The following is a 144,179-nucleotide window of genomic DNA, read 5'->3' on the forward strand; positions in this document are numbered from 1 at the left end:
CAAACTGGTGAAGTCTATGCTTCTAAAGACACAATATTAGCTTAACTAAAACATTCAATGGAAACAAAAATCCAAGTTTGTCCTTTAAAACCACAATAAATCTACAGGATGTAGAACTAAAAAACAATGAATTATTGACTGATTTCTTCCTTTGATTTCCTACTGGTTACTGAGTCATTCAATAGACTGGCCTTAACTACTGTCTTAATTCCATCTAAAGTCAAAAAAGTGTCATGAATGAAGACAGACCCTAAGTGGTTTTTCAATGTACTATTAATAGGGAAGGAGAATAGACTGATTTGCAGAGCATTCTTCTGTTTAAGGCGTTCTTCCAGCTGCTTTCCCCAAATTATTTTATTTAACCTCCATCCCAAACCAATAAACAAGTACATATGGGCTTCTCGTTTTACATTCGAGGGAATTGATGCTCAGGGACATGTAACTCACTAAAGGCTACCTACATGCTCTAGAGAGTACACGTGAGCTTGGGTCCTGTCAGAACTAAGAATTCATGCCTTAACAGTGGTTTAATATTTTGTATATTTTTGAAGATTTACTCTCTCATGGCTTGTTAATCATTTATCAACAACGTAGGCATTTCTGTTCATTAAAATGCTTTAGACAGGCCACAAAGAAGAACTTTGTTTTAACCGTTTCCTCAATTGACCTTGTGGTACTCATGTCATTAAGGTAGAAAGTTGCAGTGATTCCAACCACTGAAGATAGGCTTGTGAGAGAGAACTGAAGCAGTGGACTGCTCTCATAAGGATGTCATTTGCTGGGTGTCCCAGAGCCCCAGCTACTTAAGCCAGTCAGTCATCTTGTCAGGATATGATGCCCCTTTTCTTCATATTTGGGTCCAAACTAGAAACAGAAAAAAACAGGAAAGTAGCTTGCAAAAATCTGGCTACATAGATTTTTCCAACCAACTTCTGTCTGACTCTAGAACCAATTATGTTAATCACGACTGAATTCTGTGTCTTTATAGCTTCCATGGTCATAATAAGTATATTCCTAGTACCTTGGTGTGAATCTCACTTTGCTAATGAAATCCTGCTTTTTTGCTGATTCACACTGAGCATCAGAAATTCTTTTTGTCTCCTAAGCATAATGGTAATCTCAGTCCTTACTCAATTAGTAGTTAATGATCAGTAAACAAGTCTGGAGTATAATTGATTTTTATTTGAATGAAATAATCACATTGAGTTTTTCTCATTTTTGGAGAAAAATTTCTTTAAACATTTCCAGTTAAAATCTTGTTAAAACTGGCCTAGTCTATCTGCCATAGTTCCAGTAATATTCTCTGTGCAACTTTGTTCTTTTTTGACTATTTTGTTAATTTTTACTCTTTTCAGCAGTCAATACTATTTCCTTACTTATTTTTCCAGTGATTGGCTTTTCTTTGTATTTCTATTTGTGAAACAAAAAAGATAAAAAGAAGGCCAGATTTGTTTGAGAGCAAGAGGAGGAAATCAAACAATACATTATATTTGCAGAGTGCAATTCTTCAAGGTATACCTATTCTGTCTCCTTACTCATTAATTAGGACTCATTTTTAGGATCAGGAGACAAGGAAACAACCACACAGGTATTGAGCAGCATTTCTTAGTTGATGAGTTGTAAAACCAAGATCAAATTTCAATTCTTTCTCCAGAAAATATTTTAGATTTCTCCAGAAAATGTTTTATATTCTAACTTTGAAAGTCACGATATATTCACTTGAAGCATCATGAGTTTCAAAGTGAGAATAGCAATAATAATAAATGAAATGATACATAATGAGAGACTTATGGTGCTAGAGCTAAAAATAAAATAAACAGATGGAAGAAATATAATGATGCTAAGGAAATATAAACTTAAAAACCGAAGCGTCCCCTAGAAGGAGGAAGTGGTAAGTTAAGAAGTCTGTCAAAGAAAATCAAAATGAGTGGGAGAGAATTTCAAAAGACTAGAAGTAAAGGAGGAGGAGGAGAGAAATTCCAAGAAAACAGAAATAAGTTTTAAAAGGCTAAATAAAATAATTAAATATATTAATGGAAAAAATTGATACTGTTTTAAATGTTGCCATAAAATATTTTAGAGGTTTAAGATAAAGAAGAAAATGGTCTAAAGTCCAAGTAGGTGAGTATTTTAGACACCAAAGAGTGCAGAAATGACAAAGATCAAGGAAAAAGAATAGAAATCATACTAATAGTAATGTGGTAGTTCAACAAAGTCAGAAAATCCAATTTTGATAATATATTTTTATTTCACAAATATTTCACGAGAACTTTCCAAGCCCAAAGTGTTGTGCCAGATGAACTGTGTGATATGAGCAGAAGTTTAATGTTTCTTTCTTTAAGTAGCTTGCAGAATTGCTGGAAATCATTATATAGTATGACAAACATGAATGGCAAAAGAAGATTGTATGTAAATGCATGTCAAATAATTTAAATAAATCATTTGTGCTATGAAGGCATAATTAAAAAGTGGATAAATCACTTATGAGTGAAAGTCTCATCATCCTCCAGCCCCTCTGTTCCCTTAACGACAGGCAGTCCCACTTTGCCCACAACCTGCTACTCCGTCTGTTTTCTTTACATCAGAGAATGCCACTATCCTTCACTCCATTCACGGGTTTGAAAGCTGTGTATCATCTCAGATGCTTCAAATATCTACAAGCCCTCATCACTCTGATGGGGTTGCATCTCCTTAATCTAAATCCTCCTAAATATCCCCTCTCAACCTCATCTCCTCCCTTTCCTCTCCTGCTGGCACTGCTTTCCTTGAAGTTGTCTTTATCTCTTGCTTTCATAGACCATTTGATTTTTATACACTTTCCACTAAAGTCTCCTGACAGAGTACTATTTTTTAAATGCCAATGTCCTATTGTTAAAAAAAAATTAAAATTCTTCAATGGCTCCCTGTTGCCTATAACAGAAAAATATCTAAACAAAAGATGGCTACCTTGATGGATATTGATGACTTTTCATTTATTTGTCCTAAATGCCCCCCACCAAATCCCCTATCTCCCACATTTGCGTTTTCCACTTTAATAATACATCACCATTTACAGTTTCTAGAAGGCTTGTGATTATTCTTGCCTCTCTGCCTTCGCACATGCTGTAGCCTCCTCCTAGAATTCCCTCTCCTCCTGCCCATCCTTCTTGGGAAGGATGTCTCAGTCTGTGATGTAGGAACATCCTCGATGCTCTCTCATTGCATCATGGATACATTGGACTCCATCACAGTGTGTGTTCCATTTTACTTTATCTTTGTCTCTCCCTCTAGACTGTAAATATCTCAAGAACATGGAGCATAGCGTTTAAATTTCTGTCTTATCCAGCACCAAACCCAATGACTGTCACATAGTAGATAGTAAATAACTGTGTTGAGAAGATGGATGAACTTACATGGCAGAAGGATGTAAGACTTTGGACCTGGTAGAAAAGAGAGATGGAGGAGAAAGAGGTTGATGCAAGGAAGGAACTTCAATAGAGTGAAAATAATGAGGAAAGGACAGAACAAAAAGAATATAGGTGTAATCAGAGGCTGTTTCTGCCACAAAGCTCTTTGTTCCTCTCATAATATGTTTTATATCTTGTTTGGTAACAATAATAAATGTGAATGCTCACTGTGAGCCTAATAGTGACAACTAAAAATAGTCAATACTGTCCCCATTTTACAGATGAACAGAGTCTCAGAGAGGTCAAAAAATGTGCTCAAAGTCATACATGTCCACAAAGTGGGCAAGTGAATTTAAATACAAATCTGTCTGATTTCCAAGCCTGTGATGTCACTGCTTCTTTAATATTTATATCAGATCTTTAAAAACTGTGCTCATATTGCTTTATGTCAGCGTTCCTGCATTTACAATCATGAAAGCACATGTTAAGGTGATGCCTCTCTCAGACTGGATTGCATAATAACCTCTACCCATGATGGACAAATAGTATGTGGAAGAAATAATTGGTTGTTTTAGACTGCTGAGATTTTGGAACTTTTGCCACAGCATAGCTTATCCTGTCCTGATTTACATAGCATATTATGAAACATTCCCCAAGTGACTCAGACATGCTACCCTCTGGCTCATTTTCTTATCTATAAAATGAAAAGGCTCTTTTTAAAAAGTTCCAAATGTTGTTTATGGATAAGCTTCCCCAGATTCACCTGAGATACTTGTGTAAAATTACAAACTGAAGATGAAGTGTAGGATGCTACACGTTGAACAAACTCCCCAGGTGAGTCTGAAGCAGGTAGTTCATGGATTGTGCTTTGATCATACCCTAATGTATACTCAGGGAGAACTGATGATTTCCGTAATTTTTTCTAGTTTCACTGTGTACAGAGTATGAAAACAGTGCATTTCAGGTGCTGGTTAGGTGTGGAGGTTGAGTGGAAAGGAGGAACTAAAAGTTTCCCCATAACTGGTGTAGTGGGCTATCAAGTGGCTTTCTCTGCTATCCATTTTGGCTACAAACAAACAACAAAAAAAAAGAAATGCTAGTTATTTCTCCTTGACTTTGTACTTGATCTTGTTTTTACTCACCATTTTCCAAAATGAGGATATTTTAAAGTACTTTAAACTTTGCAATTAATATAAATTGAGTCTTAAGAAATCACTGCTGCAATAGGGTTAGGGACATCAAGAAACACACAAAGGCCTTCACAGGCTCTGTCAAATAATAATGGTGTTTTTCTTGTAGCACACAGATTTAGAATGCATGATTTTTCTCCTTTTTTAATTGCTTTGTGTTCTCTTTAGAAAATCAAATGCAGAGACTGAGGTCTGTGATTGGTTCTGCTTTTCTCACGCTGTGCTGAGAAGAGATCGTACCCACATACGTACTAATTCATCAGCCAAATTACTCCCTAATATCAGTCAGTATGTCATTTAAAAAGGCAGAAGAGGTGAAAAAAGTATATTTTAAAGCCAAATTTATATTCTAATTCCATGTGGGGCTATAATTTAAAAGAGAGCCACGGTGGTTTTTAAATATAATCAGTCCCATTTTCTAAAATGACTTGATAGTCAGAACTTTGTGAGGAGGAAAAAGTCATTATCCAAATTGCCTAGTCATAGCTTTCTTTGCCTTTTTCACCCCTTCAGCAGGTGCCCTAGCTGTGCACTTGAGGTGGTTAAGACAAGATATGACTGTGATATTGTTAATTGGGGGCCGGGTAAGTGGGAATGCTTGCGATGGAGGAATTCACCTATGCAGTATGCAGGTAGACATTTTCATTTCAATGCTGTTTGTTGGCAAGAGAGATGAGGACTGCAGGAAAATTGTAGACATATTCACCCACTGGGGCACGTGTCAAAATCTCCAGTGCCAGGCAAGTAAGGGAGAACAGATAAAAGGGAACAAGGCAAAGAGAAATAATTTCCTGTGCTAAGGAGCCTTATGCCTAAGATACAGATTTGGTGATTTGTAAGATATATGAATACAAATAATATTAGAAAGAACACAAAGAAGAACCTTATTCACTCAACACATATTACTGAGCATATACTGTATGCCAAGTACTGCTTCAAATGTTGGGAACAGGGTGGTACACTTAAAAAAATTCATACTGTGAAGGAATTTATATGTGGACAAATCTCAACTCTACCACATGCTAGCAATGTGATCATTGAAACTTAGTTCAGCATGGAATTACAACATCTACCCCACAGAATCTTGGCAAGGGTTAAATAGAATGTTATGTGGAGTGCCAGGTGTTGCATCTGACACATGGTAAGTATTCATGAATATTACTTGCCCATCCTGTAGTCAAAAGTCAGAAAACAGATTTATCTGTCTACTTGGCAAATATTTTCACATCTAAACATTTTTTTTCTGTATCTTAAGTTTATGATCTACAGTCTAGATGGTGTTTTAGACAATTAGAATCCTTCCTTCCCAAGCTCTTTCTCCACTGGAAACACAAAGCAAAAAAAGATCTCTGTGGATTAGAATGAGTCAGAAAAGCAAACAAGTGGCATGAAGCTGGGAAACCTGTGGTTTGAAGCACTCCCGTGCCATTCAGGGGCCAGAGCCAGGTTCAGTGCCAGAAACTAAGGGCTGGAAAGTGGTTTTCTCAAAGCTGTGAAAGACAGAAAGAGCTGGATTGACCACTGGCTATGGTGGCTCACAGGAAGTAAACACTGCTTAGCCTCCCAGCCAAGACCTCACCCATACTACCCGACTCAACTAGATTACTGGATCCATGTTATCCTGGCAAGAAAAAAACTCTAGGGTGTCAAAATAAGACTCATTTGAATCAGGAACTAGGAACTAGCTGGAAGCAACTGTAAACTGCTAGATTAGAAACAATGAGGACCGAAAAAGGAAACACAAGAATAAAACTACCACTCAGAATAAATTTGAAAATAAAGTTTCAAAATGCAATAAGACACTTGAGAAAGACTGACAAAATCAACTCAGAAGAAATAAAAATAATAGGCAAATGAACAAATTAGGAAAGGAAAATTCCAAAAAAAGAGAAACAAATTATTTTTCAATATACAAAGCAAGAACAGGAGAGTATAATATAAAACTAGTTATATATCCTGGAATTTTGTAACTGAGATTAAAAAGCCTCACAAACCCTCAATAGATGTGTCATGTTCAAGGCTCTTGTGTGGTCCTAGTTAAGCAGCTTCCCCAGGGACAATTTCTCCTTTTTCATTTGGTTCGTGTCAAAGATGAGTATTAGACACTGTCTAATGCTCAACAACTTCTCCTTTTTCATTTGATTCATGTCAAAGATGAGACTTAGACATCATCTAATGCTCAACAGCTTATTCTAATGCTCAACAGCTTATTCTGACTTTTCCAAGATGAAGATGAAGAGCAGGCCAGTGGCATGGGCCAGATGCAGTCAGATGACTGACTGACCAAGAGGGTCTCTGTCCAGAGACCAGTCTCAGAACTTAAAGGACTCTTCCCCCTTTCTTATACTTGTATTTAACCTAGGTGAGTTACCAGGTGTTTCTTTCATAAGGGAGTTTAAACAATTCTTGAAAGAGTAAGTCTGTTTGTACATGAAAGTTGCATCCGAGGTAGCCTTGTCTCCTGGAAATCCCCAGGCCAAGTTGAAAAATCCCCAAGCCAACTGGAAATCCCTAAGTCGGACTGCATCATATTGTGAAGTGACACTTAGTGTCAGCCCTACTATGTGGCATACTGCTAAGTGACATGCAGTGTCAGCAAGATGCTTGAGTAAGCCTTATGACTATTATTAAGTCGTGTATAAGGTGTGTATCTTATAGTATACTTCAAGATGAAATAAACTTTAAACGGAGTATCCTTGAAGATATAATCAGCGAACTGAGAAAGAATACTAGGAATTTACCTAAAGTATCAGATAGAATATAAAAGGATATTTTTAAGTGAGAGAATCATTTGGAGAGTGAATTCAGAGCTCCAACATAAGTATAAAAGACATTACTGAAAATGAGAGACTACAAAAGAAGTCATATTCAAAGTGTAATTACTGAATTCTCCAGAATTTCAAAAAAAAAAAAAGATGAGCTCTCAAATGCATTTGTAAGTAAAAACAATTTAATTAGATATTAGTCTATATTTAGGCACATCATGAATGAGATTTTAGATTAAAAATAAGGTCAATTTTTGAAAGCTACCTAATAGAGAAGAAAAAAATCTCCAAAAGGATAATAATTAGATAAAATTTTTATCTCAACAATAATGAAAACATCTAATAAATATATGACAGACCTTTCTGAAGAAACCTACAAAATATTATAAAAGAAATTTAATAGATACCTAAAAGAATAAAGAAGTTCATAGATAAAAATACTTAAAGCTATATCATACTCTATAGATTCTGTGTAATTTGAGTAAAAATCTGAACAAATTTTTCACAACTTGAGATTGTGATTTTAAAATTCAAAAGAAAGAATAAAAGCCCAACACTATTAAGGCAACTTGAAAAACATATACGATGAAGAAGGTGTCATACAAATTGTTAACCTTATTGAAAAATTAGAAATACTAAAAGAGCATAATAATTCTGCAAGAAATGATTTTTAGAAGGCAGCAGTGGGAGAGGGGGAGGACAAATTAAAGAGACCAGAAGCATATGTGTCTGCATTTGAGAACTTCAGCATAAAAAACATGTAGCAACATGAATTAGTAGGCAAAAGATGGGCTCATTCAATTTAAAAAGCATGGCACTTTGGTTATTCATTTTGAGAAAAAAGTGTATTAAATTCCTATACAAAAAAATTAAAGCTTTATGCTTGAAAAAAATTTAATCTTAGAACAAAATGGAAATATATAACATAAATTTTCTTATAAAATATTTTAAAAAATGAAACAACAGGAAAGAGTTTAAAAACACCTCATTAAAATTAAAATCCTCTTGTCAAGTAAAAATAAAATAAGCAAATTTCATAGACAAGCCAGAGACTAAGAAAAATGTTTACAAATACATAATTTATAGAGAAATAATATTAAGAATCTAAAAATAACCCCACAAATCCATGAGATAAAAGAAGTAAATAACCTAACAGAAAAATGAAAAAGAACTACACATATGTAATTTGCAGAAGAGAAACAATTATGTTCCATAACTGTGAAAAATACGTCACTAGTATTCAATAAAATGCAAATTAAATAAGAAGAACTTTTCATATCATCAGATTGTCAAATCAATAAATTAATCCAACATATCAAGTCTGGTGAAATGGAATTTCTGAACATTGCTGGTGTCAATATAAACTAGTAGGACCCTCTTGGATAGCCTCTTAGTCCATTTCATACTGCGATAAAGAACTGCCTGAGACTGTGTAATTTATAAAGGAATGAGGTTTACATGACTCACAGTGCAGCATGGCTGAGAGGCCTCAGGAAACTTACGATAATGATGGAAGGGGAATTGAGGCACCTTCTTCATAAGGCAGCAGGAAGAAGTACCGAGTTAAGGCTGAAGAGTCCCTTGGAAAACCATCCAATTTCATGAGAACTCACTCATTATCATAAGGACAGCATGTGGGAAACTGCTCCCCTGATTCAATGACCTCCACCTGGTTTCTCCCTGACATGTGGGTATTATGGAATTACAATTCAAGATGAGAGTCAGATGGGGACATAAAGGCTACCCATGTCAGATAGCAAATGGGCAATATCTAGTAGAGTTCAAATAAACTCCTTCTTATTTGAAATTCCAATACTAGTTTTCTCCACTAGCTTAGAAAATCTCTTTTCCAAAGACATGCATATGGAGATAGGTACAAAGATGACTATAGTCTTATAATAGTGAAAAATTGGAGAAAAATTCAAACAAACAGTTAAAAAAGCAGACAAGTAAATGGGAAAATATTCATAAGAAGGAATACTATATTCACTTAAAATGAAGTAATAATAGGTCTACATGTATTGACATGAATGGATTTGAAGTACATAAAATGTTGAGTCAAAGTGACATATAGAGTAAGCCTTATTTAATTTTAAAACCACATGTTATTACTGTATTAATGTCTGTGTGTAGTACAATCACCAAAACATGAATGGAAAGTATAAAACCACAATCTACACCATGGCTAACTTTGGGAATGGTGGAGGAAAAGGAAATGAGGGAGTAGTCTTTAACATCGGTCTTTACTGTATATGGAATGTTTTATTTGTTTAAAAATAACTTAAGCAAATGTGGCCAAGTGTCAACATTTGTTAAACATGGTAAGGTGTACAGATATGTTTGTTATGCATTTTTACTCTGTTCTAAGTATTTTATAATTTTTAAAATGCTTTTAAAGTATACACTGCTAAAAATCTTCTAATACATATGTTTTTTAATGTAAGGGAGTAGGAACTGCCCATACTATAATAACTTAATGTCTCTGGTAGTGTGAGGGAAGCTTATAATAGGAAATGTGAAATTGGTATGAATGAGCCAAAGAGGTGCAATATATACACACAGGGCAGGTATCCAGTGTTAAGTGACATGACATTTCATATGATCTAATGGAATTCCACCTGGTTTCTACACAACTGCCTCTGTCTGGCTAGGTGTGACTTGTTTGCTGAACTTCTTGATGTAACTTTTGGAAGTGGTAAGAACTGTAAAGATTTCTGAGCAGAAAAGTAGTAATTTTGAGGAAGTCTTCTGGACTTTTTTCCCCTTCTTTTCTTTTTTTATTTTGAGAAGGAATCGTGATTTTTTTTAAATTGTAAGGTCAGTGATAGTCGTAACTCTAAATCATTATCTCATTCTGTGTTTTCCTTCATGATAAATAAGCAAGATTAAAAGTACAGATTATTTTTGTTGCTATCATTCAGTTTACAAATTCATAATACTAAAACACTTCAGAACAAAATGTAATTTAAACGTTTACTTGTTATAGTTGCAGAGTAAGTTTTAATAAAGATATATGTATCAGTGACTTTAGCAGACTTGGGGGGTAAGTTGAGGTGGAAGAAGGATTCACTTATACTCTTAATTGACAACTAATCTTTTATTGCTGTTTTAACATTTTTCTCTTGAGGAGGTGGTAGTGATTGTGTGTAATGGTGGTAAATAATTTGTGGTGGTTTTGTTTCTTAGGAGTACGAGGTCTGTTAAGAAGGTGAAGAAAAAGAGGAAAGAGAAAAAATTTGAAAGAAATTTACAGGACACTAAGATAATACAGCTTGAAATACTGGGTCACTCTGTGAATTTCTAATGACAAAATGAAACTATTTTATGTTCTGTCTCAAAGCCAGTCATAAAATCAAATATCTAGGATCTCTTTTTAGCTGCAACACAGTTACACAACTTCTGAGTAGTTTTCTTCTTCATCAGAAGAACTTGTCCACTAAAAATTACTCACCCTCATATTCTTTGTGTGTGTATGTGTGTGAATAGATATGAATAACAGAAAAGAAGAAAATTTTTTTCTATATCTTGTGCTTTCCTTCTTAGCTAGAGTATTCACAGATCTTTGATTTTTAAAGTAAACAAATAACCCTATATCCTTTAATAGGATAGTTTTAAAAGAAAATACTTGGTATTGTGCTTGAATTAACCTTCTGCTATTTAATACCTAAGGACGTTGAAGGGAAAGAATGCTTTCCTGGATTCTTTCACAACCCCAAGTCTGGCCAAGAAAAATAACACAGTAGAGAAAAGGAATTGGAGGAAGGAAGCATTCCTGGGATGAATCCATCAATAGGAAGCTTGTTTAATTTATCATCCAAAGAGGGACACTTTTGAGAATAAAAGGGGGTACAAATCAGAAGGGAACTCTTACAACAACACTGTCCTAAGAAAATTGGGGCAGATGACTATCCTGCCTATTAGCACTCAAACAATCCTAAAATCTGTATTGAAACAAAAGACCCTAAATAGTTAAAGCAATCTTGAACAAAAAGAACAAAGCCAGGAGCATCACACTACCTGATTTTAAAATATACTACAAAACAATAGGAACCAAAACAGCATGACAGGGGCATAAAAGCAGACACGAGGACCAATGAAACCACAGAGAAGTCAGAAATAAATCTGTACATTTACAGCCAACTGATTTTCAGCAAAGGTCTTAAGAACACACAATGGGAAAAGGAGAATCTCTTCAATAAATGGTGTTAGTAAAACTGAATTTCCACATGCAGAATGAAATCAGATGAATATCTCTAACTATATGCAAAAATCAACTCAAAATGAATTAAATAATTAAATGTAAGACCCAAAACTATGAAACTGCTGGAATACAAAACAGGGGAATAGCTTCATGACATTGGCCTAGGCAATGATGTTTTGGATATGACCTCAAAAGCACAGGCAATAAAAGCAAAAATAGACCAATGGGATTACATTATACTAATAAAACTTCTTTACTGTAAACAAAATCAACAGAGTGAAAAGACAACCTATGGATTGGGATAAAATATTTGCAAGCTATTCATTTGATCACAGGTTAATATAAAAAATATATAAGGAATTCAAACAATTCAATAGGAAGAAAGCAACTAACCCAATGGAACACTGAGCAAAAGTTCGGATAGACTTTGCTCAACAAAAGGCATACAAATGGCCAACAGGTACATGAAAAAATGCTCAACATCATTCGTCTGGGAAATACAAATTAAAACCACAGTGAGATGTTATTTCACGCCTGTTGGAACGGCTACTATAACAAGTGTTGTGTAGAATGCGAACACTGCAGAAATGTAAAATAGTACAGCCATTACGAAAACCAACATGGCATTCCCTCAAAAAATTAAAAATAGAACTATTGTATGATTCAGCAATGCTATTGCTGAATACATATCCAAAGGAAATAAAATCAGTATGTTGAGGAGATATCTGCACTTCCATGTTTATTGCTGCACTATTCACAATAGCCAAGATATGGAATGAACCTCAATGTCCATCAGTAGATGAATGTATAGTGAATATATGGTATGTGTATATACATACATGAACACATATACAGAGAGCGAGAAAGGATGGAATACCATTCAGCCATAAAATGAAGAAAATCCTGTCATTTTTTACAACATGGATGAACCTGAAGGATATATGTTAAGTGAAATAAGCTCAGGACACAAAAGCAAATATCATGTGATCTCACTCATGTGGAATCTAAAAACATTGATCTCATAGAAGTGGAGACTGGACTTGTGGTTTCCAGGGTCTGGGGAAATTGGGTGTGGGGGTTGAGGAGATGTTTGTCAAAAGAAGAGATGAGAGGAAGGATCCAAGATAGCTGAATAGGAACAGCTCCAGAGTGCAGTTCTCAGTGAGAACAACACAGAGGGTGAGTGCTCACCACATTTCCAAATAAGTTTTCACTGTCCACAGACCAGGAGATTCCTGGACCGAAAAGTGCCATGAGTTTTCAGTGCGAAGGTTTCAACTGATGTCAGGTGGGTGCACAGAAACTTACAAAAGTCTTGGCAGCTGTTTTGATTGGTGCCTGGAATGCCTGAATGGGAGACAGAGCTGCCCATTCAACTGAAAGGCAGGGGGCTGAGACAGGGAGCGAAGCAATCTGGCTCAGTGGGTACCACCCCCACAAAACAAGCAATCTGAAATGCTCTGGACTGAGAGTTTCTCAGCAAGCACAGCTGGACCCAGGATGGTACAGCTCAGTTGAGGGAAGAGTGTCCCCCACTACCGAGGCAGTCTGCCACTACTGAGGCAGTTCACACAGCAGCTGGGCAGAACCTACAGCAGCTCAGCAACGCTTCTGCTAGCAGACTGTGACTAGACTACACCGTGCAGGGCAGGACATCTATGATAAAAGGCAGCAGTGCAACAGGAACTTATAAACAAAGCCGACTTTCCTAGGACAGAGCACCTGGGAAAAGAGGCAGTTATGAGTTCAGCTGCAGCAGACATAAGAGTACCTGCCTGGAAGCTCTGCATAGGACAGTGTAGATCCCAGCACAGCACTTGAGCTCCTATAAGGGACAGACTGTCTCCTAAATCAACTCCCTGATCCCCATATAAAGAGATACCTCATAGATGAGAGCTCAGGCTGACATTTAGTGGGTACCCTTCTAGGATGAGGATAGCAGAGGAAGAAACCAGCAACAACCCTTGCTGTTCTGCAGCCAATGTGGGTGATCCCCAGGTGAGCTGGGTCTGGAGGGGACTTCTAACAGTCCTGCAGCAGAGGGGCCTGACTGTTAGAAGGAAAATTAAGAAGCAGAAAGAAATAGCTTCAACATCAACAAAAAGGACATCCACTCAGAGACCCCATCCGAAAGTCACCAACTACAATGACCACAGGTAGACAAAACCACTAAGATGGGAAGAAACCAGCAAAAAAAAGGATGAAAACACCAAAAACCAGAATGTCTCTCCTCCTCCAAAGGATCATACATAGCTCCTCACTAGCTAGGGAACAAAGATGGAGGGAAAATGCATCTGATGAATTGACCAAAACAGGCTTCAGAAGGTGAGTAATAACAAACTTCGCTAGCTAGGGATAAAAGATGGATGGAGAATGAAGCTGGTGAATTGACAAAAACAGGTTTCAGAAGGTGAGTAATAACAAACTTCTCAGAGCTAAAGGAGAATGTGCTAACCCAATGCAAAGAAACTAAGACACTAGATAAAATGTTAGATGAGATGCTAACTAGAATAAACACCTTAGAGAAGAATATAAATGACTTGATGGAGCTGTAAAACATAGCACGAGAACTTCACAAAGCATACACAAGTTTCAGTAGCTGAATAGCCAAGTAAAAGAAAGGATATCAGAGATTGAAGATCAACTCAATGAAATAAAATGAGAAGGCAAGATTAGAGAAAAAAGAGTAAAAAGAAATGAACAAAGCCTCCAAGAAATATGGGATTATGTGAAAAGACCTTATCTATATTTGATAGGTGTACCTACCTGAATGTGATGGAGAGATTGAATACAAGCTGGAAAACACTCTTCAGGATATTATCCAGGAGAACTTCCCCAACCTAGCAAGGCAGGCCCATATTCAAGTCCTGGAAATACAGAGAACACCACAAAGATATTCCTCAAGAAGAGCAACCCCGGCCGGGCGCGATGGCTCAAGCCTGTAATCCCAGCACTTTGGGAGGCCGAGGCGGGTGGATCACGAGGTCAACAGATTGAGACCATCTTGGTCAACATGGTGAAACCCCGTCTCTACTAACAATTACAAAAAATTAGCTGGGCACGGTGGCGCGTGCCTGTAATCCCAGCTACTCAGGAGGCCGAGGCAGGAGAATTGCCTGAACCCAGGAGGCGGAGTTTGCTGTGAGCCGAGATGGCGCCATTGCACTCCAGCCTGGGTAACAAGAGCGAAACTCCGTCTCAAAAAAAAAAAAAAAAAAAAAAAAAAAAAAAGAAGAGCAACCCCAAGGCACATAATTGTCAGAATTCCCAGGGTTGAAATGAAGGAAAAAATGCTAAGGGCAGCAAGAGAGAAAAGTCAAGTTACCCACAAAGGAACACAGCATCAGACTCACAGCAGATCTCTCAGCAGAAACCCTACAAGCCAGATAGAGTGGGGGCCAATATTCAGCATCCTTAAAAAAAAAAAAAGAACTTTCAACCTAGAATTTCATATCCAGCCAAACTAAGCTTCATAAGTGAGAGAGAAAGAAAATCCTTTATGGATAAGCAATTGCTGAGAGATTTTGTCACCACCAGGCCTGCCTTACAAGAGCTCCTGAAAGAATCAAGGAAAGGAACTAAACAAGGAAAGGAACAACTAGTACCAGCCACTCCAAAAAGTACCAAATGGTAAAGAGCATTGACACAATGAAGAAAATGTGTCAACTAATGGGCAAAACATCCAGCTAGCATCAAAATGGCAGGATCAAATTCACACATAATAATATTAACCTTAAATGTAAATGGACTAAATGCCCCAATCAAAAGACACAGACTGGCAAATTGTATAAAAAGTCAAAACCTATCAGCGTGCTGTATTCAGGAAACGCATCTCACATGTAAGGACACACATAGGCTAAAAATAAAGGGATGGAGGAAGATTTATCAAGAAAATGGAGAGCAAAAACACAAACAAAACAAAAAAGCAGGAGTTGCAATCCTAGTCTCTGATAAAATGGACTTCAAACCAATGAAGATCAAAAGAGACAAAGAAGGGCATTACATAATGGTGAAAGGATCAATGCATCAAGAAGAACTAACGATCCTAAATATATATGCACCCAACACAGGAGCACCCAGGTACATAAAGCAAGTTCTTAATGACCTACAAAGAGACTTAGACTCCCACACAATAATAGTGGGAGACTTTAACACCCCACTGTAAATATTAGACAGATCAACAAGACAGAAAATTAACAAAGATATCCAGGACTTGAACTCAGATCTGGTCCAAGCAGACTTAGTAGACATCTACAGAAATCTCCACCCCAAATCCACAGAATATACATTCTTCTCAGCACCGCATGGCACCTACTCTAAAACTGACCACATAATTGGAAGCAGTTCACTCTTCAGCAAATGCAAAAAACAGAAATCATAATAAACAGTCTCTCAGACCACAGCACAATCAAATTAGAACTCAGAATTAAGAAACTCAGAGCCCCACAACTTCATGGAAACTGAACAACTGGCTCCTGAATGTCAACTGGATAAACAATCAAATGAAGGCAGAAATAAAGATGTTCTTAGAAATCAATGAGAATGAAGACACAATGTACCACAATCTCTGGGACACATTTAAAGCAGTGTTTAAAGGGAAATTTCTAGCAATAAATGCCCATGAGAGAAGCAAGGAAAGACCAAAATTGACACCCCATCATCAAAATTGAAGGAGCTAGAAGAGTAAAATAAAAGAAAACTCAAAAGCTAGCATAAGATAAGAAATACTAAGAACGGAGCAGAACTGAAGGAACTAGAGACACAAAAAATCCTTCAAAAGTCAATAAATCCAGGAGATGTTTTTTTGAAAAGATCAACCAAATAGACAAACTGCTAGCCAGATTAATAAAAAAGAAAAGGGAGAAGAATCAAATAGATTCAATAAAAATTGATAAAGGGGATATCACCACTGACTCCACGGAAATACAAACTACAATCAGAGATTACTAGAAAAAACTCCATGCACATAAAGCAGTAAACCTGGAAGAAATGGATAAATTCCTGGATACGTACACACTCCCAAGCCTAAACCAGGAAGAAGTTGAAATCTTGAATAGACCAGTAACAAGGGCTGAAGTTGAGGCAGCAATTAATAGCCTACCAAAAAAAAAAAAAAAAAAAACAGGTGCAGATGGGTTCACAGCTGAATTCTAACTGACGTACAAAGAGGAGCTGGTACTATTCCTTTGGAAACTATTCCAAAGAATCCAAAAAGAGGGAATCCTTTCCAAATCATTTTATGAGACCAACATCATCCTGATACCAAAACCCAGCAGAGACTCAACAAAAAAAGAAAACTTCAGGCCAATATCCATGATGAACATAGATGCAAAAATCTTCAACAAAATACTGGTAAACCGATTGCAACAGCACATTAAAAAAGCTTATCCATCACAATCAAGTAGGCTTCATTCTGGGGAAGCAAGGCTGGTTCAACATACACAAGTCTATAAACGTAATCAACCACATAAACAGAACCAAAGACAAAAGCACATGATTATCTCATAGACACAGAGAAGACCTTTGACAAAATTCAACAGCCCTTTATGCTAAAAACTCTCAGTCAACTAGGTATCGAAGGAAGATATCTCAAAATAATAAAAGCTATTTATGACAAACCTACAGCTAATATCATACTGAATGGGCAAAAACTGGAAGCATTCCCTTTGAAATCAGGCACTAGACACGGATGCCCTCTCTCACCACTCCTATTCAATATAGTATTGGAAGTTCTAGCCAGAGAAATTAGGCAAGAAAAAAAAAATAAAAGATATTCAATTAGGAAAAGAGGAAGTCAAATTGTCTCTATTTGCAGATGACATACTTGTATATTTAGAAGACCCTATAATCTCAGCCACAAATCTCCTGAAACTGATAAGCAACTTAAGCAGTCTCAGGATACAAAATAAATGTGCAGAAATCAGAAGCATTTCTATACAGCAATAGCAGAGAGCCAAATCATGAGTGAACTCCCATTCACAATTGCTACAAAGAGAATAAAATACCTAGGAATAAAACTAACAAAGGATGTAAAGGACCTCTTCAAGGAGAACTACAAACCACTGCTCAAAGAAATAAGAGAGGACACAAACAGATGGAGAAACATTCCATGCTCATGGTTAGGAAGACTCAATATTGTGAAAATGGCCATACTGCCCAAAGTAATTTATAGATTCGATGCTATCCCATCAAGCTACCAATGACCTTCTTCACACAACTGGAAAAAACACCTTATACTTCATGCGGAACCAAAAGAGAGCCTGCATAGCCAAGACAATGCTAAGCAAAAAGAACAAAGCCGGAGGCATCACTCTACCTGATTTCAACCTATACTACAAGGCTACAATAATCAAAACAGCATGGGACTGGTACTAAAACAGAGATATAGACCAATGGAACAGAACAGAGGCCTTGGTGGCAGTGCCACACATCTACAAGCATCTGATCTTTGACAAACCTGACAAAAACAAGCAATGGGGAAAGGATTCCCTGTTTAATAAACAATGTTGGAAAAACTGGCTGGTGATGTGCAGAAAGCAGAAACTGGACCCCTTCCTGACACCTTATACTAAAATTAACTCCAGATGGATTAAAGACTTAAACGTAAGACCTAACACCATAAAAACCCTAGAAGAAAACCTAGGCAAAACCATTCAGGACATAGGCATGGGCAAGGACTTCATCACTAAAACACCAAAGCATGGCAATAAAAGCCAAAATAGACAAATGGGATCTAATTAAACTCCAGAGCTTGTACAGCAAAAGAAACAATCATTAGAGTGAACTGGCAACCAACAGAATGGGAAAAATTTTTTGCAATCTATCCATCTGACAAAGGGCTAATATCCAGAATTTACAAAGAACTAAAGCAGATTTACAACAAACAAACAAACCAACACATCCAAAAGTGGGAGAAGGATATGAACAGACATTTTCAAAAGAAGACATATATGAGGCCAACAAACATATGAAAAAATGCTCATCATAACTGATTATTAGAGAAATGCAAATCAAAACCAAATTGAGATACCACCTCATGCCAGTTAGAATGGCGATCATTAAAAAATCTGGAGACAATAGATGTTGGAGAGGATGTAGAGAAATAGGAACACTTTTACACTGTTGGTGGGAGTGTAAACTAGTTCAATCATTGTGGAAGACAGTGTGGTGTTTCCTCGAGGACCTAGAAATAGAAATTCCATTTGATCCAGCAAGCTCATTACTGGGTATATACCCAAAGGATTATAAACCATTCTATTATAAAGACACATGCACACGTATGTTCATTGCGGCACTGTTTACAATAGCTAAGACCTGGAACCAGCCCAAATGTCCATCAACAATAGACTGGATAAAGAAAATGTGGTGGCCAGGCGTGGTGGCTCACACCTATAATCCCAGCACTTTGGGAGGCTGAGGTGGGTGGATCATGAGGTCAAGAGATCGAGACCATCCTGGTCAACAAGGTGAAACCCCATCTCTACTAAAAATACAAAAAATTATCTGGGCTTGGTGGTGTGCACCTGTAGTCCCAGCTACTCGGGAGGCTGAGGCAGGAGAATTGCTTGAACCCAGAAGGTGGAGATTGCGGTGAGCCAAGATCGTGTTATTGCACTCCAGTCTGGGTAACAACAGTGAAACTCCATCTCAAAAAAAAAAAAAAAAAAAAAAGGAAAGAAAGAAAATGTGGCATATATATACCATAATACTATGTACCCATAAAAAACAATGAGTTTGTGTCCTTCATAGGAACATGGATGAATCTGGAAACCATCATTCACAGCAAACTGAAAGAAGAACAGAAAATAAAACACTGCATGGTATCACTCATAGGTGGGTGTTGAACAATAAGAACACATGGACACAGAGAAGGGAGCATCACACACTGGGGTCTGCTGTGGGGGGACAAGGGAGGGATAGTAGGGGCGGGGAGGTCGGGGAGGGTTAACATGGGGAGAAATGCCAGATGTAGGTGACCGGAGGATGGAAGCAGCAAACCACATTGACATGTGTATACCAATGCAACAATCCTGCATGATCTGCACATGTACCCCAGAACCTAAAGTACAAAAAAAAAAAGGTAGAAGGAATAAGCTTGAGAAGGCTATGATGCAACATGGTTAATGTAGTTAATAACATTTTGTATTTTTGAAAAATACTAAAAAGAGTGGATATAAAGTGTTCTCAGCACAAATATGATAATGATGTGAGATAATACACGTGGTAATTAGCTGGACTTAGTCATTCCACAATGCATAGATACTTCAAAGCATCATATTGGACATGATAAATACAGTACATACAATTTTACTTGTCAATAAAAACAATAAGGATAAAAAAGAGCACTCAGAGGGGAGTAACTCTGTCTTCCTCCTTTCCAGACCTTTGGTTTTCTTTAGATGTGGAAAAAGGGGACAATTTCCACAACTTCAGGGAAGGCAGCTATCAAGGGCAATGCAGATATGGTGCTTTAGCTAGCTACAATTATAATCCACTAGGATTCATATGAAAAAATACAAAATGCACATGTGTTCAGGGTAAACTCCGTGATGAGACATAAATCTGATATGCAAATCAAAAGGTGGACAAGATTTCCAAATGGGTTATAAATCCAGGTATTCAGCTTAGGCAAAAAGAATCTACTTGGAAGCAAATTTCTAGACCCAGATTTAAATATGAAAGGAAAGGTCTGGAAAAGGGTGCTGCCTAGTGCTTCTCAAACTTTAATCTAGATAAGAATCACCTTGTAAGCTTGAAAATGCTGATTGATTCAGTGTGTCTGGGGAAGGGCTTAACGTCCTATATTTCTCACAAGTACCCAGATCATGCTGAAGCTGCTAGTTCATGTACCACCCAGAGGGGCAGAGAGGGGAGAAGTCAAAATGCACAATCTAAGTGTTGATTCTTGAATGAGGAAGAAAGATTTGAAAGGGGAAGCAAATAGGCAACCTTTTCCCTACCAGAGATGTTACTCAAATGCTGACAAAAACCGAGGAGGTAAGAGAATGAATGAAGTAATGTAGTAGGACTGTATAGAACTGAAAAAATACAAGTCAATCTCTAAAGGAGACCCTGGATAAGTGTTGCCATGGAAGAATATGATCCCAATATTACCAAATATCTGTTTGTTCAGAGAAGCCAGAAATTCAGACTTTATTTTTAGCATTAAATCTGCTGGTGTGTAAATCCTAACTCAGATTAAGTACACACACATATAAAACATTGTGAATCAAGTACTTAGAATTGCCTTGCTAGACTTGGCCATCAGCTTGCGACTGCTGTATCCAAATAATCAAACACAGCCCAAAGGTCTAGAATGTGAACACAGGTATGTAGAAACTAGCACATAAAGGATCTGGGGGCCTACTGGTTTACCAACTGGCTGAACACCATGAATTAAGAGGTCTGGAGCTTGTTGAGGAGCAAGGATCAAAATTCAAATATCAAGAATGTGTGTAAAGAAGACTCTTTGGAGATAGATGTCAGGAGGTATTGTGGTAAGACATTATAGTCAAAGTGAAGGTGAATTTCAATGCAAAATGAAGATTCTTCAGTTGTTTTCAATAAACAACTAAAAGTCATTGATTCTTGCAGTCTGGGCCAGGGAATAATTTGATTCTTGAAATTTTGCTTTTAATTCTCTCACCAAAGTTGTGCCATCTCAGTGGACTGTGACTCTCCAGCCAAAGACCCATGTTACATGAATGTTCAACACTTATGGCAGTGGGTATACATGGTGAACAGAACCAGCTAGCATACACTATGTATTCTATTTATTTTTTGATGTTTTAGCAGACCCTTTTGGATTGGTGTTACAGATAGTTGTCAGGGTGGCTAGACCCATAATCTGGCTTTATGCAAAGGAGTACAAAAAGCAAAATAGATTCTTGGAAAGTGATCTGATATTGGAATAGTCTTGCCTGCAGTGGAGGAAGTGGGTGGAGGCAGAGGGGCAGATTTGAGAGATACAATGACTGAATAAATAGGAACAAGAGTGGCTGATTGTAACTAGAGAGCAAGATAAAAAGGGGCCCATTTTATCTCTGCAACCTAGGTTCTTACAAGTAGGATGGAAAACATAGTTGTAAGAAGAAACTTTCAGGTTATCCATGTGTTCTCATTAAGAGAAAATGTACAACATTTCTTCCACGCTGGAATTTTAGATTAAGCTAGTATTCACCAATTCTCTCTAGAGCTGTTTAGAAAGATCCAGTCAAGGCTCAGCTTTGTTTTGTTGTTTTATTGTTTCTCAAGATGATAGAAGCAGACATATAAAACTGTATAAAACTGTCTGTATAAAACTGTCAACATCAAAACACTTTTATTCTTTCTCCTTTAAATAGATAACACGATAAAGGTATTACTTAATCCGGGCTTATTAAAGATGTCTTAGAAACCCACTGGAAGTGTAGGGATGCCCAAGCACATGGACTCACCCTGAGGCAGGTGAATCAGAGATCAGCAGTGCTAGATATAAATAAAAGCTTAAATAAATAACTTCATTCAACCTAAATAGCAGTTTTTGTAAATTTTTCAAATGCAACTCAGAGTTTGCAGAGAGTAAGCAGTGTGAGAGCAAAACAGCGCCATTTCATAGCTGCTAACTTTCATTAAATACTCAGAACATTCCAAGTGATTTCATATCAAAGTTGTCTGTATAAGTCAAACACAATGATAAATTTTGACCACCTCTTAACAATCCCCTAAAACAGGAACCTATAGTTTTATATCGAGCAAAGCAATGGATTCTATTAAGAGTAGCATTCAGCCTCATCCATGCCACACAACTTGTCATGTCTTTCCTCTGAGACACACTATTTCAAAGATTTCTCCTGTGTTGGTTTTCTCCTTTTGGTTAGAAGGAGAGGAAGGTAGGAGTGCTTGGGTCCCACCCAACCAGGCACCAAGGAAGGCAGTCAAAAGGCAGGTGTCCTGCCCCCACAGGAAAGCTGCAATTCGGCTATTTCTGTACTCTGGAAGTATGGGGGAGTGCATTTTATTGGCCAAATAAAGGTGAGAAAAAACATCTATATATACTAATATGAGCAAGAAAATTGACTAGACGATGTTACCTATTTTGAGGGAAATGTGAAATAAATGTGATGAATGGGGTTTATTTCTGTCTTTAGTTTTTTATGTTTATTAAATTTTGCTTCTTAGAACTTCTAAGAAATGACTATTAGAGGACAACTCAACAGTGCAGAGGTCTTGGATCTTCTTACTTTCTCTGTGACATGGCTTTATTAAGCAAACATGTTGGTGCTGAATGTTGACTTCTCTAGCCTCATGATATCATCTTTTGCTTTGCCTTTGTTCTTTCCAGGAAGCAGAATGTGCCTACACACTCTTTGTTGTCGCCATATTTTGGCTCACAGAAGCTTTGCCTCTGTCGGTAACAGCTTTGCTACCTAGTTTGATGTTCCCCATGTTTGGGATCATGCCTTCTAACAAGGTAAGTCCTCTTGCCAATGTCATAATCTGATTCCCTGTTTTGTACTGAGATTCCATTGAGAAAAGTTATTTTTAAAGGGAGCACTAATCCTGTTGGTAAGGTACCAAACTTTCAACTGTTTCTCCTCTCTGGCATTCTGCATGTGCGTCCACCTTCAGAGAATGAACATAAGCTGTGAGTTCTTGAGTCAAGCATGTCAGCAGGAGAAATGCATGGCCCCTCTTCTCTCACCAACATCTAGGCTGGTGCCACCGTCTCAAAATCAGGGAAACTTGTTGGCATCCTCCATAAGCATTTTCTATTCAGCAGAATTCAGTCTCACAGTGTTATAAAAATAATTTTTGTTTTTGATGAAGAAAAAGTTGGGTGATACCGGAAGATGGAGCGGTAGGAGCAACTAAGGATTGCAGCTCTCAGTGAAGATGTGGAGGGAGAGTCTAAGCCACATTTCCAGATGGATCTTTGTTGCCCACAGAATGGGGAAATTCCCAGGTGTAGGAGAGACACGGGAAGCCAGCGCAGCTGTTTCGGCTGGTGCGGCCATTTCAGCTGGTGCCACAGTGCAGCAGCACTCCACACAAAACGCACTAGTCTGGGTGCCCTGGTAAACCGGCAATCTGATATTTGGGAGGGCAGATTAGCATATCCATCTGATTAAATGGGACTTGGACAGTGAGCCAGACCAGGAGATTCCCGGGAAATGACGTTTGAGCTGGTGCAGTGGGTCACTGCACGGGAAATCACACAGATCCCGGTGTCCTAGCAGCAGGTGACTGAAACACCTGGGAGAGAGTCAACCGTTCAACTGAAAAAAAAAAAGAAAAAGGGCTCTGAGGCAGGGAGCCAGGTGATCAGGCTCGGCGGGTTCCACCCCCACAGGGACAAACAAAACAGCGATTCAAAACGCTTGGGGTTGAGAGTTTCAATGCGGGCACAGCTGAACCCAGGATGGTGCAGCTCGGTGGGGGAGGGGCATCCGCCATTACTGAGGCATTCTGCCCTACTGAGGTACACTCCCATTGCTGACACAGCCTGCCATTGCGAGGCAACCCGCCATAACAGAGAGACTCCACCAACAGGGCGGAGCTCACAACAGCAGGGTGGAGCCCACGGCAACAAGGCGGAGCCCATAGCAGCAGGGCAGAGCCCACGGCAACAGGGCGGACGGCACTGCAGCAGGGCAGAGCCTCGGAAGGCAAATAGTGACTAGACTGCCTCCTAGCTGGGCAGGATACTGCAATGGTTACTCATAAAGAAAGCCCTAACTCCCTGAAACAGAGCATCTGAGGAAAAAAAAGGGATTTATGAGTTCTGCTGCAGCAGACTTAAACGTACCTGCCTAACAGGGCTGAATGATCAACGGAGCTCACAGCTGAGCACTTGAGCTCCTATAAAGTACAGACTGCGTCCTCAAGCAGCTCCCTGACCCCTGTATATCCAAAGACTCACCTCAAAAAGGACTGATCAGACTGACATTTGGTAGGCATCATTCTGGGAAAAAAGATAGCAGAAGAAGGAACTGGTAGCATCCCTCACTGTTCCGTAGCTGCTACAGGTGTACCCCAGACAAGCAGGGCCTGGAGTGGACCTCAGAAGTCATAGAGCAGAGGGGCTAGACTGTTAGAAGGAAAACTACGTAACAGAAATACTTCATCATCAACAATCTGGGCGTTCACTCAGAGACCCAATCAAAAACTCAGCAACTACTCAGACGACAGGTGGATAAATCCACAAAGATGGGAAGAAACCAGCGCAAAAAGGAGGAAAACACCCAAAACCAAAACACCTAGCCTGCTACAAAGGACCAAAACTTCTCACCAGCAAGGGAACAAAGCTGGACGGAGAATGAGTATGATGAAATGATAAAATCAGACTTCAGAAGGTGGGTAATGAAAAACTTCTGTGAGCTAAAAGAACATGTTCTAAATCAATGCAAAGAAACTAAGAACCTTGAAAAAAAGATTCGAGGAAATGATAACAAGAATGGACAACTTAGGAAAATGAATGAATTGAAGGAGCTGAAAAACACAATACGAGAACTTCGTGAAGCATGCACAAGTTTCAACAGTCAAATTGACCAAGCAAAAGAAAGGATATCACAGGTCAAAGATCAACTCAATGAAATAAAAGGAGAAACCAAGATTAGAGGAAAAAAAGCAGAAAAAGCAATGAACAAAGTCTCCAAGAAATGTGGGACTATGTGAAGAGACCTAACCTACATTTGATAGGTGTACCTGAATGTGATGAAGAGAATGAATCCAAGCTGGAAAATACTCTTCAGGATATTACCCAGAAAAATTTCCCAACATAGCAAGGCAGGCCAATATTCAAGTCCAGGAAATACAAAGAACACCACAAAGATATTCCACAAGAGGAGCAACCCCAAGGCACATAATCGTCAGAATCACCAGGGTTGAAATGAAGGAGAAAATACTAAGGGTAGCCAGAAAGAAAGGTTGGGTTGCCCACAAAGGGAAGCCCATAAGACTCACAGCAGATCTCTCGGCAGAAACTCTACAAGCCAGAAGAGAGTGGGGGCCAATATTCAACATCCTTAAAGAAAAGAACTTTCAGCCCAGAATGTCATATCCAGCCAAACTGAGCTTCATAAGTGAAGGAAAAATAAAATCCTTTGCAAACAAGCAAGTACTCAGAGATTTTGACACCACCAGGCCTGCTTTACGAGAGCTCCTGAAAGAGGCACTACACATAGAAAGGAACAACCAGTACCAGCCATTCCAAAAACATATCAAATGCTAAAGAGCATCAACAAAAAGAAGAATCTGCATCAACTAATGGGCAAAACAGCAAGCTAGCATCAAAATGGCAGTATCAAATTCACACATAACAATATTAACCCTAATGTAAATGGGCTAAATGCACCAATCAAAAGACACAGACTGGCAAATTGTATAAAAAGCCAAAACCCATTGGTGTGCTGTATCCAGAAAATCCATCTCACATGCAAGGATACACAAAGGCTCAAAATTAAAGGATGGAGGAAGATTTACCAAGCAAATGGAGGAAAAAAAAGCAGGAGTTGCAATTCTCATCTCAGATAAAATAGATTTTAAAGCAACAAAGATCAAAGAGACAAAGAAGGTCATTACATAACGGTTAAAGGATCGATACACAAGAAAAGTTAACGATCCTAAATATATATGGACCCAGATATATAAGGCAAGTTCTTAATGACTTACAAAGAGACTTAGACTCCCACATAATAATAGTGGGAGACTTTAACACTCCACTGTCAATATCAGACAGATCAACCAGACAGAAAATTAACAAGGATATCCAGGGCTTGAACTCAGACCTAGAACAAGCAAACCTGATAGACATTTATAGAACTCTCCACCCCAAATCCACAGAACATACATTCTTCTCAGCACCACATCACACCTATTCTAAAATTGACCACATAATTGGAAGTAAAGCACTCCTCAGCAAATGCAAAACAACTGACATAATAACAAACAGTCTCTCGGACCATAGTGCAATCAAGTTAGAACTCAGAACTCAGAAACGAACTCAGAACCGCACAGCTTCATGGAAACTGAACAACTGGCTCTTGAATGTTGACTGGATAAACAATGAAATGAAAGCAGAAATAAAGAAGTTCTTCAAAACCAATGAGAACGAAGACACAACATACCAGAATCTCTGGGACACATTTAAAGCAGTCTCCAGAGGAAAATATATAGCAATAAGTGCCCACATGAGAACAGTGGAGAGATTCAAAATTGACACCCTATCATCAAAATTGAAAGAGCTGGAGGAGCAAGATCAAAAAAACTCAAAACCTAGCGGAAGACAAGAAATAACTAAGATCAGAGCTGAACTGAAGGAGATAGAGACACGAAAAACCCTTCAAAAAATCAATAAATCCAAGAGCTGGTTTTTTGAAAAGATCAACAAAATGGACATACCACTAGCCAGACTGATAAAAAAGCAAAAAGAGAACCACAAAATAGATGCAATAAAAAATGATACAGGGAAATCACCACAGATTCCACAGAAATTCAAACCATCATCAGAGAATATTACAAACAACTCTATGCACATAAACTAGTAAACCTGGAAGAAATAAATAAATTCCTGGTCACCTGTGTCCTCCCAAGCCTAAACTAGGAGGAAGCCAAAACTATGAATAGACCAATAACAAGGTCAGAAGTCAAGGCAGCAATTAAGAGCCTACCACACAAAAAAAGCCGAGGTCCAGATGGGTTCACAGCTGAATTCTACCAGACACACAATGAGGAGCTGGTACCATTCCTTCTAAAACTATTTCAAACAATCCAAAAAGAGGGAATACTTCCCAAATCATTTTATGAGACCAACATCATTCTGATACCAAAACCCAGCAGAGACCCAACAAGAAAAGAAAACTTCAGGCCAATATCCATGATGAACATAGACACAAAATCTTCAATAAAATACTGGCAAGCTGATTGCAACAGCACATCGAAAAACTTATCCATCATGATCAAGTAGGATTCATCCCAGGGATGCACTGGTTCAACATACGCAAATCTATAAATGTAATTCACCACATAAACAGAACAAAAAACAAAAACCACATGATTATCTCAATTGATTCAGAGAAGGCATTTGACAAAATTCAACACCGCTTTATGCTAAAAACCCTCAATAAACTCGGTATCGATGGAACGTATCTCAAAGTAATAAAAGCTATTTACGACAAACCAACAGCCAATATCATACTGAATGGGCAAAAACTGGAAGCATTCCCTTTGAAATCTGGCACTAGACAAGGATGCCCTCTCTCACCACTCCTATTCAATATAGTACTGGAAGTTCTAGCCACAGCAATCAGGCAAGAAAAAGAAATAAAGGGTATTCAAATAGGAAAGGATGAACCCAAATTGTCTCTATTTGCAGACCACATGATAGTATACCTAGAAGACCCCATTGCCTCAGTCCAAAAACTCCTGAAACTGATAAGCAACTTCAGCAAAGTTTCAGGATATAAAATCAATGTGCAAAAATCACAAGCATTCATCTACACCAATAACAGACTTAAAGAGAGCCAAATCAAGAACGAACTGCCATTCACAGTTGCTACAAAAAGAATAAAATACCTAGGTTACAACTCACAAGGAACATAAGGGACCTCTTCAAGGAAAACTACAAACCACTGCTCAAAGAAATAAGAGAGGACACAAACAGATGGAGAAACATTGCATGTTCATGGTTAGGAAGAATCAATATCATGAAAATGGCTATACTGCCCAAAGTAATTTACAGAATCAATGCTATCCCTATCAAGCTACTATTGACTTTCTTCACAGAACTGGAAAAAACCACCATGAACTTCATATGGAACCAAAAGAGAGCCTGCATAGCCAAGTCAATTCTAAGCAAAAGAACACAGCGGGGGGCATCATACTACTGGACTTCAAACTATACTACAAGGCTACAGTAATCAAAACAGCACGGTGCTGGTACCAAAACAGAGATATAGACCAATGGAACAGAACAGAGGCAGCAGAGGCAACACAACATATCTACCACCGGCCGGGCATGGTGGCTTAGGCCTGTAGTCCCAGTACTTTGGGAGGCCGAGGCGGGTGGATCACGAGGTCAACAGATCAAGACCATCCTGGTCAACATGGTGAAACCCCATCTCTACTAAAAATACAAAATATTAGCTGGGCATGGTGGCACATGCCTGTAATCCCAGCTACTCAGGAGGCTGAGGCAGGAGAATTGCCTGAACCCAGGAGGCGGAGGTTGTGGTGAGCCGAGATCGTGCCATTGCACTCCAGCCTGGGTAACAAGAGTGAAACTCCGTCTCAAAAAAAAAAAAAATATATACAACCATACAATCTTTGATAAAACTGACAAAAACAAGCAATGGGGAAAGGATTCCCTGTTTAATAAATGGTGGTGGGAAAACTGGCTAGCTATGTACAGAAAGCAGAAAGTGGACCCCTTCCTGACACCTTACACTAAAATTAACTCCAGATGGATTAAAGACTTAAACGTAAGACCTGGCACCATAAAAACCCTAGAAGAAAATCTAGGCAAAACCATTCAGGACATAGAAGTAGGCAAGCACTTCATGACCAAAACACCAAAAACATTGGCAACAAAAGCCTAAATAGACAAATGGGACCTAATCAAACTCCACAGCTTCTGTGCAGCAAAAGAAACAGTCATTAGAGTGAATTGGCAACCAACAGAATGGGAAAAAATTTTCGCAGTCTACCCATCTGACAAAGGGCTGATATCCAGAATTTACAAATAACTCAAACAGATTTAGAAAAAAAAATAAACAAGCCCATTCAAAAATGGGCAAAGGATATGAAAAGACACTTTACAAAAGAAGACATACATAAGGCCAACAAACATATGAAAAAATGCTCATCATCACTGGTCATTAGAGAGATGCAAATCAAAACCACATTGAGATACCATCTGATGCCAGTTAGAATGGCAATCATTAAAAAATCTGGAGACAACAGATACTGGAGAGGATGTGGAGAAACAGGAACACGTTTACACTGTTGGTGGGAGTGTAAATTAGTTCAACCGTTGTGGAAGACAGTGTGGCAATTCCTCGAGGCCTTAGAAATAGAAATTCCATTTGACCCAGCAATCCCATTACTGGGTATATATCCAAAGGACTATAAATTGTTCTACTATAAGGACACATGCACACGAATGTTCATTGTAGCACTGTTCACAATAGCAAAGACCTTAAACCAACCCAAATGCCCACTGATGATAGACTGAACTGGAGAAATGTGGCACATATACACCATGGAATATTATGCAGCAATAAAAATTGATGAGTTCGTGTTCTTTGTAGGGACATGGATGAATCTGGAGAACATCATTCTCAGCAAACTGACACAAGAACAGAAAATGAAATACCGCATATTCTCACTCATAGGCGGGTGATGAAAAATGAGAACACATGGACACAGAGAAGGGAATACTACACTCTGGGGTCTATTGGGGGGAATAGGGGAGGGACAGCGGCGGGGGGAGCTGGGGAGGGATAGCCTGGGGAGAAATGCCAAATGTGGGTGAAGGGCAGGAAGGCAGCAGAACACACTGCCATGTGTGTATCTATGCAACTATCTAGCATGTTCTGCACACGTACCCCAAAACTTAAAATGCAATAAAGAAAAGAAAAAGTTTTTCTGTTTTCATTCCAAAAACCTGCCATTTTAAAAGACAAAGCCAAACTAACTTTCATGTATATCTCCATTGTGTTCTTGCTGAGAGGAATTTATTCATGCTAAGAGGTGTTTCTTAGTTCTATACAATCTAAGAGTACCCATCTGAAGAAAGTGTATTTGGTTTCCCAAATGCATTGAAACCAGTCTCCAACCACCCAGCAAACATCTATCTAAACCACAGCTGATACAGTCTCAAGAAAGATGTTAAGTTCGAGATGTCAGTCAGTGCAATTGATCACTTTTGGACTTCTGTCTTCTGTCTTGGTCCAACATTGCACTCTTGAGGCTCACTTGTCTTTCATTTTCTTTTTAGCTAACCCTTGATTACATTTCTTTCTGTGACAGGAACTGTTCTCTTCTTTCTTTTCATGTCCTTCTTCCTGATGCTGGAGCCCCAGTTGATCTTTCTGCATTTTCTTATTCTCTCTGCTCCTCTTTTTTTTTTTTTGAGACAGAGTTTTTGCGCTTCTTACCCAGGCTGGAGTGCAATGGGGCGATCTTGGCTCACCACAACCTCCGCCTCCTGGGTTCAGGAAATTCTCCTGCCTCAGCCTCCTGAGTAGCTGGGATTACAGGCACGCACCACCAGGCCTAGCTAATTTTTTGTATTTTTAGTAACGATGGGGTTTCACCATGTTGACCAGGATGGTCTCGATCTCTTGACCTCGTGATCCAACTATGTCGGCCTCCCAAAGTGCTGGGATTACAGGCGTGAGCCACTGTGCCTGGCTGCTCCTCTTTTCTTACTGAATTTGCCCCTCCCACCTGACTTCCACTCTTTCTTTCTAATGGCCATTGATTTGGAAGAGTGTGGCCAGGGCTGTACTTTAGTTCCTCTTGCCCCTAGGCTGAGACTCTGCTGCCCCATGCAATCTGAGAGCTATAATCTTTTAAGGTTCTTAAATGCTTCAACATGCTAATGGCTTTCGATACAAGGGATAAATAGAAAAAGAAGGGGTTGATGACTTCTTAAAAATAGGGTGTCAAATTGTTAACCCCTCTTCTATGGGCTTGGATGGTTCTGTGTGGAGAGATAGGTATGTTCTAGGTACAGATTTTTCTCTTATGGTTTAATAACAATAAAACTGACTAAATTACTGTTAAAAAGAGGCTGAAATAGAAGTGAAGTTCACTGGACTGATGGGGCATTTCTGTGGCAAGCTGTTATGGGAAGGGACTTACACACATTAGCGGGGAGTAGGAGGAAAGTGTTCCTAGGAATGACCGGCTTTGTAGAAGCTGCCAAGGATGTATATCTCTGCCTCTTTGTGATGTCTAGGGTCTGACTAAAGGCAGCAAGATTGTAGGTGCCAATGGCAGTTTGTATCACTCTGACTGCAGACACTAGCCCAAGAGTCCTTTATTCCCAGACTAATTTAACAGTCAGAATCTTAGACTTGAAAGGGAATTCTTCTTGGTCAGCTCTCACTCAGAACAGGGACTCCATCCAATATCTCTTACAGATCAGATCATTTAGAAAGTGTTTAAAGGCTTTCTGGATTGTGGGCCTCTAATACCCCTCAAAGAGATATATATTATTTTTGACTAAATGTAAATCATAAGTAATTCAGCTTTATTGAGCCCACATCTGAAACTCAGTCATTGACTCATTAAACTTATTTCTAACTTGTATAATTCTATAAATAAACCTCACTCTTTTGCATGACAGTATTAATTGAATTTGAAAACTAATATCATTTCCTCCTTATTTCTTCCCACCTTGAGTCTCAGTGGTTTCCAGACCTTAACTCTCATCCTCAAATCTGCCATTTCCAGCTCCATCACCCCACCATCTTCTTTTCTTTTCCTGAAACTAACTCTAGTTTGTCAATGAGACTTAAGAATTAAATGAGTTAATAAATGTAAATTTCATTACACAGTAAGTACTCCATTATATGTTAGCTAATATTTGTACATTCACAAAAGTGAATAGATCATTCTAGAAACATTCTGAGTGTTGCAAAGGTAAATGAGTCTATTGCCTTTCCTATGGCATTTCAACCTAAGTTTGTTTTAAACTTTATGTGACTCTCTTCACCTTGTAAGCTTAACTGGAACTCGCAGCAAACCATAGTCCTTAGGACTTTTAGTGGAGAAAACTGTTCTTCAGACTTGTGATCCTTTTACCTGACAGAGTAATGTAGCTTTTACTAATGAATTAGCTGACCAAAGCTACAGTCTATTACTAATGAGCTAGAGAGTTAGTCATAAGGCCTGAGCTTCAAATTGGATATTTATCACTGATTACTTGTATGGCCCTGATTATGTCCTTTAATAGCTCTTTTTTATTATCTGTAAGTGGCATATGATAATGCTATGCAGCCCATTGTTGTCACAATCAAATTAAATAATGTACGTTAAACAATGATACAAACTAAGTATCAAGCATTCTTATGAGTTTTAATATTCACAGTTAAGTTTGTTGCGAGAGTTTTAAACTGTCAGTGCACTGTAGCATCTCTGAATCTCATATCTGTCACTGAGTAGGATCCCATGTCATTAATGCCCTCATCTAAGTTCAGAGCCCTACACCTCTCTCTTTGGCCACCATAGTTACAACTTTACCTATTTATTAAGCCAATGCTAAAAACTGGTATCTTACTGAGCCCATTACTGTATTAGATGAATATAAACAAATGTTAAACTTTTCTCATATTTGTTGAATTAAACCTGAAATGCTAAAGTATTTAGAGTATATTCAATTTGATATTTCAAAACAAGTATTAATATCATAAAAATATTTAGATATAAATTTTACATATATTAATGTGAAAATACACATGTATGGAAATATAGAGAGAGATGTATTTACTCAGTGATTCAATAAATATTTATATAGTAGCACTCTGTCAGGGATTTGGGAACACATCAATGAATAAAAACAGGCAAAATATGTCCTATCTTTCTAGGGGAAAGGAGGCAATAAACAATATGTCTGATAAACAAATATTATATAGTATAGTGAGCTAGAAAGATAATTTTGTGCTATGGAAAAAAATGCAACAGGATAATGGGGATTGGAAAGAATGGTAGTTTTAAATAAGGTGGTCAGGTTAGACTTCCTTGAGGTAGTGTTACCTAAATAAAGGTTTATAGGAAATGAAGGAGTTAGCCATTTGAACATCTGGGGAATGAGTATTGCAGAAGAGGTAACACCCAGTGCAAAGACCTTACTGCAGGTACATCTGCAGTGTAACTGGAACAGAGTAATTTCCGGAGAGAATGATAGAAGATTAGGCAAGGTACGTAATGTAATGAGGCAGTGGACCAGGCAGGGTCAAAGTAGGACATTGCAAGATTTTAACATTGAATGAAATGGGAGACTCTGAAGAGTTTTGAGCACAAAGTTACATGATCAACCTAACTTTGATTTTACAAGGATAACTTGGACTGCTGTGTTGAGACACAAGACAGAAAGAAAGAGACAGGTAGTAAGTTATTGTAATCCAGCTGAGAGACCATGGTAATTCAGACCAAGGGCAGTAATAGAGATATTGAATTTACTGTTGATAAAATGTGAAGGTAAAATCATCATACTTTCCTGATTGATTGGATATGGCATATGATTGGAAGAAAAGTGTCAAAAATGCCTCACAGCTTATCTGCCAATTGGGAAAATGGAGTTGCTATCAAATGAAATGGGAAGACATGGGAAGAGCAGACTTACTCTAGGAGAGGAGCTGACACCTAGAGTTCAGTGCTGGACAGATAAGTTTGAAATACCTATTAGATAGCTAAGTGAAGATGTTGAATAGGCAGTTGAATACAAAAGAGTCCAGAGTTCATGGGAGAGAGCTAATCTGCAGACATAAATCTGAGATTCATCAACATACAGATGGTGTTTAAAGCCCTAAGACTTGATGAGATCACTCAGGGAGTGAATGAAGACAGAAAAGCAGAAAGGACAAAGAACTGACCTCTGCATAGCGACAACAGTGAGAGGTAAATGAGAAGAGAAAGCACTAGCCAAAGAGACTAAGAAGAAAAGGTTACTGAGGTTGGAGGGGAACCAGGAATCCTGGATCCTGGAATCCAAGTGAAGCAAACGTTTTGAAGATGAGGCGGTGATTATGTGTGTTAAATCTGCTGATAAGTCAGTTCATGTGAAAACTAGATATTGACTTTTGGATTTAGCAAAACAACCTAATAACGAACTAAGTGGCTTAAAAAATATTATCTTATTTAATTCACAAATTTGATGTGAGGTAATATTTAACTTTTACAACTATTTATTGATTTGCAGAAAGGTTGCTGTACTGGCAAATTACATAACTAAGAGAGAACTCAGGTGCTCTGATCGTAAAAGTCCATATTTTTTGATGAAATCCTATTTTGAGACAGAAATATAACTATATTTATCTTGGAACTTTATTGGAAATTTTATTTGACATATCAATTTTGCCTTGAAAAAAGTTATATTTATCAGTGTAATTTACAAACCAACAGAACCTTCTTCTATTACTTCCTGGACAAGCAGGGCATAAACAAACACATCTGCCTGTAGCTAATGTTTCTCCTCAAATAATCTGACTGTGGTGAAAACCATAGAATAGGTACTACAATGAAAACAGAGAATCTGAAATTTCTTTCTTAGGTTTAACAAGTAATTTTATTTGGACTGCAGGCTATAGTTTGTTTGCATGGCCTATTGAGAAAACTAGCAAACTGTGGGCCTGAAGTCCAAATCAGCCTGCTGCCTAATTTTTAAAATAAACTTTTTATTAGAACAAAGCCATAGTTATTCATTGACATATTGTCTTTGGCTATTTTGTGCCACGACAGAGTTGAATAATTACAGTGAAGCCCATATGGCCAACACTGTCTAGAATATTTACTGCTTGGCCCACCACAATATGCTAACTCCTCATGTAACCCAAATCAATAGCAACAAGAAAGTCTCATGGTCTTGAACTTCTTTCTGTGTCTAATCACTGACTAATAATGGCTCGCTTCCATGTGTTTATTTGTTTGTTTTTTTTTTTTTGAGACGGAGTTTCACTCTTGCTACCCAGGCTGGAGTGCAGTGGTGTGATCTCAGCTCACCGCAATCTCCGCCTCCTGGGTTCAGGCAATTCTCCTGCCTCAGCCTCCTGAGTAGCTGGGATTACAGGCACACACCACCGTGCCCAGCTAATTTTTTGTAATTTTAGTAAAGATGGGGTTTCACCATGTTGACCAAGATGGTCTCGATCTGTTGACCTCGTGATCCACCCGCCTCGGCCTCCCAAAGTGCTGGGATTACAGGCTTGAGCCACCACGCCCAGCCTTTTATTTGTATTTTTAAGTTATTCTGCATTAATTCTTTCATTTAATTCTCAGAGTATTGGTGAAATAGGGTATCTTAGCCCATTCAGGTTGCAATAACAAAGTACATTAAGCTGGGTAAATAAACAATAGCTATTTACTGCTCACAGTTCTGGAGGCTGGGAAGTCCAAGATCAAGGCACTGGCAGATTCAGTGTATGGTAAGGGCGCTCTCTGATCCATAGATGGCATCATGTTGCTGCATCCTCACATGATGGAAGGGGCAAGGGAGCTCTCTCAAGTCCCTTTTATAAAAACATTAATTCCATTCATGGGGTTGTAGCCAACATATTTGGTTTCCTTTAGGTGCCAACACATGAATTTTGGGGAGACACCAACATTTAGACCACAGCAGTCAATAGGGCTTATTTCCATGAGCCAAACTGCAAAAGAGGTTAGGGAAAATAAAAAGTTAAATATTTATGTATTTTTCAATAATGAAGTCAAGGATCAGGTCCTGTAAGAAGATTTTCCCAATCCTTCTAGGAAAAAAATGGTCACCCTACTTACTTTTAAAATCTCAATTAAATCTTGGAGAAGTATCATTCAAGCATCTATAACACTTTATTGTACTTTTTGTTAACTTGTTTTTTGGCATCTAACAGCTTGTGAGCTCTTCCATCTAATAGCTTGTGAGCTCCTCCAGTCTAGGGACTTATTAAATTTAACATCTGTTGAGTGTCAATTTGTGCCAGACATGTGCTAAGCCCATAAATACAATGATCAATAAGATGCATCCTGCCTTCAAAATACATTAATAAAGAGGATAAATAAGTGAAGAAATGATCAATATATAAATCAAGTTGTGCTACCAAAAGGGAGACATGATGTAATCCAGTTTAGGGTCTTAGGTAAGATATCTTGGGAGAATCGACATCTTCCATGAGGGAAGATTATGTGTATCCAAGACAAGGGGAGAGGGTCATTCCAGGTTAAATTGCAAGCAAGTGTTCAAGCACTTCTGTGTTTGAGGAAGTAAATACATAGGAAGAAGTAGGGTGGAGTGGCAGAAAACTAAACCGGAGAGGGGAAAGGGGACCGGATGACGAAGGGTCCCTTATGACATGTTGAAAGTACTGGATTTGGTCTTTAAAACTATGGGAAGGTCTTAAAAACTGTACTGAACAAGCATAAGAATGCCAATTATGTGATCAGATTTACACTTTGGAAAAGAGGCTATGGCAATGGTAGGAGATAGATCAGAAGAAGATTGATCATACAGTAGCCAGGTGAGAAATAGTGAGGATCTTAATCAAGGTAGTCATGTGTAAACAGAGATAAAGGGACCAATTTTAAAGATATGAAGCACCTAGAAATAAGAGGAGTCATATTGGAAGTGAAAAAGGAACTTTAGGTTCCTGCTTAGGCAACTGAGTAGATAGATGTTAACATTAATCACAAAGGGAGAACATGTTTGAAGGATGGGGAGTGAGAAGATGAGAAGTCATTTTGGATATGTTCAATTGTAGGTGTCTGTGGGAAATTCAAATGGAAATGAAGAGTGGGCCATACCAGTCTGAAACTTAAAAGACTTAGCTGTCTGGAAGTAAAGATCTTGGTATAGTCAGCATTTATTTAACAAATGATCTTCGAGTGCCCCTATGTATGTGCCAGGAATTATTTTAGTCCCACAAAGACATAAGTTGAATCCTTCAAATTCAGCAATTGGTTGTATAAAACAAGAAGATCATAGACAGAACCCTATGGAATACCAGCATTTTGGAGGACCGAGATAAACAAATTTTCAAAGTCAGCCAAGAAAAAAAAAATTCAGAGGCAGAGATAGACCCAGGGACAAAAAAAAAAAAAAAGGTTCCTGAATATGGAAGCACTGGTATTTTAATATATTGAAATACTTACACCCAGAGCATTAGAAGACTAGGAGGTAGGGAACAGAGTGTAGACAACTGGGATTTAAGAGCTCAGAGACCATAGCTTATTCATTGTCCCTTCCTCCCTTATTCTTTCAATGCTATTTATGAAGCTCTCTTACTGTGTACTAGCACTGTGATAGATATAAAATATGTGATGGTTAGCAAAACAGATTCCTGGTTTGGTTAGCAAAACAGGTTCCTGGTCTTCATGGAAATGTGTGGTATAATACAGAAAACAATAAGCAGGTTAACAAGCAGTATTTATGTAATGTATATACTATGAAAAAAACATGCAGGGCTCTATGATACAGAAAAATAGTAGGACCTACTTAGAAAGACCTGATATTTGAGGAACTGAAGAGGCAAAAAGAGGGAAAAATATATCAAGCAATTATTCATGTATATTCTCTGCTCTTATAATATATTTGGTGCATGCAGGTAATTTTTCAATGAGTAATTAATAAATGAAATAGTAAGGAAATTGATATAATATTTACTATTATCCTATCACCATAAAATGTAAAGAGATAGATGTGAACTTTGAAAGACATCATAAATGAACATTTTATAAAACATAAAATTTTCCACTTGTCTACTTTTAATTTCAAGGGTAATTATCAATTTTTGCTTTTTACTGAAACCAACACAAGCTTAGCAAATTATCTTAAAATGCAGATATAATTTAATACAGAAAAATTATTGTAAGAATTAAATTTCCTTCTTGTAGTTTTGTAACATTAGATTTAGCCATCCTTTCCATTCTTTCTATTAGCGATTGTTGTTGGATTTTTTTAAAGAGGTATTTACTCTTAGAATCCTCTTTTCAACACAGCCTTGTGATTCAGTTTAGCTAAATGTTTCCTAAAGTAAGTTCTCTTGAATACTAGTCCCTTGAATTGCTCCTCCTAAAACTTAAATAAGTTTTTAATTATTAAGTAAATCTGAAAAATATGTGGACTATGATATTCTACTCTTTAAAAATGACAATATATACTATTGTTTAAAGGTTTTTTTCAAAGGCCTATAGGAGAGAAAATTCTAGTTTTTCAAAATTTTGTTTTCGCAACTCAATCTACTATATAACTCTTTAAAAAAAAGACATGTACCTAACATATTTCAGGGTATTCTTTGAGAAATACTGTTGCAAATGGTTGCTTAAAGTTCTAGGTCCTTTACTAATCCCTGAATGGCGTTAACTGAAAATAACTTAAAATGTTGACTCTCATATTTGTTTCATATATATGTGTGTATTATGTTATATATGTGTGTGTGTGTGTGTGTGTGTGTGTGTGTGTGTGTGTATATATATATATATAGAGAGAGAGAGAGAGAGAGAAAGTCTTACTCTGTCATGCAGGCTGGAGTGCAATGGCACGATCTTGGCTCACTGCAACCTCCACCTCCTGGTTTAAGTAATTCTCCCGTCTCAGCCTCCTGAGTGGCTGGGATTACCAAGCATGCACCATATGCCAGGCTAATTTTTTTATATTTTTAGTAGAGATAGGGTTTCACCATATTGTCCCGGCTGATCTTGAACTCCTGATCTCAAGTGATCCACCTGCTTTGGCTTCCCAAAGTGCTGGAGTTACAGGTGTGAGCCACTGTGCCTGGCCTTATAAAAAATAATTTTGAAAGTAAAATCATTCAAAATATAAAGGTGTGACTGTACTTATGGCATAATGAGTCTTAATGAGGACAGTAGCAAGTTGGAGCTTAATTAAAAACTTTGCCATATCACAGTCATCGCTATTCCTCTATAGATGCATAAATAAATTAGTCCCATTTTCTATCTCCTAAGACATAGAAAGCATTTGCCTGATGTTACTCATAGAAGGCACTTACCTGATGTTACTCAGCTATTTAATAACACTGAGTACTCTTTTTTCTGTATACTTTTTCTTAACACTATTTCTGGGTAAGAATATAGAACATGTCTAAATTTGCATTCAAACACATCTACATTTTTCTCAACAAAATAGAAAGATTATGCGGTCGAAGGTCAAATTTAAGAGCAGCATAATAATATCTTTCTTGCGCAATGTTATTTTCCCCATCAAAGCAAACAATCATGGGTTTAATTGTTATTTCAGGTGGCATCTGCTTATTTCAAAGATTTTCACCTACTGCTAATTGGAGTTATCTGTTTAGCAACATCCATAGAAAAATGGAATTTGCACAAGAGAATTGCTCTGAAAATGGTGATGATGGTTGGTGTGGATCCTGCATGGTAAGTACCGCCTTTACTGCTTCCAGTTTATCTGCTCAACAGATCAATTCTGTGCAGAGCAAATAACCAAACAATCAGTGTACCTTTGTATCACACTCTGGATATTCTTTGTATCACACTCTGGCTTTTCACTTTTTTTCCTCTGGAAATATGAAAGTGATAAAAAGTGTACTTGAGGTATAGGAGGATAAAAACAACAACTTTCACTGCATAGAAGTGAAAGCTGAGAGAGGCCTTGAACCTCAACAGACAAGATTGATAGACTTCAGAGTAGATTTTCCTCCTATCTTGTCTGTTTGGGTGATAACACATTCAGAACTTGTTCAATAGCATCCTTTATCATCAGGGAGGATGTTACGAACCAAAGACAAAGATGTTACTGACAAAGTACAAATGTGTGCAGAAAAATTCCAAGGGGAACATTTTTCTTTTTAAACCAACTGTTGCAAAGTGAAACAATCAATTAAGGAATTTTGTCTATAGAAAATAAAATCACTCATTTGACTGATAAAATTAATTGGCTATTTTGGTTTTATTTCATCTCTTGCTAAGAACATGAATGTAAGCTAAAGAAAATGTCCAGTGTCATAATCATTTGCATAGTGGCATTTTGCTTTAAAGCCTTAGGTGTTTCATTCTTTCTCATCTTTCTCTGAAAATTAGAATATTGTACTGACTTGTATTGCATAATTCATCCTAGGGCAAAGCCACGTTCGTGTTTTTCATTTATGGTGCGAATTGTTTTGCTAAATACAAAAAAATCAATGACTCAGATGAGACAAATTTTCAATCTTTTTAATTTAAAAACTGTATAACACGTATGTATTTAAGACACCATCTTACTCTTAAAATGAAGTGGTGCTCCATGCCTTTTAGGGTGCTATACAAATGTATCTCTTTTTCCTGACCCTCTGCTCATTGTTCCAGAGGACGATGTGATGCATTTCACAGTGGGCAGAAGTTCTGTCCATTATGCCACTAAGTGGCTTTTCAATTTAAGGCATTTACCATACAGACGCTTTATCTGATCCCAGCCTTTTTAATAGGAAGATTTCTTGCCTTGATAATGCCTTAAGAATTAAAAGTTCTTAATTTTCTTTTTTTAGAAGAAAAATTTCTTGTGTAAGCAGATTCCTAGTACATTATCTTCTATTTTGTTTTATGCATTGAAAATATTCACCTTATCTGAGTCTGAAACTTACAGTGTGGCATTGTTCTTGTAGATCTGTTTTAAAAGATGTCAGATTATTTCATAAATGGCTCTATACAGGAAGATGTGCTTCTGAATGATTTTCTAGGGCCACCTACTCAAAAGAGATCATGTTTTTTTCCCAAGTCTGACTTTGAAAGTTTATAGACATGGCTTAACATTTTGTAGTCTTAGGTATGTTATTTTTAAGGAGAATAACTACTCTATTTGTAAAAGAAGACAATGTAATGTATCCAGATTCTGACAACAGGAAAGGATATCGGATTCAGGAGAGCATAAATCATATGAATACAGAAAATTCAGAAACCTCATTTTAGCAAATGACCTTAATTATTTTCTCCACCTGCCATATATTGAACCAGTATAGTAAACAAGTAAGAAGAAGCTTTATAAATATTAATTTCTTTCTTTGTCCTTGTGCCTCCCTGACACTCTTATGAGCAAACAGAGTTACGGCTAAAAGATAAAAGAAAAAATAAGGGACTCTAAATTCAAAAGTTGATTGCGTTTTCATCTTACTAGCATTTGAAGATAAGTGGTCACCTGTGAAGTGCATCAGATATTGGTGTAATATCATAAGCTGCTATTTGTCATATAACCAACTTGCAGTTTGTTTGGTCATTTTTCTGTTTCTGAAGAGAAGATTTGTATGGTTCCCTGGGAGACAGATCTCTTAAGAACTCCACTTGTACATGTGCACCTTTGATTTCCACCTGGCTGTCGCTGTACTCCAACTTCATCATCTGGGCAGAATCTGAACCTTCTATGTTTTGAAAGACTTAATATCCAAACTCACAACATCTTAAACATTTTGCATTTAAATAATACAGTGCTAGTTAAGCTAAGAGCACAGCTCCACACTAACAGCTCTCTTGTTTCAGGCTGACGCTGGGGTTCATGAGCAGCACTGCCTTTTTGTCTATGTGGCTTAGCAACACCTCGACTGCTGCCATGGTGATGCCCATGGCAGAGGCTGTAGTGCAGCAGATCATCAAGGCAGAAGCAGAGGTCGAGGCCACTCAGATGACTTACTTCAATGGATCTACCAACCCTGGACTAGAAATTGATGGTATCATATGTTGACATGGCCAGTCTGGGATCTAGTCATTAAAGCACTGGACATAAACTCAGGAATTCTAAGTTGTATTTTGAATGAACTATCCATACATGCATGATATGAATTTAACCTTCCTCCCTCTGTAGTTCTCAGTATCTGCACAAGTAATTTTCTACAAATAGTTTATGTAAATTGTTACATTTCTATTAGCTTGCAAAAAGATTAATGCCTTTTCTATCCCTCATCCAGACTGATGGAACACTCTCTCATGTCTTTATCAATAGACCTCCAGGTTACTGTTTCCTGCCCTGAAAGGGTTTTCCTGCATAATACTGGGAATTTGTAATTCCTACATTCTATTTGGATACAGCATCAAATTTCACTGTAATTATTTCTGGCTTTGACGAACTGCTCTGATGCAGTGAAAAAGTGTTGGGAGGATATTTGTATTTATAAAGTATTTTAAGGTGAATATTATGTTAGTACACAGTGAATTTTTAACTTTCAATTTCTGCTAATGCTTCCATCTTCCTATTCACACACATATGCACACATGCAAACCCAATGATATCCCTTATTTAAATTGTTTTTTTTTTAATATTTTGCAGAAAGTATTAATGGGCATGAAACAAATGAGAGGAAAGAGAAAACAAAACCAGTTCCAGGGTAAAGAATACTGATATTTTGATTAGAATTTTTCCAAAATTATATTTTAATAAAATTATAACTGGATCAATTTATTTTTCAGATACAATAATAATACAGGAAAAATTTCAAGCAAGATGGAATTGGAAATGGTATGTAAATTTGATTCTTTCTAAATAGTTATACACAAAATTATACTAGGTCTGCAGATATTTACATAAGCATTTTAAAATCTGTCACTTGCTTCCTTCTCTATAAATTGCTTTGCTTGACTAAGTATTAGCATAGTGTAATGGTTTGATAAGCTTTCATGAATAGACAGAAATCAACATCTGGATAGAAACCATTTTGGGCTCTGAAAATTAATATCATTATTTTTTCTTTTTACCAGAATTAGGATAATGTCAGTTAATCAAGGTAGTTTAAAGAAATATAATTTTAGTATCAGAATATTGCTTCTTTTTCTTGTTTTTAACTTTTATTATAGTTTCAGGGGTACATGTGCAGGCTTGTTATATAGGTGAATTGCGTGTCATGGGGGTTTGGTATACAAATTATTTCCTCACCCAGGTAATAAGCATAGTACCCAATAGGTGGGGATTTTTTTTAAATCATTTTTTAATTAAAATCTTGCTGGCCTAATAGCCTAATTTTCATTAGGAGGATTGTCATTTCTTCCAGGTTATAAACTTGGAGCAACTCTTATTTATGTAATTACAAGTAATTATCTTTAATGCTTTTATTACCACTAAAAAGTTCAATGGAGAATTCATGAGTTGCTTCTGGCAAATATGGGTGGAGGAGTTGTAGCCATTCTATATATTAAAGGAGGGAAGGAGAGCTCTGTAAACTAGCCCATAGAATTCACTTCCCCAGAATAAATCTATATAAAAATACTACACTAGATTGCACTGGGAACAATATACTTCAAGACCTGTAAAATAAATCCTGCATAGAAATAGTCCTATAGTAACTATGGCATTAGCAATGGGAAAATGGGGCATATAGTTCTTCATCTGGCCATGGAATGCATTAACATAAAGCTCAATAGGAAAAAAAAAACCCTCTTGTTAATTACAGAAATCTTCTAGGGAAGAGCGATTTCTATGTAAAGAGAAAATGAATACAGTTAAGTTTTAAGCCATTAGCCACAGAATATATTAAGCGTTTTTAAAGATGGGAATTGCATATATATTTATGAAGATATTACCTTTAGAGATAGAAGTAATTCCTTTAAAACATAAAAAATTAACAGTCTGCCAGGTATGTTATAGAATAATACATTAGAAATGGGCTTTAAAAACTGTTGTGAAAATTGGCACACCCAAACAGAAAGAATATACGTGCACTTGGTAACTTACTTGTGGTCATCTTTAGAAACCTAGTTTTCTATCGTAAGGCCTAAAGTTTCAGTCAAAACCCTTCAAATTGATTTGATAATCAGTACCATCCCAGGCATTATAGGCAGGTCTTTTGATGAAAAGACCTGCTCCTTACTGTAACAGCTCAGAGTCTAGTGGGGAAAATGGACTTAAAAAAATAAATCTGACATAAATACCACAACAAAGGCAGGCACAGATGCCAAGACTTTCAGAAACAGGAGCAACTACTTTGATGTGGGAATACTGCAGGGAAGAAGTATAATGTAAAGACACTGGAGTTTGGAAAGATGATACTGTGTGCAAGCAGAAGAGTGAGAAATCATGAACGCAGGCGCGTGACTACCTTGTCAGTACTTTAAACTCTGGCACATTCCAGTTGCCTGACACAAAGGAGGTATTCGATAAGTAGCTATCTTTATCAATTAATGACTGAGTGAATGCGAAAGAGTAAAAAGAAGAAGATGCTTTTTAATCAGAGAGTACAACTAATTCAAAGAACCAGCTAAGTAAAGAGCAAGTTTTTTTTTGGCGAGGGAACCTCTCCAATGCAGATGCTAGAGATGAGCTGTTGTGGGGAATAAAATGATTGTATGTGTTTGCCCAGGTTAGAAATAGCTCTTCATCCAATGCAAAGGAGTTTAGAGCAGATTTTATGGAAAACACAAAGCCTTAAAGCTGCGGGGCAATATGGTAGGTCCTGCCTTTGGGACAACCTGAAGGTCAGTGGTGAGCTTTGTGATTAACTGAGCAACTGAGCTTTTTTATTAATTAGACATTGAGGATGAGGGAGAAAAATGTGGGAGATGCCTCCACTGCTCTAAACTGGGGAGCAGTAGATTGTGACACCATTGATTAGAATGCAGAACTCAGAGGTAGAAATAACTTTTCAATGGAGAAAAGTAAGATAATGTAGGTGCATTTTTGTCAATAAAGATTAATACCTGAATTTTGGAGAGGAGGGCCAGGCCTTTGAATGTTGATTCTATTGTCTTTCTAGAACCCAATGCAAAAAAATTTAGCTTTATATAAAAATGGAAATAATTTTTTGCTGCACTAAAGTATTCTTTATAAGACATGCATGAAAGCATTATTTTATATATTATACATTTATGATATGGTTTGATTTTTAACAATTATATTTTCAGGAATAAATGTATACATAGCTTCTGTTGCAATGATAACGAACTGCCACTGCTCTTTGATAGATTTACCTTACATAACTTAGCACTAACTGATTATATGGAAGAATGTATATCTACTTTAGCTATAAAATGGAAAAATATTTATATTTATAATCTTTTGATCTTCTGCTTTCTTCTTGAAATGGGTGTGGTATTCTATTGAATTAAAATAAATCCTGTGGGGTATGACTTTGAATTTGACCTACAGGTAAAAAAGTACAAATATTACTCCCTTTTTGGGGAGAGTGGTATAACCTAAATTTCAGAAAAAAGAAATTTCCTTCAGTTTAGCTCTGATTTTGATTATTTGTTGTCTTCTGCTAGCTTTGGATTGATTTGTTCTTGCTTCTCTAGTTTTTTCAGTTGTGATATTAAATTGTTAATTTGAAATCTTTCTAACTTTTAATGTGGGCATTTAGTGTTATAAATTTCCCTCTTAACAGTGCCTAACACTCATGACATGAGTTTACTTATGTAACAAACTTGCACATGCATTCCCAAACCTAAAATAAAAGTTCAAAAAAGAAGAGAAAGAAAAAAAGGCTTTTTAAAAAATAATCTGCATAATTTTGCTATGTTCCCGCAATAAAATAAATTTTATTTCTAGTGAAATTACTAAAATTTTATTCATTTGAAGCACCATTTGTTTACCACAAAACTAAAGGTTTTAAAAACTTAATTAAAATCTCTTTACTACTACAATTAAATTATTCTAAAATGATCAATAAGCTTACTTCACTTTTTAGAACTATAATATTTCTCCCCTAAGGCAACAACGCATACTGATCCATACAGAGTTTAGTGTGTAGTAAGCAGAAAGTTCTCAATAAGTAGAAAAATAATAATAGCCCCCAAATAAATTCTGTATTTAGCAATGACAGTAATATTAGTTAAGAAATATACATTTAACATTTGTTCAATGTCACCTTTTCAACAAGACCTACCCTAACCTCCCTGTTTCATTGCAGCCACCATATCCCGTATCCTTCCTCTTAATCCTCCTGACTCTACACTACCTTTTCCAAAGCATGTATCCCTTTCTTACAGACTACAGAATTTGATTAATTTTATCTATTTTGTTCATTGTCTTCTTTCTCCACTAAAATGCAAGGTTCACAGAAGCAGAGATTTTTGTCTGTCTAGTGCATATCACAAATATCTTGAATAGTGACTGCTGTAGAGTAAATAGTAAATATTTGCTTAGTGAATAAATCAATTCAGTAATATTTTCATCAAATGACTACAATTAGCTTAAAATAACTCATGTTGTATATAAACTATGCTAAGTTTCCAGTGTCTACTTAACCATCAGAGAAAATTCAGAGAAGTCACTATGGACAATAGAACCATCCAATTAAATACTATTATTTTTGGCTGCTAAAAAAAAAAAAGCCAAAAGAGAGTTATTCCATTGAATTAAAATAAATCCTGTAGGGTGTGACTTTGAATTTGATCTACAAGTCAAAAAAATTTACAAATATTACTCCCTTTTTGGGGAGAGAGGTATAAATTAAATTTCAGAGAAGAGAAATTTCTTTCTCCGAAAGGAAAGATTACTTTCAATCTCATTAGGTAACCACCGTTGACATTTTGAGTTCTTTTCTTTTTTCTTTTTTTTTTTTTTTTAGAGACAAGGGTTTTGCTTTGTTGCCTAGGCTGCCATACAATGGCACAATCATGGCTCATTGAGTTCAAGCAATTCTCCCACCTCAGCCTCCTGAGTAGCTGGAACTATATAGGTGTGCACCCCCATGCCTGGCCAACTTTATTTTTGGAGGCTGAGTAGTTGGAACTATAGGTGCAGTTCCAGCTAGCTATACTATACCTACGAAGTGTAGTGTAGCTATACCTACACTAAAAAGCAAAGAAGCAAACTGATAAACATTTAAAGGCAACATTGTGGATCAGATTGGTTTCATTTTATGTAGAAAGACAAAAAAATTGGTTTGTAACTAAAACTTGTCAGCTCTAATATTCTTGTTAATAGAACTACAAAGTTCTCATACAGATAATAATGATGATAATTTTGCTAGTGGTGATAAAGACTATATATTAATGTTGAAGATGATGGACAGTTAGTAGTCTAGGACCTGATTTTTAAAGTATTCATATTGAAGAGTAATGTTCCTATGCTGCCTATCTAAAAAAGAGACTTGTTCCGTGACTTCACTTTTATGACGTCCTCTTCTCACTGTAGGCCTTGGCCCAAATACTAACTGGGCTCTCTACTTGTGCAAAATAAAGTGGTGAATAGTAACCAAGCCCATAAATCCCACATTACCCCCTAAAAGTAGGTGAAACATTTGTAGAGAAGAAAAGGTACTGGGAGATGAAAGGAATATCCTAAAAGTACCCTGACAGTACCTGAGGGAATATATTTGTCAGGTTCCATTGGGGGAACTGGTAGACCAATCACCATGCATACAATTTCCATGGGAAATGAGTTCTAGGTATCCAAAAGTCCATGTGTAGATACCAAAGAAGGAATAAAGTTGCTAGTTCTTTCCCTCCCATGCAAGCATTAGTATCATTCAAAGAGACACCCCAGAGTTTTACATCAGCTCAATTTCTAAACCTCCAGGCATCTACAAATGAAAGAGATTGGAAAATCAGTACATTTTTAATGAAAAATCTGAGATAATTGATTTTCATTAGTTTAATGTAACTTGTAATTCCTCAAAGGGAAAAGTTCAAAGAAAAAGTATCCTTGAACAAATTGCATCTTGCTTTTAATTAGTTATTGTTTAGTTTGGGGGTGAAAATCCTTATGGTTGAAAATCCAGTTGTTCAAGACAACACTGCTTAATGTTCTCCAAAAATTCAAAGGAGTCTTGTAAGTACAGTAATAAACATGGTTCATAATATTAGAAACGAGAGGCATTAGTTTTGCCAAATAAGGAGATATTAATTCTGGAATGCCTGGCTCCTACGTCAGATAAGAAAAAGGTATTTTAGCTTAGATCACATAACAAACAAAAGTTGGTTCTCCTTCATTATTCTTTCATTTTCCTAAACTGGGAGAAATTGAATGGCCAAGGCAGGAATTAGTGCTGCTCAACCCTTACCTGACCCAACCTAGATGTCTCCTTCCATTCATCCAGGGGTTTATAGAGAATATTTGTAGAAGAGCTAAGTAAAGAGAGACAGGGAGACTACTACACACCCTGTAGGAATCACAGCAACAACTTGTTAACGTGCCCTGACTCCAGATTTCAAGCTTTATTAGAGTCAAAGAGCTATCTCAGTTGATGACCATTCTTAGCTGTGGTCTCATAAAACATTCATCTGTTAAAGCAATTATTGACTGTTGACAATATAATTTCTCCCATATATCTTTATTTTATGAATTACAAAAACCTAGTTCTTCACATTTTATGTTATTATAATATTATCTAGCAAACAGCATAAGCTCAGCCTTATTAAAGGTATCTGTACTTTAACTGTACAATAAATCTGCCACACTATATCACTTATTTGAATACTGTATTTTATTTATTGAAATACTCAGCAGTGCTGTCCTATGCATCTTCTAGTGGGTTTTTTTTTGTTTAAAAAGAAGTATGTTTATTTTGTTAGCAAACTGAATTTTCTGTATTTTGTTTATGAAATATTTCATGTATATATGCATTTATAAAATGTGACTAAACATTTTAGAGAATAATAAAACGAATAAGATGATGTATACCACATCCTAGCTTAATGACCAGAACATAATGATTCTAAAATCTACCTGAGCCTTTCTCTGATTCTTTTTCTTTTCTTACACAATCACCCCACCCCCTTGCCAAGTTAGCTGTAGCCCAAAATTTGGTGTTAATCATTCACTTGTTTTCTTTTGTTTTACCACTTACACTAATTTAAGGTATAGATTGGTCACCACAACAAAAACTAAAAATAGCAGAAGTTTCAACAAGATAAAAATAGGCTGGTATGGTGGTCCCCTCGTCACCATGATAGGCTCTTTCTATCTCTTCTTTGCCATTTCCAACACTGGAACCTTGTAGTTCAAGATGGCTCCCCCATCTCCCTCCATCCATTCAGTATCCCAGCTAGCTGCTCAAGGAAAAGAGAAAGTAATATTTTTCTTGTGCTTTTAAAACATTTCTCAAATAATCTTTTCAAACTATTGTCTATTTTATTAGTCTTATGAGACTTGTTAAAGAACCAACTTCTGACTCTTTTCATCCTCTCTATATAATGTGTATTTTACATTATTATTAATAGTTTTCTTTATTACTTTGTTCTGTCTACCTTATTTGTGTATTTATGCTCTTGCTCTTTTGCTAATGTTTAAAATTTGACCTTTACCTTATTAGTTTGGAGTTTTTCCTTTCTTCCAAAATAAGGATTTAAGGATGTGAATTTTCTTCTATTACTTAAGCTATTTTCCATATTTTTCAGTTTTCTGTTTTCCATTATACTAGATGATTTGACTCAAAAGATACTTAGAAATGTGTTTTAAAATTTAAAATAAATTAGGTTTTTGGCTACTTTAAAATTTTTTCTAACAATTTTTCTGTGATTAGAAACTGTGGCCTATTTATCAGTTCTCCAAAACTTGTTGAAGCAGCTTTTTGGACTAGCACATGGTCAACTGTAATAAGTATTTTTCATTGTGCTTAAAATGAATCATACGTTTTCAACTAATTAGGTTCAATGTTTCCCAAAACTCTGTAAGATCAAGTTGCTAATTGTGCTTCTGAAATCTCTGTGATCTGATCACATTTTGTCTCTTTAATTCAGCAATTGATGAGACTGTTTTGTTAAACTCTCCCTCTACCTTGTGGATATGTCTATTTCTTCTCATAGTTCTGTCAGTTTTGATTCTGCAGTATTGTTAGATTATGTTATTTGGAACTCATTTAGAATGTTTATATGTATATGATTGATTAACCTTTTATCATTTTGCTGTGCACTGCTTCATCTATCTTAAAGTTTTTTTGGTCTTAGAGTTGATTTGTCTGCTGATAATATAGCACCCCCAGCTTTTTGTTTGTTTGTTTTGTTTGTTTGTTTTGTTTGTTTGTTTTGTTTGTTTGTTTGTTTTGTTTGTTTGTTTGGTTGGTTTGTTTGTTTGTTTACCTGGTGTTTCTATCCTTTCACTTCCAGTATTCCTGTGACCTTATGTTTTAGTTGTATCTCTTTTATTATTTATGTTTGAAAATTTTTACCTCTACCTGACGTGTTTTATCTATTTAAATGATTCGTGTATATATTTATAATAATTTCTACTGCCAGATTTTAATTTTTTTCCAAATATTCTTTCCGTCTTTCCTTCCTGCGTTCCAATGCAGTTTTCTTTTTTTATTTCATGCTCATACACTCATATGGGTGTATTCTAGAATCTGTATTTTGTGTCTATTTTAGTTGTCCTAATCATTTTACTATATTATTAGGCAGCAAGGGTTGCCATGACAAAATACTACAGAACTGTAAAAATCGATTATATTTTCTCCCAGTTTTGGAGGCTAGCCACGTACAAGATCAAGGTGTTATCCGGGTCGGTGTCTAGTGAGACCTCTTTCTGGCTTGTACAAGGCCTCATTCTCACTGTCTCCTCACATGATGTTTCCTCTGTGCACATGCAGCAGGAAGAGAGATTTCTAGTCTCTTTTGCTCTTCTTATAAGGACATCAGCCCTATTGGATTAGGCACCTTTCTTCGTTTAAACTTAATTACTTCTGTAAAGGTCCTTTACCAAACACAGTCACTTTTAGTGTTAGATCTTCAACATATGAATATTGAGGGACATAATTCAGTTGTTAATATCATGTCTACTTAATATATAAACATGTAAAGAAAATACATTTTTTTTCCTGAACAGTGTAAAGACCCTAGGATATTTTAATTTAGACTATTCCTTTTTATTTACATACTACTATTTTCCATTTTTTCAGTTCTAGTCTATTATTCCTCTATAAATTACATAATTGAATTATTTTAAAAAATCAGTGCTCTGTAGAGTTATACACATATTTATTAATATCTTTGTTCACCGTTGTTTCTGCTTCTCAGACACCCCCATGTAGGGTCATGTTCCCTCTTCCAGAATATACCTTTTGAATGTACTTTAGAGAATGATTTTGGTGTTAAACCCACAGTTTTTGTTTGATAGGAAGATTTCTATAATTCTTGAAACATGCTTTTGTGGTTGTAATGTGCTAGATGGGTCATTATTTTTATTTGCACACTGAAATATATTTATATATTTAGATTACCTTTTGGCCTTTTTTTCTATTTAAATGTTGGCTAGCTATCAGTCAATTATCACTCATATCATTGATATCAGTCAAATTATCAAAAGACTAGAGGCAATCTTTTCTCTTTGCTTTGTGTGTGTGTGTGTGTCTGTGTGTGTGTGAGAGAGAGAGAGACAGAGAGATAGAATTTTACTTTGCTATACCTAAGTGTATATTTCTCCTGAATCAGTGTATTGATCTTTTCCAACAATTCCTGAAAATTTTCCTGTGTTATTTCTTAACATTCAGTTACCTCATCCTAGTTCTCTGTATTCTTTCCTTCTGAGTCTCCAATTAAACATGCTGCACTTTCTCACTTTCTAAGCTTCTTAACATCTGTTTTTCTTTTCTGTGTTTTGCTGAACTTTATTATAAATAGTAACTTCTGATTTATCTTTTAGCTTATTTTCTCTTTAGCTACATCTATTTTGACCTATTTACTGAGCTTTTAAATTATTAAATTTAATTTATATAAATTTTATTTGTCTTTTTAAGATTTTCTTGGTAACTTTTATAATCTTTTTCATATTTTTAATTTCTTCTGATTTTTTTAATCATATATAAATGTATTTATATTTTGTGTCCATGTCTAATAGCTCTGAAGTCCTTGTGGGTCACTTTCTTTTACTTAGTATTTATTTATTTATTGCTGGTTCTCATTTTATTAAATTATTTTCTTGCATGTTTTGTGCTTTTAGACATTGAAATGTTTTGTTATTAAACGTTGATGGAAATTCTTTAAGTCCTGTGTGATAGCTGCTTGTGAGAGTTTTCAATTACATAGCTATTTCTTTTTAATACAGAGTAACATTAATTTATTCTTTAAGAAAAATGCTCATGGTTAGGAATTTTTAAGGAATATTGTTTTCCCTTAAGTCAGCGTGACATTTCTTTTCTCTCTACTTCTGCAAAGAATACCAGCTTTATGTGTGTTTTCTTATATGATTCCTCATGCACATTTGGCCTGGGGTAATAATATCTTTTATACCAAGCTCTTCTTGCAATGGGATAAACTGAAATCCTATTTTAGATCCAGCTTTAAAAATACTGATGCACTTTAAAAGATGGTTTTTAATATTTAAATAACATCTCGTTCAGCAGGGAATCTGATTTGTCATGCTGCTGGATAGACAAATCTCCTACATTATTATATTTTGTTTCAGTAATTTTTACAACTAGAAAGAACAAGATTTTTCTCAGTGACTCTCACACACACACACACATACACACACACATCACACATTTTTTCCTAAGAAATTATAAGGGAAGCTTCCAAATAGTTAACATTTAGGTAAATAACATTTTGTAAGTAAACACAGGATTTAATCATAACTTTGAATATTTCTGAAAAATAGTGTTTATTAATAAAGATTCCTCATGTCCTTATGCTACATTTTAAATATCTCTCTATTCCTCACACACACAATAAATGTTTATTACTTTATAAACACATCCAAATTCACAATATGTAACAGTTCTTTATTAACTATGGTGAATATAAATTCTATTTCAAAGAGTCTTATTTGTAACTTCAATTTTACTCCCAACTCCTCGGAATTCTTCAGGTTATTACTGTTTATATCTTCGTGATGAGTTCCTAAGAGGAGTAAGGGGAAGATTCTCTCCTACATTTTCTTCTATTCACTTATCGATTACTTTTATTCACTAATTTCTTTACAGAAATAATCTTCTTATGACATTCAAAACCATTAGAACACTATAGGAAGGCTGGTTTAATTAAATAACATAATCTGTTATTCACTTAACTGAGCGCCTTTAAACTCAATAGGCAGAAACAAAGGACAGGTGCCCACTGTCTCATTTCTTTTGCACACTATGGAGCCTCCACTCTTCTGTTTCCTTTTTAATTACATCATCTACCAACATATGGACCACAAAAGCACCAAGGTCAAAAGTGGGCATTATATATTAGTAAATATGAATTTCTTTATTTTTTAATGTAAAAAGATAAATATTGCATCTTCCATTAAGATGGCAGGTTAAATAGGCCCATTTGTTACCACCGTTCTAAGTCTTCATTAAAACAAGAACAAATAGACTTTCAAAGTGATCATAAAAATTATATAAACATCAACGAAGACATGACAACAAAATCATTTTGGAAGCTGGAAAGTAAAAGGATGAGTGGAAAATAACCCCATTATCCCCAGTAATCCCATGGAAGCTAAACCCTAAATTGGTAGTAAGAAAAGCCAGTAAACAATTCAATTTCCATAGCAGCAGGGTTCAACGATTTTAAAATGTTGAAAAGTAGGAGGCAGAAAAAATTGCTCATGAAGCCGCTAAATCTTCTGCTTTCTTCCCCAAATCCACATGGATGCAACAGCTTCTAATCCACCAAACAGAAACAAAATCTTTAGACATGGTAAAATGGGATAAGGAAAAGCAGGTCCAGTTCTGGGTTGGGGGAGGGTGTCATGAGGAAAATAGGGGTGCTGAGTGATAGCTTAGAAGCAGAACATGGAGAACCCTGCCTTCTACCCCCACTGGCCAGGTCTGTGCCTTATACATGTCAGCAGGCAGGAGGCCCAATGATGTTTCCCTGGAGAACACAATCAGCCTAAGGGAAAAGATGAAAACATTGACAGAATTTTTCTCAAAAAGAGGCCCAGTTAGATGACATTATAGTGAAGTTTACAGGCAACAACAAATTCCAAAATATGAGTGCAGAACTTCTACATAGATATTTACTGCCTAAAATGTGAGCAGACAACCACAGATTCCTGGATATCTGACAAAAGCTTCAATTATGAAAGACAGAGTCCCAAACAAACAAAGAAAAACAACAATTTTCAGGAAACAGAGACTATGCAAGAAGAAGAAACTACAAAAAAGAAAATATCATTAATATAATCAGAGAGGTAAACAAATAAATTACTTGTATTTATGAAATACAAACAGCATTCTATAAAAGAGAATCAAGAAGGCAAAAATATAAAATATATAAATGTAAACTATAAAATACAAAGATATAAAAGCATAAATGGAAAATTCAGTAGACAAAATAGAAAGAAACGGGATTAAGGAAATAAGAGGAGTTTCCAAAAAAGAATAGGAAAAATAAGAGAAGAGGACATAAGAAATTCAAGAAAGCTTTCACAATGGAAGAGTGCAAGTTTTATGATTAAAGGACTCACTAAACGTCATCAAAATGAATGAAACAGACCCACACAGGGCAGGGCGTTTTAAAATCTTTGAGATTTCAGCATGCTATAAGAAGGTCCTAAAAGCTCTCAAAAAGGAAGAAACACTAATTCCTTACAAAGGATCAAAAATATGAATGGCTGAGTACTTCTCCACAGCAACACTACTCAGAGACAGCAGAAAAAACTGCCTTCAAAATCCTGAGTAACATTTATTTCCAACCTAGAGTCAATATCCAGTCAAACTACTGAAGTAAGAGGGTAGGTTTAAGTCTAGATAGCTCTTTGCAGTTCTAGAGGAAAAAAAAAAAAACGACTAGATTTAGGACAGGAAGGGAGGCCCTAAAAGAGATGTCACCAAGACAATAAAATGTGTAGAATATTGATGTGAATTAGGTATCCTATCACTTGATTGTTCCAAGGGAATGTTTAAGCAACCAGGAAATATCTGGGACTGATTCAGTAGTATCCACTTAAGAAAACAAGCAGGTGAAAGAGGGAAAATACATATTTTAACTTAGAGAAGGGGCAGGAAAAGTAATGTATATCATATTTCTAGCTGTTAATGGAGCTCTAGACAACACATTGAAAATTTGAATTCTGCGCTATGAGCAAAATGATGACAGAATAATTGGAGGATGATAAGAGACATAAAAAGTATACAGACTCAGTGAAGGAAGACGAGAAAGAAATCTGCAATCGCTGCCACCAGGTGGCAATAGTGAGTTACATGTGGACCTGCAGGATTTCTGTTGTGACAGGTCCCTTGTGATGATGTCATTGGATTCCACATTTGGTCATGTACTCGAAGAAAATTTTTTAGTAACTTGGAAGAAGATGTGGAAGGCATACCCACAAGGTCTTAGATGTCAAATATTTGTGTGGAATAACTATGGTAGACAGAAGGGATTGAATAAAAACACAATAGGTTACCATGTGGTAAAAGCAGTATGAATCGAAGCTCAAGTTTTAAAATTCACATAAATAAAGTAGTCTGGAAGGCAAGATTGTACAGGAGAAATTTACTGAGAGGGAACTCACAGACATAGATTCTGCTTTCAAGTCTGCAGTAATCAGCTGGGTCACACTTGAGACCCATTTTGCTCTTCTGAAATATTAGATTTTTATACCAGATAATCTCAAACCTGTCTGCTCTAATAGTCTATCTATCTTCCTTTATATTTTTTAAAAAACCTTATTTCTGGTTATAAAAGTTATAAAAAGTATCAAGAAGGTGGAGGATACCCCTAATCTTATAATTAAGAAATAACTATCGTTAATATTTTGATACATTTCATTTCAGCCATATATATATATATCATTAAATATATTATTATAAATTAAATGTAATATTATATTATTAGCATATATATTAATATTAAAAATTAAATGTAATATATTACATTTCAGACACACATATATATGTAGAAATATTGTTTTAAAAATTTACATAATTTTGTACTTTTCATTTCACATAAATCTCCTTATACATTATAACACAAGTACTTTTTTATTCATAATGTATCTGTGACTACATCCTGTGGTCACCTCAGCACAACAGGTTTTCCCTGGCCACGTCATTATTGGCAATCCTCAGTTTCACCTCTTTTGACATTTTGCTCCTCCTCTCATCTTTGCTTTGGAATTCTTTTTTTCTCCCAAACTTTTAGGATGAAATACACACACACACACACACACACACACACACACACACACCAAATTCCTCCTCTACTTATGGAGATTGTAGTGATTATTGTATTGTCCTGATATCTGCAAACGTATGTGCCCTCTGCATCAGACTCTCACTTTTTACCCCAAATGATTTATTCCACCTCCCTCTCTCAGGTTAAATGCTTGGTCTCAGGTTGAAACTATTATCTGGGCAGAAGACTAAAGATTAATCTGCTGTGATACCTGCCCCCTTTTTATAATTTCTATACCATTAGCTCAATTAGTGGCTCATTTCAGGCTTTCCTAAGAGCCCTAGTTTTCAGCTCAGTGCCCTCTGCTGCTGTTGCTCTGGTCCTCATGCTTTACCCTTAACTTCAGTATCGTCTCTTCTACTAGTTCAGTCCAGTGAGCACCAGTGAACACAAGCAATCGGTAAAAATAACAGTAAATCTGAATGCATGGAGCCCATGCTTACTGGCTAGATAAAAAAACAATCTGCATTCACCATCCCCTCTCAAAAACTCCTCCTCTTAACCTTTAATTTGCATTGTGATGTATTAGTGTTAACATTTACTGTAGAATTCAAATTTACCCTGGATTTTAATGCCTTTATAAATTGTCAATGATAGTTGCATAAACATCAGCTCATGAGCAGTAGCAATATGTATATGTTAAAGGTTCTTGTTAATAAAAAACGTATGGCTAATTCATAAGGCATAAAGCATGGCAAACATATTAATCTGTTTCTGTTTTGATTTTTTGTTTTATGTCTTCTGATGTCTTTAATAATTCTCCATATATGCATATATTTACAGTTAAGCTTTTATATGAAATCCAATTTGTTCTATATTTATATTTTTGAAAGTTTTAAGGTGGCAAAGAGAAATCGTATAAACATTACATATTTTAAGATTCCATTTTTATTATCAATTTAATAATATTCAAATTGTGCATCACTTTCTGGTTTGTGTTTGAAGTCTTCCCTATAGAAATATTAAACGTTAAGCCCTAAATTTCAATTGTCACTTTGTATCACTCATAAGACTTTTTAAACATATTTCCCTATTTTATTTACATAACCACTTATTTTGTGTCAAATTTCAATGGCATTTTTTTTTATCACATGGAAAATACAAATCATTTCCATGTATAAAATATAAGGCAAACAGAGATGTCTGTAAATTAATCTATTTTGGGTGAAGCATAGAGTCCTTTGGAGGCTGACCTTTAATTAGAAAGTAGGTCAATTACAATCCAACGCACCTGACCCTGTCATGCTAAATGCCATTTTCTTATCTATCGTGACTTTCAGTGAGTAGTAATATTTTCCTTAACACGACTTTTCAAAAAGATCTTTTTATAATGTCTCAAATAGCATGCTTCTCTGTATGGATAAGCACAACATTTCTTCTATTCATCCCGGAGAAGGGAGAACCCTTGCATGCTTGTAGTGGCAATATAAATTGGTGCAACCATTATGGAAAACAATACAGAGATTCCTCAAAAACTTAGAGAAAAAATAGAAGTATAATGTGATCCAGCAGTCCCACTTCTGGATGTATGTACCCCCAAGATGAAATCAGTATGTCAAAGAAATATCTGCTTCCCCATATTCATTGCAGCATGCTTCACAATAGCCAAGATATGGGAACAACTTAAGTGTCCCTTGATAGATGATGAATAAATAAAATGTGCTCTGAGTTACCGTAATAACTGCTTTATGGTTGTCCTTGCGTCAATTATTGCCTACTTGAGACCTTTCCTACACATGGCTGCCTAAAAAAATGTACAAATGTATTTAGGAAACACACAAATAGAAGAAGACAAAAAGATAACAGGTGTTTGTGTATTCCTTAACTACATTTAGATTTTTGTTTAAAGGCTGTGGTGTGTAGAATGGGTCTGTAATAGGCAAGAATTGATGTAATAATGAAACACATTATTTCATTAACATAGGCCAGAGGCAAAGTTGACTGAGACCAGGGAGACGACAGTGGATATGGAGAAAATGGAACAGAGTCCAGGCATATTTCAGTAAATACAATTGACAGAATTTGATGGGATGAGAAAGATAGTGTTTTTAAGGAGGACAAGCAATATGTCATAGCAAAGTGGCTGACAGTATGAGCTCTAAAGCAAGACTGCATGATTTCAAAACCCAAGTCTGCCATTTTCAGGCTCTGGGTCTCGAGCAATTCTCTTAACTTCTCTATGTCTTATGTCTTTCATTCATAAAATGACATTGTAATAGTACCCACCTCATTGTACTGTAAGACTTAAATTAATTAAAATATTTAATTGATTTTAACTTGCACCAGAACTTATTACATGCTAAGGACACTGTTTCTTATTATAGTGATGGTGATGACAGTAGCTTAGATAGGTGATCCTGATGAACTAGGTTTGACAAAAGAAGTAATATCTTTAGTTCTGAACATTTCTAGATTGGAGTTTTGTTGAAGACATTCAAAATATATATATTCACAAATCAGTTGAAATATATATATATATATATATATCACAAATATATATAGTCTTGAGACAGAGTTTTGCTCTGTTGCCCAGGCTGGAGTGTGGAGTACAGTGGTGCAACTTCAGCTCACTGCAACCTCTGCCTCCCAGGTTCAATAAATTCTCCCTCCTCAACCTCCCAGGTAGCTGGGATTATAGGTGCCCACAACCACACATGACTAATTTTTGTATTTTTAGTAGAGGCAGGGTTTCGCCATGTTGGCCAGGCTGGTCTAGAACTCCTGACCTCAAGTGATCTGCCTGTCTTGGTCTTCTGAAGTTTTGGGATTACAGACAGGAGCCACTGTGCCTGGCCATCAAATTAGGTATATGGGATTGAAAACATTCAATTTCAGGAGTAATATCCTCTGGGAACCATCCATTAACATGCATAGGTGGGGAAACTCTTCCAAAAGAAGTTTAGGAATGTATTGACTATGTACCACCAGTATCAACAGAAAAATAATGAAAAGCTTTGGGAGTAGTGGCAAGAAGGGAAGACATGAGGGAAGAGTTTGGTATAGGACAAGAAAGAAGGATGAGGAAATGAATGAAATTTGGTTTTAAAAAATATTTCAGTGGTTTAAGTTTAGATACTTTTATTGCTACATCTCTATTGATGGAAAGATAAACGCTCTATTAGTCAGCTCACATCATCATAAAAAAACACCACAGACTAAGTGGCTTAAATAACAAAAATTTATTTCTCACAGATCCGGAGACTGGATCAGGGTCTGCCAGGGTCAGTGTCTGGTGAGGCCTCTCTCCCGGCATTGCAGACAGCCACCTTGTTGTAGCTTTCTCCATGGCAAAGAGGAAGAGAGAGAAATCCTCGTATAAGGACCCAATCCCATCAGACCAGGGCCACATCCTCATGACCTTAACTAACCTTAAGTACCTTCCAAAGGCCCCATCGCCAAATACTACCACATCAAGGGTTAGGGTTTCAACGTATGAATTGGTGGGGGTGGTGGGACACAAACATTCAGTCCAAACAAATCTAGAGCAGTTCTCATGGTACTTTTTTGTTGTTGTTGAACAGAGCTCGGGCATGGGAACCAAATATCGAACAAAGAAGGACCACATGATATGTAAACTTATGTGTTTGTGCATTGCTTACTCTTCTACTATTGGTGGACTGACAACAATCACTGGTACCTCCACCAACCTAATCTTTGCTGAGCATTTCAATACGTAAGTAACCTTATGGATTGCTGATTTAACATGTGGGCAGCACACAAATTATAAAAATTATTCTTACCTGATTCAGAGAATTTAAGTACAGAGATGTTATTTTAACTCTCCTTTGTTTCCCTCAGGACATCTGTAGGTCTACAGACCTTCCTCTGTACTGAAAGTTAAATATTCAGGGCATAGTGAATTAACTTGTGCCAACAGATTTCCCAGGTCAGCTCAGAGGATATAATTCTTGGCTGACCACTCTAAACAGGCAGGAAAAATATTTTTCATTGAAAACAATACCCCAAATGGTAGTTAACTAAAATGAAAGGAATTATTTTGTTGGGACAATTTGTGTAGAGTTTGGGGACCAATATTTGAACTTAAATAATGAATGGTGAACAGAGGTATTAATTACAGAAGGCTTGGCTTTGGAATTCAAAAAAGATGTGAAAGATTGAACAATTACAGTAAATGTCAGTAATAGTCTACAAACAGATACATGACTCTTAATATGTTTGGAACTGTGATGATAATCCAATGAAAAAATGGAGAATCTGTGGACACAACAGGTAGAGCACTTGTGTTAAAAAATCCTCAGTTTGCAGGTACTTACATTGTGAATTACTTTACTTATTTATTTTTTTGAGACAGAGTCTCACTCTGTCACCCAGGCTGGAGGACAGTGGTGCAATCTCAGCTCACTGCAACTTTCACCTCCTGGGTACCAGCGATTGTCATGCCTCAGCCTCCCTGGTAGCTGGGATTATAGGCATGCACCATGATGCCCCACTAATTTTTAGAAGATGTGGGATTTTGTCATGTTGGCCAACCTGGTCTCAAACTCCTGGCCTCAAGCAATTTACCCGCCTTGGCCTCCTAAAGTGCTGGGATTATAGGCATGAGCCACTGCACCCAGCCACATTGAGAATTTAACAACAAAACGGTACATGATTCTCCCAAGGCTTAATTTTTTTCATACGTAAAATAGTCACAGTTTATAGGTTTATTGTGAGAATTAAATGAAGTAAACTATGTAAAAATATTTTGCATTATGTAAGTATCATTGAAACAATAGTATGAAAGTCCATGGTGTCATATGAGCACTCAGACTCGTTCCACTAAAAGAACAGATAATAATCAGAATTCTAAGAAGATGGACAAGATTGCAAAAGCCTAGGAACAGGATGTGGGTTTACGAAAAAATAGAGTTCAGAGGCAGGAAAACTACTCTCTGAAAAGTAGATTCATAGACACTGTGAATTTTTTGAAATTATTTGCAAAATGTTGTGCCTGAATAGATTCTCTAAGAAATCCATGAGTCAAAGAATGTCGATCTCCATTCTAGAAAGAATGGGTGTTTGTGTTCAAAGAACACTGGTATGGAAGTTTAGGATCAGTATTACACAGACCTCTATGAATATTGTTTCTATGAATACAAATCCATCATATATACTCCAATTACTGAGTGAGAAAGAAAACTTTAAGACTTTTGGTTTATAAATAAGAGACTTCTGAAATTCACAGTACCAGAGAGTGTTTATCCAATGTATCCTCTAATTCAAGACAGGAAATGCACCTGCTCTTTTTGAAAATGACTAATATCATTTCTCATGAATTCTCCAAGGGAAGAAATTCCACATTGTAGCTCTCCTCTGTGAATTTCCTTTTCTAATATCTAGACCAATTCTTATGCTTCATCTTGGTTGATATTAGAGAACTGCTGTTTTCCATCATTCCCATGAAATTACTTGATACAGTCAAAGTAATTCATACTGAGGTCGTTTTGGTCTTGTGATCTTGCAGAATATATCAGCCAAAGTTTGTTTTAACTTTTACTTATTGAATGCACTAATCCATTTGTAACGACAGATTAAGAGCATTATAGCATTTTGAGCAAAAGGTTTTAGTAACTATTTTCACTAGTTGTCTAATCTTCTGTTTCTCCTAATCATGGAGATTTGGTCAAAAGGTTCTTTAAATTTAGAGAATGCTTAAAATATACTTTGAAACATAATGATGCTTTTCTCCAAAGGGTTGTCTTTACATTAGGAATTATATGCAAACTGGAAAAAATTCAGAGTCCTTTTATGAAATAAAATACTGGAATAGAAGGGAAAAGAACCTTATGTGAAAAAATATAATTGATAGTATTAAACAAGTGAGATATTTATTGAAATTTTGCTTAGATGTTGGCCCTACAAAACATGGTAGCATCTAAAGGCAATAAAAAAATGGAATGCATTAAATTTCATTGAAAAATATTATAGAAGCTCAAAATTCGATTCGTGTGTATGTGTGTGTGTGTGTGTGTGTGTACTTTTTCAAATATTTGGAGCTGGAGAGAAATAGCTCTTTATCTACATATCCACTACAATAATGCCACCTTTTCCTCTTGATACCATTTGTCATCTTTTAGCGTTGTACCAATGATCCTTTTGAACAATTTCATTTTGGATCCCTCCCAGCTCCAAAGGATGCAAAAAACTTCAGAGTTAATGGCTTCATATCACTGACATTTAGAGAAAAGTGTCATCTCACAAATAAACTTAGAGGAAGAAATTATGTAACATATTTTGAAGCGTTATATTGTTATTCTTTTGATATACATATAATGTACAATCTCTTTGTATGTTATGTGTATATGTAATAATATTTACAATGTATTTTGTATTTTTTTACATAAAGGAAACAAAAACAATGAATTCTGAGAAAGCTAAAAGTTATTCAATAAAACAAAAACAGACCTCCATTCATTTATTCAATTAACAAACATTTCTTGAGAATTGGCAATGTGCAATGCATGGTTTTGAATTATATTGTAGAATGCAAGAAATAAAACCTGCCAGGAAGAATATTCATCTTGTTGCCTAGACAAAACATACATATGAGAAAAACCACTAAAATGTAAAAACCTAGAAACCTATAGGTGAGAAGGTAGAGAGATGTATTAGGCTCTTGCCAGATAATTTACATACATTATAGCGCACCTATATCCTACATCCTTTCTATGACGGTGGTACATAGTCCGTGATTAAAAGCATATGCTCAGGAGTTAAAGCGTCTGTGTTCAAATTTCAGCTTTTTCATTCATCAGCTGGGTGACTTTGGACAATTATTAAGCTCTCAAAGCCTGTTGCCATTCCAAACAAATGAGGAAAATAATATGATATCTCTCATAGAGGACTGTTTTGAGTTTTGTATAAAATAAGTAGAACTTAGTGCCTAGCACAAAGCATGGGTTCAATAAATGTTGGTTGGCCAGGTGCAGTGGCTCACACTTACGATCCCAGCACTTTGGGAGGCCAAGGTGGGTAGATGGCTTAAGTTCAGGAGTTCAAGATGAGCCTGGACAACATAGCAAAACCCTGTATCTACAAAACATACAAAAATTAGCCAGTACGGTGGTGTACACCTGTAGTCCTAGCTACTCGGGAGGCTTAGGTGGGAGGATGGCTTGAGCCCAGGAAGTGAAAGTTGCAATAAGCTGAGATTGCACCACTGCACTCCAGCCCAGGTGACAGAGTGAGAACCTGTCTCAAAATAAAATAAATAAATGTTGGTTATCATTACTACTAGAGTTGAGAAAGTTGAGGTTTAGCTTAGCAGATTGAAGACCAAAACCAAAGGCTGCCTCCTTAAAATTTACCTTCCTGGTTGGGAGGCCGAGGCGGGTGGATCATGAGGTCAAGAGATCGAGACCATCTTGGTCAACATGGTGAGACCCCGTCTCTACTAAAAATACAAAAAAAAAAAAAATTAGCTGGGTATGGTGGTGCGTGCCTGTAATCCCAGCTACTCGGGAGGCTGAGGCAGGAGAATTGCCTGAACCCAGGAGGCGGAGGTTGCGGTGAGCCGAGATTGCACCATTGCACTCCAGCCTGGGTCACAAGAGCGAAACTCCGTCTCAAAAAAAAGAAAAGAAAAAAATTTACCTTCCTGGAAACATCACAGAAGGGTGTCCTAAAAGAGGGCTGTAGCTATGTGCCACATACCTTGGGTACTACAGAAAATGTGTCCATATGACTTGGAATAATCTTGAAAGAGGTAAACACATTTATGGAGAAAAGGAATGGAAATAGTTCATTAAATCAAAGTACCAAAAAGTCTGCAATGCGTGTTTCAGGGAGGAGTGACATAGTCTGTGCATGTTTTGCATACTTTACAGGATGCAGATTGGCGCTATAGGAGTCTGGAGACAGGAAACCAATTAGGAGTCTGTGATGAAAGTGCCGACGATGAAAGGCAGAACTAGGCTAGCTGTGAAGTGATAGGAGGATCTGGACTCAAGACACTGCAAAGTCAGAAGGGTGTGAGTAGTTAGATATGAGGATTTAAGGGCAAGGAGGGCTTAGGGCAACTCTGGGGACTTTTGTCCATAAGGTCAGATGATAGTGATGACATGGACTTCTTGAGAAGAAATGGGAGAGTTCAGGTTCCCTGGAGATATCATTAAATTTGAATTTGGATGCATTGAAATGCCTCGTGCGAACCTATCCACAAAGTGACTTCCAGCAATCATTTGCAAATGCCTTATTTGAGTTAGTTATAAATTTGAGTATTTATATAGGCAAATATGAAATTTTTGAGCATGAAAATGGTCACATATGAAAAAATGTTAAAAGAACTGAGACATGGATAGACTCTTAGGAAATACTGACAAGGAAGAGGATGAGCAAAGTTAATTGAGGTAGGAGAGGAATCAGAAGTATATGGTACTTTGGAATCTGGAAGACCATTTTCAAAATGGAAGATGAGTCAGGGATTATACAGTGATAGAAGAGAGGCATGTAGGATGATGGCTGACGTTTATAAAGTATGAAATATTTCTGACATTCTTATTCTTAGAATCTGGTAGTAGCTGTGGCACCTAAATTCTTAAATTCCTGCACTCCTCTATTGTTAATTCACCATTAGCTTTAAAAAATCCTTGCAACAGGGCATTCTGGAAATAGTTTTTGTTCTATTAGCTCTTGTTTTAATTATATAAATTCATTACATTTTTCCATAAGGAAAATCCTGTTTGCTTAATGCTCTCCACATGATTGTTATCCCTTTTTGCTCCACTGATACACTCTTTCGGTCACCAACTAATATTTTCTGACACTGCTGTTAATAAATACTATCCTGTAATTAAGCTATTACTTCCTACTTCGGTTCTTAAAAAATCAGCCATTTGTTCCATTGAACTAATCGCTGGAGTTGCCCCAAAACCACAGCAGGAGATCTTCTACAAGGGAGTGCCCCAAACAGTCCTGAGATGGTGCTGATTGTGATTCCAAAGAAAGAAGAATGAAATACCAGGGTGATTGGTACAAAGCATGTATTAGCGGAACTTACAGAGTACAATCCTCTAGAGGAACAATGAGAGAAAAGGGATGTTCTACCTAGGTGCGTCCACTGCAAGGGGGTCAGGGCATAGAATTTAAGGAATCTGGCTTCGGGCCAGGGCCAGTTTCTTTCTATCAAATCTAGATACCTTTATCAGTGCCTGGGAATGTTCAAGTCCCCATTTTGGGTTCAAGCCTGCCAGGAAAAAACCTGCAGATGTTTGGGTCACACAAAAGTCAAAGCACTCTAATTTTCAGTCAGGACTCAGAAAGGAAGCAGAGGGAACTGGGGGACTGTACACCAGCCAACTCTGTCAACAACTTTCTCTACTTTTATGAATTCAATACCATTTGAAACTCTGTTATTTCTTAACCACCATTTTTATCTGTTTTTAAAATCATAACCTATGTTTACCCTTCCAAAAGCTTGTCTTATCCACACATGCACATTGAGGATTACACCATCACCCTTGACAATTGCTAGCTTGTAATGGCTGAATGAATTCTTGTCTTATTCTTCTTTTAGCCCATAAAGGACACAAGTAGGTGATTTTGTTAGTCTGTTTTGTGCTACTATAAAGGAACAACTGAGGCTGGGTAATTTCTAAAGAAAAGAGGTGTATTTTGGCTCATGGTTCTTGGGGCTGTACAAGCATGACACCAACATCTGCTCAGCTTCTGGTGAGGGCCTCAGGAAGCTTCCAGTCATAGCAAAGGCAAAAGGGAATCACATGACAAGAAAGCAATGTCTTTTTAACAAACAGATCTCCTGTGAACTCTACCACAGGAAGGGTGCCAAGCCATTCATGAAGGATCCACCCCCATGACCCAAACACCTCTCACTAGTTTCCACTTTAAACATTGGTGATCACATTTTAATGACATTTGACACAAATAAACATCCAAATCATACCAGTGATCAATAAACATCATTTGAGATGAACTGTATTAAGATATAATGAAGTACTAATTATTCTTGGGAATCATTTAAATAACTAAATTATCTTTTAATATAAAAACAAATCTATGAAGGGACATATTATTAGAGACAATTACTACTTTCATAGTAGAGTGGTTTTGAATACAACAGCTATTGGTTAAACACACACACAAAAGATCTACTGAATCAAGAACGGAAGATTATCACATATAAAATTTCACAGCTTGCTGATTACCAAAGTATATTTTTTAGTTTATAGGTATCAGCTGTGAAATCTATAGGTAGAGTAAGCAGGTTGGAAGAAAGTTGTATTATCAATGATTAACACAGTCACTCTTGCTAACTGTGTTTTACATCACTAATTAAAAAGGAAGAAGATAAACCAGTTAGAGTTGACCCTTGAACAACACAGGTTTGAACTGCATGGGTTTGCTCAGATGAAGATTTGTTTCAATAAATACCGTTGGCTCTCCATGTCCACAGGTTCCCCAACTGCAACCAAACACAGATAAAAAATACAGTATTTGAGTGCTTTGGAACCCATGGATACAGAGAGCCAACTTTTCGTTTATACACATGGGGATTATACTGGGCCGACTCCGGGAGTTGAGTATTTCTGCATTGTGGCAACTGTGGGGGTTCCTAGACCACTCTCTCTCTCACGTGCAAGGGACAGCTACCTAGCAATAAGCACTTTCAAATATTACTATGATTTTTCACTGTAGAAATGAGCAATATATATTTCTCAGTAATAATTCTTCTGGTAAATACTATGGGAGAAATCTGGACATGGCAGACTTAGACCTCAGTTCAGATTTCAAGCCCACCATATATTAGCTTAACTTCTGTGACTATCAATTCCCTCATCTGTAAAATGGGGGTGATACTAGAACTTATAACATTATTGAAATAATTAAATGCCATAATGCCCATGGTGCTCTAGCAGAGGGTCTGGCACATAGACACTTGTCAATTTATAACATTATTGAAATAATTAAATGCCATAATGCCCATGTGGCTATAGCAGAGGGTCTGGCACATAGACACTTGTCAATAATGTTAGCTGTTGTTTTGCCACTGCTTCTACTTTTGCCATTGCTGTTAAAAATCTCAGCCTGGGTCATGAATGATAGTTAATATATTGAAAAAAATCCTCTGGAAGAACACACATACAAAATGAAAAAGTAGCTTTATCTCAGAGATAATCAAAACTGTCATTAGTCAAATGGTCTAGAATTGGTGTGGACACTAGCATACTGTGACCCTTAATGCCTAAAATCTGTTCCAAGGCTATAAATTTCCAAGACTACATTCATTCTTTTGAAGCCATGTTCTGGGTATTTCATGGGTATTAAAGTTATTTGCTGTTTTGCAGTGGGGCATAAGTTGCATGTAAGTTACATGCAGTGACAATGACTCTTCCCAAGAGTCAACCTTGATGCATAAATGTGCTTTAGGTCAAAGCACATCTCCGTGTTATGGGGCAATCATTTCTACAGTTGTTTAAAAATGCCATGAAAACATAAAGTTTATACTCTAGCCTGTGGATGTTTTGTAATATATATGGCATTTTCTATATTCACCTGGCAGCTGAAATTGAGGATATGGTGGTTTAATGAACAGAGGTTGTATTTTAAACTCCTCCTGGGTTAAAAATCCAGTTTGAATCCAATAAAAATTAAAAAAAAATCCAGTTTGGCTACACAATCTGACTTTAAGCAATCCACCTAATCCGGTAAGACTCAGCTTCTTCCTGTGTAAAATAAAAATGTAATTGAGTGTGAGAGAGAGACAGAGAGAGAGAGACCTCAATAAAATAATAGCTAAAGACTTCAACACCTCACTTCAGCATTAGCTAGATCTTCCAGACAGAAAATCAACAAAGAAACATTGGACTTAATGTACACTATAGACCACATGAATCTAATAGATATTTACAGATCATTTCATCAAATGGCTGCAGTATACATATTCTTTTCCTCAGCACATGGACCATTCTCAAGGAGAGACCATATGTTAGGTCACAAAACAAGTCTTAAAACATTCAAAAATTGAAATAATATCAAATATCCTTTCTAACCACAATAGAATAAAACTAAAAATCAATACAAAAGGAATTTTGGAAACTATAAAAGCACGTGGAAATTAAACAGTATGCTCCTGAATGACAGTGGATCAATAAAGAAATTCAGAAGGAAATTGAAATACGTTTTGAAACAAATGTTAATGGAAACACCACATACCAAAATCTATGCGATACAGCTAAACAGTACCAAGAAGGAAATTTGTAGCTCTAAGGGCCTACATCAGAAAATAAAAGAAAAACTTCAGATAAACAACCTAATAATGCATCTTAAAGAATGAGAAAAGCAAGAGCAAACCAAACTCAAAGTTAGTAGAATAAAATATAAGATCAGAGTAGAATTAAGTTAAATTGAAATAAAGAAAACAATGTCAAAAAATCAATGAAAACGAAGAGTTGTTTTTTTAAAAAATAGTTAAACAAAATTGGCAAATCTTTAGCCAGACTAAGTAAGAAAAGAAGAGAAATGATCCAAATATGTCAAATAAGAGATGGAACAGGAGTCATTACAGCTGATATTGCAGAAATTCAAAGGATCATTAGTAGCTATATGAGCAGTTATATGCCAATAAATTAGAAAACCTAGAAGAAATGGACAAATTCCTAAACACGTAAAACCTACCAAGACTGAACCATGAAAAAATTTAAAACCTGAATGAGCTAATAACAAGTAACGAGATTGAAGCCATAATAAAAGTCTTCCAGTAAAGAAAGGCCTGGGACCCAATGCTTCACTGCTGAAATCTTCTAAATATTTAAAGGAGAAATAATATCAATCCTACTCAAACTATTCCAAAAAATACAGGAGGGAATACTTCCAAACTCTATGAGTCCAGTATTACCTTGGTACCAAAACCAAACAAAGACACATCAAAAAAAGGAAAGTACAGAGAAATATCCCTTATGAATATTGATGAAAAAATCCTCAACAAAATACTAACAAACTGAATTCAACAAATACATTAAAAATATCATTCATCATGACCAAATAGTATTTATCCCTGGGATGCAAAGATGTGTCAATATATGCAAAGAAATTCATATAATAATACATCATAACAACAAAATGATATAATTTCCATTTATGCTCAAAAAGCATTTCATAAAATTCAACACCCCTTCACAATAAAACCCTCAAAAATGGATAAGGAAGGAAAATACCTTAACATTAAAAAAAAAAGAAGAATCTGTAGACAATAGATGACAGACCCACAGCTAGTACTATACTGAATGGGTAAAAAACCGAAAGGTTTTCCTCTAAGATCTGGAGCATGAAAAGGATGCCCACTTTCAACACTGTTATTCAACATAGTACTGCAAGTTCTAGCTAGAGCAATCAGACAAAAGAAAGTGAAAACGGCACCCAAATGAAAAAGGAGGAAGTCAAAGTATCCTTGTTTGTAGATGATATGATCTTACATTTGGAAAAGACTTCAGACTCCACCACACAACTATTAGAACTGATAAATTCAGTAAAGTTGCAGGATATAAAATCAACAAACAAAAATCAGTAGCATTTGTATATGTCAACAGTGAATAATCGGAAAAAGAAATAATAAAGTAACTCCATTTATGATAGCTACAAATAAAACTAAGAATTAAGCAGAGAAGTGATAGGTCTCTGCAATAAAAACTATAAAACATTGATGAAAGAAACTGAAGAGGAGATATTCCATGTTAATGGATAAAAAGAATGAATATTGTTAAAATGTTCACACTACCTAAAGCAATATACAGATGTGATGCAATCCCCATAAAGGTATCAATGACATTTTTCACAGAAATGGAAAAGAATAATCCTAAAATTTATATGGAACCACAAAAGAACCAGAATAGCCAAAGCTATCTTTAGCAAAAGGATGGAAACTGTAAGAATCACATTACATGACTTCTAATTATACTACAGAGCTATAAAAGCATGTGGAAATTAAACAATAGTAATCAAGAAGCATGGTACTGGCACAAAAACAGACACATAGACTACTGGAGCTGAACAGAGAACTCAGAAATAAATCCGCACACCTACAATGAACTCATTTTCGAAAAAGGTGCCAAGAGCATACACTGGGGAAAGACAGTCTTTTCCGTAAATGGTGTTGGAAACACGGGATATCCATATGCAGAAGAATAAAACTAGACCCCCTATCTGATGCCATACACATAAATGAAATCAAATAAATTAAACACTTAAAAAGACCTCAAACTGTAAAACTGCCACAAGAAAATGTTAGGTAGGTGGGATGATCCAAGATGGCCGATCGCTAACAGCCCGGGATTGCAGCTCTCAGGGAAGGCGCGGAGAACTAGAGGACGCCACACTTTCAGACAAATTCTGGTTGCTCACGGAGCAGGAGATCCCCCAGTGGAGGAAACCCACGGGTGGCCAGCGCGACTCTCGTGGCCGGTGCAGCCGTTCCGCTGGCACCCCTGCGCGGCAGCTCTCGGAGCAAAGTAAACAGGTTCGGAGGACCGGCCCGGGTCCCCAGCAGGACACCAGAGCCCGGCAGCGGCTGTGATGGCACCTCGGTGCGGCAGTGCTCGGCGCAGAGTAAACGGGACGGTTCCCCTTCTGACCGAGGTTTGGAGCCCCGGGAAGGCAGAGTCGCCTACTACGGACACAAGAAGGAAGCCAGACAGGAGAATCCTGGGCAGAAAAGCACCATCAGTCTTAACGCCGCTGCTCTGGCCCTGGGAACTAACAACCTGGACGTCCACTCAAGAGACCTAATCTGAAAGTTGGTAATTTCAAAGAGACAGGAGGATAAATTTACAATGACGGGAAGAAACCAGCATAAAAAAGCTGAGAATACTCAAAGTCAGAACGCCTCTCCCTCTAAAGATGATCACAGTTCCACATCGACAATGGAACAAGGCTTGATGGAGAACGAGCTCATCCTGATGACAGAATCACTCTTCAAGGAATGGATAATAACAAACTTCGGTGAGTTAAAAGAACATGTTGTAGCCCAACGTAAAGAAACTAGGAACTTTGAAAAAAGGTTTGATGAAATCCTATTGAGAATAGACAACTTAGAGAGGAGTATGAGTGAATTAATGGAACTAAAGAATACAATACAGGAACTCCGAGAAGTATGCACAGGTTTAAACACTCGAATTGTTCAAGCAGAAGAAGGGATATCAGAGGTCAAAGTCCAACTTAATGAAATAAAACAAGAAGACAAGATTAGAGAACAAAGGATAAAAAGGAATGAGCAAAGTCTACAAGAAATGTGGGACTATGTGAAAAGACCAAATTTACGTTTCATAGGTGTACCTGAATGCGACGGAGAGAATGAATCCAAGCTGGAAAATACCCTTCAGGATATTATTCAGGAAAATTTTCCTAAACTAGCAAAGCAGGTCAAAATTCAACCCCAGGAAATACAGAGAACACCACAAAGATATTCCTCAAGAAGAGCAACCCCAAGGCACATAATCGTTAGATTCACCAGGGTTGAAACGAAGGAGAAAATACTAAGGGCAGCCAGAGAGAAAGGTCATGTTACCCACAAAGGCAAGCTTAGCAGACTTACAGCAGATCTCTCAGCAGAAACTCTACAAGCCAGAAGAGAGTGGGGGCCAATATTCAACATTCTCAAAGAACAGAACCTTCAGCCCAGAATTTCATATCCAGCCAAACTAAGCTTCACAACTGAAGGAAAAATAAAATCTTTTATGAACAAGCAAGAACTCAGAGATTTTATTACCACCAGGCCTGCTTTACAAGAGCTTCTGAAAGAAGCATTACACACAGAAAGAAACAACCAGTATTAGCCTTTCTAAAAATACACCAAAAAGTAAAGAGCACCAACATAAAGAAGAATTTACACCAATGAATGGATAAAACAGCCAGTCAACATCAAATGGCAGTAACCCTAAATTTAAATTGACCAAATCCCCCAATCAAAAGACACAGCCAAAACCCAATGGCATGTTACATCCAGACCTGTTTCACATGCAAGGATACACAAAGACTCAAAACAAAGGGATGGAGAAAGATTTACCAACCAAATGGAGAGCAAAAATAAATAATAAATAAATAAAAAGCAGGAGTTGCAATTCTCGTATTAGATAAAATAGATTTTAAAGCAACAAAGATATAGTGGTAAAAGGATCAATGCAACAACAAGAGCTAACAATCCTAACACCCAGATACGAGACTTAGATTCAATGAGACAGAAAATTAATAAGGATATCAAGGACTCGAACTCAGATCCGGAACAAGTAAACTTAATAAATATTCATAGAGCTCTCCACTTCAAATACACAAAATATACATTCTTGTCAATACCACATCACACCTACCCATAAGTTTAAATGAAACATTGATTGGCCATTATTAATACTCAATTTTTTTCAAAATAAAGCAATATTTCCATTTACTCTCCCTCTTTCTCTTCCTCTTTCTTCCTCTCCTTTACTTATTTTTATTTATTTATTTTTTTCTTTCCTTCTCTCAAAAAAAAAAAAAGAAATCAACGTGTAAACCTCTAGATCCAGGTCGGCAATGTCTCTCTCATTGCTTGATTTCCTTCCTTCCCTTCCCTCCCTCCCTCCCTCCCTCCCTCCCTCTCTCCCTCCCTCCCTCCCCGCTTCCTCCCTTCCTTCCTTCCTTCCTTCCTTCATGCCTTTCTTCCTCCCTACCATCCTTCTTCCCTCCCTTCCTGCCTTCCTCTCCCCCACAAAAAAAAAAAAAAAAAAAAAAAAAAGAAAATGTTAGGTAAACTCGCTAATACATGGGTCTGGTCTAAAATTTCTGGCATAATATCCCACAAGCCCAGGCAACCAAAGCCAAAATGGACAAACAGCATCACATCGAGTTAATAAGCTTCTGAACAGCAAAGGAAACAACAATGTGAATAGAAAATCCATGAAATGAGAGCAAATATTTGCAAATTTCCCATCTAACAAAGTATTAATAACCGGAATATGTAATGAGCTCAAACAACTCTACATGGAAAAATCCAATAATCCCATTAAAATGGGCAAAATATTTGAATATATATTTCTTAAAAGAAGACATACAAGTTTCAAACAGGCATATGAAAAGACATTCAACATCATTGATCATCAGAGAAATGTAAATCAACGCTACAATGAGATATCATCTCACCCCAGGTAAAATGGCTTTTATCCAAAAGACAGGCAATAACAAATGCTGGTGGGGATGTAGAGGAAAGGGAGCTGTCACACACTGATTGGTAGGAATGTAAATTATTAGTACAACCACTATGGAGAGCAGTTTGAAAGTTCCTCAAAAACTAAAATAAAGCCACCATGTGATTCAGCAATTCCACTGTGGGGAATATACCCAAAAGAAAGAAAATCAGTGTTTGGAAGCTATATCTGCATTCCCATGTTTGTTGCAATACTGTATATATTAATAATAGCCATGATTTGGATGCAACCTAAGCATCCATCAACAGATGGACGGATAAAGAAAATGTGGTACACATATACAATAGAATAGCGTTTTGCCATAAAAAAGAGATCCTGTCATTTGCAACAACGTAAATGGAACTGGAAGTCAGTATGTTAAGTGAAATAAACCAGGCACAGAAAAACAACATCACATGTTCTCACTTATTTGTCGAATCTAAAATCAAAACAATTGAACTCATGGAGATAGAGAGTGGAAGAATTGTTACCAGAGACTGGGAAGGATAATAGGGGTGTGGGGTGAAAGTCAGGGATGGTTAATGGGTACAAAGTTAATAGAAAGAATGAATAAGACCTAGTATTGGATATGATGACAGAGTGACTATACTTAATAATAATTTAATTGTACATTTTAAAATAACTAAAAGAGTATAATTGGATTCTTTGTAACATAAAGGATAAATGCTTGAGGGAATGGATAACCCCAATTCCATTATATGATTATTACACATTGAATGCCTATATCAAAACATCTCATGTACCCCATAAATATATACACCAACTATGTACCTACACAAATTAAAAATTTTAAGAATTTTAAAAAAATAGTCCAGGCAAAGGTTAGCTGGGTTCTTGCTCAGGATAGTACCAGGCTGAAAGCAGGGTGGCAACTGAGCTTGTAACCTAGATAGGGGCTCAGGGTATTCCTCCATGCTCATCGAGGTTGTTGGTAGAATTTAGTTCCTTGTAGTTTAATTACTGAAGGGTCCACTTTCTTGTTGGCTGTTGGCATGGGGACTTTCTCAGCTTCTAGAGGCTTCCCTCAGGCCCTTGCTACAGGGCCCCTCCCTCTGACAACAGGATATCTTCTTCAGGCCAGGAGGAAACTCTATTTTAAGGGCTCAGCTGGTTAAGTTAGGCCTGCCCAGGATAGTTCCTGCTTTTGACTAACTCAAATTCAATTGACAGGGACTTTGATTACCTAAGCAAAAATCCCTTTGCTTTTTTCACTGAGCAACCTAATCATAGGAGTGATTAGGTTGACATCAACATATTAGGTGATCATCAACATATTCATAGATTCTGCCTACACAGAAGAGAAGGAGATTTTACAAGGCGTGTACACCAGGAGGCAGGAATTTGGGGTAACATCTTGGAACTCTGCCACCACATCCTGAATATCACACATTGTTTCCAGTCTTGTCGCCTTCAATCCTGAGAATGCATCCAGGAGCCAATCTGTTTTATGTCAATTACTAATTAGGTCATGTCACGTTACTAACTTACTATGTTCCAATTAGTCCTCATTGCATTTGTAATAAAATCCAAATCCTTTTGGACTGGCTACAAGGTTACATATGATCTGATCCCTACTGGCGACTTCTTTCAGTTCACTACCCACAGCCACAGTGGCCTCCTGTGCCTCCACAAGCATGACAAACTCATTTTTAACTCAAGAGCTTTGTACTTGCCATTTCCCCTGTCCGAAATGTTGCTTCCCAGTTATTCACATGACTGGCTCCTTCTTGCTATTTAGATTTCATCTAAAATACTACCTTCTCTTATGACATTATATAAAATTTCCTTTTTCCCCTAATAACTTTTTATTGCATTATTCCATTTTATTTCCAATTTTGTTATATGTTTACCTGTTTATTGAGTGTGTGCTCCACTTCAACATAAACTTTATGAGAGCCTGGACCAGGTCAATCTCATTCACCACTGTGTCCCCAGTAGCTTGGAGAGCACCTGGCATTTGGTAGACAGCAAACAGTGTTGGGTAGAAGAAAAGGATTTCATGAGGATTACATCTCTTAGCATAGTTCATGATACAAGAAATCTGTATTTGCTGTAGACACATGTTTGAAGTCTCTTCACTTGCAGGATATAAGAAAAGGAACATCAGAGCAAAAGAAAACCCTTAGAGTATGCCATATATACTTTATTTGTTCAAAATATTTACTCTAGGAAAAGGGTAAAGGTTATGATTACAGAGGCATAGTCTCATGTGGTTGTTTATATACTTCTGTACTATTAAATGAAACGAAGTTTAACTTTTTCAGGCTTTCATTTTTCTAAAGAAACTATTCCTCCAGGCAAAAATTCTGAAAAGCCCATCTTCAGTCAAATACATTTTGTAGAATTTTCTCCAGTGGGTGGGGAGAGCTCTGCAGACTGTTTTCAAGATATAAGCCACAGATGATGAAAAGTGAAATTAGGATGGAGGACATGGATCTAAACCTAATCCAAGCAGCATTTCTAAGTTTTGTTAGGTGGTACAGACCTACGTTAGTAGGTCATCCTGTAATTCAATTCTAACGTTAATGGGAAATCAGCTTTTTTTCCTGTTACCTTATTTTCCAACTGGAGACAACATTTTTCAAAAATGAATAGTTTTCAACAGAGCCTCATAGATGTGATAAAGCATTTTCCATTCATGACATTCTGCAAATTTTCTAACATCTTTAATTATCAGTTGTCATCTTCTAATTGCATAAATATGTAAGCTAATCTTTGGATCTCTCCAAGGTAGATAAAAATTATCCTCAAGTTGCTAAAGATACTTTCAGAGCCTAGGGAGATTAGTAACTTTTCATAAGCTCACAAAATTATAGAAAACCTTAGAAATGTACAGTTTTGAGGACCCATTATTATTAGGAGCCATCTTAAAATAGAAAAAGAAATACTCTAAAGTACATAAATTCACTACATAGATATGGCATGATTGCTTCTTGGCTTTTTGGCTAAGATCAAGTGTATAGATATAACATGAAATATTTTATTAGTTATATTTTTTAAATGACAAAGTACAAAGTATGATTTAAATAGAAGACAAATTGCAAATCTCTATCTACCTATCATCTATCTATCTATCTATATAAAATAAACCTATATATACCCCAGACTGGAGTGCAGTGGCGTGATTTTGGCTCACTGCAACCTCTGCCTCCCAGATTCAAGTGATTCTCCTGCCCTCAGCCTCTTGAGTAGCTGGGACTATAGGTGTGTGCCACCACACCCAGCTAATTTTTTGTATTTTTAGTAGAGACTGGGTTTTACCATGGTGGCCAGGATGGTCTTGATTTTCTGACCTCATGATTTGCCCACCTTGGCCTCCCAAAGTGCTGGGATTACAAGCTTGAGCCACTGCGCCCAGCTGCAAATCTATATTTCTATAAAGTTTACAACTTCAAAAATACTCAAATATGTTAACAATGTTTTTATTATTTCTGTGTATCTTATTTGTTTTTCAGACTTCCAAATTTGTTCTTGCGTTACTGCTTTTAGAAAAAAAGTAAAGACAACTGTTTTTCAAATCTCCCATTGTTTTTCCATAGTTATAAAGTGGATGACTATATAAGAATTTATTTGGTATTTAGACTACATTTTAGAATAATGAATGTGAGGCTACCAAAAAAACTGTGCTAGTGTCTGACCTTTTGTTGTTGTTATTATGTGGGTTTAAATGTTGAAAATCACTAGGTAAAATTAAAAGAAAAGTTGTTGATTTCTCTAGAACTTTTAATTATTTCTATCTGGCTCAGAGTTATGCTATTTGACTGTGCCCCAAAGCACCACCTGGTTCTAGGAAGAAAGAGCTACCATCTACATGGCTAGATGGTTGCTGTGCTTTGGGGTAGAAGAAACAGAGGGGAAAACAGCCATGGGAGATGACATGGGCTGGATCAGAGTCCTTTCTTAGGGCCAAGAATTCCAGTCACCAAGGTGAAATGGGAACAGACATTCAGTCCCATTAATTTTCACTCATCCCCAAGTCTGTTTGCTTTCCTTGTTCACATACTGATGTTTTGAGTAGTGACAACAAAATGCACACACCTCATGAACATCAATTTCTTGTGCATTTAATGAGTACCAAGTGCTGTGCTGTTTTTTTTTTCACAAGTACTTCCTTAAAGATTAAATATAGAGAACAAAAATCAAAACATATCCACTCTTGCTTTTTTTTTGAGGTGGAGTTTCGCTGTTGTTACCCAGACTGGAGTGCAATGGCATGATCTCGGCTCACCGCAACCTCTGCCTTCTGGGTTCAAGCAATTCTCCTGCCTCAGCCTCCCGAGTAGCTGGGACTACAGGCGCACACGACCATGACCAGCTAATTTTTGTATTTTTGTATTTTTTGAGATGGAGTTTTGCTTTTGTTAACCAGGCTGGAGTGCAATGGCATGATCTCGGCTCACCACAACCTCCGCCTCCTGGGTTCAGGCAATTCTCCTGCCTCAGCCTCCTGAGTAGCTGGGACTACAGGTGCGCACCACCACACCCAGCTAATGTTTTGTATTTTTAGTAGAAATGGGGTTTCACCATGTTGACCAGGATGGTCTCGATCTCTTGACCTCGTGATTCACCTGCCTCGGCCTCCCAAAGTGCTGGGATTACAGGCGTGAGCCACCGCGCCCAGCCTCACTCTTGCTTTTATGGAATGCAGCGATAATTACGCAGTTACAGAATCAAGAAAGGAGACAAGGGGTAAAAGTATTCTACTTAATGATGAGTATATTCCAGGACTTCCTTCTTGGACAACAACACAGGAAAGAGGTGGACTGCTGCTTCTCTGTGACTGTCACAAAGATTCCACCTGACTCTCCTTTCCTGAACATGTCTCCATATTTTCACACAGACGCTATCCTGATTGTCACTGCCTCAACTTTGGATCATGGTTTATGTTTTCCTTCCCGGCTGCTCTTATCATTCTACTCTTATCCTGGATCTGGCTTCAGTGGCTTTTCCTAGGATTCAAGTAAGTAAATATTTAATGATAATATGATAAATAAAGGTGTCTAGGTTCTCAGTTCTTAGCTCCTTATCCAGTGCTCCTTCTCTTATGCCATGCAGGCTATCTTTCTGTATTTTTGTTACTTACAAAATTAATACACACAAATTAAGAATAAACTTGAATCGCATTTAAACAATATTGGCTGTGGAAGAGTTAATTAAAGATTAGAAAGAGGCCATATGCAGTGGCTCATGCCTATAATCACAGCACTTTGAAAGTGGGAGGTGGGAGGATTGCTTGAGCAATCCTCTCCAGCCTGGACAGCATGGCAAAACTCTGTCTCTACCAAAAAACAACAACAGCAACAGCAACAACAAAATAAAACAAAAACAACAAAACGAAAACCTCCCCCCAAAAGGACCATCCAGGCATGGTGGTGTGCGCCTCTGATCTCAGTTACTCAAGGGGCTGAGGTGGAAGCATTGCTTGAGCCTGCGGGGCAGAGGCTGCAGTGAGCTGAGATCACACCACTGCATTACAGCCTGGGTGACAGAGTGAGAGCTGTCTCAAAAAACAAAATAAATAAAAATAAAGATTAGGGCTGCGTGTGGTGGCTCACGCCTGCAATCCCAGCACTTTGGGAGGCCAAGGCAGGGGAATCACAAGGTCAGGAGACAGAGATCATCCTGGCCAATGTGGTGAAACCACATCTCTACTACAAAAACAAATACAAAAATTAGCCAGGTGCGGTAGCAGATGCCTGTAATCCCAGCTACTCGGGAGGCTGAGGCAGGGGAATTGCTTGAACCTGGGAGGCAGAGGTTGCAGTGAGCCAAGATCATGCCACTGTACTTTAGTCTGGGTGACAGAGCAAGACTCCAAAGAAAGGAGGGAAGGAAGGAAGGAAGGAGCGAAGGAAGGAAGGAAGGGAGGGAGAGAGGGAGGAAGGGAGGGAGGAAGAGAAAGAGAGAGAAAGGAAAGAAAAGGAAGGAAGGAAGGAAGGAAGGAAGGAAGGAAGGAAGGAAGGAAGGAAGGAAGGAAGCAAGGAAGGGAAGGAAGGAAGGAAGGAAAGAAGGAAGGGAAGGAAGGAAGACAAAAGAAAGGAAGAATGGATGGACAGACAAATCATCTAGGTGTTCTTTAAGTCCTAAGGTGATAAGATATTGAAAGGCATAAAGAACTCAATCTGATGTCCAACTTGTTGAAGGGGAATTTTAAGGTTTGTCCTTCCCCTTGGTTTAACGTGGGGATTTCCTTGGGTTATCAAGCTGCTTAAACTGTGACATATAGGGCTTCCTGCATCATACTAGAACCAAAATTGACATCCTTTCATTATACAAAGTATAATAAAGATCTGAGGATGTTCTCTGTGGAAAGAATACTGCTTTAGGAATTACTAGACCAGGAATAAAACTGTGGCTTCTCAGAGGCCAGATAAGGGATCACTGCAAGTCCAGACCCATTCTCAGTTTCGGTGTCTCCAACTGTCAGATGATAGAATTTACCCAGAACATCAGTAAGATCCCTTCCAATGCTATAATTCTAACACATCTGGGCCTAAGTCAAACACGTAGATGTCAAAGTGAAAAAAAATGTTGATTAATAAAGACCTACTGATGCCACTAAATTGTCGAACATATGTATTCGAAGATAACTTCAACATATTATCTTGACTGGGATCAAAGCTGGTAGTTAATAAGTACCAATGAATTACATGACTTAGATGACAACCAGCATTTACAATTATGAAGGGCTCCAGAGCAAAATCTCAAATGCAGCCTGTAATTTCTACTTGTCTTACAATACTCCTAAAAGGAAGGTGAAGTCACTGTATATCAAATCTTGAGTATATTTTTTTTCCTGAAAAACAAAACAACTCAAATTTATTTTTGTGGGGTTTTATTTAAATAATTTCAAGGACCTATAAATAAAACAGCATGTTATTCACCGACCAGAGAGACTGAAGCCAGCTATGTGTACTTCCTTTGAAAAGTAAAATGCTTTGGGAGGCCAAGGCAGGTGGATCCCCTGAGATCAGGAGTTCGAGAACAGCCTGGCCAACATGGTGAAACCCCTTCTCTACTAAAAATACAAAAATTAGCTGGGCATGGTGGCAGGCACGTGTAATCCCAGCTACTCAGGAGGCTGACGGAGGAGAACTGGTTGAACCTTGGAGGTGGTGAAGGTTACAGTGAGCTGAAATCACAACATTGCACTTCAGCCTGGGTGACAACAGCAAAATTCTGTCTTGAAAGAGAGGAAGAGAGGAAGAGAGGTAGGGAGAAATGAAAGAACAAGAAAGAGAGAGAGAGAAAGAAAGAAAAAAAGAAAGATGAAAGAAGAAAAGAAAGAGAAAGAAAATAAAAGAAAAAGAAAGGAAGGAAGGAGGGAGGAAGGGAGGGAGGAAGGGAAAGGGAAGGAAAGGAAGAAAGGAAAAGGGAAGGAAAGAAGGAAGGAAGGAAAGAAGGAAGAAAGGGAAAGGGAAGGAAAGAAAGAAAGAAGGAAGGAAGGAAGGAAGGAAGGCAGGCAGGCAAAATGCTGATATCAGATGTGGTTTCATGCCTGTGGTCACAGTTTTTTAGTCTAGTAATACGAGGACTGATATTCTTCCCTCTTGATTCCTCTTTCTGCTTTTTCTCTAGAACTGGCATGATTTCATTACTAGTGACAAAATGGTACTGATGATTAAAAAAATAATTCTATCCAGATTGTGGGAGCAGCATGTGGCAGTCCTCCTGCTGAAGCAAATGTGTAGAATGTCACTGACTTCAGCAGGTGGGCATCAATGGGGAGAGGCCAGCTGCATACTAAGTGTCCCTTTCAGGAAATCCAAGCCTTTGGGGCTATTCAATTGTGCAGGTAGCAGTGCAGGATACAGGGGATGGCAAACCCAAGTCAAAAGAGTCACAGGTTCTTCATTGCTACATTCAATGACTTTATAAAATATATATGCAACCATTGTCGTTATTTTAAAATGGCACACCACTTAAAAAGGAGAAATTAAGAAGATAAAAGTCAAATACATTGAAATATGCTTTCGATGAGAAAAAAAATTCCATGAAGTGTAAACACTAGGCAAAGTCCATAAATCATGATCAGTGGCATGTTTAAACAGTTCCCTTGGTGTCCACTCTTGGTTAGACACTGCACAGCTTCATGTTCCAGATAATTTTTCAGTGTCCTTTTCCATCTGCCAGAGTGTTCACCTCTAGAGATTTTAGATTGACAGACAGAAATTAGCAGTCACTCCCCTGGCAGACTAGCATACATTCCGATTAGCTTATTGGCTGTTAACACAGTTTACTCACCCATTATAAATGACCCCAACACACCTGAGAAGAGGAGCTCATCTGTCAGTGCCACCGAACTTACTTAAGTGGGGAGTCTGATGCACTGTCACCGGCTTTGTCAGTTCCTCTGTGAAGGCATTAACCTTCATTTGTAGCCAAGCCAATTTGGCTTTTAACTTAACTATTTATTGTCTGCAACCAAAATGATAAAATACAAATGCAATGTACTGGGTGGAAAATTGTTTCTAAGGAGACTCATCTCTTTCTTTAACTATGATTTTCTCCTCTACAGATTTCTCTGTAGGTAGCCCTTAAATTAGTTTCTTACAAGAGTAGTATCTATGTCACGACCAGGGGTAAAAGTTTGAGTCTGCCACTAGTTTATGTCACGACCAGGGGTAAAAGTTTGAGTCTGCCACTAGTTTATGTCACGACCAGGGGTAAAAGTTTGAGTCTGCCACTAGTTTATGTCACGACCAGGGGTAAAAGTTTGAGTCTGCCACTAGTCAGTAATTTAATTGATATTATAAAAGGCATTTATTTCCTCACTGATCATAAATGTAGCACTGTCCATTCACTCATAATCAGTCATTGAGGTGTATATATGAGGGTGATTATGAATATTGAGGCTTGCCCCAGATATTTTACAGAAGAAAATGTCCTTTCTTTCTATACTCACACAAAACATAAACTGAGCTACTCATAAACATTCCAAGAGATAATCTATAAGAATCTAGCCATTTTCCCATTTATTTCTTCCTTTGGAAATTTTTTTAAAAATCCACATCTAGAACAGTGTTTCACAAAACTATTCAGTTTGAAGACATCGGACTTCAGGACAGAAAATTAGTTGTTGAGGAAAGAGGTCACTAAAACAAGCAGCTGAAAACAATAAAAAGTCGACAAAGTCGCAGTGACTATCAGAATAAACTAGATTATGTGGAGGGTGCATTAGGACATAGCGGTAAAGAGATTTAAAGAAAAAAATGTAATAGAGTGTGTTTTACTTCTTTTTAAAATTTTGTTTTAAGTTCCATGATACATGTACAGGATGTGCAGGTTTGTTATCTACGCAAACGTGTGCCATGATGGCTTGCTGAACCTATCAACCCATCTCCTAGGTATTAATCCCTGCATGAATTAGCTATTTATGCTGATGCTCTCCCTCCCTCTGCACCTCTGACAGGCCCCAGTGTGTGTCATTCTTCTCCTTGGATCCATGTGTTCTCATTGTTCAGCCCCCACTTATGAGTGAGAACATGTGATGTTTATGAAAACTGATGGATCTGGCCCCAACTGTCTCATACTGTCTCGTACATTTGCCAAAGGTACTACTGGATTGATGGGTCAAGTATTTGCTGTGTATGCCAGTGTTCACAGATAGCAGACCAAAGAAAACATCTGTGGCATCATCTCTGTCCCTGCCCCCAAATAATTTAATTAGTGGGCTATAACTTACATGTGTGGAACAATTAGCAACCAAGATACACAATAAATACATTTTTAATATGTAAAGATCTAGTACATAATAAAGTGTTAGAGATAAGTGGCACATGGCAAAATTCCAATGGTGCAAAATAACTTGGAAAAAGGAAGAGATTGGTAAAGGATATCATGGAAAATATGCAATGAAAATAGAACATGGAAAAGTGAGCAAACCAGGCAAAAACAGAAAAGAGGGAAGACATTCAAAAAAGGAGATGGAGGTAGAGGTGAAAAGCATAAGTATCTGTTACTAACATGGAGATTTACATTGCATGAAGATGAAGATGTTTCACAAAAGTATCTTCCTTACAGGGAGGTGAAGTAAAAGAATTCCTTGCTTACAAGGCTTAATTATTCTTTGCAGTTTTAAGATGTTCAAACGTGGCAAAACCAAAACAGTCCAACAAAAAGCTTATGCTGAGGTGATTAAGAAAGAATACCAAAAACTTGGGCCAATAAGGTAAGACATACACATATGCGCACACACACACACACACACACACACACACACACGCAGAGAGAGAGAGAGAGAGAGAGAGAGAGAGAGAGACAGAGAGAGAGAGAGATGCTGCTTATGCTGCTTATACTGCACATAGCTATTGAAAATCAAATAAATACATAATTGCTTGTAAGATATTTATAATACTTGATTAGGGCCCCAAATTTGCTAAGCTATGGAGATTATAGGTTATAACCCAACATGTTAAAATACATACCTTTGTCTAACCTAAATTTGCCAGGTAAAATGAAAAGAAGCTGAGAGATCCCACAAAGGAGTAAGGGTTTTTTCAAACTACACTGATGCTCTCAAATTATTGACACATCCAGTTCTTACAGTATTTAATGTTCTGCTGAGATCACTCCTGACAATAGCTCAAGGAGTTTCTACAAATGTCCTAAGAAAATAAGAAATAACACCACTGGAATTTTTCCACAGGTATCAAGAAATTGTGACCTTGGTCCTCTTCATTGCAATGGCTCTGCTATGGTTTAGCCGAGATCCTGGATTTGTTTCTGGTTGGTCTGCACTTTTTTCAGAGTAAGCTTTGCATGTTATGTTGTCAGCCCTTCCTGTTTTATACTCTGCTTCTCTCCTATGTGGTTCCTATAATTCTGAAAGATAGGATGAGGTATTTTTCTTTATTTCCCTCGAAAAGATACTTTAAATTCTAATCTTTTTAGAAAAAATTATAAGGAATTAAATCTAGGATAAGAGCACAGAAAGAGTAACCATACTATTATGTTACTAAAAGTCAAAGTCCATTAGATAAAATTATTCCCATCCCTGCAAATTAGAAATACAATAGGCAAAGGCTGGCCCAGTGGCTCACAAGTATAATCCCAGCACTTTGGGAGGCCAAGGTGGGCAGATCACAAGGTCAAGAGACGGAGACCATCCTGGTCAACATGGTGAAACCCCCATCTCTACTAAAAATATAAAAATTAGCTGAACATGCTAGCACGTGCCTGTAGTCCCAGCTACTCGGGAGGCTGAAGCAGGAGAATCACTTGAACCTGGGAAGTGGAAGTTGCAGTAAGCCAAGATGGCGTCACTGCACTCCAGGCCTGGAGACAGAGTGAGACTCCATCTCAAAAAAAAAAAAAAAAAAAAGAAAAAGAAAAAAAGAAATATATAGAAAAGCTGTGTTCTATGGTGATTGGGAGCATAGATTTCAGAGCCACATTGCTTGGGTTCCAGTCCTGACTCATCCACTTACTTTAGGCAAGTCACTTAATTCTTAATGTCTCCATCTTTAAAATGGAGCTAATGATAGCATTAGCATAGTGCTGGCCTTCTCCCTTTAGGGAAGCATTATTACGTGAAATAAATACCTGTCAATGCCTTTTAATAATCTGATGTAAATTCATATTATGTAATCTTTACCAACTTTGTTTTTTCATTCTATGGAGGACTATTTGTTTGGTACAATATCTTGTGGTTTCTTTTTTTCTTGATTTATTTACATTTTTACACTAGTTCACTAAAAGTTCAGGCTAGCCTCCATTTCATAGATGAGGAATTTCTAAAGAAATAATAAGACTGATTTTAAAAGCTGAGGCTAGAAGCTGGGTCAGAGTTAATTTTATATCTCAGCGTCTTATACACCAGCAGTCAATTTCTGAGTCCTGTGAAGTGAGGGGGAAGAGTATGGCATAATTTTCTAAATTAAGGATCATCCTACATGTCAATATAAATAATGTGGTTGTAAGATTTGTGTTCCCAATCTATCTTTCACTGAACTACTCTAATTTCGAATATAGCACATGTCTTACTTGGACTCCCTGTCACATCCCCCAGCAAAAGTTCTTCATTTTTCTTTTTTGTATTTTGGGGTAAAAACCAAAATTGTTTAGGTCATATGTATTTTGCCCACATAGAATAAAGAAATTCTTCCCTCCCTGAATCAGAACCTTCTGGTTTTATAGGCATTGCCAATGTTTCTGAAGGGTATGAAGTCTGAATCCATATCCCTAGTGACCACACAAGTCAAGCAATGCAATATAGTAGTGTGTTTTAAAGGATCAGCTGCATTTTTATAAACTTTTTGATTCCCTTAGAAAGAAAACTTCTCATTTTTGAGAGGTTTAGACATTTAATTATTTAAAGCAAGTTATTATGTAATAATTCATTAGTACTTTGTGGCTTTGTGGTAGGATCTAGACCAACCTAAAAAATAATTGTTCCCCCTTTTAAAATCCAATTTCTGTCATCTAGACAGGGAGAGTCTTTATCTAAACACCAGTGTGACAGACTTAAATGAAATCAGACGATAGCTAATAAAGCGCAGGCAGAAATTCCTACAGGAAATTCAATATAATTGGCTTCTAATTTATGTTTCTTATGGGAGAAAACAGGAGATGCTTTGTTTGTAGCAGGAAAGCAGTGTGTATTGGCTATAAGCAGGCGCTCATGTCACCCAGAATTCTGAGACAAAACAATAGGAAAGGAACAAAGGTTTGAGAGAGGATGAGATTTTAAAGTATAAATCTAATTGGCAAACCCAAAACAAATAAAATTTGTATAAGATTAACATCTTCTAATACTGAAATAACCTAACTGCATTCCTGATGAAGTTGTAATATGATAATAATAGTTTTTACAGTCCTTTGAAAATAAATTATTTAGTATTTATGCCTTGATTTAATTTAATATACATATTTCATTGGATGTATTTGTTATGCAGAGTTTTAGGCATTAAGAATTTCTAAAGCTAGCATGATATATCAAGATTTATAGCTACCACCTAATGTTTTCATTCCATCTGTTTGTACCTGGACTGAATTCAATGTGTCCTTTCATATAAAACAAAATCTGGTTACATGATGCCTGGCACAATTTGCCAAAAACTCAACCAAAAATCATAACTGAAATAAGAGAAATAAGGAATAATAAAATTATAAATATCAGTCAAGTTTGTAGGATAAATTACAGTAAGGTAGATTTTTAACCAATAATGCAAGAAAATGTGTCTATACTTATAGAAAGTAGATTGCTTTAAAAATTGCTAGATTAAGATATTGCATTTCTTTGGCTTTTTAGATTTTTCCAGTAAATTGTGGAAGTAGAGAAGCTTCTGTAGTGTGTACACATAACTGAGTTACAAGATAGTAAAATAATCTTTAGCATGCACGTATTTCTTCTCAGACTACAGAAATACACGAATTAATACTGCTGACTTTTAAAACTAAATTCTAATTATTAATGACTGTTTCAGTTATACCTGGCCTTCAGGTTCTTTTACTGTTGAAGCTTCTGGGAACCTGTCTCATTTTAGAATGATCTGATGATTCTGAGACCCCATCTGTTCCTGAATCAGTCTAATTTGTATGGTGATCATTTGTGAGCATTGGCTAAACCACTCCAATAATTAATATTCTTGATTGAGTTTCATGGGTGCAAAGCATTAAGTGGGTTGCTTTCATTTGTATGATATGGTTAGAGCCTATAACCACAGAAGCAGGTGTTATATCTTAGAAAACAGATCAATTCCTTTTCACAAGTTATAGAGGTTTTAGGGGACCACAGAAACATCATGCCTTGCCACAATTTAATAGAAGGATATTATAAATCAATTATATGGAGCTTTGCCTGCCCTAGCAATGTTTCAACTTCAAATCTAGATCAATATAATTAAATTAAATTAAATAATTCAAAGAAGAAATTGTTTAACAAATCTATAAGCTTATCTAAAAGGGAAATTTGCCACCTTGGCCTAGGATGTCAGCATGTGTATATGTGGTAGTCAAAAGAAGAGATATATGGAAACGATAGGAATACAGTCTGAGATTATTGTTTTTTGTGTTATGTCATTTAATTGGGAATCCATATATTTTTAAGGCAGATTATTGAAAATAAATAACCTACACCACCTGCTACTGATAATAACGTACTACTGTTATTCACAAAATTGGTTGGTGTTTTAGCAAACAATAAGTTCTTGATGCTATTTTTAATACATGTATTTGTCCCTTTTACAGGTACCCTGGTTTTGCTACAGATTCAACTGTTGCTCTACTTATAGGACTGCTATTCTTTCTTATCCCAGCTAAGAGAGTGACTAAAACTGCATCTACAGGAGAAATTGGTTGAGTATCATTTAAAATTCTGCATAAATTTAACAGCAGAGCAAAAATTGTAAAATTCCATTGGTTTCACTTGGCACCTAGAGCAGAAAGAAAGCCTATGCTGGCCCAATCCCTGGCTTAGCATGCCCTATTTGCAAACTGCAATGCTGTCTTCAAGCCAGCACGTCTTCCACCTGCAAGAAGGATCATCTTACTTTGCAGAAGTGAGAAGTAGATTTCCTTTTGTATCATGGTTAGGGCTCTGCTACAAGTGATACTATTTGACCCATGGCAAATCCACTTCAAAACTAATCTTACTGTTAGAAAACATAGCAAAGAGAACTTGGAAGACATTGCTTCATTTTGGTACCTTGGTAATAAATGCAGAGGATCTACAAAGGTGATGAATTTCAAGAGAAAGAGTATTTACATTCTCAAAGTAGTCCTGGAGCAAAAGTTAAATCAACCTCACATAGCCATAACCTAGGATCACAATTGCAATAAAAGGGCCAGGTGTGGTGGCTCATGCCTGCAATCAAAGCACTTTGGGAGACTGAGGCAGGAGGATCACTTGAGGCCAGTAGTTTGAAACAAACCTGGGCAGTGTGGTGAGACCCCAGCTCTACCAAAAAATTAAAAAGTTAGCCAGGTGTGGTGGCACACACCTGTAATCCTAGCTACTCCGGAGGCTAATGCAGGAGGATCACTTGAGCCCAGGAGTTGGAGGCAGCAGTGAGCTATGATTGTGCCACTGCCCTGGGCAACAGAGCAAGACTTGGTCTCTAAAAATAGTAATAAAAATAAAAATAAAAGGTGTTCTGTGATAGCATTTATTGTATTTACAACACATGGACAAAGAACTGTGCACATTTGCCTGAGCATGCCACCCTCTCAACACACACACATACTTTTTAAACACAGGATTCATCCATATCTTTGCTTTATAACACAGCATGTTTTGAGTAATTAGATTCCCATCTTGTCAGTGTGGGACAAATAATTTTTAATTGTCTAGAAATAAAATCGTAGACTTGTGGTTTTGTTTGTTCTTATGGGGATAAAACGGATTTATGTAGTTGTGTTGGCCCACCTGACTCTTGAGTCAGAATTCATAAATGACTAATGTATCAGATTTCCAGGTCATATGTGACCAGCACAGCATAGAAATAAATGTCTTTTGTTTTTCACTTGAGAGTAGAATATCTCAATGTGTGTTAAGGAGTTGATGCAGTAAGGAGCACTGATTCCTATGAGACCGTGAGGACTCTGATCATTGCAGTCAAAGCCTTAAAGTCTGGCAGTGGCAGGTACTGAAGAATCCATATTTGACTTAGTTTCCCTGGTTTCCACATCTGAATCCCCTCCCTTAGAAAGAGACTTGCTCCTACCCACCTTTCTCTCTCCCCTCCCTCCTCAAAACCAGTTTTCTCTGCTAAGCTCATTCATGCAAGGTTTAAAAATGACAAATAATATATAATATGTTAAATTTTAAATAAGAAATACATTTTAGAGATGTTTACACTTTAACAAGATATATGACCTTAATCAAAGTAAGAAACTTGATGACTTAATTTCAGTCTTCAATGAGGAAGGATTTGGTTTGGATTTGGGGGAAAGTGATAGGAAAGAAACTTATCAGTAAACTTAAAATCTTACCATCTAGAAGGCTGCCTGCTATACACATGTTAATGGGCAGAATATGTCCTCAAATGAACTTATTTATCAACAAAGCAATGGAGAGATCAGAAGGCAAATATAAAGAGAAATCTTTATGATAATCATATTATAAGCACTGTAAGGACCTCAGAAATAATACTTTATTTAATCTGAATCGAATTATTTTTAAACTGAAATCTTGGTGAATCTATCACGATGCTTCTTATGACTTAAAAACTAATAAAAATGTTCAAATAAATATTAATGGATAATAATTAAAATGCTACAAGATGCTCTTGGAATCAATGAAATATTATCGACATTTTGCATAGCAAAGATTATCATAGTCTAATGCACTGTGCTATTCACAGTTGGCTAAGATGTTAGTGGAATGAATGAATGAATACCATTATAAGTAACAATGTTATAATTTATTGAAATATGTTCCATGATATTACCCAAAGGATTTTTCTAAGTTATAGAGTTGTGGTTTTTTTATGTATAGTATAGTGTGCCACCTCATCCAGGTGGAAATAATTCAAACTCCAGATTAAGTCCATCTTCAAAAACAATGTAGGAATATCACCAACTTCCTGTAAAATGGCTATTTAGGTTGCTGAAGCAAATGTCATATTGTAATACTTTAAGCAATGTGTAACTCCAAGGTTTTTGTCTTGCAGTTGCCTTTGATTACTCTCCACTGATTACTTGGAAAGAATTCCAGTCATTCATGCCCTGGGATATAGCCATTCTTTTTGGTGGAGGGTTTGCCCTGGCAGATGGTTGTGAGGTAAGATATTTAACAATTAGACTGTTTAAAAGAAGAGCATGGAGATATTCAATCTTTGTGTATATTCCATTTCACTCTGTCGTTTTAATGTTGCAAATTTTGCTAGCTATGTAGTGAATATACCACACGAATGAGGTGAGTTCAGAGTTCAAGAAATGTTACAGGCTGCAAGCATGAAACATAGCTTTTATGGTGTTCCAGGATGTCAAAAGAAATAATACAAAAAAAAATAAAATTTTTAATTCACGAAACAGTATTAGAAGACTAGTAAGGAAAAATGTATATGAAAATATGTAAAGTGTCTCCTAGTGAAATAAACTTTTTGTTTGCTTATGGCTTCACCTCATTTCATGATGAATTTGAGTAGCCCTTGGACTTCAATATATTGTGACGCTATTGCTGTCAAGGAAAGAGGATGAGAAATAATATTAGCATTAAAGATACTGAGTAAATGTGTATTGAAAACGTATGGAGAAAATTTCACATAGCCATTTATAACATCATATTATGTCTAGTCTTAGGAAAAAATATGAACATCATGAGATGTTGGTTGACAACTTCTTTGCTCTATCTATCCGGCTGATATAAAGCAGCAGTTTGGGGAGGCCGTCATCTCTTGTAATTACCCTGGTCTTTCTAGAGTTACTGGAAGAAAATTGTCTTCCCCCAGAATTCCATGAAAATTAATTACCCCTGGATTAATTTAAAAACATTCATTTCTGGGTTTCATAGACTTATTTGAAATATTCAAAGCTATGGCTGTTCCATTTTCTTCCTTGGTCATCAAATTGAACAGAATGTTGAGAGAGGTGTCATGTTCAGCCCTTTGGCTTCGAAGAGGTTAAATTTCTATACTACTCAAGACAAATCACTGTCTCTTCTCTTCTTGATAACTTATAGGAAGATAGTCCTTTGCTTCTAACTTTACTGGCAATTTTTCTGCACAGAATTATGTCTCTGGATTGGACGCTAGACACTCAATGTGATCTTGAAAACATCAGTCAGATCCTAGCATGCAAAGTCTGAGGAAACGAAAAGGTGTGGACTCAGTCGGATGCACTAGGTTCCCTCAGTAGAATTGGGTCACCTCACCTACAGTGAGGTCTAGTTTGCTATTAAAAATCTCAATACACAGAACCAAATGTCTACAGGATACCCAGAATAACTCTACCTGTTAGTGACCAGATTAAAGCCATGAGCTACAAGAGTAGGGTGAAGAACAAATGTGCCCCTAAAAACTGGATTATAAAAAATTTGGAGACAATTAACTTTTAAAACTTTTCTTCCTGGCAAATGTCCAGAACCAGAAAACCTTTCTAGTTAGAACAGAACAATGAAACAGCAACAACTATGGAATTCACTTGATTGCAATTATCTTTCTCTTAAATGCAGTCAGTTTTGTTTTAACATGATTTATTATCTCTCATGAGCAGATGGACACTCACAAATTCTTATCAGTGAATATCTCGTCTTCCATCTTCATATATTCCTAAAATTTTTTCACCTAGGTTAAACATGCAGGATTTCTTATTTCGGATCTCTGCTAAAATTGCAATAACAAAAACATGCCAACCCATAAAGACAGACTATATGACAGGAACAAGAGGAGGCAAGAAATGTTGATCACATTAGAAGATGGAAAGAGGATATTTGAGAGGAACTGACTTTGTACAAGTAAAAAAGTAGTGAAATATGAAACATATAGGCTGGCAAAAGGAAGAGTCAACAAGAAACAAGTTGGTTATCCATAGCATCCTGGCATACCTCAGGAATCAGAGGCAGCAGATAACTCTGAAAGCTAGAGAGTAAAAGCCAGAGCTGAATATGGAGGATGGTTTGAAAAGCGTATAAGGATCTATAGGCCTCCGAGACACTTTCCCCAGTCCTGCTGTTGCTCTCTATCCTCCCTGATAGAAAATTGAGATTTACTTGGTCAAAAAATTGAGCCAACGAGACACTGACTCACAAAGAGATAAGAACATTATAACATCAAGCCAAAATGTTCAACAGTCAACTTATAGGTATTTCAGAAAGAGAGAAAAAAATAGGAAGAACATTTCCACAAAATAACCCAATAAATTTGTGAGAACTAGAGACTTTGAGATTCTTGACTGAGAGATTCTTGACTGAGAGAGTTACTGAGTACCCAAAACCAAAGCACTTTATGTAGTAGAATCTTGGAACCATGAGATGAAGATACAATTTCAATGACGTACAGTAGGGGAAACAATATATAGCATAATCATTTCCACATATAATTAGACATAGATAAAACCTATTCTTAAATAATATACTAGTATTAATTTGCGTCAATGTGACTAAAATGGTGGATAATCTTTTTCTACCTAAAAGTCATAAGCAAAAACAAACAAACAAACAAAAATACAAGCCAAAACCACACATTATATTTGCTACTCACATCTGGGAATATCTGTTTCAGCTTTTGATCTGAGGGTATATGGCTTGTAATTAGAGTATTTCTCATGCCACTCCTAGTTATCCTAAAGATTCATACATACAATAGCCATGGAAATTTCACAAAAGGAGTATTTTCCCTTCTATGTTGGGGAGAAACACAGAACAACACACTTGCTAATTTGAGTGTAGCAGGTGTTTCTGCATTATTTATAATGAATCAAAGAGCAGAATGTGATCAGGCTTCTAAAGAATCCAACTGAAACCACAGGAAATGGAGTAATGGCTTGAAAGTGTGGAGTTATAATTATTTTGAACCTAGAATCCTACAAATACAAAACAATGAGAACAGTGGGAAAAGAAAATAAAAAGGTTTTCAGGCATGCAAAGACTCATGTATAATTCCTGAGAATTATACCAATTCTCAGGAACTTATAGAAGACAGTGCTCCCCCAATGCAAAAGAGTAAATAAAAAAATGATTCCCACAAAGTGGGGGGGAGAAGGAACATCATAATATGACAGCAAAGAGAGGTCCCGGAACAACAACAGTTGAGTACATTTAAACGGAAACTAAGCCAAATGGAGCAGGAGGAGGAAATATTCCAGAATAGATACTGCTATAAGGGAACATGAGAAGACATCAATTACCTGATACGTTCATCTATTTGTGGGGAGTTTTTCAGTTCTACTGGAGAATGTGATGAATTGGTAATAGGTACTTAGAAAAGTAACAGAATGAGACAATTATTTCTTGTGGGGAAGGGAGAGTAAATGTACTGATAGGATGCTAAGTGGTTTAGCTATGAACAATATTTATTTAATCATAGTGGTAAACATTAAGTATTGACTTAACCAAAAATGTTCATATGAGTATGGGGGGAATGAAGAAACAAGAAATCTATGTATGGTGGATGATGTAAGATAACTGAATTCTCATGTAACACTTTAGAAAGTCAGTAAATAATGTCTAAATTTTAAAATTAAGCAAAAAATCACAGAATATTATTTTAAAAGGTGACTATAAATACCTAAATACAGCTAGCTATAAGTGGCTAATAAAGATTGCAGTTGTTGCCTCTGCAGAATATAACTTAGGAATAGAGAGAGGTAAATCAGAAGGGCTACTCTTTTCTTAAAGGCCCTAATACTACATGATCTATTAAAATATCCAAATATATAAATTAGATAAAATTAAAATGTAATTGAAAAAAGTGGGAACACATTTCAAACTTCCTAAACCACGTCAATAGTGTTAAAGTAAGACTAATCAATGGCTCTTCCTACCAAAGCCACCCGGACCTACCAACCACAGACAAATGAGAGATTAAAATTGTATTTTAGAAAGTGAGTTTTCAAAGGATATAATGGTTTTTACGGATTTTACTGTGTCTGATTACAAAGAATTATTCATGAGTGACAAATATTACCAATTTTCTTTTTTAGGAATCTGGATTATCTAAGTGGATAGGAAATAAACTATCTCCTCTGGGTTCATTACCAGTATGGCTAATAATTCTGATATCTTCTTTGATGGTTACATCTTTAACTGAGGTAGCTAGCAATGCAGCTACCATTACGCTCCTTCTCCCAATATTATCTCCATTGGTGAGTATCTGTTTATCCCGTTTTTTACTCTTCATTAAGAACAGTGTTCTGCTGTGCAATGCTGGTTCTCATGTTGTGGTATGGAATACGTTTTGGTCTAAATGGGCCTCCTGAAAGTAACTTATAGGGTGGTCTTTATTTGTTTTCATGTCCAAGCAGCATGATCTTAAGTGAACAACTTCCTTTTTCTCAGTCCAGCTTTTTCCTTTATAAATAAGAGAGAGAGAGTCAGACTGGATCCATTTTAGATATAAGACTTAGAATTTAGCATTTGCTGGTAACTTTAGTATTTAGATCTTTAACTACTGACACTTCTGCCTCCTGAACATTGTTCCTAAATTTCTAAGAAGTAGTTCACACAAGTGATTTGCAAATGAATGAAAAACTAGGCTCAGACTTCAGGCTTCAGGCTTAAATATCTTAGACACAGTTTTCTGCTGCCCAGGGAAGAATTTTTAAAAAGTAAGTGGGTTTACTAAGAGAGAGCTACAGGGACTTGAGAACTTATGTGAGCTCTGTTGCTCACCAGCTGCATGCTTGGACAAGCGACTTTAGCCTCTCTGGGCCTCAGTTTCTTCATGTTATTTGAGGATATAGCAACCATCTCATGAGATCATTGTAAAAATTTAATACGTATAAATATATGACATTTATTATATTATATATAAACTATATTATGTGTAAATATATGAATATATACATATATAAAAACATTTAGCACAGCACCTAGCAATAGATAAGTAATAAATGGTTGCTGTTTTTATTTAGTTTCTGGAATAAATAATATTTTATTTTCTAAATGAACTAGACTGTAATGTTTAAGTGGGCATCAATAATTGTATAAGCAACAAGAGAATGAGACATTTTCTTAATACTATTCTTCAATTTATAACTGTGTTGCTGTGTATAATTTTATGTCATTAGGTTCATTTGTTCATTTGTTTTGTTTGATGTCTACCCTCAAAATTTTACTTACTCTTTTTTTGTCTGTTACAATAGGCTGAAGCCATTCACGTGAACCCTCTTTTTATTCTTATACCTTCTACTCTGTGTACTTCATTTGCATTCCTCCTACCAGTAGCAAATCCACCCAATGCTATTGTCTTTTCATATGGTCATCTGAAAGTCATTGACATGGTGAGTCAGCTGAAAAAACACTATCAGATCCAACACACATCTTGATGTGTGCTATGTCTTGACACATCTTCCCTTTTATACAACAGTCAACCACAGAAAAAGCATGGCCTGAGTTCCGTTTGTGAAGGTGTGTGCGTGACTAATCATAGAATTATTTTTAAGAGTGATAATCAGACCATTCTAAGTTATGGTCACAAACAGAGAGATGTTGAATGCATCAGTAATGTTTTGGAAGAAGGAAAAGAGCACTGAACATGCTCCACACAACAGCTTACACTTATAGGTCTACACTAGGATCCAAACGGATCTAGGTGAAAGGAAGAAATCGGGTTAAAGAAACCCAGGCATCAAAACAACACTGTTGTTTGCTATCACAAACATTTATGCAACCAACATTTCCTCTGAATGAGACACGGGTCAGTGCCTGACTGATGAAAAAGTGTCTTTCTTGTTTTGATTTCAATACCAGGACCTAACATGAAAACACAAGCAAACAATAATGAAGAATTTAACTGATGCACATTTTTGCCAAATACAAAAGTACTGGTAGTTAAGAACTGGCTTGAGAATATTCTGGTAGTTTCCAAATCTTCACACCAATTTCCAAACCAACCCAAATGATAATGTAGCCAAAGTCAATTCAGTGAGCTTCCTATGCAAATACAGTCAAGGTAAGTCCTGGCTCCATTTCTCTCACACGGACTGCTGTTCCTAAATCCTTACAACATAAACATTCCAGAAATGCCTCTACACAGAAATGACACAATATTCATTTCATAATATAAGCAATGCCTGATATATATGTATTGAAAAGGGTAAAAACAGGATTCTGGGATAGATGAGTAGCTGGCTTGCATGGACAGGGAATAGGGCCTCTATTAACATTCTTTCCAGGTATTCTCCTTTTGCTTCGGGGCTCCATGTTTCAATCAGAGAATGAAGGAGTAAGCAGACTTTCTCTGTAAAAGCCCAGATGGTATCTGAGGCTCAGTGGGGCTCCATGTTCTCTGTCACAACTACTCAACTCTGCCATTGAATTATGAAAGCAAAGAAAATATGTAAACAAATGAGCATAGTTGTGGTCCAATAAAGCTTTGTTTACCAAAACAAATCAAGGGCAGTAGTTTGCCAATTTTTATTTTAACAGATAGAAAGCAACTTTGAGATTGTTTAATGGACTGTAAAATAATGATATAAGAGCTAAAACCGGGAGAACTCTAAGAAAGATAAACGACATGGTGTAAAATCTCAATAAGAAAATATTGAAGGTTAAATTAATAATCATGTTGAGTGAATATAAAAGATACAGTTGTCATATGGTGTCCTGAATCTTATTCATTGAAATATAGAACCACAAAACTGAAATTCCTATTTAACCTGAAATGGCAGATTTCTAAGGGACATGGATGAGTCTGGAAACCATCATTCTCAGCAAACTGACACAAGAACAGAAAATCAAACACTTCATGTTCTCACTCTTAGGCGGGTGTTGAACAATGAGAACACACGGACACAGGGAGGGCAGCATCACACACTGGGGTCTGTTAAGGGTGCCAGGGGAGGGACAGCAAGGGGTGGGGAGGTTAGGAAGGAATAACATGGGGGAGAAATGCCAGATATAGGTGATGGGGGAATGGAGACAGCAAACCACACTGCCATGTATATACCTATGCAACAATCCTGCATGATCTGCACATGTACCCCAGAACCTAAAGTACAATTTAAAAAAATTTTTAAAAAAAGAACTCCTAAATTTAAGAAATGACAATTTATGCTAATCATTTAGGATGCATGTAAACCTGGCATATACCTGCTGCAACAGGATTCTATTTCTCCTGTAGGCTTCCTTTTGGGACACTGACATGTATGCTCTTTCCTGTTCAAGGTCAAAGCTGGACTTGGTGTGAATATTGTTGGTGTTGCCGTGGTTATGCTTGGCATATCTACATGGACTGTACCCATGTTTGACCTCTACACTTACCCTTCGTGGGCTCCTGCTATGAGTAATGAGACCATGCCATAACAAGCACAAAACTTCTGACTATCTCATGGTAATTTCTGGAAGGCATTAATAATTGACTGTAAAATGTGGCTCTAAGTAACTAATGACACACATTTAAATCAGTTATGGCATAGCTGCTGCAATTACTGTGAATACCTGAAACCTGCTGTTATAACTCAGAGTCCATATTTGCTACTGCAGTGCAACTAAAGGGCATCTATGTGCCTTCATCAAGAAGCCCATGTTTGAGATTTTGCTCATGAGCCATCTGCAACTTGCTTCATCATAAGAATAATTTATAACTTGACCTTCAAGGAGATTAGATCGTTTGTTTCATCTTACAGTTGGAGTTCAATGTAACATTTTAAATGCAATTTATTATTTCAGAAACTTCCCATGAAACTAAAAATAGAAAATAAGATATACAAGTTAATTTGGTACTTGGATAAATCATTTCCACAGTGTCGTTCAAGAGAATTTGCTGAGAAACCAAAGCCATGGTCATCTGGTGGTGCAGAGAAAAGTTTAAATGAAATATGCATTTCCTCATTTAAAAAATCCAATTGGATTATTCTTAATATATACATATATTATGAAAATTGAGATTGAAGCAGTAATTCCAAAATTATAGCTGAATATACTATATAACAGAAAACTTATAGATAAGGATTTATTTCTACTGAACTCTATAGTTACAGTAAAATAATTCATGCTTTTGTGATCTTAGCACACTGAGAAATTCATTTTGTAGAGCTATGGATAAGGCTTCCTATGATTTGTACTAGTAGTACACTATAGTTAGAAAGGAAAGCTAAACACTATAAAACTATTAACACATTTTTGTATCTGAGTAACAACCTTTCTTAAATGTTTATCTTAGTTTAGAAATGCATAATCTCATATGTTAAAAATAAAGAGATGTCAAAATCTAAATTAAGTATCAGTGTGTATACAGACAGAAAAATCATGTAACTCTATGATGTTAACATTGCAATGAAATTTCAGAAGAAAAAAGAATAAGAATGAAAACTGCTGACATATTACAAAAGAGAAAAATAAATCATTTAAGAGCAAATCAAGAAGAAAAAACCTAAACATTTACACAAAAGTAGGGTAAGAATGGTCTTCTAGAAGTCAGGATGTGAAAAAGAGTGAGTTTCCAATTACCCTGATGTGACCATTACACATTGTATAGAGGTATCAAAATATCATATACACCCCCAAAATATGTACAAATATTATATATCAACAAACAAGTTATTTAAGGAGTAAGTTCTATTGGCATTCCAAAATTAGGCTAAAGGAAAAATGAACAAAAGCAAAGTAATGTGCACAGTTAGCAAAAGAGGCAGATGTTATATCACAGCAGGTCTCATGCTAAAAATACAATGAAAGACAAAGCAAAAAATAAATCTTTGTTATCCTTAATCCTCATTGACACTTTTCTAGATGTTACTGCCCTTGTCGTTTTTAGTCAAATAAGATTATTTGCAGACTTATTTTTTGAAACTAAGTATAGCAAAGAGGGTTTTTAAAAATAATATTTCTTTTTAACATATACATTATTAATTGTCCATGTTCATTATTTTTCTACATTTATCAATGGGACAATGCAAAACATTAATCATTTTTTCAAAGAAAAAAATTGTCCATGTAAAGCTTAAATTATAATATTGCTGCTTTGTATAAATCTTCTATGTTTATTCTATTCACTTGTTCCTTTCCCTATCACATTTTACACATGTATTTATAATCTATAGTATTTATTACATTTCTGCTTTATCTAGTCATTCAATTTATCACTGCTGAATTATATCATATCATGGATGCATTTTAATTATGAAAACATAAAATGTCTTTTCAAATTATAATGAGTAAATTTTGGTCTCAAGAAAATCATGTAAACATTTCAGCTTGAATAATTTTAATGAATTACTTCCAATAGCTGCCAGCTGAGTATGTGAAAAATAATACTTAGTGAAAATTTGTTTAATTGAGTGATATAGTTCTCTTACTATATGTTTGATTGATATATCAAAAATGACTTAACTGACCCATTTCACATTTGTCCCATTTACATTAAAGTTCTCAAGTTCTTTTGGTTTGAGAATTGCATGCTGTCTTTGAAAGTTTCCAGAAGGCAATTCTCAACAGATGATCAAACTCTTTTGTCTTCCCATTCTGTGGTAGATAGTGTTTTTGTCATTATCTTGATCATTAATTAGAGGTTAACTAGAAGTCTTTGTCACTTTGAATTTCAGCATTTTACTTAGAATTCGATCTTGTCTAGATAATAGCAGCCATTCTATTAAGTGCCTACATACTGTCTGTTTATGCAGGTACTTGAAAGGCACTGGCATATGTACATCTTTCACTCACCTCAACTGCTGCTGTATATGTCAGTGTCTCTAGAATTCACACTTCTTTTCCCTTATATGTGTGCAATATTTTCACCATGGTGTCCAAAGCTTTCTTTTTCAGCCTGGGAGGTACATAATTTTAGACAATAGTACTAATGAACATTATTAGCAAAAACTGACAAAATGATATCCTGGCACATTGTATCTTGACATGTGTACCATGTATTATTAAGTGTCAGAGTACTATTAGATATATTATTATATCTCTATCATGGCTAAATATATGAGTCCTTGTGATGACATTTCTGTTCTAAAATTTTGGTTTCATTCATGAATTTTATTTTTGCTTGAGTATGTGGATTTTACCAAATTAAATGTTTTAAAAAATTTTTAATAGAGAAAGTATTGTGTTAGGAATGTAAGAGTAAAACTGAATGAATGGTATCAGTTTTATTATTCTAGCATAATCTAAAAAATGAAATAGTTAAAATTATTACTCCAGGGCTGTATTAATCATGCTATTTCTAGATGAAGCAAATTGTTCAGCAAAAACTTACTAGTTGAGTTTTGGGAATGCAAATACCAAAACCCCAGGTCCCTATTATACAGGCAAGACCAGATTAATCCAGGAGTAAACAGTGAAAATAACATTTAATGGAGGCAGAAATTAAAAGCTTTCTCCAAATATGGGAATCTCTATTTGTCTAGAAAGAAAAAAACAGAGTTTAAAAAATATATAAGGGGAATTTTCTTACTGATAGTATAGTGATACAGATACAGGGTGAGATCTTTTTGAAGTTAAATAATAAAAAATATTGAATAACATAATTGTGTCCACAAGAAAATAATGGAAGTCCTCAGAAGAGAAAGGTGAAGCACAAGCAAGAATCCAGAGATTTAAGCAAAAACTGAAGGTGGTAACTGCTGATTCCTCTAGATGTCTTAATAGGTTCATAATGAATGGGAAATGTTACAAACATTTAATCAGAATTCCAGGAATATATGATAAAAAGAATAAAGGAAGTATAATAAAAAATACAGTGGCTGAGAATTTTTTAATATTAATAAGACAGTTTTTCCAAGATTGTGGATTAGAGGCTTTCAGTATGCCTCAATCACTTGGAAATAGCAAAATAGTAAATAATGATCAACTTTGTGAGCTTTGATTGAAGAAGGAAAATGGGCAATTCACTGAAATAGCAAAGGACACCCAAGACCTTGGGTAGGAGAAAGTGGGCAAGCAGCCCCGGTGATGGCATTTGGCTGATAGAAATGAGTGAAGCCCCATTATGTGAGAAGGACTGTCAGTCTCCCTCTGGGACTCACCTTTTCACTAAGGATATGTACAACCCAAGCACCCTGTTTCTCCCAGTTTCTGGAGCTAACTTGGAGAAAGGTTGAGAGATGAAGAGAGGGAAAGACATCAGGAAAAGCAGCAGGTATTGTCCAAGATCTGAGACTGAGAAAAGGATGCCATTGTTAATTCAGACTCATATAAAGAAAACTATCATTTAGAGACCTGGCACTAGCAGGCACTGTGGGCATTTTCATCTTTGGCCAAAGACTGGAGAGCTTGCTCCAGAGTAGGGGAAGGGCTCCCGTGTCCAGAATTGAGTGGCTAGTATGGAGAGTGCCCCAGCAATAGGTACTGAAATTAGGCTCTCTCCCATTGTAGGACTGGAGCAGGAGGAGAGTTGCTGAAGACAAGGTTTCTCCTGCTCAGTGAGGCTTACAGCCAGACTTGGCTTTATGACCTGGAAATAGTCTCTGTATGCCATTGCTGGGTACCCAGTCTGTTCTCTTGGTCAGTTGGGGAACAGTGCCCCACCAGCTCTAAGGAGTGGGAAGAATGAGTCCTCTCTTTCCTGAAGATTACCCCTCAGTGCAGACTACCCTTAAGAAGGGGGCAGAGTACAGCCACCAAAGCCCCCCTTGGGTGAGAGAAAACATGAGCACAGAACCAGCTGCTGAAGTGAGTACCACCAAAGCCCAGTAATGAATTTGGAGAGGGGGGTCATTCCTTGCTACTTGCCCCTTGCCCCTACATCCCAGTGCACTGCAGCAGACATGACAGCAGCTCTTCAAATTGGAGCTGGGAGGAGTGTGGGCTGAAAGAAGATGCTTCTTGGGTTTTTCCAGTGACTCCATTCATACTTAAAATTAGAAAAAAATTAAATTAATATGGAACCAAAAAAAGCCTAAATAGCCAAGGCATTTTTAAGCAAAAAGAACAAAGCTGGAGATATCACATTACCCAACTTCAAACTGTATTACAAGGCTACAGTAACTAAAACAGCATGGTACTGGCACAAACACAGACACATAGACCAATGTAACAGAATATAAATAACAGTGGACAGCTACAACCATCTGATCTCTGACAAAGTTGACAAAAACAAACAATGGGGAAAGCACTCCCCATTTAATAAATGGTGCTGGGATAACTGGCTAAATATATGCAGAAGATTGAAGCTAGACCTCTTCCTAATACCATATATAAAAATCAACTCAAGAGGGATTAAAGACCTAAATGTAATTCTCAAAACCATAAAAACCTTGGAAGACAACCTAGGCAATACCATTTTTGACATAGAACCTAGCAAAAAGGATGAAGATGCCAAAAGCAATTGCAACAAAAATAAGAATTGACAATTGGAACCTAATTCAACTAAAGACCTTCTGCATGGCAAAAGAAACTATAGACTAAGCAGAAAACCCACAGAATGGGAGAAAATAATTGCAAACTATGCATCTGACAATGATCTTAATATCCAGCATCTAGAAGGAACTTAAATCAACAATAAAAAGTGAACAATCCCATTAAAAAGTGGGCAGGGAACATGAACAGGTATTTCTCAAAAGAAGACATACACACAGCCAACAAGAATATGAAAAAGTGCTCAACATCACTAATCGTTAGAGAAATGCAAGTCAAAATCACAATTAGATACCATCCAATACCGGTCAGAATGGCTTTTATTAAAAAGGCAATAAATAACAGATGCTAGCAAGGTTGCAGAGAAAAGGAAGGATTTATCTACTGCTTGTGGGAAAGTAAATGAGCTCAGCCATTGTGCAAAGCAGTTTGACAACTTCTCAGATAACTCAAAGCAGAATTACCATTCAACCCACCAATTCCATTATTGAGTATACACCCAAAGAAATATAAATCATTCTACTATAAAGACATAGGCACAGGTATGTTCATCCCAGCATCATTCACAATAGCAAAGACCTGGAACCAACCCAAATGCCCATCAATGATAGACTAGACAAAGAAAATGTGGTACATATACACCATGGAATACTATACAGCCATAAAAAAGAATGAGATCATGTTTCTTGCAGCAACATTGATGGAACTAGAGGCTATTATACTAAGTAAACTAATGCAGGAAGTGAAAACCAAATGTTTCACTTCTACATGTTCTCACTTATGAGTAGAAGCTAAACACTGAGTACATATGGACACAAAGAGGTGAACAACAGACAGAGGGACCTACTTGAGGTTAGAAGGAAATGGTGTGAGGATCAAAAATCTACCTATCAGATATTATGCTTATTACCTGGGTAGCAAGATAATCTGCACGCCAAACCCCTATGACATGCAATTTGCCTATATAAGAAACCTGTACATGTAACCCTGAACCTAAAATGAAAGCTAAAAAACTAAAAAATAAAATAAATTCCTTAAGAAAAATAAGGCATGTCACAAAAGACCTAGAATAGACATTAAACTTAGTAGTGCTCAACATCTAGTTCAGTATCCAGTCTGAAATAAGATTGATAGTTATAATTAGGGTTAAGGTTAAAGCTTTCCCTTATGATGAAGATTAAAACCAAAATGCCAGATAACACCACTTCTATTAAACATTTAACCTGAAACTCTAGATAAAGGAGTAAAACAGAGAAATAGAAGGCAATAGCAGACAATTCTTACTGAAATGTAAACAATAAACTATCATTTTTATATGACATAATTTTCTACATAATCAAAATTATTATTTTAATGATGTTTCCATATACAATATACAGAAATTAATTGCATTTTTATAAAATGGTAACAAACTATTGGAAAATGTAGTTTAAAAAAAATGTACTCTTGTGCCTAGGAATAAATTTAACAAAATGTGAACAAAAACTTTAAGAAGGAAATTATAAAACTTTAGAAAGACACTAAAGAAGGCCAAACTAAGTAAATGGAGAGACCTATACTTTCTAGACTTTAGCTCATGTGCCTCCTCCACATTCTTATGGGAAGGGAAAATAAAAATAGAGCATTGTATCTGTAGGCATGATTATTTGTCACTTTGTCTTTTAGGTCTTCCAAAATCAAAAAGCTTTAGACAAGCTATATATCATGACTAAGAAATATATACTCTTTAAGAAAATACACAAGAGACTAGCTGATAAGCACATCAATTACTTAAAAAAAAATTTCTCCAAGGCCTGTTCAATAACTGATTTATAAATGATGACTTATAATCCTTACATTATAGTTCTTAAAAAGGAACTGTAGCTGATTGATATATACAACAACTCTATGACAAAAACTCACTGCCATCTGCTTTCTAAAGCAGATAGTTTTGTTACTTCCTCGACGAGGATTCTTTGTTCAAATACTTATTCCACCAGCTTCTATATATAGTACACAATGCTTTTTAAATTGTTTACCTAACTTTAGTCTGCAGGCAGGAAGACTTGAAGTTAACCTTTTTCTGGTCCATTGTTTTCTTCTTCTTCTTTATTCTGACATTGCAGAAAGTAAAAATAATTATAATAATAATAGCTCAAGAATAATTCTGAAGTCCTGTTTTCTTTTAAATTAGTTATAAAAAGATAATGTTTTCTCCTCCAATCATACTTAAAGTTACTAAAGAAAATCAGAAATTTAATGAGGGTATAGTTGAAGTGAGCTTCTTTCTCAGTCTTAAGCAGCAATTGCTCCATAAACTGTGCTGCTTCATTCACTGCATTTGCCATTGGAATCGTGATGTTGATGAATTGTACCAACATAGACCCACAAATCCCTCCTTCAGCCTGCCCCCGATAAAACCAAACAGAGTTGCTGGCCTCATCACTCAAAACATTGGCTTGAATTCAAAGATTTCCAACATAATGACCATGTAATAAAGACCTGGCTTACTTAATAGTCTGGGATTACGAGAAATCTTATGGCTTTATAAACACTTTGCTTTGGGTGTTAACATGCTGTCCATTTAGTAGTTCCTCTTTCACATTTAGAGCAGAAATTGCCCTTCTCTAATTGTTTTGGTAGTGCTCAACGTTATGTAAATGAAATCAATATGGTTCCACTGAAAGAGTGCAGGCCTTAGACTCCAAAGACATAAACTCAAGTTCCACTTTCACCATTTAGTGGCAGTGAAGCACCGAGTTAGTCAGATAACTGCCCCGAGCCTCATTATCTAATTTGCAGTATTGAATAATCTGCTTATTTTGCCCTATCCAGTATTCTTCCCTATCTTTTCTCACCACAGAAAGGAAAAGTCATTGTTATGGGACCATATTCCTCTGCATTAAAACTTCAGTGTACACAGCAATTTTACAGCCTTGAACTTGAGTGTGCAAAAATGAAACTTTTTCCCCATATATTGGTATAATTTTGCTCTCAAGCTGCAATTTGCCTTGGTAGCAGAACACTTAATCTAATGAAATCGAAGTCAATTTAGTCATTTTAGTGTCTTAGCAGTGATTTCAAACAACTTATTCAACTTAGTTTTGTTTTTCAGCTCCCTTCTCCTGTTCTTTTCTCCTTGTAATATTCATCTAAGTGTCGTAGGCCTTGAAGCTCTCACTGAATGAGATGCATCTGGTTTTTGTGATTAGCAATTGTCCATAGTGGATTCCACTGAGATATACAATTCCACTGAGATTCTCTGAAATATATTATTACCATGTTTTATCATTCACTTCTGATTCCAAGATCTACTCATGCTTTTTGGCTCATGCAACTCATATCATCCTTGAGATCAACATGTCTTCATCACTGCTACAAGCCCTATTGATCCACCACTTCAAGGGCCTGTGAGACTTTGGATGCTCTCTGCACCTCTTTGAGGACTCAGGTGTCTTGGGAAGAAAGTGCTTCTTGTTCTCATCTGTGCCTACATGCTCCTTCCCACTAGCCTACTCTACTACAGGGATCCATGCTAAGTGAAAGGGACAGGGAGCCTGAAGCTCACATCTGAAACTCAGAGGAGTCCAAATGTTAATGAGTTCATGGCAAACCTATTAAAAGTAACCCTATAGCCAGAGAACAGAGCAAATTAGCCTAGCTCAATTGGGGACCAAAACCATTGTCTGCCTAGAGTGGTGCCTATAAACACAGGATCTGGACGCTGACTACCAGGACCAAATCCCTGCTTCACCAGTCACCTCCTGTGTATCCTTAGGTGTGTTATTTGACCTCTACATGTCGCAATTTCCTCATTCTTAAAATAGGCTACTAATAGTATATCTTCATAGTGTCATGAGGATTAAATAAGTTGATGCACATAAAACATGGAGCGGCGCTAGCTGTAATAAAACTCAATATTAGATAGCATTCTTACAACTGCTGTAATACTCATTTCTTAGTGAATCACACAGAAGTAATTGCCTATACATCTACTAGGCTTGATAAAACTCTTTATTTGGGCTATTTAGACAAAATCTCCTTAAAACTCCAGTTAAGTGAATTTTATTTAAGTTAGAAAGATTCTTCCTAGTTCATAACCCCTACGTAGAGACTTCTAGGGGATCATTTAATTTTAATTCATTTCTCCTTGGTTGAGAGAGAACACTGGAAGTAAAAGTGAACAGAGTATGTACTTCAAAAATGAATCTCTATTTACAAAACTCAGCATAAAAAGAAAATAGAAGAAAATTTAAACTCTATATACAACACTAAACACAAGTTCAGTATCTTATTGAAATAATGTGGCATGTTGGTATAGACTAAGCCCCTCACTTCATTAACTAATCATCATCATCAGGTTTCACTTCAGGGATTTTTAGATAGTTCAAAATTCTCCATGTTGTCAGAGCTCCCTGGAGCATTTTCTGCAAGGTTGCTGATTTATCTCAGCAGCTGTAGTTCCTTACACCTGCTGATCTGAACCTTACCCTTTGAAGCCCCCTCAGCAGCAAGTATATGGTGGAGCCACTGAGTCGGACTCCATGCCTTTGTGGTTATTTTCCTGTAAAAAAAATGTGTTGAAGAGTACCAAAATATTGGAAATGTCATGTAGCTTCTCCTTTATCCAAGGAAGATCAATTTGCTCTCATATCCATGCACAATAGCCAGCATTTTCATTATTCCTTACTTAGTTATTCTAATTGCTTCATTCTGTCCTTTTTTTTTTTTAAATGCAGCTCATCTTTCTTTGCTGACACATTCCTCTCTTTTCTTAAGCTGTAAATGTTCTTGGACTCTTCAGAAGAGTCAGATGCTATTTATCAGAGTCTCTCAGAATAGTGGCCTCTTTCTACATCTACATATTCTATGACCTATGAATAAATTTTCAAATAAAGCTTGAAAATGAAATAAAAACCTTACATTTCATGCAATGATTTTTAAACTCCAAGTCATCCTGAAAGAGAATGGGGAGAATTTTGGTGGAAGAAACTTAGGATAGAGGGAAAGAGATGTTTTGAAAACAGCACTTCTGATCAACCTAGATATGGCTGACATGAAATCTGCTTCTCGTTTGAAGAAAGATCCTAGCTCTGCAAAAAAAAAAAAAAATGTATGTGTATGCTATTAGGCTTTCAGACTGGCTTCCAGGGTCCTTTCTAATCTTACTCTTCCTGAAAGAGTTTATGGACTTTTACCACCTTAGACAATCTAACATAAACTGTATAGAGTAAACATGTTTGAGACTAGGACAGGAATCCAAAGAACTCTAGTTATAATAAATAAATTAATTGGAATAGAATTGACATCTTAAATATTTTGATGAATACACTATCGCTCTCTATTTAGATAGTCTAATTTTGCTGAGCAGCATTACATAGTTTTCGGCATGAAGTTTTGCTCATCCTCAAAAATATTTTATACTTTTGTGCTATTGTATTTTACTTTTTATACTATTGTAAATGGTTTTGGTTTATACCTTCAATTTCTGATTTTTGCTAGAATTTAGGAATACATTTTCATAAATCGATTTTGCATCCTGAACACTTGCTAAACTTTCTTGTTAGATCTAGTTGCTTTCTTGTAAGTTTCATAGAAGTTTCCACTTAAACAATAATGTTTCTCTGAATAAATCCAGTGATATCTTCCTCCCTTCCAACCCCAGTCCTTCATTTCTTCTCCTTGCCTTAAGACATCCATGCCTTTTTCTTTCTTTTAGTAGCAAAGCAATTTTTACAATTAATTATGAATGCTACCAGTAAAATTTTCATAAAGAGTCTTCATAAAATTGAAGAAACTCTCTTCTGTTGCTAGCTGAGATCATTTTATATTAAAGAGAAATGAATGCTATTATTTGTCAAATGCTTTTTCTGCATCTTTTGAAATGATCTTATGGTTTTCTTTTTCAGTTTGTTACTGTACTGAATTATATTAAATTAAACCAACTTTGAACGTGATTCTTTAGAATACATTTTATACATCGTTAGTTTTTATTTACTAACATTTTATAAAGAATTTTTACATTAATTTTCAGGAGGGAGGTTGGGCTATAGCTTTGTTTTCTGGTTTTTCTTTTTTTGATCAGGTTTTGGTATTAAAGTAATGCTGGCCTCAGAGAATGAGTTAGGAAGCATTCTCTTCATTTAGCTAGAAAAGTTTGTATAAAATTTAAATACTTTGACTTTTATTGAAATTTGTTTATAAAATAATATGGCTTATCTTGGTAAATATTCTGCTTGTCATTGAAAAGAACATATGTACTTCTATTGGTGATGAAATATTTTAAAATGTCAATTGGGTCAAATAGTGAGAGGGGTGTTCAATTATTCTATGTCCTTACTGATTTTCTGTGTATTTGTTCTGTCAATTATTGAGAGAGGTGTGTTGAAATCTTTGCCTATAATTATGGATTTTTCTCTTTTCCTGGCATTTTTATCAGGTTTATGTTTTTTGAAGTTGTGATTTAGTGTATAAACATTTAAGTTTCCCATGTACTTTTTATAAGTTTATGTCATTGTCATAACAAATTTCCCTTGTCATTGCTGATATTCTTCACTTAACATACTTTACCTAAATATACTGATATTAATGTAACGATTTCAACTTTATAATTAGTTTTAGCATGAGTTATCTTTTCCTATCCTCTTATTTTTAACCTATTTGTGTCTTTTTAAAGTGAGTTTCTTACAGGCAAATGTCTTGCTTTCTCATTTTTCAATTAATTCTGACAGGCTCTGCCTTTTTAAATTGTGTATTTTAGGTAATCAACGTTTAATGTGATTATTGATATGATTGCTATTTATTTGTTCCAGGCTTTGTTTTCCTCTTGTACTGCCTTCTTTTGGACTAATTAACTTTTTTATGATTTTATTTCATTTTATTTGTTGACTTGCTGAAATTTTTTTGGTTGAGAGTTTATAGTCTTCAACTTTTACTTATTACAGTTTAATTTAAGTAATATATCATTTTATGTATGATATAGCTTGGATATTTTTTTCCCCTAAATCTCATGTAGAGAAATGTGATCCCCTATGTTGGAGGTGGGCCCTAGGGGGAGGTAATGGTGGTGGATCCTTCATGAATGGCTTGATGCCCTCCCTGCAGTAATGAGTGGGTTATTGCTCTATTAGTTCATGCAAGAGCTGGTTGCTACAAATGGCCTGGCACCTTCTCACCATTCTCCCTTGCTCCCTCTCTCATCATGTGACATGCCCGTTCCCCCTTCAACTTCCACCATGATTGTAAGCTTCCTGAGGCCTCACCAGAAGCAGATGCCAACACTGTGCTTCTTGTATAGACTGGAGAACCATGAGCCAAACTAAACCTCTTGTCATTATAAATTACCTCATTTCAGGTATTCCTTTATAGAAATGTAAAATGGACTAAAACAATGTATAAGCATCTTATAAGACTCCATTTTCTTTCTCACAATTTTACCCCATTGTCACATACCATGTTTGTATCATAAACCCCAGGATACATTGCTATTGTTTTTGCTTTAAACACTCAATTATATTTTACAAAGATTTAAAAATACAAAAATACCAAAAATAAAAATGTTTTGTTTATTTCCCCTCATCCTTTATTGTCTTTGGGTAGGCTTGTTATTTCTATTTCCATCTCATTTAATTCACTTTCTTGTTTTGTTTTGTTTTTAATTATACTTTAGGTCCTGGAGTACATGTGCAGATCATGCAGGATTGTTGCATAGGTACATACATGTGCCATGTGGTTTGCTGCCTCCATCCCCCCGTCACCTATATCTGGCATTTCTCCCCATGTTATCCCTCCCCAACCTCCCTAGCCCCTGCTGTCCCTCCCCAGTTCCCTCCAATAGACCTCAGTGTGTGATGCTCCCCTCCTTGTGTCCATGTGTTCTCACTGTTCAACACCCACCTATGAGTGAGAACATGCAGTGTTTGATTTTCTGTTCTTGTGTCAGTTTGCTGAGAATGATGCTTTCCAGATTCATCCATGTCCCTACACAGGACACAAACTCATCATTTTTTATGGCTGCATAGTATTCTATGGTGTATATGTGCCACATTTTCCTTGTCCAGTCTGTCATTGATGGGCATTTGGGTTGGTTCCAAGTCTTTGCTATTGTAAACAGTGCCACAATGAACACACACTTGAATGTGTCTTTATAATAGAATGACATATAATCCTTTGGATATATACCCAGTAATGGGATTACTGGGTCAAATGGAATTTCTATTTCTAGGTCCTTGAGGAAGCACCACACTGTCTTTCACAATGGTTTAACTAATTAGCACTCCTGCCAACAATGTAAAAGTGTTCCTGTTTCTCCACATCCTCTCCAGTATCTGTTGTCTCCAGCTTTTTTAATGATCGCCATTCTAACTGGCACGAGATGGTATCTCAATATGGTTTTGATTTGCATTTCTCTAATGACCAGTGATGATGAGCATTTTTTCATATGTTTGTTGACCTTTATATGTCTTCTTTTGAAAAGTGTCTGTTCATGTCCTTAGCCTACTTTTGAATGGGTTTGTTTTTTTCTTGTAAATCTGTTTTAGTTCTTTGTAGATTTTGGATATTAGCCCTTCATCAGATGGGTAGATTGCAAAAATTTTTTCCCATTCTGTTGGTTTCTGGTTGACTCTAATGACTGTTTCTTTTGCTGTACAGAAGCTCTGGAGTTTAATTAGACCCCATTTGTCTATTTTGGCTTTTGTTGCCAATGCTTTTGATGTTTTAGTAATGAAGTCCTTGCCTAAGCCTAAGTCTTGAATGGTTTTGCCTAGGTTTTCTTCTAGGGTTTTTATGGTGTTAGATCTTATGTTTAAGTCTTTAATCCATCTGGAGTTAATTTTAGCATAAGGTGTCAGGAAGGAGTCTAGTTTCTGTTTTCTGCACATGGCTAGCCAGTTATCCCAACACCATTTATTAAACAGATAATCTTTCCCTGTTGCTTGTTTTTGTCCAGTTTGTCAAAAATCACATGGTTGTAGATATGTGGCATAGCCTCCTAGGCTTCTGTTCTGTTCCATTGGTCTATATCTCTGTTTTGGTACCAGTATCATACTGGTTTGATTACTGTAGCCTTGTAGTATAGTTTGAAGTCACGTAGTGTGATGCCTCCAGCTTTGTTCTTTTCGCTTAGAATTGTCTTGGCTATACAGGCTACCTTTTGGTTCCATATAAAGTTTAAGGTAGTTTTTTTCAGTTCTTTGAAGAGGATCATAGGTAGCTTGATGGGGGGAGCATTGAATCTATAAATTACTTTGGGCAGTATGCCCATTTTCACGATATTGATTCTTCCTAACCGTGAGCAATGAATGTTTTCTCATCTGTTTGTGTCTTATCTTATTTCCTTGAACGGTGGTTTGTAGTTCTCCTTGAAGAGGTCCGTTACATAATTCACATTCTTTTAGCTTTTGTAAGTTTGAAAAATTCTCCATTTTGCTTTCATTTTTGAAAGATATTTCACTGGACATAAAATTATAGATTGACAGTGTTTTTCATTAGAGATTTAAAGATTTTTTTCATAGTCTTCTGGTTTATATGCTTTCTGATAAGAAATATGTTTTCATTTCTTGCTTTGTTTTTCTCATGGAGTTTTGTTTTTATTAATGATTTTAAGCAATTTAATTGTGAAGTATCTTGATGTAATTTTATTTGTGTTTCTATGTGTTCAGGGTACCTTAAGCTTTAATGTGCTTATAGATTTTTAAAAAACAAATTTGGAAAAACTTTATTCCACTATTTCTAAAAGTATCCCCTCCCACCTCCTTTCCCTCAGAGACAACTACAATTGCACATATATTTGCCATTTGAAATTGTTCCAATGTACACTGAATCTCTGTTTATTCATGTGTTTTCTGATCACTTTTGTGTTTTATTTTGAATAGTTTCTATGGCTTTAGTTTCAATAGTTAATTCTTCTGCAATGTATAATCTTCTATTAATTCAATTAAGCATTTTTCATCCCATATATTATTTTCAACACTAGCAATCTGATTTGGGGTTTTAGTGTTTCGAATTAGCAAACTTTTTTTTTAACTTTACCTTCTCAAACATATGTAATACAAATTTAATACCTGTTTTGATGTTCTTGTCTAGTAATTCTATCACTTGTGTTATTTCTGCTTCTATTCCTATTTGCTTGATTTTTCAATTTTTGTGTCATATTTTATTTCTACCTTTTCTTCTTGGTAATTTTTAAAATTAGGAGCCAGATATCCCAATTTTAGATTTAGTACTAGATTTATTTTACACCTATGTATGTTTTTCAGTGTTATTCTAAGAGTACCAAGTTATTTGGAAACAGTTTAATCTTTTCAAAGTTTGCTTTTAAGTTTTGTTTATTACATAATAGTAAATGGTTCAGTTCAACAAGAAGCTCTAACTATCCTCAATATGTATGGATCCAACACAAGAGCACCCAAATTTATAAAGCAAGTTCTTAGATACCTTCATGGAGACTTAGAATCCCACATAATAATAATGTAATTATTATCAATCCCATTAATAATTCAACACCTCACAGTATTATACATATTATCAAGGTAGAAAATCAACAAAGATATTCAAGCCCTGAACTCAATATTGAACCAAATAGATCTGATAGACATCTACAGAACTCTGCACCACAAAACAACAGAATACACATTCTTCTCATTGCCACATGGTACATATACTAAAATCTACCACAAAACACAAAACAATTCTCAGCAAATAAAAAAATAATAATACCAACTATTCTCTTGAACCTTAGCACAATAAAAATACAATGCAATGTGAAGAAAATCTCTCAAAACCATACATTTACATAGAATTAAACAACCCGCTCCTGAATGACTTTTGGGTAAATAATGAAATTAAGACAGAAACCAAGATGTTCTTTGAAACTAATGAGAACAAAGATACAACATACCAGAATTTCTGGGACACAGCTATGGCAGTGGAAAGAGGGAAATTTATAACACTTTATGCCCATATCAAAAAGTTACAATGATCTCAAATTAACAGTCTAACATCACAAGTAAAAGAACTAAAGAAGAAAGAGAAAATCAATGCTGAAGCTAACAAAAGACAGGAAATAACCAAAATCAGAGGTGAACTGAAGGAGACTGAGACACCAAAGCCATTCAAAAGAGCAGCAAATCCAGGAGCTGACTTTTTGAAAAAATTAATAAGATAGGGGCTGGGCATGGTGGGTGGCTCAAGCCTGTAATCCCAGCACTTTGGGAGGCCGAGGCGGGTGGATCATGAGGTCAACAGATCGAGACCATCCTGGTCAACATGGTGAAACCCCGTCTCTACTAAAAATACAAAAAATTAGCTGGGCGTGGTGGCGCGTGCCTGTAATCCCAGCTAATAAGGAGACTGAGGCAGGAGAATTGCCTGAACCCAGAAGGCAGAGGTTGCGGTGAGCCAAGATCACACCATTGCACTCCAGCCTGGGTAACAAGAGCGAAACTCTGTCTCAAAAGAAAAAAAAAATAATAAGATAGACCACTAACTAGACTGATCAAGAAGAGAGAATATTCAAATAAATACAATCAGAAATGACAAGGGGATATTACTACTGACCTCACAGAAATACAGAAAAAGCATCAGAGACTACAATTAATAAACTAGAATATCTAGAAATAGATGAATTCCTAGACACGTACAGCCTCCCAAAAGTGAACCAGGAAGAAACTGATTCCCAGAACAGACCAATAATGAGCTCCAAAATTGAATCAGTAATATATAGCCTACCAATCAGAGAAAGCCCAGGACCAGATGGAGTCCCAGCCAAATTATATCAGATGTACAAAGAAGAGCTAGTACCATTCCTACTGAAACTATTACAAAAAATTAAGCAGGCAAAAGTCATGCCTAACTCATTCCACAAGGCCAGCATTATCCTCATAACAAAACCTGGCAGTGACAACAAAAAAATAAAATATTAGGCCAATATCTTTGATGAACATAGATGCAAAAATCCTCAACAAAGTACTACCAAATCAAATCCAACAGGATGGCAAAAGGGTAATCCACTACAATCAAGTCGGCTTTATTTCTGGGATGCAAAGTTGGTTCAACATATGTAAATCAATAAATGTGATTCAACACATAAATATGACATACCCACACACCTATGACATACCCACAGCCAACATCATACTGAATATACAAGAGCTAGAAGCATTTCCCTTAAAAAAACAGAAAAAGACAAGAAGGCCCAATCTCACCACTCCTATTTAACATAGTACTGAAGTCCTAGCCACAGCAATCAGGCAAGAGAAAGAATTAAAAGGAAACCAAAGAGGAAGAGAGGAAGTCAGACTATATCTGTCGGAGGATGACATGATCCCCTATCTAGATACCCAGTAGCCTCACCCCAAAACCCCTTCAGCTGATAAACAAATTCAGCAATGTTTCAGAATACAAAATCAATGGACAAAAATTACTAGCATTTCTATACACAAATAACAGCTAAGCCAAGAGCCAAATCAGGAATTCAATCCCATTCACAATTGCCACAAAAAGATTAAGATGCCTGGGAATACAGCTAACCAGAGAAGTAAAAGATCTCCACAATGAGAAATACAAAAACAATACAAAAAAACAAACAAACAAAAAAAGAAATCAGAGATGCTACAAACAAATGGAAAAATACTCCATGCTCATAGATAGGAAGAATCAATATTATTTAAATGACCACATTTCCCAAAGCAATTTACAGATTCAATGCTATTCCTATTAAACTGCCATTGACATTCTTCACAGAACTAGTTAAAACTATCTTAAGATTCATATGGAACAACAACAACAAAAAGCCTGAATAACCAAGGCAAGCCTTAGCAAAAAGAACAAAGCAAGTATCATACTACCTGACTTCAAACTATGCTATAGGGCTACAGTAACCAAAACAGCATGGCTCTGGTTCAAAAACAGACATATAGACCAATGGAACAAAATAGAGGGCCCAGAAATGACACAACCCTACAACCATCTGATTTTCAACAAAAGTGACAAAAACAAGCAATGGGGAAAGGACTCCTCATTTAATAAATGGTGCTGGGATAACTGGCTTGCCATATGCGAAAGATTGCAGCTGGACTTATTTCCTTACACCACATACAAAAATCAACTCAAGATGGAATAAAGTCTTAAATATAAGTACCAAAACTATAAAAAACCTGTTATGCAACCTAACAATACCATTTTAGACACAGGAATGAGTAATGATTTCATGATGACAATGCCAAAAGCAATTGCAGCAAAAGCAAAAATTGACAAATGAGATTTAAACTTAAGAGCTTCTGCACAGCAAAAGAAACTACCAACAGAGTAAAGAGACAACGTATAGAATTGGAGAAAATATTTTCAAACTATATATTTAACAAGGGTCTAGTATTCAGCATCTTGTAAACTACATTTACAAGCAAAAAGCAAACAATCCCATTAAAAAGTGGGCAAAGGACAAAAGCAGATATTTTTCAAAGCAGACATACATGCAGCCAATAAGAATGTGGGGAAAAAAAGCTCAGTATCACTGATAATTAGAGAAATGCAAAACAAAACCAAAATAAGATACTATCTCACACTAATCAGAATGGCTATTAATAAAAAGTCGAAAAATAACATACTCTGACAAGACTGTGGAGTAAAGAGGATGCTTATCCACCATTGACGGGAGTGTAAATTAGTACAACTATTGTGTAAAGTGGTGCCTCTAAGACCTAAAAAGAGAACTATCATTTAACCCAGCAATGTAATTACTGAATATATATCCAAAGGACTATATACCATTTTATCTTAAAAACACATGCATGCATATGTTCATCGAAGCACTATTCACTATAGCAAAGACATGGAATCAACCTAAATACCTAGCAATGACAGACTGGATAAAGAAAATATAATACATACACAGCATGGAATACTATGCAGTCACAAAAAGAGTGCAAGATCATGTCCTTTCCAAGAACATGGATGGATCTTGAGGCCATTATCCTTAGCAAACTAACATGAGAACAGAAAATCAAATACCACATATTCCTATAAGTGAGAGCTAAATGATGGGAACACATGGACACAAAAAGGGGAACAATAGACACTGGGGCCCACCTGAGGGTGGAGGGTAGGAACAGGGAGAGGATTCGACAAAGTAACTAATGGGCACTAATGGGGACAAAATAGTCTATACAAAAAACCTCCGTGACACTGTGACACAAATTAACCTATATAACAAACCTGCATGTGTACCTCTAAACCTAAAATAAAAGTTTTTAAAAATACATAAAACCTAAATAAAATAGTAATTTTTGTTTTTTTAAGAAAAGGAAAATCAGATGCTACCTCATGATCAGAGAGAGAATTTCATGACTGAAAGCCACTTAGAAGGTTTGCCAAGGGGCAGAAAGTTTGGGGTGGTAACATAGTTTGAATGTCCCTTCCAAATCTTATGTTGAGATGTAATCCCAGTGTTGGAGGTGTGGCATGGTAGAATGTGTTGGGTTATGAGTGTGGATCCCTCATGGCTTGGTTCAGTCCTTGCGATAGTGATCTGGTTGTTTAAAACTGTGGTACCACCCCTTTCTGTCTCTTGCTCCTGTTCTGGCTATGTAATGTGCCTGCTCTCCTTCACCTGCTCTCATGAGTAAAAGTTCCCAGAGGCCTCCTCAGAAGACAAGCAAATGCCAATGTTATTCTTGTACAGACTGAAACACTATGAGCCAATTAAATCTCTTTTCTTTATTTAAAGAACAAAACTTAAAGATTAGTTGGGTAAATATGAAACCCTCAACAAAGTAAGCATAAAGGGAACATACCTCCAAATATTAAAAGCCATGTATGACAGACCCAGACCCACAGGCAACACCATACTACATGGGCAAAAGTTGATAGCATTCCTCCTAAGAACTGGAACAAAACAAGGATTCCTGTTTTCATCAATTCTATTCAACGTAGTACTGGTAGTCCTAGCTAAAGCAGTCAAGCAAGTGAAAGGAATAAAGAACATCCAGTTTGGAACAGAGGAAGTTAGGCTATCCCTGTTTGCCAATAATGTGATCACATACTTAGAAAACTCTAAGGACTGCTCCAAAAGACTCAGAGATTTGATAAATGAATTCAGCAAAGTCTCATGTTATAAAATCAATGTACATAAATTAGTAGCACTGCTATATACCAAAAACGAACAAGCTGAGAATCAACTCAAGAACTTTATCCGTTTTACAATAGCTACAAAGAAAATGAAATATGCAGAAATAGAGCTAACTGAGCAAGTAAAAGATTTCTACTAGGAGAACTACCGAAAACTGCTGAAAGAAATCATAGATGACACTAACAAACGAAAATACATCCCATGCTCAAAGATTGGAATAATATCCTGAAAAAATGACCATACTATCCATAGCAATCTACAGATTCAGTGTAATTCATATCAAAATACCAAGATCATATTTTACAGAATTAGAAAAAAAATCCTAAACTTTATATAAAACCAAAAAAAGACTTCAAATAGCCAAAGCAATCCTAAGCAAAAGGAGCAAAGCCAGAGGAATCACACTATCCAATTTCAAATTATACTAAAAGGCTATAGCAGCCAAACAGCATGGTACTGATATAAAAATAGATACAGATCAACGGACAGAATAGAGAACTCAGAAATAAAGCTAAATACTTATGATTAATTGATCTTTGACAAAGCATGCAAAAAAGTAAATGGGGAAAGACACCCTATCCAATACATGGTGCTGGGAAAACTGGAGAGCCACATGTAGACAAGTGAAACCAGATTCCTACCTCTCATCATATACAAAAATAAACTCAAGATGTATTAAAGAGGCCATGCATGGTGGCTCGCTCCTGTGATCCAAGCACTTTGCGAGGCTGAGGCGGGCAGATCACTTAAGGTTAGGAGTTTAAGACTGGCCTGGCCAACGTGGCAAAACCCTATCTCTACTAAAAATACAAAGGTTAGCTGGGCATGGTAACATACACCTGTAATCCCAGCTACTAGGGAGGCTGAGGCAGGAGAGTTGCTTGAACCAAGGGGGTGGAGGTTTCAGTGATCCTAGACCGCGCCACCTCACTCCAGGCCGGGTGACAGAGCTAGACTTCATCTCAAAAAAAAAAAAAAAATTAACTAAAAATTTTAAAAAGATAGATTAACAACTTAAATCTAAGAAAACCTGGGAAAAGCTCTTCTGAACATTGGTCTAGACAAAGAATTTATGATTAAAATCTCAAAAGCAAATGCAACAAAAACAAATATAAATAAATGAGACAATTAAACTAAAAAGCTTCTACAAAACAAATAATAATAAACAGAATAAACCCACAGAATGGAAGAAAATATTTGCAAACCATGTATCTAACAAACAACTAACACAGAATCTATAAGAAACCCAAACAAATCAGCAAAAAAAAAACAAATAATCTCATCAAAAAGTAGGCAAATGATATGAATAGACATTTCTTGAAGGTATTCCAATAGCCGAAAAATATATGAAAAATACTCAACATTACTGATCATCAGGTAAACGAAAATTAAAACCAAAATGAGATACCATGTTACTCCAGCCAGAAGGGTCATTATTAAAAAGTCAAAAAAACAGTAGATTTTGGTGTGGACGTGGTAAAAAGAGAAGATTTATACACTACTAGTAGAAATGTAAATTAGTACAAATTCTATGGAAAACAGTAGGATATTTCGCAAAGAAATAAATCCATTTGATCCAACGATCCCACTACTGGATATCTACCCAAAGGAAAAGAAGTTATTAAATCAAAAACACATCTGTATACATATGTTTATCATAGAACAATTTACAATTGCAAAGATATGGAATCAACTTAAGTGTCCATCAAACAAAGAGCAGATAAAGAAAATGCGGTATATATACACCATGGAATACTCCTCAGCCATAACATAAGAATGAAATAATGTCTTTTTCAGTAACTTGGATAGAGCTGGAGACCATTATTCTAAATCAAGTAACTCAGGAACGGAAACTCAAATGCCATATATTCTCACTTATAAGTGGAAGCCAAGGCACAGGTATGCAAAGGCATATAGTGGTATAAAAGACACTGGAGCCTCAGAAGTGGGGAGGGTGGGAGGAGGGCGAAAGACAAGCTGCATATTGGGTACAATGTAAAAGTTGCACTTAAATCCCAGTCCTCAGCACTACACAATTTATCCCTGTAATGAAAGCACTTATTCCCCTAAAGCTACTGAAATTTTAAAAAACCACACACACACAACTACAACATTTAGTCTGGGCTACATTTTCCTGACTACTGATGCAATACTCTTCTGAGTATTGTGCCTGATTTCCATAAATTTTGAGGTTTTTACTGTGGCTAATGGAAACATGAATTATTTCCAGTCTTGTCTGAGCCTTTAGAATTGTCTCATCTGATAACTCTAAGCGATTATTTTTCAACTGTCAGATAGTTCCCTGACAGACATGTGTTGATCAGAATTCGGCAAAATAGAGGATAGGAGGGGAGCAGTGGACTCTTCAGATTTCTGGGGCTCTCTCTGTGTATTTCTTTACTCTCTGGTTCTCTGCCCTGCAAATTCTAGCCACTCTGTCCTCTGACCCCCTGCTCCATCTGTTCAACTCAAGATGATCACCAGGATCACCATTATGGGGAAGCAATTGCTTCAGATCAGGGTTGGGGACCACTGGGAGTGATCAGTCCTGCCTTCTGGGAGTCTGGTAAGTTGCTCAGGGATGCCCTCATCCTCCTTCAGACTGAACTGCATAAAAAGTTCCCCTTATGAGCTGCTACCTGTAAGCTCTCCCCACATTATAAGCTGCAGCCATCACAGAATTCATTTATTTCCTCCCTTTCAGAAATCACTGTCCTGCGTTACCTGATATTCAATGTCTGAAAACCACTCGTTCATATTATTTGTCTTATTTGTAGTTGTTTCAGGAAGAAGAGTAAATCCTAATACTCCATCTTGCCAAAAGTGAAAGTCTCTAGAAGAGTTTAATTTAATTGTGATCCTTTTTATTTTCCCCAGTACAAATTGAATTAATGGGATGATTATGAAATCTCCAATTTTAATTGCTGATGTGTAATGAAGCTCTTAAATGAGAGAATAAATACTTGATGAGGAGCATATATGATGGTGTTGGGATGTGCAGAGAGTTACTTCATGAGTACAATTTGAAATTTGTGGAGTTTGAAGTTTATCCATCATCTATGCAACAAATCTAAAGGAAATAACTAATAGGCATGTGAATAATTCAAATGTGAAGCTGAAGACAGTGGTCAGACCTACATTTCTAGTTTAAAATATACTGATTATATTGGATGAAGAAAACTGAGAACATTCCAAAATGCTTAAGAATACTCCATTTTCTCTTCAACTTCAGTACTACTATAGCTAGCTAATAGACATAGCTGAAATTATTTTATTAGGTTTTTTTTCCAGATTTTTGAGGTACAATTGTAATACAAAAGCTACATATACTAAATGAATACAATTTGGTTTGGGCATATATATGTGCTATGTCACCATCACCAGGATCTAGATAGTAAACATATTCATCTAGAGGAATAGACACCTCTATTGACAGAAAAGCAAAAACAAAACAAAGGGACACAAACTTAAGAATATGCCTCTCCAAGTGTCCTTGTGTCCCTTTTTTTAAAATTTTTCTGTTCTCCATCTCAGATGGGGACATAATTGCTTTTGGTCAGATTTGGGGCCCATGAGGAGTAATCAGTCCTCCCTTCAGGGAATCTGGTAGGTTATTCAGGGAAGCCCTCTCCTCTTTCAACCTGAACTAATTCATGGGTTCTCTTTAGACTTTAAATAGGATCAAAATCTATCATCAAAACTAGGACCTGATATTCTCTTATTGCAGCTTTTTTTTAGAACTATATGAGGGATTTCATGTGCTAAATAATTTATACTTGGTCCAGGCATGGTGGCTTACGCCTATAATCCCAGCACTTTGGGAGGCCGAAGCGGGTGGATAACTAGGTCAAGAGATCAAGACCATCCTGGTCAACATGGTGAAACCCCGTCTCTACTAAAAATACAAAAATTAACTGGGCATGGTGCCCAGCTACTTGGGAGGCTGAGGGAGGAGAATTGCTTGAACCCAGGAGGCGGAGGTTGTGGTGAGCCAAGATTGTGCCATTGCACTCCAGCCTTGGTAATAAGAGCGAAACTCCGTCTCAAAAAAAAAAAATTATACTTTGGATTAAGGCCACTTAACTAGTTAAAATATTTTCTTTTTAAATTAATATAATAATTATATATATTTATTGGGTACTTAGTGATATTTCAATACATATAATGTGTAGTGATCATATCAGTATCATTAGCACATCCATCATCTTGAACAATTATCATTTCTTTGTGTTAGAAACATTCAAAAATCTCCTCTTAGCTAATTAAAACTATATTATTCATTATAGTCATCCTAAAATTCTGTAGATCACTAGAACTTATTCTTTCCATCTAGCTGTAATTTTTCATCCTGTAACAAATCTCTCCAGTGGGATTCTAAAGGTGTTTCTGGACACACACATTGGCCAGGCATGTCTTGAGCACCTCTTTAGTGTCAGAGATGTTTTGTATTACTGAAACGGCAAGAGTTTTGTGAGAGTAATTTAAATATATTCTTTATATTGTTCTAAGGTTCCATATTACAAATTATAAATTATAGTTTAAAAACATGCAGATAAAGTTTGGGACAGAAAATGTCAAAGGGGTAGTAGTGCTGCTGATAAATGGGCTCTTAGAGGTACAGTACAGCAACATTCCAGCTACACTTGAACTTCGGTGAACCAAGAAGACAAATGCAACAATTTCTGCGTGTGCGGGAGTGACATTGAACCTCATTTCCCTGTCTCCATTTTTATTCTTCACAATCCATCTGTTTTTCTTTCCTATTATCTGAATGGCTGATGGAGTACCTTTTTAAAACACTCAGAATGTCAGCAAGTGAACTGAAAGATGCATCATACCATAATCGCATTTTCTCTAGGAATTTTCACATTGTTATTTTTATCCAAGCCTGATTAAGTGCCTCAGAAGAGACAAAGTGACATTATCTGAATTAACAAAGTTGTCTTTGCCAGCATTACTTCTAACTCATTTCCATGAAGAAATGTCAGCTTGTGAATTAGAAGACTTTACACAAATCACTTGTTGACATTTTCTAATCTCTCTTTTTATTCTATTAGACTATATATATATATATATATAACAAATGATAATTTTTTGCTATATATATATAACAAATGATAATTTTTTGCTATATATATAACAAATGATAATTTAATAGGCTTGCTCTCAATTATTATCCCAAATTTCTATGAATATGTATAGACGTTCTCCGGAGAGATGGAAATCAGCTATTTCTCCTCATTCAGAAGTAAGAATTTGTCATAGACTGATACAATCCACTGTGCAAAGCATTATTTAAAAGCAAGGCTCTGATGGGTTCTAGCTCTTCAGAAAAATGCACCATTGGAATAAACATTCCAGCCAGTCTAAGGAAAAAGAAAATCAAAATTGCCAGTGGCTTCTGAAGAAGACCATTTATTCCACATTTTGACTTTATGAGTGAAGTAAAGATACTTGATTATGAAAAGCTCATTGGTCAGTTGATTCTAAGGAAGTTGGGACCAAGTAGTTTTGAGTAGAATTGTGAAAGCCTGGGGGTGGAAAGATGAAGAGAGATTTCTTAAAAGGGTACAGCAGAAAGATTTTTATAGACTATTACCTAACATTATATTACATTTAGGCTATTTGCTAGAGTACTATTGTCTAGTATAAGATGAGGAAAGTCAAAAGTAAACGCCAAGAGCCTTGCTCTGGAGTTAAAAATACCAGGGCTTGAATATTGCCACTAGAAAGTTGCATAACTGTGGTCCAATATTTAATTAATTCTTACAGCCCCAGTTTCACGGTCTGTAAAATGTCATAGTAACAATAGCACTACCTCATTAGAATTATAAGATATAGTACATGTGTTTAGTTTTAGGACTCACTTTAAAATAGTACTATCTTGTTATTGTCTATAAGATACGTTTTTGCTTACATGGATCACTGATTTTATGTAAGAGAAGGATTAAGGATTCAACTCCTTTTTAAAATCCTGTTGATAATTTCTTTAATTTTTTGTTGTTAATGCTTAATTGACTAATAAAGATTATATATATTCAAGATGTACAATGTGATGATTTTAAATACATATGCATTGGGTAATTATTACCACCAGCAAATTAATTAACATATACATCACTGCTCATACTGTATAACAGATCACCAGAACTTGATTATTTTGCAACTGACAGTTTGTGCCTTTTGACAAACATCTCCCTATTTCCCTCACCCCTCAGCTTCTGGTAACCACTGTTCTGCTCACTGTAGTTATGAATTCAGTACATTTTTAGACTCCACATATAAGTGAGATCATCCGGTTATTATCTTTCTGTGTCTGGCTTATTTTACTTAGCATAATGTATTCCAGGTTCATCCATATTATTGCAAATGACAGGATTTTCATTATTTGTATGGCTGAATAGTATTCATCCATCAATAGAATTTAGGTTGTTTCCTATCTTAGGTATTGTAAATAATGCTGTAACAAACGTGAAGGTAGAAATATCTCTGAGATATTGATTTCATTTCCTTTGGATGTAAACTTAGAAGTAGGATTACTGTATTAGAAGGTGGTTCCATTTTTAATTTTTGAGGCAGCTCCATACTATTTTCCATAATGGCTATACCAACTTACATTCCAATCAACAATGTATGTGAGTTCCCTTTTCTCTGTCCTCAACAATTTTTATCTTTCATTTTTTTTATAATAGCCATCTTAACAGGTGTGAGATAACATCATAATTTTCTTTCGATTCCTCTGACGATTAGTGATGTTGAGCACCTTTTTTATATGTCTGTTGGCCACTGTATGTCTTCTTTGAATAAAATAAATATTCAGGTATTTTGTCCATTTTAATTGGTTTATTTCTGTGTGTGTGTGATTGAGTGAGCTCCTTATATACTTTGGACATTACCCCTTATCAGATATATGAATACATCACATTAATAGACTGAAGGATAAAAATATGATCATCCTAATACATTCAGAAAAAGCATTTGAAAAAATTCAATATCTTTTTATAATAAAAAGTATCTCAACAAAATAGGCATAGAAGAAAAGTATTTCAGCATAGTAAAGGTCATTAATTACAAGTCCACAGATAACTTTATACTCAATGGTGAAAAGCTAAAAGTTTTTTCTCTAAGGTTAAAAACAAGACAAGGATGCCCACTCTTGCCAGTTCTATTTAACATAGTGCTGGAAGTCCTAGCCAGAGTAATCATGCAAGAGAGAGAAATAGAAGGGCATCCATCCAAATAGAAAAAGAAGTTGAAGTGTCCCTATTTGCAGATAACATAATTTCATATATAGAAAGCCCTAAAGATTTCACCAAAAAATGTTAGAACTAATAATCAAACTTAGTAAAGTTACAGGATACAAAATCAATATACAAATTGCAGTAGCTTTATATACTAACAAACTATCTGAAAAAAATTAAGAAAATGATCTCATTTGTAATAGCATCATGATTAAAATATTTAGGAATGCATTTAAGAAGGTGAAGGATTTGTACAATAAAAACTATAAGACACTGATGAAGGAAATTTATAATATGAATACACTAAATAATATAAATACATTAGATATACAAGTACATGGCTTGGAATAATTAATATCCCTTAAATGTTCCTAGTATCCAAAGTAATCCACAGATTAGATGGAGTTCGTAACAAAACTTCAAAGATATTTTTCACAGAAATAAAAAATACTATCCTAAAATTCATTCCACAAAAGACACTGAATAGCCAAAAAAAATACTGAGAAAGAAGAATTAAGCTAAAGTCATCATACTCTTTGACTTTAAAATTAATCACAAAGCCAGAATAATCAAAATCAATGGCATTGGCAAAAAAGCAAACACACAGGCAAATGGAACAAAATAGAGAGCCCAATAATTTTCTTACATGTATTTGGCCAACTAATCTTTGACAGGGGTACCAAGAAAACCTAAGGGGAAAAGGAAAGTCTCTTCAGTAAGTGGGAATGGGAAAACTGAATATTCATATTCAAAATAGTGAAATTGGGCCCTGTCTTACACCACATACAAAAATAGACTCAAAATGGATTAAAGATTTAAATGTAAATTTGGAAAGTAAAACTTCTAGAAGAAAGCACAAGAAAAGGTTCTTGGCCTTGATCTTGGCAAGTGATTTTTGGGATAAGACACCAAAAGCACAGGCACCAAAAACAAAGTAAACAAGTGGAACTACATCAAACTTTTTTTTTTTTAATTTTTTATTGTATTTCAGGTTTTGGGGTACATGTGAAGAACATGCAAGACAGTTGCATAGGTACACACATGGCAGTGTGTTTTGCTTCATTTCTCCCCTTCACCCATATTTGGCATTGCTCCCCAGGCTATCCCTCCCCAACTCCCCCTCCCGCTGGGTCTCCCCTTTCCCCCCAATAGTCCCCAGTGTTTAGTACTCCCCTCCCTGTGTCCATGTGTTCTCCTTTTTCATCACCCGACTATGAGTGAGAATATGCGGTATTTCATTTTCTGTTCTTGTGTCAGTTTGCTGAGAATGATGTTTTCCAGATTCATCCATGTCCCTACAAATGACACAAACTCATCATTTCTGGTTGCTGCACAATATTCCATGCTGTATATGTGCCACATTTTTCCAATCCAGTCTATCATCAATGGGCATTTGGGTTGATTCCAGGTCTTTGCTATTGTAAACAGTGCTGCAATGAACATTCGTGTACATGTGTCCTTATAGTAAAACGATTTATAGTCTTTTGGATATATACCCAGTAATGGGATTGCTGGGTCAAATGGAATTTCTATTTCTAAGGCCTTGAGGAATCGCCACACCGTCTTCCACAATGGTTGAACTAATTGACACTCCCACCAACAGTGTAAAAGTGTTCCTTTTTCTCCACATCCTCTCCAGCATCTGTTGTCTCCAGATTTTTTAATGATCGCCATTCTAACTGGCGTGAGATGGTATCTCAATGTGGTTTTGATTTGCATCTCTCTGATGACCAGTGACGATGAGCATTTTTTCATATGATTGTTGGCCTCATATATGTCTTCTTTTGTTAAATGTCTGTTCATATCCTTTGCCCAATTTTGAATGGGCTTGTTTGTTTTTTTCCTGTAAATCTGTTTGAGTTCCTTGTAAATTCTGGATATCAGCCCTTTGTCAGATGGGTAAACTGCAAAAATTTTTTCCCATTCTGTTGGTTGCCGATTCACTCTAGTGACTGCTTCTTTTGCTGTGCAGAAGCAGTGGAGTTTGATTAGGTCCCATTTGTCTATTTTGGCTTTTGTTGCCAATGCTTTTGGTGTTTTGTTCATGAAGTCCTTGACTACTCCTATGTCCTGGATGGTTTTGCCTAGATTTCCTTCTAGGGTTTTTATGGTGCCAGGTCTTATGTTTAAGTCTTTAATCCATCTGGAGTTAATTTTAGTGTAAGGGGTCAGGAAGGGGTCCAGTTTCTGCTTTCTGCACATGGCTAGCCAGTTTTCCCAACACCATTTATTAAACAGGGAATCCTTTCCCCATTGCTTGTTTTTGTCAGGTTTATCAAAGATTGTATAGTTGTAGATATGTTGTGTTGCCTTCGATGCCTCTGTTCTGTTCCATTGGTCTATATCTCTGTTTTGGTACCAGAACCATGCTGTTTTGATTACTGTAGCCTTGTAGTATAGTTTGAAATCCGGTAGTGTGATGCCCCCCGCTGTGTTCTTTTTGCTTAGAATCGACTTGGCTATGCAGGCTCTTTTTTGGTTCCATATGAAGTTCATGGTGGTTTTTTCCAGTTCTGTGAAGAAAGTCAATGGTAGTTGATGGGAATAGCATTGATTCTGTAAATTACTTTGGGCAGTATAGCCATTTTCACGATATTAATTCTTCCCAACCATGAACATGGAATGTTTACCCATCTGTTTGTGTCCTCTCTTATTACGTTGAGCAGTGGTTTGTAGTTTTCCTTAAAGAGGTCCCTTACATTCCTTGTGAGTTATATTCCTAGGTATTTTATTCTTTTTGTAGCAATTGTGAATGGTAGTTCGTTCTTGATTTGGCTTTTTTTAAGTCTGTTATTGGTGTAGAGGAATGCTTGTGATTTTTGCACACTGATTTTATATCCTGAGACTTTGCTGAAGTTGCTTATCAGTTTCAGGAGTTTTTGGGCTGAGGCGATGGTGTCTTCTAGGTATACTATCATGTCGTCTGCAAATAGAGACAATTTGGCTTCCACCTTTCCTATTTGAATACCCTTTATTTCTTTTTCTTGCCTGATTGCTCTGGCTAGAACTTCCAGTACTATATTGAATAGGAGTGGTGAAAGAGGACATCCTTGTCTAGTGCCGGATTTTAAGGGGAATGCTTCCAGTTTTTGCCCATTCAGTATGATATTGGCTGTTGGTTTGTCATAAATAGCTTTTATTACTTTGAGATACATTCCATCAATACCGAGTTAATTGAGGGTTTTTAGCATAAAGGGCTGTTGAATTTTGTCAAATGCCTTCTCTGTGTCAATTGAGATAATCATGTGGTTTTTGTTTTTGGTTCTGTTTATGTGGCGAATTACATTTATAGACTTGCGCATGTTGAACCAGCCTTGCATCCCTGGGATAAATCCTACTTGATCATGATGGATAAGTTTTTTGATTTGCTGTTGCCATAGGCTTGCCAATATTTTATTGAAGATTTTTGCATCTATGTTCATCATGGATATTGGCCTAAAGTTTTCTTTTCTTGTTGGGTCTCTGCTGGGTTTTGGTATCAGGATGATATTGGTCTCATAAAATGATTTGGGAAGGATTCCCTCTTTTTGGATTATTTGGAATAGTTTCAGAAGGAATGGTACCAGCTCCTCTTTGTGTGTCTGGTAGAATTCGGCTGTGAACCCATCTGGACCTGGGCTTTTTTTGTGTGGTAGGCTCTTAATTGCTGCCTCAAGGTCTGACCTTGTTATTGTTCTATTCATAGTTTCAGCTTCCTCCTGGTTTAGGCTCAGGAGGACACAGGAGTCCAGGAATTTATCCATTTCTTCCAGGTTTACTAGTTTATGTGCATAGAGTTGTTTGTAATATTCTCTGATGATGGTTTGAATTTCTGTGGAATCTGTGGTGATTTCCCCTTCATCATTTTTTATTGCATCTATTTGGTTTTTCTCTCTTTTCTTTTTAATCAATCTGGCTAGTGGTCTATTTTGTTGATCTTTTCAAAAAGCCAGCTCTTGGATTTATTGATTTTTTGAAGGGTTTTTCGTGTCTCTAGCTCCTTCAGTTCAGCTCTGATCTTAGTTATTTCTTGTTTTCTGCTGGGTTTTGAGTTTTGTTGATCTTGCTCCTCCAGCTCTTTCAATTTTGATGATAGGGTGTCAATTTTGGATCTCTCCATTCTTCTCATATGGGCACTTATTGCTATATATTTTCCTCTAGAGACTGCTTTAAATGTGTCCCAGAGATTCTGGCATGTTGTGTCTTCATTCTCATTGGTTTCAAAGAACTTCTTTATTTCTGCCTTCATTTCATTGTTTATTGAGTCAACATTCAAGAGCCAGTTGTTCAGTTTCCATGAAGCTGTGTGGTTCTGGGTTAGTTTCTGAATTCTGAGTTCTAACTTGATTGCATTGTGGTCTGAGAGACTGTTTGTTATAATTTCAGTTGTTTTGCATTTGCTGAGGAGTGCTTTACTTCCAATTATGTGGTCAATTTTAGAGTAGGTGTGATGTGGTGCTGAGAAGAATGTATATTCTGTGGATTTGGAGTGGAGAGTTCTGTAAATGTTCATCAGGTTTGCTTGCTCCAGGTCTGAGTTCAAGCCCTGGATATCCTTGTTGATTTTCTGTCTGGTTGATCTGTCTAATATTGACAGTGGAGTGTTAAAGTCTCCCACTATTATTGTGTGGGAGTCTAAGTCTCTTTGTAAGTCATTAAGAACTTGCCTTATGTATCTGGGTGCTCCTGTATTGGGTCCATATATATTTGGGATTGTTAGCTCTTCTTGTTGTATCGATCCTTTTACCATTATGTAATGGCCTTCTTTGTCTCTTTAGATCTTTGTTGCTTTAAAGTCTATTTTATCAGAGATGAGAATTGCAACTCCTGCTTTTTTTTTGCTCTCCATTTGCTTGGCAAATCTTCCTCCATCCCTTTATTTTGAGCCTTTGTGTATCCTGTATGTGAGATAGGTTTCCTGGATACAGCACACTGATGGGTTTTGGATTTTTATCCAATTTGCCAGTCTGTGTCTTTTGATTCATGTGTTTAGTCCATTTACATTTAGGGTTAATATTGTTATGTTTGAATTCCATACTGCCATTTTGATGCTAGCTGGCTGATTTGCCCATTAGTTTTGTAGATTCTTTATTATGTTGATGCTCTTTAGCATTTAGTGTGATTTTGAAATGGCTGGTACTGGTTGTTCTTTTCTATGTGTAGTGCCTCTTTCAGGAGCTCTTGTAAAGCAGGCCTGGTGGTGACAAAATCTCTGAGTACTTGCTTGTTCCCAAAGGATTTTATTTTTCCTTCACTTATGAAGCTCATTTTGGCATGATATGAAATTCTGGGTTGAAAGTTCTTTTCTTTAAGGATGTTGAATATTGGTCCCCACTCTCTTCTGGCTTGTAGTGTTTCTGCCGAGAGATCTGCTGTGAGTCTGATGGGCTTCCCTTTGTGGGTGACCTGACTTTTCTCTCTGGCTGCCCTTAGTATTTTCTCCTTTATTTCAACCCTCGTGAATCTGACAATTATGTGCCTTGGGGTTGCTCTTTTGCGGAATATCTTTGTGGTGTTCTCTGTATTTCCTGCATTTGAGCATTGGCCTGTCTTGCTAGGTGGGGGATATTTTCCTGGATAATGTCCTGAAGAGTATTTTCCAGCTTTGATTCATTCTCTTCATCACATTCTGGTACACCTATCAAACGTAGGTTAGGTCTCTTCACATAGTCCCACATTTCTTGTAGACTTTGTTCATTCCTTTTTGTGCTTTTTCCTCTGATCTTGGTTTCTCGTTTTTTTTCATTGAGTTGATCTTCGACTTCTGATATTCTTTCTTCTGCTTGGTCAATTTGGCTGTTGAAACTTGTGCATGCTTCGCGAAGTTCTCATATTGTATTTGTCAGCTCCTTTAATTCATTCATATTCCTCTCTAAGTTATCCATTCTTGTTATCATTTCCTTAAATCTTTTTTCAAATCTTTTTTCATGGTTCTTAGTTTCTTTGCATTGATTTGAAACATGTTCTTTTAGCTCACAAAAGTTTCTCATTATCCACCTTCCGAAGTCTAATTCCATCATTTCGTCACAGTGATTCTCTGTCCGGCTTTCTTCTTTTGCTGGTGAGGAGTTTTGGTCTTTTCTAGGAGGTGAGGTGTTCTGGTTTTGGGTGTTTTCCTCCTTTTTGCGCTGGTTTCTTCCCATCTTTGTGGATTTATCCACCTGTCGTCTGTGTAGTGTCTGACTTTTCGATTGGGTCTCTGAGTGGACGCCCAGATTGTTGATGATGAATTATTTCTGTTACTTCATTTTCCTTCTACCAGTCTGGCCCCTCCACTGTATGACTGCTGCGGTCCACTCCAGGCCCTGCTTGTCTGGGGTGCACCTATAGCAGCTGTGGAACAGTGAGGAATGCTACCAGGTTCTTTTTCTGCTATCTTTGTTTCAGAATGATGCCTGCCAAATGTCAGTCTTTTGGATATAGAGGGGTCAGGGAGCTGCTTGAGGAGACAGTCTGTACTTTTTAGGAGCTCAAGTGCTGAGCTGTGAGCTCTGTTGTTCATTCAGGGCTGTTAGGCTGCTACGTTTAATTCTGCTGCAGCAGAACTCATAAAAAAAACCCTTTTTTTCTCAGATGCTCTGTCTCAGGGGGGTTGGGGCTTTCTTTGTGAGTGTCCATTGTGCTGTCCTGCCCAGCTAGGAGGCAGTCTAGTCACTATTTGCCTGCCGAGGCTCTGCCCTGCTGGTGTGAGGTTCGCCCTGTTTCTGCAGGCTCCGCCCTGCTGCCATGGGCTACACCCTGTGGCAGAGTCTCTCTGTTTTAGCGGGTTGCCTTGGCAATGGCAGGCTGCATCAACAATGGGCATGTACCTCAGTAGGGGCTGATAGCCTCGGTAATGGCGGATGCTCCTCCCCCACGGAGCTGCACCATCTTGGGTTAAGCTGTGCCCTCAGGGAACCTCTCCACCCGGAGCATTTGGAATCGCCATTTGGTTTGTCCCACTGCGCTACCCCAAACGCTGTTTCCCTGAAATTTCCTGGCCTGGCTCAATGTCCAATTCCCATTCAGTCTCAAGTTCAGCCCTCTCAAGTCTCAGATTTCTGGTTCAACAGGGCACCCGGACCAGTGCACTTTGTGTGGAGCACTGTGTAGTGCCTCTGCGCTACAGTGCCGGCCACAGGCTGCTCCGGCTGCCGGCTGCAACAGCCAAAGCCTCTGCCTGGCCTCCCATGTCTCTTTTATACCTGGAAATTTCCCCGTTCTGTGGGCAACAAAGATCCATCTGGAAATGCGACCCTGACTCACCCTCTTCGCACATTCACCAAGAGCTTCAATCCTGGGTTGTTCTCATCGCGCCATCTTGAGTCCCCTCCCTACATCAAACTTTAAAAAAAAATTCTTCACAGCAAAGAAAACAATCAACAAAGCCAAAAAACAACTTATGGAATGGGAGAAAATATATGCTATATATATATTTTTTGAGACAGGGTCTTACTCTGTCACCCAGGCTACAGTGCAGTGGCACAATCATGGCTTAATGCAGTCTCAACCTTTCAAACTCAAGCAGTTCTCTCATCTCAGCCTCCCATATAGCTGGGACTACAGATATGCCAATTTTTTTTTTTAATGGAGTCTCGCTATGTTGCCCAGGCTGGAGTACAGTGGCATGATCTTGGCTCACTGCAACTTCTGCCTCCCAGGTTCAAGCAATACTTCTGCTTCAGCCTCCCTAGTAGTTGGGATTAAAGGCACTCACCACCATGCTTGGCTAATTTTTGTATTTTTAGTAGAGACAGGGTTTTGCCATGTTGGCCAGACTGGTCTTGAACTCCTGACCTCAGGTGATCCACCTGCCTCGGCCTCCCAAAGTGCTGGGATCACAGGCGTGAGCCACCACGCCCAGCTCAGGAATGCCTAAGTTTAAAAGATTTTTGTAGAGATGGAGTGTCACCATGTTGCCCAGGCTGGTCTCAAATTTTGGGGATCAAGAGATCCTCCTGCCTCAGCCTCCCAAAGTGCTGAGATTATAGGCATGAGCCACTGCACTCAACACTTTTTTTTTTTAGAAAAGGAATGATCATTTATTTTAATCTTTATATTTTAAACTTATAACCTAGACATCTTTCCAAGAAAAATTTCAATCATACTGCAGATATTACAATGAACATGATTTTAAAAAAACAGAGAAAGAGTATAGGGAAAATCAGCTGAAGCTGAATGTAATACAGAACATTCAACATTGAATACTGTATTACTTTGACTGTAATACAGAACTATACTTTCTATATAGTCCTGTGGCTTCTCACCATGATAATATAAGAGAATGTATCTTTAAATACATTAATGTGGGTTTTTTTGTTTGTTTGATTGGTTTGGTTTGGTACGGTTTGAGACAGGGTCTCACTCTATTGCCCATGCTAGAATGCAGTGGCATCATCATGGCTCACTGCAGCCTCAACTTCTTGGACTCAGGTCGTCATCCTGTCTCAGCTTCCTGAGCAGCTAGGACTACAGACATGTGCCACCACACCTGCCTTTTATCTTTTTTTTTTTTTTTTTTTGAGATGGAGTCTCACTCTGTCACCAGGCTGGAGTGCAGTGGTATGACCTTGGCTCACTGCAACCTCCACATCCCAGGTTCAAGCGATTCTCCTGCCTCTGACTCCTGAGTAGCTGGGACTACAGGCGCATACCACCACACCCAGAAAATTTTTGTATTTTTAGTAGAGACAGGGTTTCACTATATTGGCCAGGATAGTCTCAATCTCTTGACCTCCTGATCTACCTGCCTTGGCCTCCCAAACTGATGGGATTACAGGTGTGAGCCACTGATTCCTGGTCCACACTTGGCTAACTTTTATAGTTTTTGGAGAGACGAGATCCCACTATGTTTCCCAGGCTGGTCTCGAACTCCCTCAAGTAATCCTCCTGCCTTGACCTCCCAAGGAATGGCCATTTTAACAATATTGATTCTTCCTGTCCATGATAATGAAAGGTTTTTTCATTTGTCTTGTCATCTCTGATTTTCTTCAGCAGTGTTTTGTAATCCTCATTGGAGAGATCTCTCATCTCCTTCATTAGCTGTCTTCCCAAGTGTTTTATTCACTTTGTGGCTTTGTAAATGGGATTGTGTTCCTGATTTGGTTCTCAGCTTGAACATTATTGATGTATAAAGATGCTAGTGATTTTTACATACTGATTTTGTATGCTGAAACATTACTGATGTCATTTATTAGTTCTAGGAACCTTTTAACAGTCTTTAAGGTTTTTCTACGTATATAATAAGCCTTTAAGGGTTTCTAGGTATATAATTATATTGTCAGTGACTTCTTTTCTATTTGGATGCCTTTTTTCTTTCTTTCTCTTGCCTTATTGCTCTGGCTAGAATTTCTAGTACTCTGTTGAACAGAAGTGGTAAGAAAGGGCATCCTTGTCTTCTTCCAGTTCTCAAGGGGAATTCTTCCAGATTTTTCTCATTTAGTATAATGTTGACTGTGAGTTTTTCATGAATGACTCACTGTTCTGTGACATGTATCTTCAATGCTTAGCTTGTTAAAAGTTTTTAACATGAAGAAATGTTTAATTTTATCAAAAACCTTTTCTGCATCTATTGAAATGATCATAATGTTTTTGGTTTTTGTTTATGTGAGTCACATTTATTGATTTGTGTATGTTGAACCGATCTGGCATCCCAGCAATAAAGTTTACTTAACTGTGAGGAACTACTTTTTAGATGTGCTGCTGGAATAGGTTTGCTAGTATTTTATTGAGAAATTTTTGTGTCTATGTTTATCAGGGATAGTGGCCTGAAGTTTTATTGTCATTGTTGTGTCTCTGCCAGGCTTTGGTATCAGAATGATACTGGATTCATAGGGTAATTTAGGGAGGAGTCTTCTTCCTCAGTGTTTTAGAATAGTTTTATTCTACTCTATAGATTCAGTAGGATTGGTGCCAGTTTTTCCTTGTATTTCTGGTAGAATTTGGCTGTGAATTCATTTGGTCCAGGGTTTGGGTTTTTGTTGTCATTGGTTGGTAGGTTTTTTAACTACCAATTTGATATTAGATTCCATTATTGATCTGCTGAGGGTTTCAATTTTTCCTGGTTCAATCTTGGGAGGTTGTATGTTTATGGGAACTTAGGCATTTCTTCTAGATTTTCCAGTTTGTGTACAGAGATATTTGTAATTGTCTCTGAGGATTTTTTGTATTTTTGTGCACTTGATTGTAATGTCACCTTTGCCATTTTTTATTGTGCTTATTTAGATCTTCCTTTTTTATTCTAGCTAGAGGTTTATCAATCGTGTTTATTCATTCAAAGAACCAACTTTTGGTTTTGTTGATCTTTTGTTTGGATTTTTGCATCTCAATTTCATTCAGTCCTCCTCTGATTTTGGTTATTGCTTTTCTTCTGAGAGCTGTCTAAATTCTCAATGTGGGCATTTAGCACTATAAACTTATACTGCTTTAGCTGTATCCCAAAGATTCTAGTATGTTGTTTCTCTGTTTTCATTAGTTTCAATGAATTTTTAAATTTAATTCTTAATTTTTTTCTTTGCCCAAAAACCATTCAAGAGCAAGTTGTTTAACTTCCATGTAATTGTGGGGTTTTGAAAGATCTTCTTGGTATTGATTTCTATTATTATTGCACTGTGGTGTGACAGTGTGGTATAATTTTAATTTTTAAAAAAATTTATTAGATGTGCCTTATGGCCAAGCATGTGGTTGATCACAGAGTATGTTCTATGTGCACATGAGAAGAATGTTTATTTTGTGGTTATTGGGTATTCTGTAGATGTGTATTAAGTCCAATAGATCAATCATTAAGTCCAGAATATCTTTTTTAGTTTTTTGCCTCAATAGTCTGTCAGTGGAGTGTGAAAGTCTCTATTACTGTGTGGCTATCTAAGTCTCTTTATAGGTCTATATGAACTTGTTTTATGGTGTTGCAATGTTGATGTTGTTTTATGTCTCATGGTTTTGCAAATATATGCAATATGCATATATTTGTAGCATAGTTTTCTTGCTGAATTTAACCCTTTATTATTATGTAAAGGATTTAAAGTTCTTTTTGATATATTTTAAAACTTGTTTTATCTGATATCCTTGCTTCTTTTTGTTTTCCATTTGCATGATAGATTATTCTCCATCACTTGAAGCCTCCAGGTGTCATTACATGTGAGATGAGTTTCTTGAAGACAGCAGACAATTGGATCTTGTTTCTTTATCCAATCTACCACTCTATGCCTTTTAAGAGGAGTGTTTAGCCCATTTACATTCAAAGTTAATGTTGATATGTGAGGTTTTTATCCTGTCATTGTGTTGTTAACTGGTCGTTATATAGACTTAATGGTGTAGTTGTTGATGGTGTCTGTGGGCTATGTACTTAAGTGTGTTTTTGTGTTGACAATTATCATTCTTTTATTTCCATGTTTGGCACTCCCCTAAGACTCTCTAGTTAGGCAGGTCTAGTCATAATGAATTTCCTTAGTGTTTGCCTGTCTGAAAAGGATTTTATTACCTCTTTGCTTATGAAGCTTAGTTTAGTGGGGAATAAAATTCTTGTCTGGAATTTCTTTTAAGGATGCTGAAAATAAGCCCAAGTCTCTTCTGCTTGTAAGGTTTCTGCTGATAGGTCTGCTATTAGCTTGATGAGGTTCCCTTTGTTAGTGATCTGTTGCTTCTCTTTAGTTGCCTTTTAGAATTGCTTCTTTTGCATTGACCTTGGAGAAACCGATGACTGTGTCATGGGGAATAGTAATCTTTTATGGTATCCTGCAAAAGTTTTCTAAATTTCTTGAATTTGCATGTCAACATTTCTAGCAAGATTGGGAAAATTATTATGGACTACATCCTCACATGTGTTTTCCAAGTTGCTTACTCTTTCTCCTTCTCTCTCAGGAATGCCAATGAATTGCAGGTTTGGTCTCTTTTCTCAATTTCATATTTCTCAGAGGTTTTGTTAATTTTTTCATATTTCTTTTTCTTTATTTTTGTCAACCTGAGTTGATTCAAAGGAGCAGTCTTCAAGCTCTGAGATTCTTTCCTCAGCTTGGTCTATTCTGTTGTTAATGCTTCCAATTATATTACAAAATTTCTGTAGTAAATTTTTCAATTCCAAAAGTTCAGTTAGTTTTTGTCTTTAAATGGCTGTCATGTTTCAACTTGGGTCATTTTACTGTTTTTGTTTTTCTGGATTTGGTTTCAACTTCCTCCTGTTTCTTGTTCAGCTTCCTTACCATATATATCCTGGGGATTTTTGCCCAGCAGACAGCTATGGGAACCACCCACCTTGCAGTCCCTCAACTAAGTCTTCTTCCATTGATTGCCCTAGAATTTGGTCCCATCAGCTAGTTTTGTCCCAAGCCTTTTTCACCCAGATTGTTGGGGTGTTAGGTGTTCCAGGTTATGGGGCTCCCTCTGAGAGTGCATGTGGCTAGCATGCAGGTCATACCTCTACCAGACTGACCTTGCAGACAGAGGCATGCCCAACTCCCATGCCAGCCCACAAACCTCTGACTCATTCTTCCCAGTGCTACGAGAATGAGGGCTCTACCTCCAGTAGAGTTCTGACACCAGATGCAGCTCAGTACTTCTGGGCTGTGTGTTCTACTCCTTGGGAGCTGGGACTAGGCCCATGGATCTGTTCTCTGGCCCCTCTAGATCAGGCCCCAGCTGTGCTGGGGTAGACATGGTACTCCCAGACTGCCAGCAAATGCCTATTGGCAGGGCAATGGAGCTTGCATGTACTGTGTGCCTGCTTATATGGGAACAACCAGGCAAGGATCCTGTAAAGGCAGGGATCCTGGGTGAGGTCAGGGGTGAGGAGCATGGCACAGATCAGACACATCTGCATCCTGTGGGAAAGACAGCCCTTCTCACTCCAGATCCAGCAAACAATAAAGGTTAGAGAATTTTAGAGTGATGGTCCCCAACCTTTTTAGCACCAGGGACCAGTTTTGTGGAAGACCATTTTGTCACTGATGGAGGATAGGGGTATGAAACTGTTCCATCTCAGATCATGAGGCATTAGATTCTCATAAGGAGTGTGCAACCTAGGACCCTCAAATGCATAGTTCACCATAGGTTTTGTGGCCACCGCTGATCTGACAGGAGGAGGAGCTCAGGTGGTAATGCTCCTTGCCTGCCACTCCTGCTGTGCAGCCCAGTTCCTAACAGACCATGGACCTGTCCCAGTCTGCAGCCTGGTGGTTGAGGATCTCTGAGTTAGAGTAATATGAAGAACAGTAGGCATGGGCACATATAGCCATGTTTTGTTGTTGCTGTCCCTGCACAAAGTCACTTGGACTTCATGTAAGTTCAAGTTCAATCTCAGCCAACTCTCTGGGCAGTTCCCATTGCCAGCTCAAATGTATGTGAGGGTAATGCGGTTTCCTGGAGCTAGGATGCTGTAGGTTTATAGTGAGAGTGGGCTGCTCCATGGTTATTTTATTAACACTTCCTCAGAAGCTGTTTAGGGCCAGGGATAAGTCCTGGTGCTCAGCAACCCTGTGCAGTGTTCCCAGCTACCTCCCTCTTCAGCCCTAGTATCTGCATTATCTCTCCATTTACTTGCAGTGTTTTCTCTCAGCAGATCTGTTTGAAATTTGCCAAGTTACTCTACATTGTGGTCTCTCTCCCTGGGAGAGGCTCTTCCTGGCTGTGTCTACTCAGCCATCTTGTCTCTCTTACAAATTAATTTTAGACAATGTCTTCTGACCACAATTAGTGCTTAATGGCAAAAAGATCATTCGAAACAGCCCCCATATACTTTGAAACTCAAAAAAATTATAACAGATTTTAACACAGTGTGACTCATATATTAAGTTGTGTATGTTATATATGTTGCATGTATATATTATTTGCCATTAAAATCAACTGCAACCACAGCAGTTATTGCTACCAACAATTTGTGGTTATATTCAATATGTATTTTTCTTTTGTACTACATTTGTTCAAGACTCATTTTGTCCTTTAATAAGATGCTGAAATTTTATTTTTATAGTTATTATGCTTATTTTATGTTACTAATGTTATCATTGGAAGAATAAATACTTTTGAACTGTGTGAATTACTCTTTCTGTGGGATTCCATACGGAGTTCAACCAATTTGCTATACTTAGTACATGCCTTCTTTCACTTGTCTTAACACGACTAAGCCCTGTCATCCCATCTGTTCTTGTGGTGAGAAGCATGTGTCACTTTTTATTACTCATATTTCTGTTCCTATTCAGATTATTCTTTTTCTGACTCTGAAAAGAGGTTACTTACTTGAAGAACATTTACTAGACACATAGAATGACAGTTGTTCATTGCAGTAACTGGTATTGGTATTTTAGAACAATATATTCATCTTATCATTGACTGGGGTTTTCCCTGATATTTTCCCCTGATGTTCACAATCAGCAACATAAAGTTTTCTGGACTGAGAAGAATGTACTTATGCCTTCTTCATTAGGTTAGTCACGAGATATTTTTTGATTTAAAGCCATATTGGGACCCATCCTTAATAAAAATGGTAGGTCATACTTATTGAGTGCTTATTGTGTAATAGGTATGGTTCTAAAGGATTTGTATAGATTTACTAATATAGTTTAGATGTGGATATTTTATTTCAAAGTAATCATAAAGAACATTTTACACTTCTTCCTAGAGTGAGATAGGCTTGCTGTTTGTCTCGTTAATTTGTTTAAGGTGGAGAAATTGGTTTAGTTCAGATTAAGTGTTAGGAGAGCTAGTGATAAACAAGTTTTCAGCATTTTCCTCTTGCCTTCATTGTTATGATTAAGATTGTCACAACACATTAGAATAGTATAATTTCAGTTATTATTTGCATAGACTATGGAAAAATATGCAAAGTCAGCCAAATAAAATATATTATTTGGCCTTTAATACACTTAAACTCTTGCCATATACTATAAGAGACTATAAATAATTCTTGTACCTAAAAATTTCCCTTCTCTGTTTATTTGATGCTATTTATGAAAGCTATATCCACTGCCTTTGCATGCTTAGTTTTTACTATTGTTTAGATAGATGAGGGGAAATTACTTTCACAGTTCTCACATATTCTATGGAGACAGGATCTGGCCTTATTATGTTTTCATAAAACTTATGTCTCCTATAGACAATTATTTGTAAATGTAACTATTCACTTGTACTTTCTTTTCTAGCTCCATAATGAATCCAAAGGTCACAAAACCAAGAACAGATTTTAACTCTCTTTTGATGCAAACACTTTAGGCTTGCCTTTAATCTTCCCTATTCTTCGCAAAAAGTTCATCTTTCTAATCACTAGATGGATAAGTGTTTGCCCTCAGGCAGGATCTACCCCACATTTATTCCTTTGTAGTGAATAGAACAGGGGTACTGCTACCAAACTCTTACTGAGGGAAAGAAGTAAATAAAATAAACAAAACATACAAGTTTTTAATATGCACTGAAATAGTTTATTTCAGGAGATTCTAATTTCTGTTATATATTTGCTAGCTTTGAAGAACTAACTTGCTAGTCTTTGAATGTTCATGTTTCATTTTTCCTCTCCCTTCAATAAATTCAGTGTTATTTGGCATTTTAGTCCAGAAAAGTCTTTTTTTGTGTGTGAGGAGCCTGTCCTGTGCATTATTAACATCTTAGTGCAGATAAGTCTTTCTTTGTCTGTGAGTAATCTATCCTAGGCATTGCAGGATATTTAGCAGTAGCAGCCCTGGGCTCTACCCACTAAATGCCAGTAGCAGCCTCCCTTCTGTTTTGATAACGAGTCATAGCTACGGACATTGCCAAATGTCCCATTAGAGGCAAAAGTACCCAGAATTGAGGACTACTGTTTTATGTTATATTTAATTGTACATATTTAATGATAATCATAGATAATATTGATCTAATAAATAGAAATAAATAATTACAGAAAGTAAAGGTGGTTATTCTAACAAAATGTTTTCAAAGTCTGTATTTAAAAGCAAGTACAGTTTACCTTAGAACAACAGAAGTTTGAACCACACAGGCCCACTTACAATTGGATTTTCTTCTGCTTCTGCTACCCCTGAGACAGCAAGACCAATCTCCTCTCTTCCTCCTCTTCCTATGTCCAAGAACATTGCATTACAGCCACCAGAGCAGAACAGCTAGTTGTTAAGCCTTTTGTATGATAGTGACTGAGATACACTACTCATTCTTTCATTCAGCAATTTAGAAATGATTACTCTGCCCTAGAAACTGTGCAAAGAGCGGGAGATACAGAAATGGAAAAACAGCATCATTGCCTTCAGGTAAAATGTTGTATGACAAATAGTTTTTCTGAAGATAGAATCTTTATAAACTTAAGAAATAGGATGAAGTAGACATTAAAGTTTAATTCTACATTTTTTCAGTTTTTGCCGAATGATTGCATACTTTTGGAGGTTTCCATAAAAAGTAATTTTTACTAATTTTAGTCAGTGAAAGATTGTTACATGTTATCAAAAATTATCTAATAAACTTTTTTTGCCTTTTCTATAGTCAAACAATAAGAACTTTGCCAATTAAAAATTTGAGGTCTCCATTGCCATTACTTGATAAAAATTATTTGAAATTGATTTGTCATTTATGTTCATATACTTGTTTCAACTTGTGTATTTCTCTTAACATTATATATACACAATACATCATAGAAAATACATGCATTTCATTCATATACAGTAAATGTAGAAAACGTCTTCGTAAGAGTGTGCTATGCAGTATTTGCATTTGCCCCACTGTCTTAGTTCATTTTGTGCTGCAATAATAGAATACCCGAGATTGGGTAATTTATAACAAAGAGAAACTTATTGGCTCATGGTTCAGAAGACTTGGAAGTTCAAGACTGAGAAGCTGGCATCTAGTGAGGGTCTTCTAGCTCAGTCATCTCATAGCAGAAGGCAAGAGGGTGAGAGAGAGAACAAAAAGGGAGCCACACTCCCCTTTTATAAGAAACCCAATCCCACAAAAATAGCATTAAGCCGTTTATAAGGAGAGAGCTGTCATGTTCCAGTCACATTTCACTAGACTTCACCTCCCAACACCATTGTACAGGAGATTAAATTCCCAACACATGCTTTTTTGGGAAATGCTTTTGAAACCATAGCATCAACTGATAGACACTGAAATCATTTCCAGTAGTTCCTTATTGCAAATAATACTACCATGAAAAATCTTATTTGTGATTTCTTGTGCACCTGTGTGAGAATTTCTGTACAACACATATCTACTGCTACATATACAACTTTACTCTATATTCCCAAGTAGCCCTCTAAATTAGTTATGGCAGTTTCCATTCCCACAAAAATTCCTGATAACTTGTATTTACCCGCATTCTTTGCAACTGTTGACATTATCCCTTTTCTTATAATCTGGGGCAACTTGAGGAATGAATAATTATCACTCATGATTTAAGTTTGCATTTTTTTGATGATTAACAAGAATGATTTTTAAATTTCTTTTTCTATAAATTGCCTGTTTATACCTTTCTCCCATTTATTTTTCCATTGATTTGTTCAGCTTCTACTTACTACTCTGAAGAATTTCTTTATACTTGTTTATACTCCTTTGTCATTTGTCTAAGTTGTATATATTTTCTCCTGGTGAATTACTGCCTTTTCCATTCGTTTATTTGTTTTTTTTTTTATCAAATTGAAGTTTTTAGCTTTATACCTTCACTAACTTTAAATTCTCATTCATTTCACCAAATTAACGCAGTTCCTTTTAAGTTTTATTCTTTGTTTTATTTAAGAAAAGCCTTCCCTACTCTACTATTATAATTATTCTTTGTGATATCTTTTAAAAGGTTTAATTTTTGCTTCTCACATTTGTTTTTAACTCATCCAAAATGTATTTTTTGTAGAGACTGACAATAGGAATATATTTTTACTTTTAGTAGGCATAACTCTATTCCCCAGTAATATTATTTGAGAAATTTAGTATTTTCCAATTGATTTGTAAAACTACATTCCTCACATGCCAAATTTCCTTATAAGAATAATCTTTGTAAAGGACTACATCCTCTTTCATGAACCCATTGGTCCTAGTTTTCTAAAATAAAGTTTGAATAAAGTTTTTTAAAATAAACTTTATTTTTTAGAAAAGTTTTAGATTTTGCAAAAATCTAAACTGCAAGATAGCACAGAGTTCCCACATATTTCTTTTCTTTTGTTTCTTTTTTGGAGTCAGAGTCTCATTCTGTTGCCCAGGTTGGAATGCAGTGGCAAGATCTTGGCTCACTGCAACCTCTGCCTCCCAGGTTCAAGTGATTCACCTGCCTCAGCCTCCCAAGTAGCTGGGATTACAGGCATGTACCATCACACCCAGCTAATTTCTTTTTTGTATTTTTATTAGAGATGGAATTTCACTATATTGGTCAGGCTGGTCTCAAACTCCTGACCTTAAATGATCCACCTGTATTGGCCTACCATTGTGTTGGGATTACAGGCATGAGCCATCACACTGGGCCTGGAGTTCCCATGTATTTTCCACCTAATTTCCTCTATTATTAATATATTAGTAGGGTAATTTATTATAATTTGTGAAATAAATTAATACATTATTAACTCCAGTCCATTCTTTAGTCATATTTTCTTAGTTTTTACCTAATGTCTTCTTTCTTTCCCATGATCTCATCCAGAAGATCACATTACATTTAGTTGTCCTATCTTCTTAGGCTCCTCTAGGTTGACAGCTTCTCAGACTCTCCTGGTTTTTGATGACTTTCACAAGTTTTAGAAGTGTTTATCACATATTTTATAGAATATCACTCCACTGGTTTTTGTCTGATGTTTTTCTCATGATTAGACTGGGGTTTTAGGTTTTTGGGCCCACTTCTGTTCCTGACATCCTCTCTTCAGAAAGATTTAATATGTGAATAATAAAACTTTACATATGTTTTTGGTGCATGAGACTGACATCTGAACTAATTTTGGGGAAGAGGGGACAGTCAATCCTGTCTCAGTAGGGTAATGTCTTAGTCCATTTCCATGCTATAAAGGGATACCTGAGACGAGGTAATTTACCAAAAGAGGTTCATTTGGCTCACAGTTCTTCAGGCTATACAGGAAGAATGGCACCAGCATCTCCATCTGGTGAGGGCCTCAGGTTTTATTCATGGCAGAAGGCAAAGGGGAGGTGGCATCATATGGCAAGAGAGAAAGAGAGAGAAGAGGTACACCAGGCCTTTTTTTTTTCCAAGTAACCAGATATCATAGCAACTAAGAGTGAGAAATTCATTGATGCTAGGCTGACACCAAGCCATTCATAAAGGGTTTGCTCCCATGACCCAAACACCTCTCACCAGACCCCATCTTCAACATTGGAAATCAAATTTCAGTGTGAGATGTGGAGGGGCAAACATCCAAACAATATCAGGTAGCTACAACAATTATATTTTTGAAAACAACAGTGACTCCATCTTGGGTGCTCTCTGCCATGTGGATTTTTTATTAGCCCCAGTCCCATGAATGCCTCCTGATTCTTACATTATTTGCTGTCCCTAGTGTAAGAACATGTCACCTTTGATATTATTGCACAAGTTACAGGCTACGTTGCACATAGCATTCTTGCCTGTTCTGGAGGGTTGCCTTTAATTGTCCAAATACCACATAAAATCTTTCTCTATGATATTTAAGCCCTG

General features: G+C 36.6%; 1 protein-coding gene across 1 annotated transcript; it reads left to right on the forward strand.

Annotated features, from left to right (window-relative positions):
- Nucleotides 1-20,518: 20,518 nt before the first annotated feature.
- SLC13A1 (solute carrier family 13 member 1) lies at nucleotides 20,519-97,349 on the forward strand. Its single transcript, XM_054236968.2, has 15 exons — nucleotides 20,519-20,539; nucleotides 22,866-22,994; nucleotides 39,474-39,610; nucleotides 41,702-41,889; nucleotides 42,486-42,543; nucleotides 42,626-42,674; nucleotides 59,713-59,864; nucleotides 78,221-78,340; nucleotides 83,456-83,551; nucleotides 84,029-84,130; nucleotides 87,571-87,677; nucleotides 89,994-90,103; nucleotides 93,964-94,125; nucleotides 95,125-95,262; nucleotides 97,148-97,349. The coding sequence occupies exons 1-15, from the start codon at nucleotides 20,519-20,521 to the stop codon at nucleotides 97,283-97,285; spliced, it is 1,707 nt and encodes a 568-aa protein (XP_054092943.1). The 3' UTR covers nucleotides 97,286-97,349.
- Nucleotides 97,350-144,179: the final 46,830 nt, after the last annotated feature.

The sequence above is a fragment of the Callithrix jacchus genome, chromosome 11 (genome assembly GCF_049354715.1).
Source record: "Callithrix jacchus isolate 240 chromosome 11, calJac240_pri, whole genome shotgun sequence".
NCBI classification, from domain to species: Eukaryota; Metazoa; Chordata; class Mammalia; order Primates; family Cebidae; genus Callithrix; species Callithrix jacchus.

Bases quoted from the DNA above. Each gene is read 5' to 3' on its own strand.
- SLC13A1 (XM_054236968.2), top strand. From the start codon at position 20,519: ATGCTGACAAAAACCGAGGAG. The intron at 78,341-83,455 runs GTAAGTAAATAT...TATTCTTTGCAG, and splicing joins TGGCTTTTCCTAGGATTCAA to TTTTAAGATGTTCAAACGTG. The intron at 90,104-93,963 runs GTAAGATATTTA...TTTCTTTTTTAG, and splicing joins CCCTGGCAGATGGTTGTGAG to GAATCTGGATTATCTAAGTG.